Raw genomic sequence first — 144,179 nt, 5'->3', positions numbered from 1 at the left:
CTTCATTCCTCACATAAATCTAGAGGACACGCATTTGTCCTTCATTCCTCACATAAATCTAGAGGACACGCATTTCTCCTTCATTCCTCACATAAATCTAGAGGACACGCATTTCTCCTTCATTCCTCACATAAATCTAGAGGACACGCATTTCTCCTTCATTCCTCACATAAATCTAGAGGACACGCATTTCTCCTTCATTCCTCACATAAATCTAGAGGACACGCATTTCTCCTTCATTCCTCACATAAATCTAGAGGACACGCATTTCTCCTTCATTCCTCACATAAATCTAGAGGACACGCATTTCTCCTTCCTTCCTCACATAAATCTAGAGGACACGCATTTCTCCTTCATTCCTCACATAAATCTAGAGGACACGCATTTCTCCTTCCTTCCTCACATAAATCTAGAGGACACGCATTTCTCCTTCCTTCCTCACATAAATCTAGAGGACACGCATTTCTCCTTCCTTCCTCACATAAATCTAGAGGACACGCATTTCTCCTTCATTCCTCACATAAATCTAGAGGACACGCATTTCTCCTTCCTTCCTCACATAAATCTAGAGGACACGCATTTCTCCTTCCTTCCTCACATAAATCTAGAGGACACGCATTTCTCCTTCCTTCCTCACATAAATCTAGAGGACACGCATTTCTCCTTCCTTCCTCACATAAATCTAGAGGACACGCATTTCTCCTTCATTCCTCACATAAATCTAGAGGACACGCATTTCTCCTTCATTCCTCACATAAATCTAGAGGACACGCATTTCTCCTTCATTCCTCACATAAATCTAGAGGACACGCATTTCTCCTTCCTTCCTCACATAAATCTAGAGGACACGCATTTCTCCTTCCTTCCTCACATAAATCTAGAGGACATGCATTTCTCCTTCCTTCCTCACATAAATCTAGAGGACACGCATTTCTCCTTCCTTCCTCACATAAATCTAGAGGACACGCATTTCTCCTTCCTTCCTCACATAAATCTAGAGGACACGCATTTCTCCTTCCTTCCTCACATAAATCTAGAGGACACGCATTTCTCCTTCCTTCCTCACATAAATCTAGAGGACACGCATTTCTCCTTCATTCCTCACATAAATCTAGAGGACACGCATTTCTCCTTCCTTCCGCACATAAATCTAGAGGACACGCATTTCTCCTTCATTCCTCACATAAATCTAGAGGACACGCATTTCTCCTTCCTTCCTCACATAAATCTAGAGGACACGCATTTCTCCTTCCTTCCTCACATAAATCTAGAGGACACGCATTTCTCCTTCCTTCCTCACATAAATCTAGAGGACACGCATTTCTCCTTCATTCCTCACATAAATCTAGAGGACACGCATTTGTCCTTCATTCCTCACATAAATCTAGAGGACACGCATTTCTCCTTCATTCCTCACATAAATCTAGAGGACACGCATTTCTCCTTCATTCCTCACATAAATCTAGAGGACACGCATTTCTCCTTCCTTCCTCACATAAATCTAGAGGACACGCATTTCTCCTTCATTCCTCACATAAATCTAGAGGACACGCATTTCTCCTTCCTTCCTCACATAAATCTAGAGGACACGCATTTCTCCTTCCTTCCTCACATAAATCTAGAGGACACGCATTTCTCCTTCCTTCCTCACATAAATCTAGAGGACACGCATTTCTCCTTCCTTCCTCACATAAATCTAGAGGACACGCATTTCTCCTTCATTCCTCACATAAATCTAGAGAACGACACGCATTGTTCATTTCTTCCACAGGTCTTTGAGCCTTGAGAACGACACCTATTGCTCCAGAGATTACCTGTGTGTCTATGGAGTCAGGTACTGCGGGCTGTGGGATGAGGAAAGGGCGTATGAATACATTCTTCCGGCCAGAAATACGTTTACTATCGGCTTTAAGACGGACGAATCTTTTCAGGAAGCGGGCTCACAGGTGAGGTAATCTAGCTAATCTATGCAGGACTTTGGCTTACAGGTGAGGTAATCTAGCTAATCTATGCAGGACTTTGGCTTACAGATGAGGTAATCTAGCTAATCTATGCAAGACTTTGGCTTGCAGGTGAGGTAATCTAGCTAATCTATGCAAGACTTTGGCTTACATGTGAGGTAATCTAGTTAATCTATGCAGGACTTTGGCTTACAGGTGAGGTAATCTAGCTAATCTATGCAGGACTTTGGCTTACAGGTGAGGTAATCTAGCTAATCTATGCAGCACTTTGGCTTACAGGTGAGGTAATCTAGCTAAATTATTTAACACAACGGTCGACGTTAGGCAACAAATACCCAAGCTATGCCACTGTCAATGACGTCATACGAGACATATCTCAAATACCCTAGCTACGCCACTGTCAATAACGTCACACGAGACCTATTTCATTTTCAATCCACAGCTCGAAATTCAAGTCCGAGACTACGAAAACGAGACCCTGGATATCGCTGCCTCTGGTGTAGGTTCGAGTCCCGAGAACGTCAACACCACATCCATCACGCTGGACGAGCTGGTGTACGAGGACAGGTGCGAGGGTCTGCCGGACCTCCCTGAGGTTTTGGACGACGTGGATTATGACGAGTTTGACGAGGGCGAGGCCGAGATTTCTACCCCGATCCCAGACGATAACGCCGTTCTTACCCCAATCTCCAACCACGATTCTGGTGACGGCCAATCAGGTGACGTCATTGCAACCACCGAGAAACCACGTGGCGACGATGATGAATGGGGTTGGGACGATGATGAGGGCGCTGGTGTTGAACCCACCCCCGAGCCACTGGAGGATGCCAAGAACCATGTGAACCCCACCCCTGGCCCCCATGACGACGAATGGTAAAATTCCGCCGTTAGGGCGAGAATTGGACAAACTTAAAAAAAAATAAAAAAAATTAAATACGGTATCTGAACAGCTGTTAGGTGTTTCCAAAAGTTTGTGTGTGAGGTCAAATGGTAACATAGGAGTTCGAGATTTTAAAATGGTAACATAGGAGTTAGAGATTTACTATACTAAATTTTGAAATAAAAATCTGTAGAGTGTTTTCTGTTACAAAAACTGTTATATAAACAATTTGAAAAAGATGAGGTAGATTATGAATACAACGGAGATAGAAGCCATGAGTATGTAAACAGCTTTAATTGTTAACCGGCAAGGACGGAAGTACAATGCACAAGGGACATCACTCAAGATAACAATATTATAAATATAACTAATACAGAAGAGTGAGTTCCCTTGACCTCACAATTATTTCAATCTATTACATCCCTTTACCCTTAGAACACAATAACACATCTCTCAATAGAACAATTGATAGTATCCTAAAATCACCAATTATATTGTAACATGAACACTATGGTAGATTACATCCTTACAAACAATGCACAATATGCTACAACATAATCAAGATACAAAACAATGATGTCAAAGTCCTTTTGACCTTTAAAATCATAGGTCTAACTTATTTGGGACTTTGATTGTCCTGCTTGACCTTCTCAGTGGCTTCTGATTTGGTGACTCAAGATTCTGACCATCTGGATTCTCTATCTCAGGAGGTCTAGGATTTAAATCATTAACTCCAGAATTTACATTTTCTGACTCCAGACAACTTGGTTCACTCATATCAACAGAACTTGGTTGTGGAACAAACAGTTGGTGTGAACTGATCAGATTTGGTGGGATTGACAGATTCACACTTATTATCTGCACAAGTTATTTTTAACTTTATAAGGCACAGGTCCTGTACATTGAACAATTTGACCTGGTATCCATTTTTCCTTTCTCCCATAATTTCTTAGATACACATTCTTATTAACACCAAATTCTCTTTCAATGAATGTTTGTCATGATTTACTTTTTTAATTGGCATCTGAAAGTATTATGCTATTATTCAGATCCTTAACTGGCATAGATTTCTTTGATTGATCAATTTCCTCAGGTAATCTGATAGTGCTTTTTCGTAACCAAACATACTGTTTAAAAGTAATATCCTGGACAATATCACTTTGCAACTGTGATCCAGTATTTGAAGTGGGCGTATTCAATGGCAAAAATCTTTGCTCTTTTCTTTTGATGTTACCCTTTTAGTTTCTGTAAGTGCTAATGATGTTAGCAAAGTTGTTTGATGATCACATTCCTTCTTACTAATGTATTCTCTTTAAAACATTTGAAATTGCCATATCACCATAATCATTTATTAAGTTACAAATACTTTGTTTAGGCAACTGACTGATAATGGACTGTATCTTCTCCATCTTTTATATTATCTTCACAAAGGTTTTTATTTCTTATTTTATATGGCCTTAAGTCATCATTCACAGACTCTTCAGGCCAACCATTCTTACAGTACTCATATACTTCTATTAAGCACTCATCTTTTTGTGTTTCTCTTTTAATATCATTCACACTTATATTGGAGTTATCCATGATAGTGAACAGAACAAATACATCTTCTGGTACATAGCTCAGGCTTTGGTTTTTTTTAAAGGTAATCTACTAAGACTATCTGCACTATTCTCAGATCCAGGTTTGTATTTCAATTCATAATTGTATGCAGTTAGTGTGATAGCCCATCTTTGAATTCTTGGTGAGGCATGCTCAGGTAGGGTTTTGTTTTCTCCAAATAAACCTAGCAATGGTTTATGATCTGTAAAGATGGTGAACTTCCTACCAAACAGAAACTTATGAAATTTCTTAACACCAAAAATGATGCCTAAGCCTTCCCTATCTAACTGAGAATAATTTTTCTCAGCCTGGTTCAAAGATCTACTGGCAAAAGCAATGGGTCTGTCACCCTTCTCATCCATGTGGGACAAGACTGCTCCTACACCATCTGGTGAAGCATCACATGTTAATATAAGTCTTTTCCCTGGGTCATAGTGAGTTAGTAAGGTGTCAGCAGACAAAGCCTCTTTTGCTGTATTAAAAGCAGCTTCTTGTTGTTTACCCCAGTGCCAAGTTGCATTTTTCTGTAGCAGCTTGTACAGTGGTGATAGTTTACCAGACAGATTTCCTATGAACTTTGCATAGTAATTTATCAAGCCCAAAAAAGCTCTTAGTTGTTGGGTATTTTCAGGTTTGGGTGCTTCTTTAATGGCTTTTGTTTTCTCAGGTTGAGGTCTGATACCTTGCTTGCTTAATATATAACCAAGAAAACTAATTTCTGTCAACATGAATTGACATTTATCTTTGTTTATCTTTAAACCTTTTTCACCAACAATTTTTAATACTTTATCAAGTGTTTTAAGATGTTCAGTGTCATTCTTACCAGTTATGTACACATTGTCAAAGTACACACAAACATTTGGAATATCCTTAAAAATACTGTCCATGACAGCTTGGAAAATTCCAGGGCTGGATGATATGCCAAAACATAGTCTTTCATATTGGTAGAGTCCTTTATGTGTGTTTATTGTCGTATAGACTTTTGAATCTGGATGCAGTTCTAGTTGAGTGTAAGCATGACTAAAGTCTAATTCAGTGAATTTGTCTCCTCCTGCCAAATTCAAAGAAATTTCCTCAATGTTAGGTATAGGGTACCTATTTAGCTCTATTTGCTTATTCAGTGTGGTTTTATAATCTCCACAAATTCTTATAGAACCATCCTTCTTTAACACTGGCACAATGGGTGTCGCCCAATCGGAATAGTCTACCTTCTTTATAATGCCATTAGATTCCAATCTACTTAGCTCATTTTCAATTTTATTCCTCATTGCATAAGGTGGAACTCTAGCTTTGCAGTATCTTGGATTTGTGTCTTTAATGCTTAACTTCACTGTTCTATCATTTAGTAAACCTGAATTACCAAAAACACATTTATTTTCAGATATAACTTTATCTAGTGAAGCAAGACTAGATTCTTTTACATTCTTCAATGAACAAATACTCTCCCAATTTAACTTAAGATCACTTAACCAGTTCCTACCTAGTAATGGCGGTCCATTTCCTTCAACCACAAGAAGAGGAAGTTTAACACTTTGACCATTATAACTTACATGAACCATACACTCTCCTATTACCGGAACATTGTCACCAGTGTATGTTGTTAGACACTTGTGACATGGCTGTAGAGGCACTGATTCTCCTTTGACAGCGTCAAAATCTTTCTTTGTTATGACTGTTAGAGATGCTCCAGTGTCAAGTTGGAAGCTGATGCTCTTACCGTTGATATAAACTTGTACACTGATGGGAGCATGACTTATTGATTTCACAGAGAACAGGTTGAAATCCGGCTGCAAATCAATTTGAGCATTTTCACAGGTAGAGTGGTTCATTGGTTGGGTTAGGTAGTCTTGGTGAGAGTTAACATAGTGCTGCTTTTGGTTGCGGTACTGTCTTGACTGGCTAGATTTAGCGACAGACGAAGACTTTGCAAAGCAGGCCTTGGCAATGTGACCTTGCTTACCGCACTTATAACAAGTTGCTAACTTGAACTTGCACCGATGAGATGCATGGGGACCCTTGCATCGATGACATTTTTGATAATTATTACTAGATTTAGATCTAGGATTTGAACGAGCAGGCTGTTTAGCATAAGTTGGAATGCTCTGATGGGGTTGATGTTTATTGACTAACCTGCTGTTTACTGCATGGATCCCTGAAGGCGTAAGAGATTTCGCCGCATCTGATGACTGCTGGTATGAAGTTGCAAGTTGTATTGCTTTTTCCAATTTTAGATCTGACTCGAGCAGCAACTTTCTTTGAATATCAGGGCTGTTTACACCTGTCACAAACTTTTCACATAGTCTGTCAGACAGCGTTTCTCCAAATTCACAGAATCTACTTAAATGACGTAAAGCAGCAACATATTCTGATATTGACTCGTTTGGTTGACGAGTCCTACTGTCAAATCTAGCTCTACATAAAAACTTTGATGGGGTAGGCGCATGGTGGTCTGTTAGCAATTTGCTCAGCTCGTTAAAGCTCTTGGTAGTTAGACTAGCTGGTGCGCATAAGTCTTTTAGTAGCCTAAATTGTTGAGGCCCTATGACTGTTAACAAAACAGCTCTCTTTTTGGCTTCTATCGTCACGTTGTTAGCTTCTAGGTAAAAGCTTAACCTCTCTAGGTAATCTTGAATGATTTCATCATTCGCATCAAATTCTTTTATTTGGCCATACAGCGCCATAATTCTAGAAATAATTAGCTAATAAGCTCTAGCAAACCTCTTTTTTGCGTAATTAGGTGCTCTTTCTAGTAGATGTTTATCCTTCGTCGCCAGTTGAGGTAGATTATGAATACAACGGAGATAGAAGCCATGAGTATGTAAACAGCTTTAATTGTTAACCGGCAAGGACGGAAGTACAATGCACAAGGGACATCACTCAAGATAACAATATTATAAATATAACTAATACAGAAGAGTGAGTTCCCTTGACCTCACAATTATTTCAATCTATTACAAAAGAAAATAGAAATCAAGTTGTTTTTTTTGTACTGTAGAAATTATTGAAAATTAAAAAAAAAAAGGCCCCAAGTCCTTTCATAGTGTATAGGCAGGGACCACCCCATATTAATAAGACCACAAGCGCTGCAGCAGTTTTGGTAAGTAATACAGTGAATCAGCCTATAACATTTGAATGTGAGATACGACATCCGGCACCCGTGCATTTTCACGCATCGCTAAAATCCTCAACTGAGTGGGAAACTCCCTACCCTCTCCCCCCCCCCCCACCACCCAGAAACATGCAACTCCCTTCTGTCTCCCTTATATGTACGACTAGGTTGCAACAATGCGGACGGGTATCACCAGTGTTTCTTCCAGACTTTTTTCTCCGGGGGGGGGGGGGGCACTTGAAATTTTCGGGGGGGGGGGCGGTAGACTTTCTTCGGGGGGGGGGGGGCGGACACTGTTAAAAGTATATATTTTCTATATTAATTATATAAATTTCATTTCGTTCGGGGGGGGGGGGGGGTTCTGGAAGAAACTCTGGGTATCACCCCGCTGGCAAAACATAGCGGGCTGTGTGCACTTTTACCCACGACTTGTATTTAAAAAAAATAATTTGATCATTCAAAGGCGACACATTTTTTCAATAAAATCACTGTTTTTTTCCCAAAGTTTAAAAAACCCAATTTCAAACCTATCTACATCAGTGTACAGTACAAAGAAATATGCTATGGATAAGACATACGTCTGATGAATAGTTCCGTTCCCGCTCGTTGCGAAACTTCTACCCCTTTCTTTTTTTTTTGTCGTAGGTATTAGTCTTTATTTAAAGTATATTTTATTCTAATTGGTTCTACAATAAACACAATTTGTTTTATCAGTCTATTTAGCACGTTTCCTTTTTGTCTCCTCCATAAGTCAGAGGGTGTTCACTTTGTGTCAGACCTATACATTAGAGTTTAGATCCGACGTCAGCTTGCGCCACTAACCTGCATTTCCCCCGCCAACTCCGAGTGTCGTCGGTTTAACGTGAGATCCCGGTACTTCGATTTGATGGGCTGTGGTACGGTGTTAACACGGACTTATAGTATTAAAAAAAATAAAAAAAATAAAAAAAAACAGGTACAAGCAATGGTAGTTACGTCATTTTATTAATTTAAGTTTGTGTTAGATCGTACGTGAATTTTCCCAAAAAGGTTGAAACTCCTGGATTTGTTCTACTTGAATAGTTTCATTTCTGTGTACTGTGACGGCCATGTTGTTTATAGATGATGATTATTTTACTGAGGTTTGGCAGATATTTAATATGAGGTTAGGATTTCTTTGACGATAAAAGTACAAAATTGTTTGTCCGAAATAGCTCGATTTATTGTTCAGAGTGAACGTTAGCTGAACAAATTGTGAACCACTATCGTTGTTCAGATGTCCATGATCTCAGCACCATCAACATCATCTCGGAAAACATGAGCAGACGTTGTGTAAATATTGAAAGATGAGCCGTTGGATTGTTTTCCTTCACTCAGAAACATGTTCTTAATGTCCCGATTGACTGCAACAGCTTCCGCATCGCAGCTCTCTGAGTTGTCAACATTACCTCGGACAGCATGCCGAGATGTTGAGGAAACATTCAAATAGCTCTTTGAAAGTTTTCTCTTCTTTACAGGAACATCAACATTACCTCGGACAGCATGCAGAGATGTTGAGGAAACATTCAAATAGCTCTTTGAAAGTTTTCTCTTCTTTACAGGAACATCGTTAGTGTGATCATTGTCGACGTCAACATGCTTTCTTTTTTCACTCAGCGACATGTTCCTGACGCCCCTAGTGACTGCATCAACAGCCGTATCGCATCTCTCTAAAGTCTGGCTCAAGGCATGAGTTCCATTCCGCACGTCCATTTTAACAACTAATAACAGCTTTATTCTGGTATGAAATTTAAAGGCGTTTTAAAAGGGCTCACATGCCAACTCTCTTTATATACAATTCGTGACGTCATGATTTCTTATAGGCATATATACATATATACATATATATATGTATCTGTTATCGTCGGCTGCGAGTATTGCTGTTGTCGTTCGCATCTCGCCATTACTGTTGGAATATTGGTTAGATTTTAGATACGACATTGCTTGCAGACTTTCTGCAAACTTTTGCAAACATCCACGCGAGCGACACCACCACCTACAGCTGGGGTGTGATTTGTACACCACACTGCAGTTGTGTGATTCGCATTTGAAGTCAAAGTGTTGAACGATGCAGATTGCCGTCTGTCTCGCCACAGCATTTTCTTGCCACAATACAGCCAGTCTTGTTGTAGATTAAGGTTCAGCGGCGTTGTTCTATCATGAGACAGCATCACGCACCAGCGGTCTCTCTCACCTGTGCTTGGGTTTATATAGGCTCTGGTTTGGTCACGCAACAGAAATCCTAGCGAGCGTTGGATTGGTTGGGTCGATCGAAGATTTTGTGCTGTGCGGGGCGGTATGACAGCTTGTGACCCGACATTTCTGCTGTGTGTCGTGTTGTATCACTCAGCTGGCAATACAAAACGTAGCGGGCTTTGTGCACGTTTACCCATGACTTGTATTTAAAAAATAAATAATTTGATCATTCAAAGGCGACGAATTGTTCAATAAAATCACTTGCCTTTTCCCAACGTTTAAATAACCCAATTTCAACCAATCTACCTCAGTGTACAGTAAAAAGAAATATGCTATGAATAAGACATACGTCGCATGAATTGTTCCGTTCCCGCTCGTAGCGAAACTTCTCGCCATTTCTTTTTTCTTGTTTTTTTTTTGTCGGAGGTGCTATTTCTTATTTAAAGTATATTTTATTCTTATTGGTTCTACAATAAACACAATTTGTTTTATCAGTCTATTTAGCACGTTTCCTTTTTGTATCTCTCATAAGTCCAGGGGTGTTCACTTTGTGTCAGATCTATACATTAGAGTTGGGATCCGACGTCAGCTTACGCTACCAACCTGCATTTCCCAGGCCAACTCCGAGTGTCGTCGGTTTGACGCGAGATCCCGGTTCTTCGATAAGATGGGCTGTGGTACGGTGTTAACCCGGACTGATGAAAAAATGTATCGCCCCACTGGTGCAGCATTTGACACGGACCGAAAACATGAGAGATTTAAAATATAAGGGTAAGGAGAAAGTTTTTACATAACTTTGTTAGGCCAAGCAGTGAAATGTTGTGTAGGAACCTTGTGTAATATAAACCAAATTAATTAGAATTCCAATTTAAACATACTTTAGGAGATTCTTCTTATGAGAGTAGAAATTGATGTTGAGCAACAAACTCTAGACAGTTAATGCTAGGACTTAGAATTGAAATGGAATTGGGCAATTATTCCTGACAATCAATGCAATGTTTCAAGTAATTGAAGGCCCTTCCTTTTTTAATGTGTTCGTATGTCGGTTTGAGATTTTCTGTTTTCTTTTTTTCCTTTTCGAGTTAGCCAAATGTTTGTATTTCACGACCATGGATAAATCTGTGTAATGCAGAAATATAAAAGTCAAATAAACAATGGCGGTTTATAAAATATCTCCCTCATTAGCAGACGTTGTGTAAATATTGAAAGATGAGCCGTTGGATAGTTTTCCTTCACTCAGAAACATGTTCTTAATTTCCCGATTGACTGCAACAGCCTCCGCATCGCAGCTCTCCGAGTTGTCAACATTACCTCGGACAGTATGCAGAGATGTTGAGGAAACATTCAAATAGCTCTTTGAAAGTTTTCTCTTCTTTACATGAACATCAACATTACCTCGGACAGCATGCAGAGATGTTGAGGAAACATTCAAATAGCTCTTTGAAAGTTTTCTCTTCTTTACAGGAACATCAACATTACCTCGGACAGCATGCAGAGATGTTGAGGAAACATTCAAATAGCTCTTTGAAAGTTTCATGCGTGGCGGTATGGCTGCTTGTGACCCGACATTGCTGCTGTGTGTTGTGTTGTATCACCCAGCTGGCAGTACATAACGTAGCGGGCTGTGTGCACGTTCACCAGAGACTTGTATTTAAAAAATAATTTGATCATTGAAAGGCGACGAATTTTTTTTCAATATAATCACTAGGTTTTTCCCAACGTTTAAATAACATAACTTCAACCTATCTTCATCAGTGTACAGTTTAAAAAATATGCTTATGAATAAAAATATACGTCATAGGAATCGTTCCGGTCTCACTCGTGGCGAAACTTTTTCCCCTTTCCATTCTCACCCACACACATACCCTCCCCCCCCCCCCCCCCCCCCTAACCTGAGTCTCAAAACACAGTTTCGCAATTTTTAGGTCTATCTGTCCCTCCATCTTACTTCTATTAATAAATGTGTATATTCTAAGAACTGTAGACCGCTATGTGTTTTTTTGAAAAACAAGCGGTTATGTCTGTAACACGATTTCACTGGAAGCGACATCCTTGTTAAACATTTTTGTACTGCAACCAAACAAATCCAACCAACAAATCCAACAAACAAATAATGATTTGGATTTTTAAGGACTTTATGAAAACGCGATAGGCTTTTCAACTGTTGTCACCACTCTACCCTATAAAGTAAGATGGCGTCAAACTGAACATACCTCAACAATAAAAATTTAAGCAATTCGTTAATTGGCTGAAATTTTCCTTCAAAAACTCTAGGCAGTTAACACAAGGACTTAAAATTTAAATGGGATTGGGCAATTCTTCCCGACGATAAATGCAATATTTTATGTTTAAGTAATTGAAGGTCCTTTAATATTTTAATGATGTTTGTAGGTCTATTTGAGATTTTCTTATTTCGCTTTTCCGTTCCTAGTCTTTTTGTCTACTTTTAAAAAATGTAATAAAAATAATTTCCGAAGACTTTAGATCTATGGTTTTTATCCTCGTTTACCAGTGATTTGCACAGACTTTTGAATATCTCCGAAGGCTTTGTTCTGAAAATAGTTTGTAGTTAGTTAAACATTTGTATTACCCAACAATGGGTAAATACTTGTAATGCAGAAACTCAAAAAGTTACATAAACAATGGCGGCTTATAAAGTATCTCCCTCAAGTCGCTGACTCCTAAACTATATGTTTGTCCGATGAAAATTAAATCCATCGCCAATAGCAGGCTGTCTAAAGGCTCCCGTATGACTCATCCAAAAAAAAATCGATGAGGAATGTACATCTGTCACCGAGTTGATAGAATGTTTACCTCAATACAAACAGGGCGGCAACTATACACACATTACCATAAAATCAATAATGTGAATAACTGCTGTGGAGAAAGTAAATGCGTGCTAATTAAAACACACATGAGTAGAAGGAAGGCAAAAGCAATATCTTGCACATTGATTAATTATGATCGCAAAGAGCTAAGTCCAGCCTACTGTTTAGATGTACCGAGTCTGTCGAGTTGAAATCTAAATCGTATTTGTATATCTTGCACCACTCATTGACGTTCCGAATCATTTTTACCCAATTTATTGTCACATTGTCTTTAACAGACGTTTTAAATTGTCGACCTTTGAACTTAAGTAACTTTTCAGGCCCAAGTCCATATTTAAAATACTGACAAAAACAATTGTTACTTGGTTTGCTCGATTCTTTGTCAAAACTCTTCGTTATTTTTTTAATAATCTTTTCTTATATTTTTCTTATTTCTTAAAACTGCCTTCATATGTATTCAACTCTTTTACTTATGTATTATGTTGAGATTGTTCTAAAACACATATGCTAGACACTTTCCCCTTTATTTAGACCCTCTCTCTCCTATTTATTTAGACCCTCTCAAAGCCCTCTGTAAAGAAAGTCTCTGTCTGTAGACCCTCTTTAAATGTATAAACTACTAACTTCAGAACTCGGTGTCACCCCACTACACACACCGTCCATCATTACCCATATTAAACTCGTTTCCAAGAAGATACAAAAATAAACCAGATACAAAGAAAATCAAGTGGGTCAGAGCGCCAGAGGTATATGGAACATGTTCGACATGTTTAGACTGTGTTCATGATATTTCTCAGAGCTGTCGTGTTTTCCTCTGACAGATTTTATTTAAATGTGACTGAATGATAACCCTAACCCATTCATCTGGGTGAATGGCTTTAGAAATGTAGAAAATGGCACAAGACACGGGTCATTAAAGATCTTTAGTTGGCGGCCCACAAACCCTCCAGGTGAGGCTGGTGTGACGATGATATAATATAATGTATAGGATAAAGCAGTACTAGGCACCATATTTTTAGCACCCGTACATTTTTGTAAAGATTTCTACTAATCCAAGTATTTTCTAATATTGAAACTATTGCATCATTATTCTAACACATCCCATTGGACCAGTATGTAGGATAAAATAGTCATCATTTTATACATTAGACATGAATTCTTGTGGTTTATAGTTGAATAAACAGTTATTTGTGGACCATTTGTGTAGCAGAAAATCAGTTGCTCAGGGTTAAGATTCTTGGCTGTACAAAGAGGTGGGGTTAATTGATCTGCCTTTGTGCTTTCCCCTGAAACAATGTGTGCTATAAATGACATAACATGACATGGAGGTGAGAAATTTTGAGTGAAATTTTACTCTGAGAGCGATAAAAACTATAGTCTAGGAAAACTGGAAAAATGTCGGCCATTTTGTTTTGGCAAAAAACAATCACTGTGTAAAAAAATAATAATCACCAAAATAAAATTATTCTAACAAACGGTGTTAAAATGTACAGCAAACAATGTGGTTTATTACAAATTGAAGTTTCATAAGTTGTGTCTATAGGGAAAGAAAGTTGACAAAATGGTTTTATGGAGGTGAGAAATTTTGAAGAAAGAGCAGTGGGATTTACTTTCTGTTTCATCTCCTCCTTGTTAGGCAAAACGGGTCATAAATTACATAAGATGAATCTTCTGCTTCTCTGTTATCAAAGAACAGCAGCGGTTGTTATCTCGGAAGTAGATTTATTGTTTCATAGTGGGGGATTTGTGGGGGGGGGGGGTAGGGTCCCGACTAGGGATGAACACCAAACGGTGCCTATCGTCTGTTTTACCCTATTTATATGTTATATATATATATATATATATATATATATATATATATATATATATATATATATATATATATATATATAATTTTATATGTGAGTTTGTGTGTGTGTATGTATAACTGTATTAACATTGGTTAACCTGAGTCAACTAAAATCCACCCATCCCTCTCCCACTCCCTATTTCTCTCTCCAATATTACAGGTTGTAGCTTGGAATGGGCAGAGCTTATGCTACACTCAACCCTTTGTTCGGGTTGTCCTGTTAATTTTACGTTACATCGGACCATCCAACAGAATTCTATGTCGTGATTGACAGTAAGTACAAGTAAAACTTTTCGGTCGGTGGGGCAGGCGAAGAAGCTGACCAAACATTTATTTAGTTATTTCCCCTTAATCTGTAAAGAAAACATGAACTACTTCCCTTGTTTTACAAATGTCCTAGGTGAACGATTGCGAGCCAGCAGTGATGTGGCTGTCTGGGCTGCACATCCCCGAGTCGTATCTGACGGCGCTCGTGCAGGCCACGTGCAGGAAGAACGGATGGCCATTGGACAAGTCCACCCTCTACACCACAGTCACCAAGTACACGGACCCTGATGACGTCAACGACCGGGCCTCCAGTGGTAATTAGGCGGCTCATTCAATTAATTGTGTTTGAGCCGGACCTCGCAACAAAGGAACATAATCGCACTGAGTCCTACAGGGGTTGTGTCTTATACTTAGCACAGACCAGCTGTACACATACTCAACACATAGTCATATGGATACTCAACGCATAGTCACACATATACTTAACACATATTCATGCACATACTCAACACTTAGTCGCACACATACTCAACACATAGTCACACAAATACTCAACACATAGTCATACACATACTCAACACAAAGTCCTACACATACTCAACACATAGTCATACACATACTCAACACATAGTCATACATACACACAACACATAGTCACACATATACTTAACACATAGTCATGCAATACTCAACACATAGTCACACACATACTCAACACAGACTAGCCCTACACATATTCAACACAAACTTGTCTATGATTATTTAACATAAACTAGCTTATTTGACTACAAACAGAATATCGCTGAACAGTTTAAACTTTTAGACTAAACAAACTATTCATTGATGACAATTTGTTTTTTTACTTTTTACTTTCTCGTATATACGTAGTATAGAGAAAGTATTGTAATCGTGCAAAAAAAAAAATCGAGATTTTTACAAATCTCGACGTTTTACACCTCACTGATACGGAAAAACATAATTTTGCAATCTTGTCCGTATGTCTGTGTGTGTGTGTGTGTGTGTGTCTGTGTGTCTGTGTGTAAACACGATTACTTGAGTACCGTTACAGCTAGGTTGATGAAATTTCATATATAAGTATTATATCAAAATCGTAGATCCGTATCAACTTTTGAGCGATTTCCGATAACCGGAAGTGGTACTTTTTCTACTTTGAATTTTTCAAAAGCCTATAACTTGAGTACTAATTCAGATAGATAAATGAAATTTCACATGTAAGTAAAAGATCTAATTCTCTACCTTCTGTTAAATTTTGAGTAATTTCCGTTGACCGGAAGTAGTAATTTACGCTACTTCCGATTTCTCAAAAAACTAATGTAAATTTTTAAAGTACTAATAATATTGCGCATTATTATGCACTTTTGTTTCGGCGTTTGTTTGGTGCGCAATGTTTTTTTCTATGAGATTCTATTCTATTTTTAAAAGTTTAAGTAATTAAAAATCATGTCTACATTCCAAGTTATATAAGAATATTCGAGAAAGTTTAGGGGAGATCACTCCCGGTTTATTTTTTGTTTTGTATAGATTCAAATAAATTTTCTGTAGATGAAACGATGAAAAATAAATCTTGTGGAATCCCACAACTTGTTGTTTTAAATGTAGCTTTAAATTTGTTCTTTGTTTTTACTAATAAAGCGTCAAAATGTGTCTAGTCTAAATTTGTCCCTTGGGTCGGTAAAGCTCATGGTGCTTGTTAGCTGGAGAGAGCAACCCATCTAGGAGAGACAACTCCAAAATTTAAAAACTGCTGCATTGTTGATTTTTCTTGGATAGACAAAGACTATGAAAGTCTGGTATCTAAAATGTATAGCTTGTTTCTATTGGATCCGCATCATATTCACAAAGAAAGAAAAATGCAACATCAGATGGAGAGACAACTCCAAAATTTAAAAACTGCTGCACTTTTAGATTTTTCTTGGATAGACAAAGACTATAATAGACTGGTATCTAAAATGTATAGCTTGTTTCTATTGGATCAGCATCATATTCACAAAGAAAGAAAAATGCAACATCAGATGATTATGTCCTAGTTTTAAAAAAAATTAATAAAAAACGTTTTAATAACAAGTTTTTATGTAATAATGCACTAAAAAGTAGATAATAAATTATAGACTACTATTTAAATAACTATAAAGAAAAGCGTGGGTCACTTTAGTATCTATTGGATACCTTTACTAATGTTAAGGAAGACACCCACGCTTTTCTTTATAGTTATTTAAATAGTAGTCTATAATTTATTTTCTACTTTTTAGTGCATTATTACATAAAAGCTTGTTATTAAAACGTTTTTTATGAATTTTTTTTCAGTACTTTACATGTTTTATTTACAATAGAGTTACATGACTTAAAACCATTGCGCGCCTACTGAACGTGGTGGCGCAGCCATTGAACGTGATGGCGCAGCTATTGAACGTGATGACGCGTGTGGTGTGGTTGACAAGACATGCCTACTAATTCGGTCCAAATTTTAATTAATTCATAAAAAATTAATTAGGCATCCAATTAAGTCAAATTTAATTTCAGATTGCATTGTCTTCATGTCTTGACCCACGTGTCAAATGTGAATAGTATCGGTCAAGTAGAAGTTGTTTCCGAATTTTCACTCCTGCGTTTCGATCTAGACAGACTGACGACTGACGAGGAAGTGAGTTAAATAAAAGCTTGTAAAAATCACGAAAGGAGTTGTGCATTCTTTTAAACAAAATTAATGAACAAAAAATCTCAAAGTAGACAAATTATCATCAGCAAACCGAAACGCATTGTCATTTGACAAAATATAGCGTGAACTATACATTTGTATTTAAACAAATCATGATCATTATTGTAAACAAATGACCTCATTAAGAGTCGTAACCTAAATGTTTCAGGAGTTGATGCATGTCAGATGATGCTAGACTCTGGGGCAATGAAAGCCATCGATGCAGAACTGACAGACACAGACCCAGCCAGTCTCTGTAAACAGCACAGGTTCAGATCCCATGAGTACTGGGACTGTGCAAACACACTACGACCCCTGTCAAGCCACAGTGACAATGAAATTGATAGTGACAAAAAAAACTGTTCAAGTACGTTCTGATGCACGTGGTGCTGTAAAACTTCAGTCTCCTTGGCGTGTTGATAATAATTATGTGTTCGAATTATATACATTGTTCTGTTCATACATTGTAACAAAGAATAAAGAATTTCCGAATCTTGCTGCATTGTTGTTTGATCCTGAGTCTGGATACCAAATGTGGCTTAGAACATGTGCATCAGCCGACGCCCCGGGCTCCCCCGCCCCGTGAGCACTACGGCGCATACACTTGTTTTAAATAGCGCCATTCACTAGGGATACGGAGGGCTACTATAATCAATGGCTAAAGAAAATAAGGGGTGTCCTCCAGGCGCCTCGGCAGCAGTATACAGTTTGGCGTCCCAAGTCTCTCCATTATGATGAGGTTATGAAACAAATTGTAGATATGCCCTTTGGGTCAGTAACTTGGCCATCCAAAGTATTGAACATACAGAAGCAGTTAATGGAACTTCAAGGAACATATTAATCACTTTGCAAACTTATAAGAAAGAAAAAAAAACCCAAATCTAAATAAATCACGAGCAACTTTAAAAAATGTGTATTTGGTTATAGGCGTCACAAGGTTCGATATCACCCGGTGCGTTTAGTGAGTGTTACCCCCACCCCGTCTAACATTTTGCATTTCCAGTGGAGTGTTACTCACTCTCCTTAATATTTTATTATTTTAACTGAATAAAACATAGTTTTGACAGTAAATTTTACGAGTTTTCGTCATGGTGTCACGCCTAAATTGTGAACCCCCCCCCCACCACCCCCCCTCCCCGCCTCGTGAAGCCTCTATAGTTTCCAAACAGGAAATGTTTACTAACATTGCAGCATAGACAAAACATTGTGGACACATTATATAACACAAAAATATGTAGTTTTTATCCCAAAACCAAACCGTATTAACATCTATTATATATAATAACTAGCCGTCGGTACCTGTTACACGTGAATTATATGCCTATATATTTTTAATGTTAAACATTTTTTAGAAGAATATTTATAAAATAGTTATTGGTTTAAACGCAATGTGCTTTACTACACGTAGAACTATATTAGTGACAAAGCAAAGAAATAATTAAATAGCTAAAAATCCGACACATTTAAAATAACATAGGCTATTAATACCTATTAGAAACAATAAAACCAAATTATATTATTAGTCAACACAACACCATATTAAATGCACACAACGATTAAAAGACTTAAATGATTCCGTTAAAAACACAGCTTTTCATGTTTATGTTTAAAAAAAAAGTTATTTGTATTCGTTTTGGCCGAGAAAATTGTATACATTTCATAAATTATTTCTCGATAAATAGATCTATAGATCTAAATCAAATTTTAATGAAATAGTTAATTTCTTCATATTCTAAAATTGGAAAATGACGCAATTGGTTTGGTTTTGGGTACTTTCCGTAGTTCAAACATTTGACATGTGACGTCATCGATTTCGGCGTTCTTGTCGCAACTATAAATACTTTTCCGGTTGCATAATAAAAAGGTGTGTTTCTATATTCGAATACATACGCCTTTATTTTTATTTTCCTTCTTTAAAAAAATTTAGTTGATACATTCAAAACATCCAACATATTATTTTCAACCAAAGTCAGTATCAACTTTTCCATATATCGTTGAAGATACTGATATCATAGCCGCTGAAAATATTTTGCGGACAGAGAGACTGAGAGAAGTGCGCAAATGGGCTTTTATATCTATAATAATAGTTTCGCTCTCTGTCTGTGTATGTATGTATCTATCTGTGCAACGCTTTTATTTATATAGAAAACACAAGCAGAGTAAAAAAAGGCATAATAATACGAAAAACGAAACGCGACGTCACATGGAACGTATAGTAGGAAATTGTCTAAAGCCGCGAGAGTAAACTCAATAATATAAGTCATTGATTCTCGAGTAAACATTGAATTAAAAAGGAAATTATGTCTAATGTTATAAGCGTTTTGCGTGAAGAGTTTCTTTCATGCATCTCTTCGGGTACGGGCGAAGCCCCTTCCCCCCCCCCCCCCCACCTACCCCTACCGTAGAACTTCTAATTAACCCCTCCCACGATAGAACGTCTAATTCCCCCCCCCCCCCTAAAAAATCAACTAAAAACGTAATATAATTTGTATAGAAAATATATACTTTTACCAATGTCGGCCTCCTCTACCCGGAGAAATGTATTCGCCCCTGCAAAAATTCAAGTGCCCCACCCCCGGAAAAAAAAGTCTGAAACGAATACTGTCTGTGTGAGTGAAATTTATCGGCCAAAAGTAGGAAACAGTTCTATATTATAGAAGTAGGCTCTACCTTTAGTTTGTATGATCTACAAATGCGACCAGTGTTTCTTTCAGAGTTATTCCTCGCCGGAAAGGGGGGGGGGGGGTTCTTGAAATGTTCAGGGTTGAGGGTGGACTAAATTTTTTGGAAGGGGGTGGATACTGGTAAAAATATGTTTTCTATAAAAAATTATATTTCGTTGAATGGGACGGTAGACGTGCTTTAGAGTGTGTGTAGGGGGTGCTCGTGGTGGAGCCCCCCCCCCTCCAAAATGCGACTTAATTCGTGTTTGAGATTAGGTGCAATGTTTAGGGATATGACTTCGACTACATTTAGTATATATCTGCAGTAGCTACGCGTAGATCAAGCTTAATTTCGGTTAAAATACCGATTCTGGTCAGAAATTCGTTTTCAATGACATTTGTTGTCTCCTGTTCAATTTGAAGTTAAGGTGGTGATTTTGGTTTTGGTTTTAGTTTAGAGAAAACAGACAACACTATCAACTTAGCGCCCGTTGTATTATCCTTCCTCAACGGGCCATTTATCTCGTATTAGGATAGTTTCGCTGTCTATCTATCTGTGTATGTATCCAGTGGCAGAACAATAAAATGCTTTTTAGGCCTCCTTTATATATATATAAACACAAAATACGAACGTAGGATACTCATTGCTGGTCTGATCGGGTTTTGAAAAAAATGCTTTTTTTTCAATTAAAACAAATTACATGTTATGTGTGTTAGGGGGTCGTCCATAAATGACGTCACACTAGTAGGGTGGGGGGGGGGGTCCGTAATTTTGTGACTGAGTGTGATGAAGGGGAGGGGGGGGGTTCATTTTGCATTATAAAAAACAATGTTAGAAAACGAGTTTTAGCCGTTATTTCGCGTTTTAGAAAACGGGTTTAATAGGTTGTAATAGGAATTGATCAAAATACTCTAAGTTGACAGAGTTCTGACAAGATTTTGGAAAAAATATCGATGTTTTAAGAAAAATTCAACAGAAATTTTGAGGGGGGTTGTAGGCTGAGGTGTGACGTCATTTCAGGGGGAGGGGGTCTGGCTTTTTGTGACGGAGGGAAGGGGGAGGTAATATCGTCAAAAAAAGCGCGACGTCATAAATGGATGACCCCCAGTGCAATTGTCTGTTTTGAAAATCAGTTTTATTTTATCTCTGCCGAAGAAAGAATATAAATACGAAAACTTTGTATAAATAATGGTGTTTCGTGTTATGTTTATTTTTATGTTTTCTCGTATTTATATTATTAATTTTAAATACATTTCCTTTTTATACAATGTCTTTCTTTAGTAAGTACTTTATAAAAAAATAATAATTAAGAGAAGTAATTTCTTTTGAATTTGTTTAGTAAAAATCTATTAAAACGAGATTATGAGCACCCCTATTTGGAAATTTAAAGAAGGGAAATAAGTCATTAAAGTGGCTTGAACGTTTGCTTATCTTTGATAAGTTTGATTGTAGGAGAAAGAGGAATCGGCTTTCACCGTGGTTTAAAAACAAAGAGAAAAAGAATATACAAGAGCTTAGGGTGGTGTCTTTAGAATAAAGATAATTCAACCGTAGCAACGGTAATCTTTTTACAAAACAACCATCAAGTCAAAAATAATTTAAAAAAAAATTATGGTCGGCTGTGGGCCCCTAAATGACACGGGCCCCCGCATTGCGAGGTTTGGCGGCAATGTAGTTCCGCCCCTGTATGTATCTATGTATCTATCTGTTAGGAACGCTTTTATTTATAGAGAAAATATAAGCAGAGTAAAAACATGCATAGTAATACGAAAAACGAAGCGTGACGTCACATGGAACATATAGTAGGAAATTGTCTCAAGCCGGAAAAGTACACACAATACTATGACGTCATTGATTCTCAAGTAAACATTGAATTAAAAAGCCATTTTTTTCTAATCTTAGAATTGGTTTGCGTGAAAAGTTTCTTTCATGCATCTCTTCGGGCAGGGGCGAAGCCCCCCCCCCCCTCACGGTAAAACGTCTAATCCCCCCCCCGGTAGAACGTCTAATTCCCCCCCCCCTCCCACACACACCCCAAAAAAAACAAAACAACGAAATATAATTTTTATAGAAACTATATACTTTTACATGTGTCGGCCTCCCCAGCCGCGGAGAATAGCATTCTACAAATTCTACAGATCTATGTGTGTATAAGTGTGTGTATGTATGTGGACTAGTCTCGAATTTTCGTTTGGCAAAGTATACTTTAAGTATGCTGGCTGAACATGATGTAAATGCTCAGCCAGCCATTAATATGAAAACTATGTTCAACGATCATTTGAATACACTACTGAAAGTCCAAAATATAATCTACAATAACATATAGACCTTGAAATACCACACTAAGGTAAAGGAGATATTTCTTGAAATCTTGCATCAGTGTTTAAATTTTTAAAAGTTGATTGTCTTACAAATAACAAAATAAATAAATTAATTAATAAAAAAATAATAATAAATAAACAAGTAATCTAAAAAATGTTTTAAAAAATTAATAAATTCAATTAGCGATTTTTCTGCAGGTAAGTCACATGCGAGCTAGCAGACTAGCAGAGCCTATAGACTGACTAAGCTCGACAATGAGCAGTAATATTACTGGAAAACCCGTGTCTCTCATATGAATCCATATTAACTAAAAATAGAAATGCTATAAGCGCAAACAGCTGGCAGGTAGTGAACGAAGGCGACCCACTTTTGATATCATGATATAACACGTGTCAACAGGACTGAGTCAGCCATACTGAAGACACCCATATTGAAGAGCTGACAGATTCTAGATTTTTCTTAAACGAACAGAGTGTTAATCGTTTTAGTAGTTGAACAGAAACTATTTATATTCAATTAAAGGTAGGATGTTTGTTTAAATTGACATGTTTGATACAATGTTGAGATATGGTTGTTTAGAGCAGTGTTAAGATTTGGTTACGCTTGATATAGAGTCTAGACTGTGTTATGTGAAATACACTGTAGAGATTGTCCTATGATTGATATAGGTTAGAGATTTGGTTGTGTTCGATAAGGTTTAAAGATTGTGTAGTGTGTGATACAGTTTTGAGATTTTATTGTGTTTGACACAGATACGAGATTTCGTTGTATTTGATACAATTTAGCGATTATTTTATATTTGATACTATTTAAAGATTTGCTTGTGTTTGATACAAAATTTAAAGATTTGGTTGTTTGATACAGTTTAGATATTTCGTTGATTTTTTAAATACTGTTTTGATATTTGTTTTGTTTGATAAACTAAAAACATCTGGTTGTGTTTGACACAGGTTAAATATTTGGTTGTGTTTAATACAGTTTAGAGGTTTTGTTGTGTTTTACTTTGACACAGTTTATAGATTGTTTGGTGTTGAATAGAGTTTAGAGATTAAGTTTTGTTTGATACATTTTATACATTTGGTTGTTTTGGATACAATTTAGATATTTTGTTGTCTTCGATACAGTATAAATATTTAGTTGGGTTAGGTACGGTTTTGAGATTTAGTTGTATTTAATGCTAGTTATATGGAATTTGAACATTTGGGTTTAGAACGAACGTTTTAGTTGTCCGCTCTATAACAACAGAAAACTTAAGACTTTGTGACAAAAGAATTCACGAATTAATCCCGTGTCTTGTTATTATTAACACATCTATTTTAATAAAATATGTAACTAGTCTTTTCTCTCCAATATTGTGATGTTTATACTTTCGTTAAAAATAAAGTTTTTATTGTACCAGATTGTTTCGTGGTTTATGGTTGGCAGGTGGTTTCTAGAAAGGGATAGTGGTTAAGTTAATGTTAGACAAGGTACAGTAGGTCTAGGCAAAAGGTGCACATTTTTTTATATTGTATGATATAAAATTCGCAATAGCAACAGATCTAGCAAAATGAAGTGTAATTAGTTTCAAAATGTTCAAAGAAAAACTTTATAGCTTTTATTTATTTAAAATGATTTTTTGTTATTGTTTATTTTACGGCGAACAAAGAAGACACGATCAGGAAGCTATTTGTCGTCATCTGTTTTAGTTAACTTGTTGTAATGAGTTCAGAGGTCATAGATCAGGAGCAGGAAGCCAGACCTGAAGGCTTGGGACATGACGACGAAGACAAGGATATTAAACTAAGTGATGAAAACAGAAATGAAATGAAGCAAACTCTACAGGACAACATTAAATACCACAAAAAACATTATGAATACTACGAAACTTATCTTGAAGATTTAAGTAAGGTGAAATATACATGGGATCTTGAGGAATTAGAAAAAAAGAGAAAAAAAAATAAACAAGGTCTTCCTAAAAAACCGAAGAAATTTAAACCTACTGAAAAGCCCAAAAATGTGAAACAAAAATGGTTTCTGTCAAAAGATGGAATTAATTTACTTAACGAACTAAAATCCCATGTGTTGGAAAAAGATAAAAATAACTCACAATTAAAAGAGTTGGATGAATATGACGACAGTATTTCGAAAGAAGAAGAAATTAGTGATATTGTGAAAAAATGTGACAAAGAATTGGACAAACCAAGTGACAATCCCTTACGTCAGTATATTAACTATGGCTTATGGCTTGAAAAGTTACGTAAGCTGAAACCTGGACATTTTGAAAAATTCGTTCTGGAAAACTTAAAGCACTCGGTAACTCATGTAAAAAATATTCGAAATGTTGCTAGGTTGTGCAATGACTACAAAAAGCTGGCAAATGTAGATTTAAACTTCACAGATATGAAAGATCTACATCCTAAACTGTACCTAGCTCTCAAAGATCACCCAGAACAGGCAGAATTCTGGCGCCAGGCCTAAGGTAAATATTAAAAAAACTATTGTAATGTATGTTGTATATTAAGTCATATACAAAATGTAGCTACACTGTGTAAAGACATGTGGATGTATCTTGTTCACCCTCACCCCACTAATAATATCATTGTGTGAGATGAATTAAATGTACTTAGAACTTATCGTTGTCAGGTCTAGTATGTCAATAAATACTTCATAGCAGCCACCATCTATCATTGGTGTACACACACCACACAGACTCATACTTTCACACACACACACACACACACACACACACACACACACACACACACACACACACACACACACACACACACACACACACACACACACACACACACACACACACACACACACACACACACACACACACACACACACACACACACACACACACACACACACACACACACACACACACACACACACACACACACACACACACACACACACACACACACACACACACATATATATATGTATATATATATATTATATATATATATATATATATATATATATATATATATATATATATATATATATATATATATATATATATATATATATATATATATATATATATATAAACTAGCCATCGGTACCCGTTTCACGTGAGTTATAGGCCTATATATTTTAAAATGTAGTACTTGTTTGAGAAAAATAATTTATAAAATAGTTATTGGTCAAAACGCAATATGTTTTACTACACACTGAACGATATTTATTTGTGACAAAGCAAAGAAATAACTAATTAGCTAAAAATCCGACACATTTAACAAAACACTGACACACTCTTATTAAGTGACTTAATTAAATGATTCCATTAAAAACTCGGCTATTCAATGGTATTCTTTTTGTTTTTAAAGTGATTTATTTTTTATTAGGTTTTTATGTATAGATCTATAGATTTAAATGAAATAGTTAATTTCTTCATCGGTAAACATACCATATTACATGCACTCCCTGATTTTGAGACTTAAAATTAAGAGACTTAATATATATATATATATATATATATATATATATATATATATATATATATATATATATATATATATATATATATATATATATATATCGCTGAAGATTTTGATGTGATAGCCTGAGAGTTTTTATATTTTTATATTTTTTATTTTTCTTCTTTAAATAAAATTTTGTTTATACATTTAAAACATCTACCATAATATTTTTAACAAAAGTTCTTATCAAGTTCTCCATATATCGCAAAAGCCTGCGAAAATATTTTGCGGACAGAGAGAGAGAGAGAAGTGCGACTTTTATATATTAGGATATACGCGTATGCGTATATGCATGTGTATCAAGGGCGGAACTACAGTGCCGCCAGATCCCGCAATGAGGGGGGGGGGGGGTAGGGGAGGAAGGGGGCACGCCACAGCCGACCATAATAAAATAGTTAAAATAAAAATAGTTAAAATAATAGTTAAAATAAAAAAAAATATCTTGCATTTTTTGACTTAATGGTTATTTTGTAAAAAGAATACTGTAGCTGCTGTTGGATTATCTTTATTCTATAGACACCATCCCACGCTCTTGTATATTCTTTTTCCCTTTGTTTTTTAACCACTGTGAAAGCTGAGTCCTCTTCCTCCAACAAAAAAAAAACACACTCTGTTGTCGGCAAAATTCTTTTGAAAAAAAAAAGTCCATTGCGCGAGAGGCAGCTAAATAATAAGATGACTTTTGCTACTTTATAGCGTCGGAAAGGGGCCCACAATCCACAATGTTCGTTATTTTTATATTGGTAGAACTACTTTTCTGTATTTTACAAATAATAAAAAAGAATATAATAACAATAATTTCGGTTTTATGTATGTTTACTTATTTTTGTTTTACAAAATATGTGATATTAAACGTGAGTAATTTGAATTCTCACCCTTGAATGTTTTACAATAAGGCTTTAGGAAAAGTAGATGAGACCATCCCAACATCGGCACTGATGGATAGTAGCACCTTTGTTGTCACTTTTAAGTTCCTTTCTCTGACCCCCCCCATTCCCGCTCTTAGCTTTACAAGTAGCGAACTTCCTAGCTGTACATTCACCGCTTCTCACATTTTATTAGACAGTAGTCAGTGGATATTAATTTGATAGCATATTATTAATTAGTTTGACGAATCTTATTCATAAAACAAGGAAGGTAAGACTATTTTTTACAAGCTTTTATTTAACTCACTTCCTCTGTCTGTCATCAGTCTTCAGTCGTCAGTCTGTCTGTCTAGATCGAAACGCCGGAGTGAAAATTCGGACACTTCTAACTGACAGATACGGTTCGTAATTGGTACGTGGGTCAAGACATAAAGACAATGCAATCTGAAATTAAATTTGACTTAATTGGATGCCTAATTCATTTTTTTTGAATTAATAAAAATTTTGACCAAATTAGTAGGCATTTCTATCTAACCACACCACTCGCGTCATCACGTTCAATAGCGCGTCATTACGTTCAATAGGCGCGCAATGGTTTTTAGTCATGAAACTCTATTGTAAATAAAAACATGTAAAGTACTAAAAAAATTCATTAAAAAAACGTTTTAATAACAAGCTTTTATTTACTAATGCACTAAAATGTTTTTTAATAAAACATTTTAATAACAAGCTTTTATGTACTAACTAGGCATACTGCCTAGCTTCGCTTAGGTTTTCAAAAACACTTGAGAGTTTGAATACTTAATTATTTAGTGATTTTATTAATTTTAAAATTAATTAACTTATTAAATAGGATAGTACCTTAATTAACAACTTAATTTTTTAATGAAACAAATGCTATACTTCGTCATTTTCTGTTTATGTTTAAAATAGTATACAATTTTTTGAAAAATAGTTATTTAAAAAAAGTTACCTCCCTTGAAAATTGAAATAATGAAGTATGTCTTTGTTTACTTTTTTTTTTTTTTACAAACAATTGTTTATAAGAAAATACTTTATCTGGACAAATCTTACGACCCTAAGGTTTTTTTTCGACGGGAATAATGTTTTTTGTTATCCTCCGGGGTCGGTCTGCTACCTCACAAAATAATAGAGAGATCGTTCGTCAATTTATTTATAGATATCTTATATAATGAGAATTTAACTCGCGGTCACTTTTTAGCCCTCGTCGAGAGCTTTGAGTCTGACCAACAGTTTTTCTATACGGCCTAGTCATCTATAGAGGTGAATGCAAAAAAATGGCCAGATAAATAGAGGTTGAGTATCCTAAAATTTATGTTGAAATTACCCTGTTTTTCCCATAAAATACAAAGATTATATAGGGAAATACGACTGGTCAGTTTTGACCCATTTCCAGATTTTCCCCGGAAATGGCGAGTTTTTTCTGACACCCCTAGGTGTTATCCTACCACATCACAAAATTTCAAGGGGGGGGGGGGGGGGCGTCTGAAGAAAGTTTTTTTCGTAATAGAGCTCATGTAAAGAGAATTTCACTCGCGGTCATGTTTTAGACAACTTTGAGTCAAACCGACAGTTTTCCCTAAAGGCCAAGCCATTTACCTAAGATCATGCAAAAAGTTAGCCAGATATACTGAGTTTAAGTACCCTAAAATCCGCCTTAAAACGACCCTCTGTTTTTCCATTAAAATACAAAGATTATATTGGGAAATACAACTGGTCAGTTTTGACCCCTTTACGAAGTTTTCCCAGATATGCCGAGTTTTTTCTGACACCCCTAGTCAATCTCCTACCACCTCACAAAATATTAAGGGGGGTCGTTTGGCAAAAGTTCTTTTTCGTAATATAGCCCATATAAGGCGCCGGTCAGTCGAGGTCAGCTTTGACCCCCTCTTCGTGGACTTTTCGACCAACCGTCACCGGCCCTCGTGTTCTATTGCCCCAAGGCACCATCGTGCCAAATTTGACGCACCTGACCACTTTGCTTTATATATAATTATAGATGCACTAAAAAGTAAAAAATAAATTAGAGACTACTATTTAAATAACTAGAAAGAAAAGCGTGGGTCTCTTCCTAAACATTAGGAAAGGTATCCAATAGATACTAAAGTGACCCACGCTTTTCTTTCTAGTTATTTAAATAGTAGTCTATAATTTATTTTCTACTTTTTGGTGCATTATTACATAATAGCTTGTTATTAAATGTTTTTTATGAATTTTTTTTTAGTACTTTACATGTTTTTCTTACAATAGAGTTTCATGACTAAAAACCATTGCGCACCGATTGAACGTGATGACGCGCTATTGAACGTGATGACGCGTGTGGTGTGGTTGGATAGAAATGCCTACTAATTCGGTCCAAATTTTTATTAATTCATATAAAATTAATTAGGCATCTAATTAAGTCAAATTTAATTTCAGATTGCATTGTCTTCATGTCTTGACCCACGTACCAACTGTGAACCGTATCGGTCAAGTAGAAGTGTCCGAATTTTCGCTCCGGTGCTTCGATCTAGTCTGACGACAGACAGACTGTCGAGGAAATGAGTTAAATAAAAGCTTGTAAAAAGTAGAAAATAAATTATAGACTACTATTTAAATAACTATAAAGTACGAAATGAAATTTATTTAGAAAATATATACACTATATAACAGTGTCTGCCCCCTCCCCCGGAAAAAAAGCCTGGAAGAAACACTGTTCCGAACCTGTGACATAATTGAAAGTCTCCGTACCACCGATTTTGTCACAGAGTGATTGAAACGAACTAAACAAGAACACTATATAGAATAAAACAAACACTTAAAGAGCTCAGGCGCTCGAATTATCTCAGACACTTAAAGTAGCTGAGACACTTGAAGTAGCTGAGACACTTGAAGTAGCTGAGACACTTGAAGTAGCTCAGACACTTAAAGTAGCTCAGACACTTAAAGTAGCTCAGACACTTGAAGTAGCTCAGACACTTGAAGTAGCTCAGACACTTGAAGTAGCTCAGACTCTTGAAGTAGCTCAGACACTTGAAGTAGCTCAGACACTTGAAGTAGCTCAGACACTTGAAGTAGCTCAGACACTTAAAGTAGCTGAGACACTTGAAGTAGCTCAGACACTTGAAGTAGCTCAGACACTTGAAGTAGCTCAGACACTTGAAGTAGCTCAGACACTTGAAGTAGCTCAGACACTTGAAGTAGCTCAGACACTTGAAGTAGCTCAGACACTTGAAGTAGCTCAGACACTTAAAGTAGCTCAGACACTTGAAGTAGCTCAGACACTTGAAGTAGCTCAGACACTTGAAGTAGCTCAGACACTTGAAGTAGCTCAAGATCACTAAAAGTACATAAAAGAGATTTTAATTTTGGAACTACCAAGTTATTGCGACTTTGCTGGTAATTGTTCAGTATTTCCACTCTTTTCAGCCTTCACACCAGACTTATAGGTGTAATCGTGTGAGAGCCAAGTGTGATATTTAATCCAAATTCAGTTTTAAGAAAATAGAACAAACCTTCATGATTTACAGGATATTTGCAACAACGACATCCTCAGCAGCAAAATTGGGTAGGAAGAAAAATAGAAATAAAACACAAGAAAGTTCAACAAAGTGATATTTTATTTACTTTTGCAAGAAAATACTTCCAGAACACAACGTTTCCAGTGCGATCATTTAAAGTGATAAGCATAGGCCAAAAGTGATGGCCTTCAAATCTACGTTAAAGTCATCCAACTTTATCTTTTTCTCGGGAGTGGCGATTGCAGTGTTCCTGTAGTCGCTCATTGCATCAAAGCATCGCTTTCGCGAAACCAAACAGTTAACTTTGCGTTCATCCAAAGATAAATTGTCTAAACCAAACGTGATGGACTCCAAATCGACGTTAAAGTCGTCATCCAACTTTATCTTTTTCTCGGGAATGGCGAATGCGGTGTTCCTGTAGTCGCTCATTGCATCAAAGCGCCGCTTTCGCGTAACCAAACAGTTAACTTTGCGTTCATCCAAAGATAAACTGTATAAGCCAAACGTGATGGACTCCAAATCGACGTTAAAGTCGTCATCCAACTTTATCTTTTTCTCGGGAGTGGCGATTGCGGTGTTCCTGTAGTTGCTCATTGCATCAAAACTTCGCTTTCGCGAAACTTTACAGTTAACTTTGCGTTCATTCAAAGATAAACTGTATAAGCCAAACGTGATGGCGTCCACATTGACGTTGAAATCGTCATCGAACTTTATATTTTTCTTCGGAATGGCAATATCGTCGATGCTGTAGTCACTCGGGGCATATAAGCGTCTCTTTTGAAAGTTTATAGTTGTTAGAGCTTTAGCTTCCATACTTATTTGAAATATTTTGATATCTCTGACAGTATGATCACACAACCTTCTCTTACGTTGAGTTTGAAGATGCGGGGAGGTTTCCAGTGTTTAGTTGGTGTATGTTTCAAATGTATCAAAGTTCTTCTTTAGAAGAGAAAACAAATATATCTCCTGGTCAACTAATACTGCCAGAAACGAAGGTTGTGCTTCAGCGCTTAACACATGCAATTACAAATATTTTCAGTTTATAATATTTCAAATCTCTACTCAATTTTCAGAGCACAAACTAGTATTCCTGTCTTTTCCGTTCCTTGTGTGAATGCTGTCCTATCCAAGCCAAAACTAATATTTGTCGCACTTGGTATTTTTCATCCCAAGAAGACGTGATTGGGACCTATATGTTGCTAGATCTAGATAGTAATATTAATCTTGAGCTGAAGTGCATTGAGTTAACTGTGGTGAAAAAGAATGTTAAAACGATGCGGTTGTCTAAAGGTGATGTGATCAAGGAAGCATTCCAAATTGTAATGAGGACAACCTGAGTGGACGGTCCATTTATAGCAGTGTTTAATGAAGAGGGTATATTATATCGGATGTGAATTAACTCATGTCCATGTTTCTAGATTTTAATTTAATTTTCGGACTTCCAAGTTATTGCGACTTTGTTGGTAATTGTTCAGTATTTCCACTCTCGTTTCAGCTTTCACACCAGACTTATAGGTGTAATCGTGTTAGAGCCAAGTGTGATTTTAATCCAAATTCAGTTTTAAGAAAATAGAACAAACCTTCATGATTTACAGAGTATTTGCAACAACGACATCATCATCAGCAAAATTGGGTAGGAAGAAAAATAGAAATAAAACACAAGAAAGTTCAACAAAGTGATATTTTATTTACTTTACAAGAAAATACGTCCAGAACACAACGTTTCCAGTGCGATCATTTAAAGTGATAAGCATAGGCCAAAAGTGATGGCCTTCAAATCTACGTTAAAGTCATCCAACTTTATCTTTTTCTCGGGAGTGGCGATTGCGGTGTTCCTGTAGTCGCTCATTGCATCAAAGCGTCGCTTTCGCGAAACCAAACAGTTAACTTTGCGTTCATCCAAAGATAAACTGTATAAGCCAAACGTGATGGCCTCCAAATCGACGTTGAAATCGTCATCGAACTTTATATTTTTCTTCGGAATGGCAATATCGTCGATGCTGTAGTCACTCGGGGCATATAAGCGTCTCTTTTGAAAGTTTATAGTTGTTAGAGCTTTAGCTTCCATACTTATTTGAAATATTTTGATATCTCTGACAGTATGATCACACAACCTTCTCTTACGTTGAGTTTGAAGATGCGGGGAGGTTTCCAGTGTTTAGTTGGTGTATGTTTCAAATGTATCAAAGTTCTTCTTTAGAAGAGAAAACAAATATATCTCCTGGTCAACTAATACTGCCAGAAACGAAGGTTGTGCTTCAGCGCTTAACACATGCAATTACAAATATTTTCAGTTTATAATATTTCAAATCTCTACTCAATTTTCAGAGCACAAACTAGTATTCCTGTCTTTTCCGTTCCTTGTGTGAATGCTGTCCTATCCAAGCCAAAACTAATATTTGTCGCACTTGGTATTTTTCATCCCAAGAAGACGTGATTGGGACCTATATGTTGCTAGATCTAGATAGTAATATTAATCTTGAGCTGAAGTGCATTGAGTTAACTGTGGTGAAAAAGAATGTTAAAACGATGCGGTTGTCTAAAGGTGATGTGATCAAGGAAGCATTCCAAATTGTAATGAGGACAACCTGAGTGGACGGTCCATTTATAGCAGTGTTTAATGAAGAGGGTATATTATATCGGATGTGAATTAACTCATGTCCATGTTTCTAGATTTTAATTTAATTTTCGGACTTCCAAGTTATTGCGACTTTGTTGGTAATTGTTCAGTATTTCCACTCTCGTTTCAGCTTTCACACCAGACTTATAGGTGTAATCGTGTTAGAGCCAAGTGTGATTTTTAATCCAAATTCAGTTTTAAGAAAATAGAACAAACCTTCATGATTTACAGAGTATTTGCAACAACGACATCATCATCAGCAAAATTGGGTAGGAAGAAAAATAGAAATAAAACACAAGAAAGTTCAACGAAGTGATATTTTATTTACTTTACAAGAAAATACTTCCAGAACAAAACGTTTCCAGTGCGATCATTTAAAGTGATAAGCATAGGCCAAAAGTGATGGCCTTCAAATCTACGTTAAAGTCATCCAACTTTATCTTTTTCTCGGGAGTGGCGATTGCGGTGTTCCTGTAGTCGCTCATTGCATCAAAGCGTCGCTTTCGCGAAACCAAACAGTTAACTTTGCGTTCATCCAAAGATAAACTGTATAAGCCAAACGTGATGGCCTCCAAATCGACGTTGAAATCGTCATCGAACTTTGTCTTTTTCTTCGGAATGGCAATATCATCGTTCCTGTAGTCGCTCATTGCATCAAAGCGTCGCTTTCGCGAAACTTTACAGTTAACTTTGCGTTCATTCAAAGATAAACTGTATAAGCCAAACGTGATGGCGTCCACATTGACGTTGAAATCGTCATCGAACTTTATATTTTTCTTCGGAATGGCAATATCGTCGATGCTGTAGTCACTCGGGGCATATAAGCGTCTCTTTTGAAAGTTTATAGTTGTTAGAGCTTTAGCTTCCATACTTATTTGAAATATTTTGATATCTCTGACAGTATGATCACACAACCTTCTCTTACGTTGAGTTTGAAGATGCGGGGAGGTTTCCAGTGTTTAGTTGGTGTATGTTTCAAATGTATCAAAGTTCTTCTTTAGAAGAGAAAACAAATATATCTCCTGGTCAACTAATACTGCCAGAAACGAAGGTTGTGCTTCAGCGCTTAACACATGCAATTACAAATATTTTCAGTTTATAATATTTCAAATCTCTACTCAATTTTCAGAGCACAAACTAGTATTCCTGTCTTTTCCGTTCCTTGTGTGAATGCTGTCCTATCCAAGCCAAAACTAATATTTGTCGCACTTGGTATTTTTCATCCCAAGAAGACGTGATTGGGACCTATATGTTGCTAGATCTAGATAGTAATATTAATCTTGAGCTGAAGTGCATTGAGTTAACTGTGGTGAAAAAGAATGTTAAAACGATGCGGTTGTCTAAAGGTGATGTGATCAAGGAAGCATTCCAAATTGTAATGAGGACAACCTGAGTGGACGGTCCATTTATAGCAGTGTTTAATGAAGAGGGTATATTATATCGGATGTGAATTAACTCATGTCCATGTTTCTAGATTTTAATTTAATTTTCGGACTTCCAAGTTATTGCGACTTTGTTGGTAATTGTTCAGTATTTCCACTCTCGTTTCAGCTTTCACACCAGACTTATAGGTGTAATCGTGTTAGAGCCAAGTGTGATTTTTAATCCAAATTCAGTTTTAAGAAAATAGAACAAACCTTCATGATTTACAGAGTATTTGCAACAACGACATCATCATCAGCAAAATTGGGTAGGAAGAAAAATAGAAATAAAACACAAGAAAGTTCAACGAAGTGATATTTTATTTACTTTACAAGAAAATACTTCCAGAACAAAACGTTTCCAGTGCGATCATTTAAAGTGATAAGCATAGGCCAAAAGTGATGGCCTTCAAATCTACGTTAAAGTCATCCAACTTTATCTTTTTCTCGGGAGTGGCGATTGCGGTGTTCCTGTAGTCGCTCATTGCATCAAAGCGTCGCTTTCGCGAAACCAAACAGTTAACTTTGCGTTCATCCAAAGATAAACTGTATAAGCCAAACGTGATGGCCTCCAAATTGACGTTGAAATCGTCATCGAACTTTGTCTTTTTCTTCGGAATGGCAATATCATCGTTGCTGTAGTTGCTCATTGCATCAAAACTTCGCTTTCGCGAAACTTTACAGTTAACTTTGCGTTCATTCAAAGATAAACTGTATAAGCCAAACGTGATGGCGTCCACATTGACGTTGAAATCGTCATCGAACTTTATATTTTTCTTCGGAATGGCAATATCGTCGATGCTGTAGTCACTCGGGGCATATAAGCGTCTCTTTTGAAAGTTTATAGTTGTTAGAGCTTTAGCTTCCATACTTATTTGAAATATTTTGATATCTCTGACAGTATGATCACACAACCTTCTCTTACGTTGAGTTTGAAGATGCGGGGAGGTTTCCAGTGTTTAGTTGGTGTATGTTTCAAATGTATCAAAGTTCTTCTTTAGAAGAGAAAACAAATATATCTCCTGGTCAACTAATACTGCCAGAAACGAAGGTTGTGCTTCAGCGCTTAACACATGCAATTACAAATATTTTCAGTTTATAATATTTCAAATCTCTACTCAATTTTCAGAGCACAAACTAGTATTCCTGTCTTTTCCGTTCCTTGTGTGAATGCTGTCCTATCCAAGCCAAAACTAATATTTGTCGCACTTGGTATTTTTCATCCCAAGAAGACGTGATTGGGACCTATATGTTGCTAGATCTAGATAGTAATATTAATCTTGAGCTGAAGTGCATTGAGTTAACTGTGGTGAAAAAGAATGTTAAAACGATGCGGTTGTCTAAAGGTGATGTGATCAAGGAAGCATTCCAAATTGTAATGAGGACAACCTGAGTGGACGGTCCATTTATAGCAGTGTTTAATGAAGAGGGTATATTATATCGGATGTGAATTAACTCATGTCCATGTTTCTAGATTTTAATTTAATTTTCGGACTTCCAAGTTATTGCGACTTTGTTGGTAATTGTTCAGTATTTCCACTCTCGTTTCAGCTTTCACACCAGACTTATAGGTGTAATCGTGTTAGAGCCAAGTGTGATTTTTAATCCAAATTCAGTTTTAAGAAAATAGAACAAACCTTCATGATTTACAGAGTATTTGCAACAACGACATCATCATCAGCAAAATTGGGTAGGAAGAAAAATAGAAATAAAACACAAGAAAGTTCAACGAAGTGATATTTTATTTACTTTACAAGAAAATACTTCCAGAACAAAACGTTTCCAGTGCGATCATTTAAAGTGATAAGCATAGGCCAAAAGTGATGGCCTTCAAATCTACGTTAAAGTCATCCAACTTTATCTTTTTCTCGGGAGTGGCGATTGCGGTGTTCCTGTAGTCGCTCATTGCATCAAAGCGTCGCTTTCGCGAAACCAAACAGTTAACTTTGCGTTCATCCAAAGATAAACTGTATAAGCCAAACGTGATGGCCTCCAAATTGACGTTGAAATCGTCATCGAACTTTGTCTTTTTCTTCGGAATGGCAATATCATCGTTGCTGTAGTTGCTCATTGCATCAAAACTTCGCTTTCGCGAAACTTTACAGTTAACTTTGCGTTCATTCAAAGATAAACTGTATAAGCCAAACGTGATGGCGTCCACATTGACGTTGAAATCGTCATCGAACTTTATATTTTTCTTCGGAATGGCAATATCGTCGATGCTGTAGTCACTCGGGGCATATAAGCGTCTCTTTTGAAAGTTTATAGTTGTTAGAGCTTTAGCTTCCATACTTATTTGAAATATTTTGATATCTCTGACAGTATGATCACACAACCTTCTCTTACGTTGAGTTTGAAGATGCGGGGAGGTTTCCAGTGTTTAGTTGGTGTATGTTTCAAATGTATCAAAGTTCTTCTTTAGAAGAGAAAACAAATATATCTCCTGGTCAACTAATACTGCCAGAAACGAAGGTTGTGCTTCAGCGCTTAACACATGCAATTACAAATATTTTCAGTTTATAATATTTCAAATCTCTACTCAATTTTCAGAGCACAAACTAGTATTCCTGTCTTTTCCGTTCCTTGTGTGAATGCTGTCCTATCCAAGCCAAAACTAATATTTGTCGCACTTGGTATTTTTCATCCCAAGAAGACGTGATTGGGACCTATATGTTGCTAGATCTAGATAGTAATATTAATCTTGAGCTGAAGTGCATTGAGTTAACTGTGGTGAAAAAGAATGTTAAAACGATGCGGTTGTCTAAAGGTGATGTGATCAAGGAAGCATTCCAAATTGTAATGAGGACAACCTGAGTGGACGGTCCATTTATAGCAGTGTTTAATGAAGAGGGTATATTATATCGGATGTGAATTAACTCATGTCCATGTTTCTAGATTTTAATTTAATTTTCGGACTTCCAAGTTATTGCGACTTTGTTGGTAATTGTTCAGTATTTCCACTCTCGTTTCAGCTTTCACACCAGACTTATAGATGTTATCAAGTTATGCCAAGTGGACATTTAATCCAAATTCAGTTTTAAGAAAACAGAACAAACCTTCATGATTTACAGAGCATTTGCAACAACGACATCATCATCAGCAAAATAGGGTAGGAAGAAAAATAGAAATAAAACACAAGAAAGTTCAACGAAGTGATATTTTATTTACTTTACAAGAAAATACTTCCAGAACAAAACGTTTCCAGTGCGATCATTTAAAGTGATAAGCATAGGCCAAAAGTGATGGCCTTCAAATCTACTTTAAAGTCATCAAATTTTATCTTTTTCTCGGGAATGGCGATTGCGTTAACATTGATTTAAACTCCAGACATTGTATTTATAAACATATAATAAAGTAAATGTATTTTTATAAACTACTTTTGTTGACATTCAATAATAGAAATTCCACATTTAGAAACGGTCCTAGGACCTTTGACCACAGGTGCTTCGACCATAGGGGGTTTGACCATAGGGGTTTGACCACAGCGGAGCTTTGACCATAGGGGCTTTGACCATAGGGGGTTTGACCACAGCGGAGCTTTGACCATAGCGGTGCTTTGACCAGAGGGGGTTTGATCATAGGGGGTTTGACCACATGTGTTTTCTCAGCAGAGGGTCTTTGATCACAGGTGGTCTATCAACTGGTGTTTGATCACAAGCGCTGTGTCCGGCTTTGATCATAGGTGTTTTGTCCACATAGGGTCTTTGATCTCAGGTGGTTTGTCCAATGCTGTCCATATATGGTAAGGATTTTTAAAAAGTTGCTAAATTGTATTTTAAATTTCGACATGATGTAATATGTTAAATCATCATGTATAATTACAAGTCATCTAAACTACTCTATGTCAATTTGTTAACGGCATCAACCCTGCTGCGTTATACTGTCTCTTGCCAAATAAAACATTACCCAGCTGAGAAGCGATACAAGATGCTGCACGAAAAAGTACAACGTGCTGTCCAGATATATGGTCAAACAGATGTACTGACATATTTGCGTGCTATAGCACATCTGTCATTTAGTTAACCATTTTATGTATTACATCTTTGACTATATTGTTGGCAAGTTTTGTATCATTTGTTATCATTTATATATGCTATGTATTTTCAAGTACATCTACATTATTTATTTGTGAAACTTGTTATATAACGCATTATTTGTGATTCATTTATATTTAAAATAAATCTATGAGGCCTAGCACCAGCCTTTATGTGGAGACTAAAATATAGTTCTTGGCTTTTTTTAAATACATGTTAATTTCTATTAACGTACTCTCAGGAAACATGTATAAAATCGAGTTAATTGTATCACACCTATGATCAAAGCCGGACACAGCGCTTGTGATCAAACACCAGTTGATAGACCACCTGTGATCAAAGACCCTCTGCTGAGAAAACACATGTGGTCAAACCCCCTATGGTCAAACCCCCTATGATCAAACCCCCTATGGTCAAAGAACCGCTATGGTCAAAGGCCCGCTGTGGTCAAACCCCCTATGGTCAAAGCCCCTATGGTCAAAGCTCCGCTGTGGTCAAACCCCCTATGGTCAAACCCCCTATGGTCAAAGCACCTGTGGTCAAAGGTCCGCGCACCTTAGAAACTGCTGTTTGTAGTAAGTTCCTATTGTATGAATTACATTTCTAGTTACCAGACGTATAGATCACATTTTTGAATCTTTATTTGAATTTACTGTTTTATAGTATTACAATTTGCATACATTTCAATTATACAAATGTACTTGTTTACAATTGTCTTTGAAGAAACCTCGGTTGTAAAAAATCCATTAGCGCAAACTAATGGTGAAAGCAGAATTTCATTTATACAAGCTCGTGTTTCATAATCTCCTTTCATAGAAAATCCAATCATCAGTTTTAAAATGGGAAGAAACTCTAGAGCCTAAATCTGTGTTATAAGAAACACAATTTTTGACAAACATTTTGTGTAAATTCGAAATTTTATAAAGTAATGTTAATAAATTCATAAAATGCCCATGTAACTAAATGAAATTTGATTCACATGGTATTTTTATGAGGATCAAATTCGTTGTAATGTACACAAATCTGTTTAATCCAAACTATAAACCACCGTTGAAAATAGTACAATTAAGTACAAAAGAAGTGTCAGCAGAATAGTCTGAATTGAGTTATGGTGTGACTGTACACCACCCTGCACATCGCACTTAGATTAGCTGGCCATGGACTCTTCCAAGTCAAGCTGGGCACGTGATATCAGCCTCCACAGTGTGGATCAGCCTCCCTTATCTATTGCACCCAGCCCACCCTAGTGTTTTCTAGTGAGCCACCCCCAATTAATGAGGTCACCTGCATGGTGATTGATTAGCCTTTGTCTCAGACCTTCCCAGGGGTAATGAGGTAACAAGTACCTGTATGTGACCCCTATATGCAAGCATTGCCATCACTTCTCATTAGTTAATAATATACTCCTCTTTCATATTACATACATATGGTCTTACGCTGTTTTCTGTATGGTTTAACAAAAAATAATATTAAGTCAATTAAAATGTTATTTACAAGTCAGGCATAAAATTTTATCTTTTAACTGAGAATATTTTATATGTCCACTATCGCAACTAGTTTATTTCTAATTTAACTAGGTGAAGACGATATGAAGATGTTTATGACTAGTTTGTCTCAGATTTATTTAATTATATTCCGTAACTTTATGTATACATGTATTGCTTTGTCACTGAATATTTATTCTTTGTTAGCTGTATTTTTGTAATTGAAAAAATCGACTTTAAAACTTCCTAGTTGTAAAACATAAGTCATCAATTTAATGTTATGCATGTTTAAAACTGATTAAAACAATACAATTTTAATTACACTTTTGTAGCGTTTTTTTTGTTTCTTATTACTTCTAAGTGATTATGTTTGTTTAAAACAAAAATGTCTAGTTTTAACAATACTTGGTCAAAAGCCAATGTGTTTCAATATGTTGATAGTAATGTGTCAGCACTGAACTTTTTGTAACTTAGTTTTGTTTGAAAGAATGCAACACTTCTCTCATGACTTTTCTAAAACTAGATCACAACCATCTAATCTCGCAAATGATTGGTGTTGGGTTGTTCTACAGTCCAGGGGTAGAACACACAACACAACGTGTAGATAAAAATAAATAACACTGTTAAACAATAATACGAAATTTATTATATATACAAAATTAACAATAATGAATTATAAATGATAAAATGTTCTAGTACACAAACAACAGTACTAAACACCACGTCCACAGCCACATCCACAGCTACCCTACATTCACCTGACACACCTCACGTGAATACCTCTCGCTCCATGTAAACACACTCAACCAAGGGCTACAACTATACACAAAAAGTAGGGTACTTATCGTTCGAGCACACAACATAGACACACACAGACACAATAAGAGGACATGTAAGGGACGTTACAATTGGAAGATCAAAATATTTTATCTCTAAACAATCGGGAACGACGTGTTGATGTTACACTGTGAATCTTACCAGTATTTCTGTCATCGTGTCACATTAAGCTTAGAGCTAAGGCCACATATGCAACCAGATTGTATTAATAACCTTGAGCAATATATGCTGTGATACACTTGTAACGTTATTCTTACCAAACACAAAACAGTTAATGGAAAAAAATTCATGGCACAAGTCGTGTATTACATATATACTGCACAAGTTGTGTTTATTCCATTGATACAATACAAATACTTTAAACAAATTCATTGAAGAAAATTGCGACAATGTTTTCGAAGATAAAAGCGAGGCAAAGAAAATGTCCATCAGCGCACTTTTGCAGAACTACTCATGCACAAGTCAGAGCTTAGATTTTTCTCTTTTTCGTCGGTACCTCGAGATTGTCGAACACGTTACCTCGTCGTTTTCGAGAGAGTGAACGGTTGGCATTGTGATCATCCGAAGTCGGGCTACATTCAATGTCCATGGGCTCCACGCCGTTGTATTCTATGTCCATTGGCTCCACACCATCTTCATCACGGGAACAGCGACTGATATGTTGGCCGTTGTGTTGATTAACAGAGCTTAAGTTGAAACTTATTTCAGTGGTCTCAATGTCGGTATTGCCACTGGCGGAGTGGCGAAAATTAATGAACACTTTGTTTTTATCCGATGAAAATTCAAGATAAATCTCTTGAGACACAACTTCATTTTCACATTGAATTGTGACATTCATTTTAAAATGTTGACTAAAGAATATTTTTCCGCAGAAGTTTTTCTGGAGCAGTTGTACAATTGCACTGGAGATAATTATGTAGATCTAGTTAATAGAATAAACGGCTAGTGCAGTTCATATAAGGGTAAGATAATATGGGCTTAGTTTTTGATTATCATAGGCATCTAGTATATATGTTGACTAAAGAATATTTTCCGAAGAAGTTTTTTTTTTCTGGAGCAGTTTTACAATTGCACTGGAGATATGTAGATCTAGTTAATAAAATGAGCTGCTGGTGCAGTTTATATAAGGGTTAGATATGAACTTAGATTTTATATTTTCATCGGCATCTAGTATATCTTCGCAAGATATAATTTCTCTACTTGGTCAAAAGGTTAAGAAAATTTAACTTTGGACATATTCCGTATTTCGGATGTTACATTGTGCTGCATTTTATATGAGGGTTATATAGTTTTTGATTATCATTGGAATAGGGTAAACCTTCGGAATAATATATTTTTGTATTTGGTCAGAAAGTTATGAAAATTGAAGCAGCACAATTTTACAGATAACATTTTTTACCGAGAATACGGGCATAATCTCACTTAAATTAATTTTTAAGAGCAAAATAGACTTGTCATCGGCATTTAGTATATCTTCGCAAGATTTAATTTATCTAATTGGTCAAAAAGTTATGAAAATTTTACTTCGGACATATTCCGTATTTCGGGAGTTACATTGTGCTGCATTTTATATGAGGGTTATATAGTTTTTGATTATCATTAAATAGGGTAAACCTTCGGAATAATATATTTCTGTATTTGGTAAAAAAATTAAGAAAATTGAAACAGCACAATTTTACAGATATATTTTTACCGAGAGTACGGGTATAATCTCACTTCAAATAATTTTTACGAGCAAAATAGACTTGTCATCGGCATTTAGTAATATCTTCGCAAAATACAATTTCTCTACTTGGTCTCTACTTGGTCTAAAAAGTTATAAAAATTGTACATAGGACATATTCCGTATTTCGGGAGTTACATTGTGCTGCATTTTATATGAGGGTTTTATAGTTTTTGATTATCAATGGAATAGGCTAAACCTTCGGAATAATAAATTTTTGTATTTGGTTAGAAAGTTATGAAAATTGAAGCAGCACAATTTTACAGATAATATTTTTTACCGAGAATACTTGCATAATTTCACTTAAAATAATTTTTACGAGCAAAATAGACATGTCATCGGCATTTAGTATATCTTCGCAAGATACTATTTCTCTACTTGTTCAAAAAAGTTATAAAAATTGTACATAGGACATATTACGAATTTCGGGAGTTACATTGTGCTGCATTTTATATGAGGGTTTTATAGTTTTTGATTATCATTGGAATAGGGTAAACCTTAGGAATAATATATTTCTGTATTTGGTAAAAAAATTAAGAAAATTGAACAAGCACAATTCTACAGATAATATTTTTACCGAGAGTACGGGTATAATCTCACTTAAAATATTTTTTGCGAGTAAAATAGATTTGTCATCGCCATTTAGTATATCTTCGCAAGATACAATTTCTCCACTTGGTCAAAAGGTTAAGACAAAATTTAACTTCGGACATAATTTTTTACGAGCAAAATAGACATGTCATCGGCATTTAGTATATCTTCGCAAGATACAATTTCTCTACTTGGTCAAAAAAAGTTATAAAAATTGTATTGGGGACATATTCCGTAGTTCGGGTGTTACATTGTGCTGCATTTTATATGAGGGTTTTATAGTTTTTTATTATCATAGGAATAGGGTAAAACTTCGGAATAATATATTTCTGTATTTGGTTAGAAAGTTATAAAAATTAAACCAGCACAATTTTACAGATAATATTTTTTACCGAGAGTACGGGCATAATCTCACTTAAAATAATTTTTACGAGCAAAATAAACTTGTCATCGCCATTAAGTATATCTTCGCAAGATACAATTTCTCTACTTGGTCAAACAATTTGAAAATTCCGTATTTCGGGAGTTACATTGTGCTGCATTTTATATGAGGTTTATATAGTTTTTGATTATCATTGGAATAGGGTAAACCCTCGGAATCATACATTTCTTTATTTGGTCAGAAAGTTACGAAAATTGAATCAGTACAAGTTTCACACATAACATTTTTACCGAGAAAACGGGCATAATCTCACTTATAATAATTTTTACGAGCAAAATAGACTTGTAGTCTATGCAATCATGCTTTAAAAAAAAAATCTTTTTAAAAATATGGCAAGCGAAAAAATTATAGTTATATTTTGGTAACCATCGATTACACTTATTTTTATTAAAAAAATATAAGCCGTTGAAAAGCCGCTTACAGATATTTTATCAAATTGAATTATTTTCAGGCTGAAGTTGCTGCTTTGTAAACTCTGGGGGAAAAAAAACGGTTTCACTCTATAACAAAGAAATGATTCTCGTGAGTTTGATAATGTCCATTGTAATAAACTGTTCAAATATTGATAACACAAATTGTTTTTTTCAAAAAGAAGTGTCAGCAGAATAGTCTGAATTGAGTTATGGTGTGACTGTACACCACCCTGCACATCGCACTTAGATTAGCTGGCCATGGACTCTTCCAAGTCAAGCTGGGCACATGATATCAGCCTCCACAGTGTGGATCAGCCTCCCTTATCTATTGCACCCAGCCCACCCTATTGTTTTTCTAGTGAGCCACCCCCAATTAATGAGGTCACCTGCATGGTGATTGATTAGCCTTTGTCTCAGACCTTCCCAGGGGTAATGAGGTAACAAGTACCTGTATGTGACCCCTATATGCAAGCATTGCCATCACTTCTCAATGTATTTATTAGTACATCTCTTTTATATACCTTCCAGATTGTCTTAGGCTATTTTCTTATACTTTTAGAAAAATTAATATTTTGTCAATTAAAATGTTTCTATTTAAAAATCCAGTGGAGAATTTTATCTTCTGCTTGTGAATCATTTCTAAAGTTATTTCTATACTTTTTAAATACGTAATATTGTTACCAGCTATATCTCTGATTTGAATAGGTTAAGAAAACTGTCTCTGTGAACATCTTAATGAGTAGCCTCCCTTGAATTTATCAGAAGTTAAATGTTTAATTTTCAAAATCGGGGAGTATAATATCTTCCTCAAGTAAATAACTTCAAAATCTATTATCAAACTTAAAAACACATTATATTGCAACTATATAATACGTGAAGACTATTAAAAATGCAACATTTTTACCAACATCATGCCGTTGAATTAAATCCTTTTATTTTTTTGTAGAGTTGTCTCGATTGGATACAATTTTTATTTGACCCGTATTGGTGAAACTGAGAACATCAAGTTAATATCTTGATTTTTTATTTAATTAGCATAGGTTTTGCAGCAATGGTTCATAACTTGGGTTCTATCGAACTCTAGGAGGTTCGGTGGTTCTAGACACACACCCGACTCATATAAATTGCGGTCGAAATTTGTGAGTACAGACGATAGAACTAGCGAGCTCGGCCGATGGCAGTTCAAATACCACAGCACGACAGCAGGACATAGGAATAAAGTGCGCCTGATACCTCTATATCGAGGAACCCTTGACATAATGACGCACATTTCACAAATCGTGTCAACGCCACCTATACAGGTGCGCGTTGATCGTGTATATATTATTCTTGCTGTGACAAACATAATTTTCATTTCTAATCGTGGCCGAATAGTCGACTTGTGACCGCCGTGATGGTACGTCCTGTGATTTCTTCCTTAATATTTTGATCCCTTCATACTTACTTGGTCGAGCCAAAAAAATAAATAATAAAGTGGTCGGACGACTATGTAAAGTCAGCGTCCTAACTACATTTTTTGAAATGCCAAACTTATTAATTCTAGATCTAGCACCAGTAAAATTAAGAGAACACTTCCTTAAGCTGCAAGCTGTCATACCTTTTCATTTTTTACAACTTGGTTTAAAGAAATTATTACAAAGAATAAATCTTAATATTATATTTTTAATAATTTTATTTTAAACCAACAATTTATGGGATACAACACATTCGAAAATTTACAATATTTTTCTGATTTTATCAAAACAAAATTTATTTGAATCAACAAAGACAACAATCACAATACAAATTGAAAAGTAACCAGTCATAAATGAATAAACGTTTGTTAAAAGTTAACATTATTTTTACCAATGTCTGTTCGTACTGTCGTATAGGAGAATTTCTGCTCAATATTTTGTCTGTTGAATATGTGTGGGGCAAATGTGTTGAGTTTTTGTAGGACAATTTGTAATGTATAGGATTTTATGTGGAGTACGGGGTGGGCTAGTCAGTATAGAGTATGAGTGAGTCTATGTGGGGAGTATATGTAAAACTATGTTAAGTATATGTGTTGTATATGTGTAGGGCTATTCTGTGTTGAGTATGTGTGTGACTTTGTGTTGAGTATGTATATGACTAAATGTTGAGTATGTGTATGACTATATATTGTATATGTGTAGAGCTAGTCTGTGTTGAGTATGAGACACAACCCCTGTAGAACCCAGTGCGAGATGTGTTCCTTTGTGGCCAGGTCAGCCTCAAACACCAGGCCGACCCCCATGGCGTTACGCCTCATTGACGTCACATACACGGGGGTTCGAATTGTGTTCTGTGGACGTCAAACAAAACACCGTTGAAAGTATCAGACTTGGAGGGCTATGGGGCAGATGGAGCAATCTATGCCTCAGTATATGAACGCTAGGACACGCTGAAAGTATTAGACCTGAAGGGCTATGGGGCAGATGGAGCAATGTATGCCTCAGTATATGAACGTTAGGACAAGCTGAAAGTATTAGACCTGAAGGGCTATGGGGCAGATGGAGCAATGTATGCCTCAGTATATGAACGTTAGGACAAGCTGAAAGTATTAGACCTGAAGGGCTATGGGGCAGATGGAGCAATCTATGCCTCAGTATATGAGGGTTATGACAAGTTGACTATTTTCCCCCAATTAGGGTTAGGTACCGATAAGAGCTGTGAGGGCTCATGGACGTGCGGTGGTCCATCACACGACCACACCATAACATAACCATATGGTTAGCGGGATCATGTCTATAACCATATGGTTTGATGGATCATGTCTATAACCATATGGTTAGCAGGATCATGTCTATAACCATATGGTTAGCGGGATCATGTCTATAACCATATAGTTAGCGGGATCATGTCTATAACCATATGGTTAGCGGGATCATGTCTATAACCATATGGTTAGAGGGATCATGTCCATAACCATATGGTTAGCGGGATCATGTCTATAACCATATGGTTAGAGGGATCATGTCTATAACCATATGGTTAGCGGGATCATGTCCATAACCATATGGTTTGATCGATAATGTCTATAACCATATGGTTAGCGGGATCATGTCCATAACCATATGGTTAGCGGGATCATGTCCATAACCACATGGTTAGCGGGATCATGTCTATAACCATATGGTTTGATCGATCATGTCTATAACCATATGGTTAGCGGGATCATGTCTATAACCATATGGTTAGCGGGATCATGTCTATAACCATATGGTTTGATCGATCATGTCTATAACCATATGGTTAGCAGGATCATGTCCATAACCATATGGTTAGCGGGATCATGTCTATAACCATATGGTTTGATCGATCATGTCTATAACCATATGGTTTTATGGTGTAGCCCTGTTGTAAGGTGGGCGTTGACTTCAGATTCATCTGGTGGCAGCTGATGGTGGTGTTGGTGGTAGTAGTGGTATTGCCGTTGATGCTGATAGTGGTGTTAGTTAAGGTATTGGTTGTCATGGTGGTGTTGGTGGAAGTAGTGGTATTGCCGTTGATGCTGATAGTGGTGTTAGTTAAGGTATTGGTTGTCATGGTGGTGTTGATGATAAAAAAGGCTTCTGACAAAAATTAATGATCAGCTGGTTGTTGTTTGTTAATAAAGGGATTAATCCTGATCCATACATATTACGCACATCAACATACACAATACGTATAGCATAATGTAAACCACAGCTAATAGAGCCACTGCATGGCACATACAGGACATAGAGACAGGACATAGTAGGGTAACTGACCTGTAGCTTAGGACTATGGTAGGGTAACTCACCTGTAGCTTTGGACTATGATAGGGTAACTCACCTGTAGCTTAAGTCTATGGTAGGGTAACTCACCTGTAGCTTTGGACTATGATAGGGTAACTGACCTGTAGCTTAAGCCTATGGTAGGGTAACTCACCTGTAGCTTTGGACTATGATAGGGTAACTCACCTGTAGCTTAAGTCTATGGTAGGGTAACTCACCTGTAGCTTAAGACTAAGGTAGGGCAACTCACCTGTAGCTTAAGTCTATGGTAAGGTAACTCACCTGTAGCTTAAGTCTATGGTAAGGTAACTCACCTGTAGCTTCAGTCTGTGGTAAGGTAACTCACCTGTAGCTTAAGTCTATGGCAGGGTAACTCACCTGTAGCTTAAGTCTATGGTAGTGTAACTCACCTGTAGCTTAATACTAAGGTAGGGTAACTCACCTGTAGCTTCAGTCTATGGTTGGGTAACTCACCTGTAGCTTAGGACTATGGTAGGGTAACTCACCTGTAGCTTCAGTCTATGGTTGGGTAACTCACCTGTAGCTTAGGACTATGGTTGGGTAACTCACCTGTAGCTTAGGACTATGGTAGGGTAACTCACCTGTAGCTTAAGCCTATGGCTGGGTAACTCACCTGTAGCTTAGGACTATGGTAGGGTAACTCACCTGTAGCTTCAGTCTATGGTTGGGTAACTCACCTGTAGCTTAAGCCTATGGCTGGGTAACTCACCTGTAGCTTAAGCCTATGAGCTTCTATAGGGATAATCCTGAGCACAGGTAACTCCTGGATTAACTGTTTAGGGGGTTGTCTGATGACACATTTTCTCTCCACGTCCCAGGCGGCCCCCTCCAGGTACAGGCCGTGGACATAGCAGCCTGTACAGGTAGGTTGGGTACAGGTAGGTTGGTGGCAGGTAGGTTTGTGCAGGTAGGTTGGGTACAGGTAGGTTGGGTACAGGTAGGTTGGTGGCAGGTAGGTTTGTGCAGGTAGGTTGGGTACAGGTAGGTTGGGTACAGGTAGGTTGGTGGCAGGTAGGTTTGTGGCAGGTAGGTTTGTGGCAGGTAGGTTGGTGGCAGGTAGGTTTGTGACAGGTAGGTTGGGCACCGGTAGGTTGGGTACAGTTAGGTTGGGTACAGGTAGGCTGGGTACAGGTAGGTTGGTGGCAAGTAGGTTGGTGGCAGGTAGGTTTGTGACAGGTAGGTTGGGCACAGGTAGGTTGGTGGCAGCTAGGTTTGTGGCAGGTAGGTTTGGCACAGGTAGGTTTGTGACAGGTAGGTTTGGCACAGGTAGGTTTGTGGCAGGTAGGTTTCTGGCAGGTAGGTTTGTAGCAGGTAGGTTTGTAGCAGGTAGGTATGTTGCAGGTAGGTTTGTTGCAGGTAGGTTTGTAGCAAGTAGGTTTGTAGCAGGTAGGTTTGGCACAGGTAGGTTTGTGGCAGGTAGGTTTGTGACAGGTAGGTTTGTGACAGGTAGGTTTGTAGCAGGTAGGTTTGTTGCAGGTAGGTTTGTTGCAGGTAGGTTTGTAGCAAGTAGGTTTGTAGCAGGTAGGTTTGTTGCAGGTAGGTTTGTTGCAGGTAGGTTTGTGGCAGGTAGGTTTGTGGCAGGTAGGTTTGTAGCAGGTACGTTTGTGACAGGTAGGATTTGTGACAGGTAGGTTTGTGACAGGTAGGTTTGTGACAGGTAGGATTTGTGACAGGTAGGTTTGTGGCAGGTAGGTTTGTGGCAGGTAGGTTTGTGACAGGTAGTTGGTGGCAGGTAGGTTTGTGGCAGGTAGGTTGGGCACAGGTAGGTTGGTGGCAGGTAGGTTTGTGACAGGTAGGTTTGTGGCAGGTAGGTTTGTGGCAGGTAGGTTGGGCACAGGTAGGTTTGTGACAGGTAGGTTTGTGACAGGTAGGTTTGTGACAGGTAGGTTTATGGCAGGTAGGTTTGTGGCACGTAGGTTTGTGGCACGTAGGTTTGTGGCAGGTAGGTTGGGCACAGGTAGGTTGGTGGCACGTAGGTTTGTGGCAGGTAGGTTTGTGGCATGTAGGTTTGTGGCACGTAGGTTTGTGGCAGGTAGGTTTGTGGCACGTAGGTTTGCAAATTTTTTTTTATATTTAAAAATACAGAAAGGAAATCGTTTAAGATTTCAGGCTGTCGTTGTAAATTTGTAGAAAAATGAAATGAGCAGACTGTAATAAATTAAAAGATTCCTTAATGAGCCGCCTAATTACCACTGGAGGCCCGGTCGTTGACGTCATCAGGGTCCGTGTACTTGGTAACTGTGGTGTAGAGGGTGGACTTGTCCAGTGGCCATCCGTTCTTCCTGCACGTGGCCTGCACGAGCGCCGTCAGGTACGACTCGGGGATGTGCAGCCCAGACAGCCACATCACAGCTGGCTCGCAATCGTTCACCTAGGACATTTGTAAAACAAGGGAAGTAATTCATGATTTTACAGATTAAAGGGAAATAGTCCAACAATTTGTTTGTTTATTGTTTAAATATATTCGCGATGTTACAATTAGAGAAGAAATAACTGTAACTTAATTAAATTAAGTACATATAAATATAATTTAGATTATTCGCCTAAAAAAGAAATATAAAATGTTTTATATTTTATTTTTCAATGGTTTAATATATTTAATGTTTTAAAACCAACTGTCTGTTTAGATATTATTTGCATCATTAATAAAAACACAATTTTTAATATGTGATTGCTTTTATTCCATCGCGCTAGTGACCTTATTTTTAAAAAAAAAGTTGTTTATTTATATGTTATCTAAGGAAGAGCACAGTAAACTAATTTTAGCAGTCAAAAGAAACAGAGTTCCACACTTAATTTTAGTCTAACTCTTACGCCATTTTACTTACTCAATTTAATTACTATATATGCAATTAATGTTAATGCCTTTCAAGTTGTGTAAAACTCCCAAATAAATTATTACTACTATTTTAAATGTTAAAAAAAAATAATTAAAAAAAAAACTGGGAGGACTGCTATAGATATAGATATTTGAAAGAGAAGAATGTTTGATTTGATGTGTTTCGTTGTAATCAACACAACTTTACCGGTTGCTTAAATTTTTTATAATTTTAATTTTTTGAAATCCCAAATTTATTTCAGCTCTACTTAAAAACCCAACCCCCCTCAGTCCACCACGCCGATGGAAAAAAATCCCTTAAAAATAAAATTGTAATTAGAGGTTTTGTAGTATATCTATCTATAAGTAAACCATCTTAAATTAATGAAAGTAGGCTACAAGTAAGAAAGCAGTATCACTATTGTAAATCTTTATCAGTCCTCACACGCCGATGATGAAAACTGAAATACTAAAGTGGCTAAAGCGAACATGCTAGGCAAACTGACGCTGTATATTACATGTCTGAGCAGTTTCTAGCCCCACCCTTATCCGACCAACCTCAACCCTAAACGCAACCCTATGCCGACCAACCCCAACCCTAACACTATGCCAACCAACCCTAACCCCGACCAACCCTAACCCTATGCCGACCAACTCCAATCCTAACCCCAACCCTATGCTCACCAACCCCAACCCTAACCCCAACCCTAACCCTATGCCAACCAACCCTAACCCCGACCAACCCCAACCCTATGCCGACCAACCCCAACCCTAACCCCAACCCTAACCCTATGCCGACCAACTCTAACCCTATGCCGACCAACCCTAACACCAACCCTAACCCTATGCCGACCAACCCTAACCCCGACTCACCCAGTGGTAGTACTGCTTGAGCCGCCTCTGGAAATGCACCATCCAATTGCCCAGAGACTTCAGCGTGATGGGCGCCAGACGACGCCAGATGTTGGGGATGTTGGCGTTAAACAGGGAGCGTGCTACGTCATCAAGTTCTGTGCTCATCCCCACCTCCCCCGCTAGGGCCTAGATGACGTCACCATGTCAGAAAACAAGATGTTGTTATGTTTGTAACTCAACCATGAGCTCTTAAATGACATAATTTAAATCTCTTTAATCATAAAGGTAACAGATCCACGCATGGTTCTTGATTTCGGCCATTGGCCGGCAAGTCCGCGGACTGGCCACAGTGGGCCGGCCAAAGTCCGTATTAAAAAATCATCTGGCTAGGGGTGACCGACCAAAGTCCGAAATAGATACATAAATGTTCTTACTGTATATATGGATACTCACTCTCTTCAAGGTCATGAGCGAACGCCTCATCCGTGTGAGCAGGTGGTTGAATCTCTCCAGTTCCTGGTGGACCAAACATAGAGGTCAGCACATTAGCATGGGTCACAACACGGTTACATACACAAGCAACTACACGGGTAGAGGTCAAAGGTCATCAGTAAAAGCAAACGGGGGGGGGGGTCAAAGGTTGAGATCATCACGTGACAGGAAACGTTCGGTTACCTGTAGAAGCACGACCGTTGTGGGGGAAATGTCAAGGCCGAGACTGCGCCGGATCTTGGCAAGGTCAAACTCCGCCGGCAGTTTCTCAAGGACGTCGCTGGCGATGTTGGAGATGTAGTCCTCACGGCTGATGCCGGCAGCGGATGCACCTGGTGGAGGAGGTTGGTAGTGAGGGAGGGTGAGAGGGAGGGAGGTAGGGGGAGACGTGGATCCACCTGGTGGAGGAGGTTGGTAGGGAGGGAGGGAGGGAGGGAGGGAAGGGGAGACGTGGATCCACCTGGTGGAGGAGGTTGGTAGTGAGTGAGGGAGAGAGGGAGGGAGGGAGGGGGGGGGGAGACGTGGATCGTCATGGTGGAAGAGGTTGATTTATAGTGAGGGAGGGAGGGAGGGAGGGGGGGACGCGGATCCACCTGGTGAAAGTTTATAGTTATGGGGGGGGGAGGGGTGGAAGACTTGGATCTATCTAATGGAGGCGTTTGGTTTATAGAGGGGGAGACTTTCAAAGAGAGAAGAGAGAGGGTGTGGTGTGGGGATGAACCTTTAAGTGCAGGGGCTGGGGGAATACACTTTAAAACGTTCTATTAAACCTAGTAGATTTACTTGATTCCATGACCAGTGAAGCGGGTTATTTACAGACACCAGCAATCGTGACATGACCTAATGACCTGCAGGATACAGTGTACCAGTTGTTCTGTTAGCTAGTTATAGTTTTATCTCGGCATTCTGGCAGCTACACTACACGTCTAAAGAAAGTGTGACCTTGTCTAAAGACAGTCTGACCTTGGTGTGGGTCACGTGACTGACCTGTCTGGGGCTGGAGCTCCACCAAATGTTCCCACAATGCCTTGGCCGCCTGCGTGTAGTAGCCAATCTCGGCGTTCGGGTTCAGACCAAACACATCCGGTTTGTTGGCCAATGGCAGGGACTCGATGTAAGCTGGTATGGAAACCGTCATGCGTGTAAGGCTAAGGTGTGTGTGGGTGTGGTGTGTATGTGTATATGTGTGTGATGTGTGTGTGTGTGTGGGGGGGGGTGGTAGGTTAGCATTGTGCTGTCAAGTGGTAGGCCCTACATACATTTTGTCAAGACAAAAAACACATAATAAAAACCAATGACAGTCTCCACCTCAATACGACACATAAAGATACGTATCTCGACCAATACGGTTCGTGTAATACACACTTCTTCCACACCACGCCACACTACGACACACGTTAGACACACGACAGACACACCACGCCACACGACAGACACACCACGCCGCAGGACAGACACACGCCACACAACAGACAGACACACTTGCCAACAACCTACCCAAGTACTCGTCCTTGTTGGTCGGCTCCTCTGGTATCGGAATGTAGTAATCGACTGTCTCGTCGTGGTAGAAGTGGAACGGTTGGAAGGAATCGAATATGAAATCGCCCATGTATTCGTCCATGTAAGTTCTCAGGATTCGTCGGTCAAAGTCATCTATAGCCCGACCCCCATACATGACCTGAGACAAGAAACAAAGTCATCTATAACCCTAGAGATTAAACAATGCATGTAAACATTACGTCAAGCAAGATTCTAGTGGTATTTAACTTGCTAATGGCATCAAATACACAGAACCACGGTTCAAATTATCCCCGGCACACCAAACACAACGAGATATCTGAGTTACCTCTCCGATGAGATATTTTAACGTGTTCCACGGGATTCGCGGGTCAGCCTGTTCCACCATCCTGTTCAGGTAGGTGTTGAGTACTATCATGCACGTGTTGAAGTCGCTCTCGTTAAAGTCATAGCTCACGTTCCATCCCACCTATTAATGTAATGTTGTTGTTGTACCAAAATCTGCACACGATCGTCAACATGTATGCTCATGTTACGTATATCTAGGTCACAAGAATGCACACCCAACTACAAGGCTGTCAATAAACAGGCGCATACATGCACATCACAGGCAAAACCACATTGCTCAGCCTGAACACAGACAACCCCACAGTAAGACCATAAACACGCCCCCAGCCTGCCCACAGACACGCCCCCAGCCTGCTCAGACACACCCCCAGTCTGCCCTAGACACGCCCTCATCCTGACCCACCTTGCCGTATTTCCTCCTCTCCTGCACCACGGCGTGGAAGAACGCGAGAACGAAGACGAGCGAGGAGAAGGCTGAGTGCTCACACTCGCTCAGTGCCGTGGCTGGCATCTTGAGGTACGTGCTCCTCATGTTCAGGCGGAGTCCGTTGGGCGGTTCCGTCACAACCTGGAGGTGGACAGAATCTAACACAACGTCTTAGAACTTCCGGTCAAAGACAGGCGGATGTGACTCAGTAGAACAACCAAGTTTTTAGTCAGACAACCCGTGTCTCAGTATATATATATACACTTACCTGACAGTCATACAGCAGTTGGTGCCAGTCCGACACCTGACGTATCAGTCATACAACTAGATGTCTGTATGTCCAACAAATAGTGTCAGGCATACATACCCCCCCCCTCCGTATAACCATAACAAATCCCTATGCTCTCACCTTCAGGGACCTCTGCAGGATCCCAATGGGGAAGTTGGGGGTGGGGTCGGTGGTGATCCACAGACGGAAGTCTGGGTGGGGTTTGCTGAGGTTCTCTAGAATCTTCTCCAGGTCCCTCAGCCACCGGACCAGCAGGTGGCAGTTCTGTAGCATCAGCCACTGGCCCCTGGCTATAGCTGTGTCCAGCAGATGGATGGCCGTCTGCATAGAGGAGGGTACAGCGTCAGACGTGAGTACAGCGTCAGACAAGAGTACAGCGTCAGACGTGAGTACAGCGTCAGACGAGGGTACAGCGTCAGACGAGGGTACAGCGTCAGATGAGGGTACAACATCAGACGAGGGTACAGCGTCAGACGAGGGTACAGCGTCAGACGAGGGTACAGCGTCAGACGAGGGTACAGCGTCAGACGAGGGTACAGCGTCAGACGAGAGTACAGCGTCATATGAGGGTACAGCGTCAGACGAGGGTACAGCGTCAGACGAGGGTACAACATCAGACGAAGGTACAGCGTCAGACGAGGGTACAGCGTCAGACGAGGGTACAGCGTCAAACGAGGTACAGCGTCAGACGAGAGTATAGCGTCAGACGAGGGTACAGCGTCAGACGAGGGTACAGCGTCAGACGAGGGCGTCAGACGAGAGTATAGCGTCAGACGAGGGTACAGCGTCAGACGAGGGTACAGCGTCAGACGAGGGTACAGCGTCAGACGAGGGCGTCAGACGAGAGTATAGCGTCAAACGAGGGTACAGCGTCAGACGAGGGTACAGCGTCAGACGAGGGTACAGCGTCAGACGAGGGTACAGCGTCAGACGAGGGTACAGCGTCAGGCGAGGGTACAGCGTCAGACGAGGGTACAGCGTCAGACGAGGGTACAGCGTCAGACGAGGGTACAGCGTCAGACGAGGGTACAGCGTCAGACGAGGGCGTCAGACGAGAGTATAGCGTCAGACGAGGGTACAGCGTCAGACGAGGGTACAGCGTCAGACGAGGGTACAGCGTCAGACGAGGGTACAGCGTCAGACGAGGGTACAGCGTCAGACGAGGGTACAGCGTCAGACGAGGGTACAGCGTCAGACGAGGGTACAGCGTCAGACGAGGGCGTCAGACGAGAGTATAGCGTCAGACGAGGGTACAGAGTCAGACGAGGGTACAGCGTCAGGCGAGGGTACAGCGTCAGACGAGGGTACAGCGTCAGGCGAGGGTACAGCGTCAGACGAGGGTACAGCGTCAGACGAGGGTACAGCGTCAGACGAGGGTACAGCGTCAGACGAGGGCGTCAGACGAGAGTATAGCGTCAGACGAGGGTACAGCGTCAGACGAGGGTACAGCGTCAGGCGAGGGTACAGCGTCAGACGAGGGTACAGCGTCAGACGAGGGTACAGCATCAGACGAGGGTACAGCGTCAGACGAGGGCGTCAGACGAGAGTATAGCGTCAGACGAGGGTACAGCGTCAGACGAGGGTACAGCGTCAGACGAGGGTACAGCGTCAGACGAGGGTAAAACAATTATTGATTTAAAATCAGCCAATCATATTGAACCTACTTCCTCTTGACCTTGACCCATAGAGAGGAACTTGATCTTGGAGTTGTGGAAGTCCTGTCTCTCCGCCAGTTTGATCAAGTCGCTGGCGGGATCCGAACCCGGGCTCAGGATGAAGACGATGGGGGAGGTGGGGCTGCTCTGCTCGTAGATGTTGTCGAAGCTGAGGATGGGCGGGGTCACGTAGCGCTCACCAATGGTCAAGGTCACGTAACTGGAATTGGACAAAATTACAATTAGAACATAGAGGTATTTTTGAGTGAAAAAAAAACCCCTTTCACAATTATTTGAATTACAGACTGTTAAATTCATGTGACCTAATTATTGAAGCTATCATAAGTTCTTTTACAATTTGTCTGGAGTTGAGGATTCAATGACAAATCAGATCGATCGAAGGAAAACTCTAGAACTATGTCAGAGATTGTTCACAACGGAGGTCATGTTTGAAAAATCTTTTGTTGTTTTTAATTTTCCAATTGCTAGTTAGGATAGCACAGATTGAGACGAGTGTTGGCCTAACTGGCAAGCCTGACTCTATCCAATAATCTGGCCTAAAAGGGAAATAAATGTTACTAGAGAAGCTTGGCCAGCAAGTTAACTGTTAAGTTGAGTTGTCTTTCTTTTGAAAGTATTTCCCACAGACAAACGGTTGTTGAATAGGCTACTCTATTGTGTAATATTTCCCCCCAAAACATAAATAAACTGAAAACTGTCAAAAACATTCTCCCTTGAACAAACATCCTACAACTGGACAGTCCAACTGATGTAAAAGAACACCACACATTATCTCCCTTGACCGTCCAACTGATGTAAACAAACACATTATCTCCCTTGACAGTCCAATTGATATAAACAAACACCAAACGTTGTCTCCCTTGACAGTCCAACTGATGTAAACAAACACCAAACGTTATCTCCCTTGACAGTCCAACTCATGTAAACAAACACATTATCTCCCTTGACCGTCCAACTGCTGTAAACAAACACATTAGCCTCCCTTACTCCATAATGGCGCGGTATATCCGATCGACCCTGAAGCACCTCAGCAGCATGAGTTTCTGGAAGGGTGTGATCTGCTTGTCGTAGTTGAGGGGTAGCGTCTGGGATTCGGGGGTGTCGTGGTCATACCACTGTGGACACAGGGGGAGGTGTTACATGCGGGTGGGGGTGTCGTGGTCATACCACTGTAGACACAGGGGGAGGTGTTACATGCGGGTGGGGGTGTCGTGGTCATACCACTGGAGACACAGGGAGAGGTGTTACATGGGGGTGGGGGTAGGGTGGGGGTGTCATGGTCATACCACTGTAGACACAGGGGGAGGTGGTACATGGGGGTGGGGGGGTGTCGTGGTCATACCACTGGAGACACAGGGAGAGGTGTTACATGGGGGTGGGGGTAGGGTGGGGGTGTCATGGTCATACCACTGTAGACACAGGGGGAGGTGGTACATGGGGGTGGGGGTGTCGTGGTCATACCACTGGAGACACAGGGAGAGGTGTTACATGGGGGTGGGGGTGTCGTGGTCATACCACTGGAGACACAGGGAGAGGTGTTACATGGGGGTGGGGGTAGGGTGGGGGTGTCATGGTCATACCACTGTAGACACAGGGGGAGGTGGTACATGGGGGTGGGGGTGTCGTGGTCATACCACTGGAGACACAGGGAGAGGTGTTACATGGGGGTGGGGGTAGGGTGGGGGTGTCATGGTCATACCACTGTAGACACAGGGGGAGGTGGTACATGGGGGTGGGGGTGTCGTGGTCATACCACTGGAGACACAGGGAGAGGTGTTACATGGGGTGGGGGTAGGGTGGGGGTGTCATGGTCATACCACTGTAGACACAGGGGGAGGTGGTACATGGGGGTGGGGGTAGGGTGGGGGTGTCATGGTCATACCACTGTAGACACAGGGGGAGGTGTTACATGGGGGTGGGGGTGTCGTGGTCATACCACTGTGGACACAGTGAGAGGTGTTACATGGGGTGTGGGTGAGGGGTGTGGGTGAGGAGTAGGGGTGGGGTGGGACTCGGGGGGTGAGAGAAATCTTCTGCATCCAGACGGAACTTCCTGTGGGTCTTGTCAACAGCTACATGCAATAACACATTAAAACACTTTATTCTGTGAAATGAGAGATGGGAGCTAAGATTCGACTGGAAAGTGAAACCAATTGAAGGGGGAAAATGTAAACATTTTCTTTGACACAGTCAATCCTTACTGTTCTCAGGGGATTAAAATAGGATTAGAATATTCTACACAAAGGAGAAATATGTTAATAGTATTCAACACATAAGTCAAATGATCTGAAAGTATGATATAAATGTATGACTTAAAACAAAGCGAATGTTGTCTCACATTTTTCCAAATCATCTGGTTGTTAGCGATATCTTCTCGAAGGTTCTGGAAGTTGCTCAAGTCACCCGCCAGTCTGTTACAGTCCTCCCACCCCACATCTGGTATCCATGGAAACGGTTTTTTCATTTCGCTTTTTTGGAGGGACGTGTTCCCCTGAGGGTGAGACAAGGATTCTAGTGTAGCCACTGTTCAAGAAAATACTTGGTAGTGTAGCCACTGGTCAAGTACAGACTTGGTAGTGTAGCCACTGGTCAAGTACAGACTTGGTAGTGTAGCCACTGGTCAAGTACCGACTCGGTAGTGTAGCCACTGGTCAAGTACAGACTTGGTAGTGTAGCCACTGATCAAGTACAGACTTGGTAGTGTAGCCACTGGTCAAGTACAGACTTGGTAGTGTAGCCACTGGTCAAGTACAGACTTGGTAGTGTAGCCACTGGTCAAGTACAGACTTGGTAGTGTAGCCACTGGTCAAGTACAGACTTGATAGTGTAGCCACTGGTCAAGTACAGACTTGGTAGTGTAGCCACTGGTCAAGAAAATACTTGGTAGTGTAGCCACTGGTCAAGTACAGACAGCCACTGGTCAAGTACAGACTTGGTAGTGTAGCCACTGTTCAAGAAAATACATGGTAGTGGAGCCACTGGTCAAGTACAGACTTGGTAGTGTAGCCACTGGTCAAGTACAGACTTGGTAGTGTAGCCACTGGTCAAGTACAGACTTGGTAGTGTAGCCACTGGTCAAGTACAGACTTGGTAGTGGAGCCACTGGTCAAGTACAGACTTTTATTTATTACTATTACAAATTCTGGGGGTTTCGGTAAAATAAAGAGTAATCGCAAACTCAAACAAAAATTCTGAATATGGCTACCATGTGACACATTTAGATGTGCATGAACACATCGCGACACTAAGTTTACACACACACAACAAGATAATTGAATCAACGTGTGCCACATATAACACACACGACACACACGGCACATATATAAACACATCACAACACACATATAAACACACCACGACACACATATAAACACACACACGACACACCCACGACACACATATAAACACACCACGACACACATATAAACACACCACGACACACATATAAACACACCACGACACACATATAAACACACCACGACACACATATAAACACACCACGACACACATATAAACACACACACAACACACATAAACACACCACGACACACATATAAACACACACACAACACACATATAAACACACCACGACACACATATAAACACACACACAACACACATATAAACACACCACGACACACATATAAACACACACACAACACACATATAAACACACCACGACACACATATAAACACACACACAACACACATATAAACACACCACGACACACATATAAACACATACACGACACACCCACGTAGCTGACCACCGACTGACCTTGATGAAGAAGTCCAGCTCCTCTTGCTTGACGTGACCCAGTTGCTGCTCGAGCTTGATGGTGATCTGGAAGGAAAAGAGCAGCTTCTCCCTCTCGAAGATTCCTGCACACACAAGACGTTAGAGTAGCTCAACAGTACAGACATTGGTGTAGATTAGGTTGGGGAGTATGTATGTATATATATATGTATATATATATATATATATATATATATATATATATATATATATATATATATATATATATATATATATATATATAAATAAATAAATAAATAAATAAATATATATATATATATATATATATATATATATATATATATATATATATATATATATATATATATTTATTTATTTATTTATTTATTTATATATATATATATATATATATATATATATATATATATATATATATATATATATATATATATATAGACATATAGACATATTTTAAAAATTTGAAAACGCCCCCGTAACCAAACCCCAGCTAGACAACTGTGTATTGTCCTACTGACCAGTACAACCGTAGTTGTAGACGTTCATGGTCAGGGCCTCCAGGATGTTGTTGATTCGCTTCCTTAGGATGGTGTCTGGTAAACTCCGCTTCAGGGAGAAGACGAACACCTAGAAGAGAGAACACCAACACTTCATTAATTCAAGATTCGCTTCCTTAGGATGGTGTCTGGCAAACTCCGCTTCAGGGAGAAGACGAACACCTAGAAGAGAGAACACCAACACTTTATTAATTCAAGATTCGCTTCCTTAGGATGGTGTCTGGTAAACTCCGCTTTAGGGAGAAGACGAACACCTAGAAGAGAGAACACCAACACTTCATTAATTCAAGATTCGCTTCCTTAGTGTGGTGTCTGGTAAACTCCGCTTCAGGGAGAAGACGAACACCTAGAAACGAAAGACATTCATTGACGCCATGTGTTTATTTTCGGGCTGAAGAGAAAATAATCTCTCAAAAAATGATAATACTGGTTACATTAATGTAACTATACGCTTTCTTACGACTTACAACAATTATAAGTTATTTCATAAGTGTGAATGATTTGGAATTTTGACAAAACGTTCATAACTTCCGGTCATATAGGCTTCTGCTATAAATCTGCTACCTCAGTAGATATCTATCTGACATATGGCCATATCGCTGACTGACCTCTAGGAAAGCCTCCAGTACTGACATATGGCCATATACTGCTACACATGACTGACCTCTAGGAAAACCTCCAGCCAGTACACATATGACCATATACTGCTACACATGACTGACCTCTAGGAAAACCTCCAGCCAGTACACATATGACCATATACTGCTACACATGACTGACCTCTAGGAAAACCTCCAGCCAGTACACATATGACCATATACTGCTACACATGACTGACCTCTAGGAAAACCTCCAGCCAGTACACATATGACCATATACTGCTACACATGACTGACCTCTAGGAAAGCCTCCAGCGAGTACTGATACATCGAGTTGACCACTGACATATCCGCCAGCACGAAAAACAAAATGGCGCCGCGCATGGCAGCTGGTCTGTAGCCGTCACGTGTCTTCTCGATGTCAATGGCCGTCTTGGAGGCCAGGTCAAGTTTGTAGGTCACCTGAAACAGCAAACATTCGTGACATCGTAAAAAACTAAAATGTTGGACATTATAAAAACCTAAAATGTTGGACATTTTAAAAACCTAAAATGTTGGACATTGTAAAAACATAAATTGTTAGCTGCTCAAAAGATGAAAGCACTGACCTCTGAGGCTTTAGTTTTGGTGGACTCTAAAGATGAAAGCACTGACCTCTGAGGCTTTAGTTTTGGTGGACTCTAAAGATGAAAGCACTGACCTCTGAGGCTTTAGTTTTGGTGGACTCTAAAGATGAAAGCACTGACCTCTGAGGCTTTAGTTTTGGTGGACTCTAAAGATGAAAGCACTGACCTCTGAGGCTTTAGTTTTGGTGGACTCTAAAGATGAAAGCACTGACCTCTGAGGCTTTAGTTTTGGTGGACTCTAAAGATGAAAGTACTGACCTCTGAAGCTTTAGTTTTGGTGGACTCTAAAGATGAAAGTACTGACCTCTGAGGCTTTAGTTTTGGTGGACTCTAAAGATGAAAGCACTGACCTCTGAGGCTTTAGTTTTGGTGGACTCTAAAGATGAAAGCACTGACCTCTGAGGCTTTAGTTTTGGTGGACTCTAAAGATGAAAGCACTGACCTCTGAGGCTTTAGTTTTGGTGGACTCGAGTGTCTGCACCAGGTCCTCGTTGTCCAGCATGTTGCCCTTGGACTGCGCGAGCTCTCTTAGGAGGGAGTCTTCAAGGTCATACAACAGCTTCTTGTTGAAGCTGTAAAAATGGGTATGGGGAGAGTTCATATTATTAGCATTCTTTAAGTCGTTTTATAATATTAGACTTTATCAAAGTGGAATTACTGAAAATATTGGGTTGTGTGATCAAAGTAGTGTCTGATTATATTCGGTTGGTACACACCGGTGCGGTCACGTGGGGTACAGTATGAACCGAGTGACAGCCACCCCGATTGATATTCAACCAGATACGTCTAACTCGACCACACAATACCCTCCCGAGGTAAACATGAAAACGTTACATCCTCCAATCTACAACCTTTGAACTCACCTGTGAGTTGAATCGCACCTAAACTGCACAGGTAAAACTCCACAGGTAACCCTCAACCTGCTCAAGTTTACCTGGCAAGCTAATGTTGACATTTTATGTTTGACTTAAAATTTGCATCCGTGGAAAAAATTCAACAACTTCAAACAAGACCAATGTAAGGAAAACCTTTCTTGTTTTAAATGGTGATGGTCCTAAAAAAACAAACCTTTAATGTTTGTTTTAAAAAATGCATGGTGCACTCAAAATTTGAAGGTTTGCAACACTAGTGAATCGAAGGCTGCGATACTAATCTAGTTTTTAACTGCAATGCTGATCTACTTTTCGGACACCACACAGACCTTATTTCCTAGCCGCCATACTGACCCAGTTTCCTGGACGCCATACTGACCCAGTTTTCTGAACGCCATACTGACCCAATTTCCTGGACGCCATACTGACCTAGTTTCCTGGAAGCCATACTGACCTAGTTTCTTGGATCAAGCTCTCCCTCTGTTCCTCTAGTTCCCGTTTCTCGTAACCCACAATGACGCTCAGTAGCTGGTCCTCTAGGCCCTACAACACAGTAGGGGTTTTCATAGGGGTTAGTGGGGGGGGGGTCATAGGGGTTAGTGGGGGTTTTGATCGGGGTTAGTGGGGGTTTTCATAGGGGTTAGTGGGGTTTTCATAGGGGTTAGTGGGGTTTTCATAGGGGTTAGTGGGGTTTTCATAGGGGTTAGTGGGGTTTTCATAGGGGTTAGTGGGGTTTTCATAGGGGTTAGTGGGGTTTTCATAGGGGTTAGTGGGGTTTTCATAGGGGTTAGTGGGGATTTTCATAGGGGTTAGTGGGGTTTTCATAGGGGTTAGTGGGGTTTTCATAGGGGTTAGTGGGGGTTTTCATAGGGGTTAGTGGGGGTTTTCAGATGGGTTTGTGGGGTTCTAGCAAGTGTTAGTGTTGTGTTCAATGAGTAATGTAATGACGTCACTCCGCCAACCGTGAACTCACCATAAGCGTGACGGTGTAGTTAATGACCATGGCCTTGCCAAACACATTGGGCCCAAACTTGGGGTTGGAGAGTTTGGTGTTCAGGTACAACCGGAAGTTTTTGTCGTAGTCCACCTCTTTGTCTCCCAGCATCACCGTCTCCCTCCCCTGCGCGCCTGCATCAACATGGGTGGGTTAAAAATGTTTTCAACACACAGTTGGAAAAACGAAACAAATTGGTTGACTATTCATACTTTAGAAATTATTATCTGAGTATAGTACTTTGAAAGATTTTTTTATCTTACTTATTCAGTTTTGCGTGTTATTTGGCGAAGAAACTTAGAACAAAACAATAACATGATACTATATATAACGGAAGTTAAACAAACTCACTAAAAACTGGAGTGTACTTTAAGAGTGTAGCAGACAATGACCCAAATCTTTAGGTCAAATTCAGTTGGTCAAACTCTTTATAAACTCAACGTTAAAGTTTGTTTCACTTTTGACGTAATCAAAACGTAAACCTGATGTCACCTTTGATGTGATCAACACGTAAACCTGAAGTCACCTTTGATACTATCAACAAGTAAACCTGATGTCACCTTTGATAATATCAAAACGTAAACCTGATGTCACCTTTGATAATATCAAAACGTAAACCTGATGTCACCTTTGATGTGATCAACACGTAAACCTGATGTCACCTTTGATAATATGAACAAGTAAACCTGATGTCACCTTTGATATTTTTCTCCAGCACGTTGTCAATGACGGGGTCAATGTACTCGTCTACGTCGGTAAACAGGACGGGGAAGCCATATTTGATGGACATCTCCAGTTGTTTCAGGAAGTCGTCGTCGTTAAAAGTGCAGCACTGGGGAGGGGGGGGGGGGGAAGTTTGACACATTATTTTCTTGTCTGTCCACTTATGCTATAAACACAGATCACGTGCCATTTGTGGCCTTGACCTTTGTGATTGATGAGAATTTCAAACTGTTTGTGAGATGATGAGACTCTAGCATTGAGCCAAGGTAGGCAAGCTGAAACTTGATATTTTCAACCATGACTGACCATGATATCATGTACCACGTGACCGACCTTGAGATCATATACCACGTGACTGACCATGATGTCGTGTACCACGTGACTGACTTGAAGTCGTGTACAACGTGACTGACCTTGAGGTCGTGTACCACGGGGCTGACCTTGAGGTAATATACCACGTGACTGACCTTGTGGTCGTACCACGTGACTGACCTTGAGGTCGTGTACCACGTGACTGACCTTGAGGTCGTGTACCACGTGACTGACCTTGAGGTCGTACCACGTGACTGGCCTTGAGGTGTGTACCACGTGACTGACCTTGAGGTCGTGTACCCGTGACTGACCTTGAGGTCGTGTACCCGTGACTGACCTTGAGGTCGTGTACCACGTGACTGACCTTGAGGTCGTGTACCACGTGACTGACCTTGAGGTCGTGTACCACGTGACTGACCTTGAGGTCGTGTACCACGTGACTGACCTTGAGGTCGTGTACCACGTGACTGACCTTGAGGTCGTGTACCACGTGACTGACCTTGAGGTCGTGTACCACGTGACTGACCTTGAGGTCGTGTACCACGTGACTGACCTTGAGGTTGTGTTTCTCCTCCCTCTTCTTGATCCAGTTCAAGGCCTGCTGCTGGGGGTCAATACACAGAGGGAACCTGCTGGCCCGCATGGTCAAGATGCCGTTCTGTATGGACAACTCGTCGGGTGGGAGACCTTCAGATGACCATCTGCAAGGTGGGACATATCACATGTCATCAGACCTACATGTCACATGTCATCAGAACTACATGTCACATGTCATCAGAACTACATGTCACATATCACATGTCATCAGACCTACATATATCACCAGACCTACATGTCACATGTCACATGTCACATGTCACATGTCATCAGACCTACATGTCACATATCACATGTCATCAGACCTACATGTCACATATCACATGTAATCAGACCTACATGTCACATATCACATGTCATCAGACCTACACTTGTCACATATCACATGTCATCAGACCTACATGTAACATATCACATGTCATCAGACCTACATGTCACATGCCATCAGACCTACATGTCACATATCACATGTCATCAGACCTACATGTCACATATCACATGTCATCAGACCTACATGTCACATATCACATGTCATCAGACCTACATGTCACATATCACATATCATCAGACCTACATGTCACGTTTCATATGTCATAGACCTACATGTCAAGTATCACATGTCATCAGACCTACATGTCACATGCCATCAGACCTACATGTCACATATCACATGTCATCAGACCTACATGTCACATGCCATCAGACCTACATGTCACATATCACATGTCATCAGACCTACATGTCACATATCACATGTCATCAGACCTACATGTCACATATCACATGTCATCAGACCTACATGTCACATATCACATGTCATCAGACCTACATGTCACATATCACATATCATCAGACCTACATGTCACGTTTCATATGTCATAGACCTACATGTCAAGTATCACATGTCATCAGACCTACATGTCACATGCCATCAGACCTACATGTCACATGCCATCAGACCTACATGTCACATGCCATCAGACCTACATGTCACATATCACATGTCATCAGACCTACATGTCACATATCACATGTCATCAGACCTACATGTCACATATCACATGTCATCAGACCTACATGTCACATATCACATGTCATCAGACCTACATGTCACATATCACATGTCATCAGACCTACATGTCACATATCACATGTCATCAGACCTACATGTCACATATATAATGTCATCAGACCTACATGTCATATATCACATGTCATCAGACCTACATATCACATGTCATCAGACCTACATGTCACATATCACATGTCATCAGACCTACATGTCACTAGCCATCAGACCTACATGTCACATATCACATGTCATCAAACCTACATGTCACATACCACATGTCATCAGACCTACATGTCACTAGCAATCAGACCTACATGTCACATATCACATGTCATCAAACCTACATGTCACATACCACATGTCATCAGACCTACATGTCATATATCACATGTCATCAGACCTACATATCACATGCCATCAGACCTACATGTCACATATAAAATGTCATCAGACCTACATGTCACATATCACATGTCATCAGACCTACATGTCACATATCACATGTCATCAGACCTACATGTCACATATCACATGTCATCAGACCTACATGTCACATATCACATGTCATCAGACCTACATGTCACATATCACATGTCATCAGACCTACATGTCACATATACCTTGTAAGACCTTCAAGTGACACACCACACACGTGTCCCCTGGAGCTAAGACTGAGCTGCTGGGGGTCAATACACCGTGTGTGGGGGGGGGGGGGACACCTACTGTACTCACTTGCTGATCTCGACGTCTGTGGTCAGAAGGTCCTCGATACGGTACGGGCTGCTCAGTGGGATCTGTCTCGTCTGGAGGTCTGGCACCCAGACTTTGTTCATCAGCTCGTGTCTGCCCAGACAAAATACAGACATTGTCAGCGGCGTTTGAAAAGGCTTGTCTAAACAATGATAAGGCTGAACCTTTCATACAGTGGCGTAAGGGGGTAACACACCCCAGGCGACATACCTGTACTCAAAGCTGAAGGCGCCCACGTAGCTCAGGAAGGCGGCGCCGACTATACAGTCGCCTAGCAACCGTTCCCGTTTTTTTCTCAGCTCTGCCAGATCTTTGAGCCATCTGTAAGGTTAGGGTTAGATTAGTTACACGTATTGGGGCGTCATGTCTTTGTCATGTCCTGACTGGACTAACACAACCATCTGATTATGACAACCACATGAGACAACCACCTGACTAACACAACCAACTGACTTAGCCAACCACCTGACTAAGACAACCACCTGACTAAGACAACCACCAGACTAGGCCAACCACTTAAGACAACCACCTTTACTAAGACAACCACCTGATTAAGACAACCGCCTGATTAAGACACCCGTTTGACTGAGCCAACCAACTAAGACAACCACCTAGGCCAACAACCTAAGACAACCACCTGACTAAGCCAACCAACTAAGACAACCACCTGACTAAGCCAACCAACTAAACAACCACCTGACTAAGCTAACCACCTGACTAAGCCAACCACCTAAGCCAACCACCTAAGCCAACCACCTCACTAAGCCAACCACCTAAGCCAACCATCTAAGCCAACCACCTAAGACAACCACCTGACTAAGCCAACCACCTGACTAAGCCAACCAACTAAACAACCACCTGACTAAGCCAACCACCTGACTAAGCCAACCACCTAAGCCAACCACCTCACTAAGCCAACCACCTAAGCCAACCACCTAAGCCAACCACCTAAGCCAACCACCTAAGCCAACCACCTGACGTTCTCCGAGCTGAGGCCGTTGATGAGCTTATCAGCTGCTATCAACCGTTTCTCCATCAGCCTTGTCTCTTCCTCCAGCCGCTGTCTCTCTGCCATGGCCATCTCGTACTTGAGGTTCAGGTTGGCCAACAGGTCTTCAAGTTTGGCCACTTGTTTGTTGATCTTGTCCAGACCTCTCTTCAGTTCGAAGAAGTTTCTCTCCAATGTGGCCACCTGGTCAAGGGAAGGTGACGTCATTAAATCAATCAAGGAGACATTAAATCAATCACGGCGTCATTAAATCAATCACGACGTCATTAAATCAATCACGGCGTCATTAAATCAATCACGGCGTCATTAAATCAATCACGGCGTCATTAAATCAATCACGGCGTCATTAAATCAATCACGGCGTCATTAAATCAATCACGGCGTCATTAAATCAATGACGGCGTCATTAAATCAATCTTCAGATCATGCAATAAAGCATGACATAGTTAAATCACATCAACATCAAATATATTACATAAATCACGGCGTCATTAAATAAATCTTATCGTTATTAAATAAATGGTGGCATTAAAATAAATCACCGCATCATCAACTAAATCAAGACGACATCCACTAGGTACAACATCCCACCTTTTCTCTCTTGGGTTTGATCTCCCTGAAGACAGCACAATATCCCATGACAGCTACAACAACCCATGACAGCACAATATCCCATGACAGCACAATATCCCATGACAGCTACAACAACCCACCTTTTCTCTCTTGGGTTTGATCTCCCTGAAGACAGCACAATATCCCATGACAGCCACGACGAACTTGAGCAGTCCCGCGCCAGCCCTGCTAATGGCTGACATTTGTTGGATGGTCACGTTGATGCCCTGAAGCATAGCTGGGGGCAGAGGCATGATGTAGCTAGAGGCATATCAAATATGGAGGCAAAGACGTGATGTAGCTTAAGGCATATCAAATATGGAGGCAAAGACGTGATGTAGCTTAAGGCATATCAAATATGGAGACAGAGACACGATGAAGCTAAAGGCATATTAATGTTGGGGGAAGAGCTAAGATGTAGCTAAAGGCATATTAATATTGGGAACAGAAACAAGATGTACCGAAAGGCATAATAATGACCCCCCTCCGCCTTTCAATGCTCCTTACAATACCCCCCCCCCCTACAACACGCCACCTACATTTGACCAGAGGCGTAGCGACCCTTCCCGGCGCCCGGGGACATACTTCCAATTTGGCGCCCCCTCAGGAGCAAATTTTCGATTTGCACCCCCCCCTCGAACTTTTCATTTGCACCCCCCCTCAAACTTTCGATTTGCACCCCCCCCTCGAACTTTTCATTTGCACCCCTCCTCAAATTTTCGATTTGCACCCCCCCCCTCGAACTTTTCATTTGCACCCCCCCCTCAAACTTTCAATTTGGCGCCCCCCCTAAGGTCGGCGCCCGGGGACATATGTCCCCCCCCCGCCCCCCCCTCGCTACGCTACTGCATTTGACCGTCTGTGTTGAATGACGCCTACAATGCTCCCTACAATACCCCCCCCCCCCCCCCCCACAACACGCCACCTACATTTGACCGTCTGTGTCTGTCTAGACGTGATGTTGTCCACGTCGAGCTCCTTGAGCTGTCTGAGAAAGCTGGGGTCCGACATCATCCCCTTGGCAGACTTCCAGCTCACCTCCTTGACCCCCTTCAGCACCACGATACACTCGCAGACCGTCTGGACGGCTGGCGGGGGCTTGGCGAATGACCTTCACACCGAACACAGAAAAAACTTCTCAAATTAGAATGGCTAGAAGGGTTTCTAAAATGCAGCTTTTAAACCAAACTCGGGGCAAGCACAGCTTCGACGCATTTTGAACATCAAGTGTACATAACTACACAGTGTACCTGGTGTTTACTTAAATACACAGTCTACCTGTTGTTACATAACTACAAATCAAACGATATACTCATTACATCACAGGAAACATGATGTGTACATAACAAGGCAGCGAACATGATGTGTGTACAACGACACAGTGTACAAAATGCCAGATAAACACTTTACCTGACTTCTGTAATGTCCGTTTTGTCAAGGTCATCCAGTGCCAGCCTTGCAGCCTCCAGTGCTGGTAGAGCTTCTTGTAGAGCTTCTTCCGCTTCAGCCTGAGAGGGATGGCAAGTACATCTTTACATAGAGTCTAATGATGGCAAGTACATCTTTACATACAGTCTAATGATGGCAATTACATCTTTACATACAGTCTAATGATGGCAAGTACATCTTTAAATACAGTCTAATGATGGCAAGTACATCTTTACATACAGTGTAATGATGGCAAGTACATCTTTACATACAGTTTAGTACAACACTAACTTCAGTCAAGTAGTTTAAAGTTTCAACAGGCAGAAAAGCGTCGTCCGACCCATAACCCACACAGCAATGCCCTGCCCGACCCCCCACCCCACCCCACCCTGCCCGACCCCCCACCCCACCCCACCCTGCCCGACCCCCCACCCCACCCAAGAATGCCCGACCCTCACCCCACCCCACCCTGCCCGCCCCCACCGCACTCTGCCCGCCCCCACCCCACCCGACCCCCACCTTCTCCACAGCAATAATCTTGCTGGACTCCTTAATCTCCTCGGCCTTGATCTGTGCCGCCGCCTTCATCTCGTGAGCCTCCGAGCTGGACTGGGAGATCTCCTTCAGCAGACTCTCACAGGCGATTGTCTTCTCTTTGACGGCCACCCTCTGGACGGCCAGCTTCTCGTTCAGTACCTTCAGCATCTGGCTGGCCTCGGCAATCTTCGTCAGACCTCCTTGTAGACGCTCACACTGGTAGAGACAAACTAAGTCTAGTTATTCATGCCATGTATGCGGGTTTGGTTAGTTTAGAGCAACTTACGGTTGGTTTAAAGTTTAAACAAAAAAAAAACATTATTTTAAACATTTCACTTTAAAGATGTATAAGCTATGACAATATGTACAGAATTGCGAAAATCTGAGTTAACTTAGCTGTGATATATAAATATCTTACTGTGACGATAAACTCGAGTTCACTCACCTGTGACAGTAAAGATCTGAGTTCACTCACCTGTGACAGTAAAGATCTGAGTTCACTCACCTGTGACAGTAAAGGTCTGAGTTCACTCACCTGTGACAGTTAAGATCTGAGTTCACTCACCTGTGACAGAATGTAAAGATCTTTCTCCTTGAGCAGCCTGAGGTAGCAGAAAATAAAATCCAAGTAGTTTTTGGGCGTGACGTAGTTGTAGCGGCGCCAGCGCTGCAGGAAGAGTAGGCTGAAGTCGTTGACGCTCTGGTGGACCATGACGCAGTGGGCCACGATGTCCTCGATGTACTCACCAGGGATCAGCTGGTTCTGGGGAGGGTCGGTGGGCGGGGGTAAGGTGGATTGGTGAACAAGCTTTGTGCGATGTTACACACAGGATGCTACATAGATCTCAAGATTGACGCTAACACGGTATTGTAGTGTCTGGACTGTGTTAGGGTTAGGTTTATGGTTTAGTCACGATGTTTATGGGAATTTAGTTAAAAAGTCCAAGTCGATTAGAATTTATAATCAGGACTAAATGTCTGAGTCAATGGGTCGACGTGTGTGAGCTAGCCCATATGTGTAGTGTGTTATCCTATGTGTGTAGTGTGTTAGCCTATGTGTGTAGTGTCCTAGCCAATATGTGTAGTGTGTTATCCTAGGTGTGTAGTGTGTTACCCTATGTGTGTAGTGTGTTATCCTAGGTGTGTAGTGTGTTACCCTATGTGTGTAGTGTGTTATCCTAGGTGTGTAGTGTGTTACCCTATGTGTGTAGTGTGTTATCCTAGGTGTGTAGTGTGTTACCCTATGTGCGTAGTGTGCTAGCCTATGTGTGTAGTGTGTTACCCTATGTGTGTAGTGTGTTATCCTATGTGTGTAGTGTGCTAGCGTATGTATGTAGTGTGTTACCCTATGTGTCTAGTGTGCTAGCCCATGTGTGTAGTGTGTTATCCTATGTGTGTAGTGTGTTACCCTATGTGTGTAGTGTGCTGTACTCACATCAGGCGAGATCATGACGCTGGCCACAGCAAACAAAGCTTGCTCGGGCCACGGGAAGAACCAGTCGATGATAGCGTTGTTGACGATACCTGCAACAATTACATCACGGTACGGCTAAATTGTACTGCGTCACACGTCTAGTTTTTATCATAATTTACAAGAAAACGAGTTTGTACCTGGAATATTATGGCATCTGCAAATCTTCCAGAGTCTTACCTAAGACTTGCCTGGAAAATTTCGGTACCTGAAAGTCTCCCAAAGACTCACCTGGAAAGTTCCGGCACCTGGTTCTGAGAGTCTCCCAAAGACTTACCTGGAAAGTTCCGGCACCTGGTTCTGAGAGTCTCCCAAAGACTCACCTGGAAAGTTCCGGCACCTGAGAGTCTCCCAAAGACTCACCTGGAAAGTTCCGGCACCTGAGAGTCTCCCAAAGACTCACCTGGAAAGTTCCGGCACCTGGTTCTGAGAGTCTCCCAAAGACTCACCTGGAAAATTCCTGCACCTGGTTCTGAGAGTCTCCCAAAGACTCACCTGGAAAATTCCTGCACCTGGTTCTGAGAGTCTCCCAAAGACTCACCTGGAAAGTTCCGGCACCTGAGAGTCTCCCAAAGACTCACCTGGAAAATTCCGGCACCTGGTTCTGAGAGTCTCCCACAGACTCACCTGGAAAGTTCCGGCACCTGAGAGTCTCCCAAAGACTCACCTGGAAAGTTCCGGCACCTGGTTCTGAGGGTCTCCCCTACAGGTGACATGGCCATGACGATGTGCAGGTTGTTGGCGCACTTGTCCACGAAGAACTGCCAGATGCTCTCCTTGGCTGGTCCCCGCCCTGCCAGGTCGGCGTCACGACGTAGCTGTGGGAGTCATCGTGTAGGTTAGCGTCTGGTTAGCGTCATCACGTCATTATATAGTGACGTCACACTACCATGGGAGTCATCGTGTGGGTTAGCGTCTGGTATATGTCGTCACGTCATTGTATAGTGACGTCACACTAACACTCCACCATGACGTGACGGTGTGGTTAAGTCAAAGTATGGGGTGTGGTTAAGTCAAAGTATGGGGTATGTGGTTAAGTTAAAGTTTGGTGTGTGTGGTTAAGTCAAAGTTTGGTGTGTGGTTAAGTTACAGAGTAAAGAACTCTTATAAAAAATCAAGCAAGGAAACATTTGATTTATATTCCTGTGTCTCTTAAAGGGTGAGAATAACAGCCTAAGATCGAATGACCTCAAAAGTGCTGTACAATTTTGAGAAGCCTTGGGTATCCCTCTCTCAATTTATCGTCAGCTACCGTTGGCTAACACTCACGAGCGAGATCTTCAATATTTGCAGAATTTGTAAAAAGAACCTTGACCTTAGCTCTGGCAAACAAACCAGGTAAACTAACGGCGGTTGTCACGTGACCTATCTGTAACCGCGGCATGCGGTAGAGAGACAGACGTGCGACCGTGTGCCGACATTAACAAACGTGAACACCACAACTTTCATGTTGGGTTTAGTTGGTCAATCGAGATTTACAGGTAAGTTTATAGTTCAGTTACACTCATAAAATATCAGTTAAAAGTCTAAGACGTTTTGAATTGTATATATATATATATATATATATATATATATATATATATATATATATATATATATATATATATATATATATATATATATATATATATATATATAGGTTGACGTATCTATTTTAAGACCAACATTCTGTCATACATGCATGTTCCACCCATTGTGTCTTGTCGTACGGCACGTCGCGATTCGACAAGCCGTCAGACAAACATCATTAACAGCTTGAATAGCACGCGCTGATTAGCATACAACACCATCCCATACATGGTTAGCCTTAATGGTTAGTACAATGGCACCAGCTGTTGTGTTATAGTGTTATAGTGTTAGTAACAGTCATGGTATATTTCGGCCGAGTTTTACCATTACAGCAAGGGAAAATGTGTGTGTGTATGTATATATATGTATATATATATATATATATATATATATATATATATATATATATATATATATATATATATATATATATATAAATATATATATATATAAATATATATATATATATATATATATATATATATATATATATATATATATATATATATATATATATATATATATATATATATATATATATATATATATATATATATTATATATATATATATTATATAGTATTCAGTTGATCATGTTATACGATTTGTTATACTGATCCCTCCACCATCCTTATTTCAAGGGATCCCATCAACATGCAGTCCAGAGAACAGAACAAAGCGACCAAGTCCTCCATACAAGATCTCAATACAGCTCACCTGACTCTCATACATGATGACCACAACGCCAATGAATCATTGATAGAGTCTGGCCACAAGGCCAACAGGCCCCAGACTGAAGATGGCCCCACGTTAGATGGCCCCACGTTAGATGGCCCCATGTTAGATGGCCCACAGACCAGCGAGCCGCTGATAGCAGATGGCCCCATGTTAGATGGCCCACAGACCAGCGAGCCTCTGATAGCAGATGGACCCACCGACCCACCCCCCGACGGCGGCTACGGCTGGCTGGTTGTGATTGGCTGCTTTATCATGCACGTGATCCTGGGCGGGCTGGACCGCAGTGAAGGCGTCTTCTTCCTCCTGCTGCTCGACACGTTTGGCCAGAGCGCGCTGTTGACAGCCTGGCCCGGGGCCATCGTCTGCACGCTGCAGCTGGTCATGGGGCCGGTGGCCAACGCCTTCTGTAGCAGGTACAGCGTCAGGACGGGCGTGCTGCTGGGGGGTTGTCTGATGTCACTAGCTCTCCTCCTCAACTGTTTCGCCACCAACATCTACTTCCTCTTTTTCTCGCACGCCCTTCTGGGCGGGGTCGGCAGGGGGTTGGTCTACGCCCCTGGCCTGATCATCGTAGGCATGTACTTCGATAAGAGGGTGGGGCTGGCATCCGGCCTGGGGACATCCGGTGTTGGAATTGGAACGTTCCTGTTGGTTCCTCTAGTGCAGGTCATGGCTCAGGGCTATGGCTTTATCGGGACCTTTCTGCTCATTGGTGGTTTCAGTGCTAATACGTTAGTGGCGGGGATGTTGTTTCGGCCTTTAAGTTTACATCACAAGTTCACCAGAGCCCACAAGAGAAAATCACAAGACGATGGACACAAATCTGCCACTACTAAGACGATCAGGAACAAGGACTTTGACGCGGTTTGTGAACTCACTGAAGGCAAAAACCTGAAGGCGAGAACTTGTCAGTGTATGACGTCATCGTTTAGTATTTGTTTCCCAATAGAAACAAGCTCAAAATCGTCAAATGACAAGAAAAAACTGTTTCATTTTTACTTGCTGAAGGAGCCGCCATTTTTGTTGTTTTGTATCAGCATCTGGCTCTTCGCCATGGCCTTTAGAACAGCCTTCACCTTCATGCCGGCTCTCATCAAATCGAAAGGAATACCAGAACCGGAAGCGGCCATGGCTTTATCTGTTGCCGGCATCGTGGACACGGTGGGGCGTGTCTTGGCTGGATTCCTATTGGACACGTCCTTGCTCCGCCCCTTTCGGCCTTACCTGTACAACCTCGTCATCTTCGCCCTGGCCGGCATCGCCTTCCTGCTGCCGTCCTTGTCCGGCATCGTGCCGTACTGTGCCGCCTGTGGGGTGTACGGCCTGCTCTCCGGTGCCTACATCTCCCAGAAGTCTGTCATCCTCAAAGACATCCTAGACCCGGGCCACATGGCCAACTCCTTCGGGATTTTAATTGTGTTCCAGGGTTTAGGGAACCTCCTGGGGCCACCGTTTGCTGGGGCCATGAAGGACAACCTCGGCGGCTATGACGAAGCTTTCTACCTGGGGGGTGGTCTGCTACTGATGTCAGGGCTGCTCATGTCCATCAGCAACGTCATGTTGGCAGTGGGGCGGAGACAGGGCAAACACAAACAGAAACATTGAACCCTGTAGAGAGTACGGCGTTGTGGCTTGGGGTACCAGCATTTCACGCAACAATTCAGCGTGGTGTCATCTTCACTGCCCGGCACCTCTGCTGGGGTATAGGCCGCCAACCAGATCTCCAGAGTCCTCTGTCCTGCAGGGGTATGGGCCGCCAACCAAAGATCTCCAGAGTCCTCTGTCCTGCTGGGGTATAGGCCGCCAACCAGATCTCCAGAGTCCTCTGTCCTGCAGGGGTATGGGCCGCCACCCAAAGATCTCCAGAGTCCTCTGTCCTGCTGGGGTATGGGCCGCCAACCAACGATCTCCAGAGTCCTCTGCCATATTCTCATCCTGGCTCCAGATGACGCCCATCTTTAGTCTGAGCTTCCAGGTCCCGTCGCCAGATGTTTCTTGGTCGACCTGTTTTGTACTTACCCTATTGGTTCCCCCACACTGTCAGCCTAGTGGTATAGGTTAGCGGTGTGCGCCGTGATGAGCGTGCTGTGGTAGCTCAGTCATGGAGCTGTGTGCCCAAACCACGACCAAACAGCCCGACAAACACGGAGCTCTTATGTGTCGTGAATGCTCACAGCGTACACATCAGAGTTGTCCACTCCTTTACACCGATACCTCACCGTAAACGCTAACAAGTATTCGTGTTCCTATTTCTAAGTGAGTTCTTCTGGAGTTACTTATCCTGATTTATGTTCTCAACCTATTCGCAAGCTGGGATTGTGAAACGGCTGACATTTTTAGTTTTTATGTGGGTGTTAGTGGATAGACACATCTACACCTTACATGTTTATATATTAAACATTTTGAAATGTAAATTGAATTTTGTCAAAATTGTAATTAATTCCTCTGACGTTTGCAGTTTTTATTCAATTAAATTTTTTATTTAAATTTCTCCAGATACCCATCTTGGTTACCCATTAAATTGTTTAATTAATTACTTTGTTTGCTAAAACATAGCAGCCAAATCACATTTTTATAAAAGTGTATTAACTAGCTTTTAATTGTGCACTAAAAATTATTTTAAAATAAAATGATACATCATTATTTATAAAGTTATAAAGTACAGGACCAGGAAACGTTAGAAACTGAAAGCAGTTGACTTTATATAAATCTGCCTATAAACTATTATATACCAAGTAATATAGTATAATTTTATTTAACTATACTAGTACTTTAATACTACTAAAAGTGGATAGTATTAATATTTATTTGCAAGTAATAAAATTTTATGGTCGACCCACTCTTTTATTTACAGTTTTAAATATTGGGGTGCATCAATTTATTTTTAAAAAGTTTCCCGTCTTTTGAGTGCATCACAAACAGCTGGTTAAAACCACTTGCACATAATATGAACACACCCATGTTTTTGTTACAGCGCGATAAGTTCAGCACTTTATACAGCAAATTTTGATTGATTTAAATATTTACTAAACATCTAATTATGCCAAGTTCATGTCGTATTGCATTGTGGGTTATCGGTGACCTAAGTGTCAAGTTTGAAGCAAATTGGTTCAGTAGAAGTGGGTACAATTTCGTTCGCAAGTTTCGATCCCTGGCGTAAGGACGTAGCATTTCGCACAAGTTAAATAAAAGCTTGTAAAAAAGTCAAATAAGTGACCTGGTATTTAAGAAGTCAAGCGAATGACTTGGTATAAGAAGCCAACCAAATGACTTTGTTATAATAGGCCAACCAAATGACTTACCGCGCCGATGATTCCTTCCTTCTCGTCGTCTGCGTAGAGCGCTGGAACCATTCCAGTGGTCAGCATGTTGTTGATCAGCTCCAGGAATCCTGGGAGAATTGTGATGTTAATATAACAACTCCATGAATTATGGGATAGTTGCAAGTTAATATAACAACTCCATGAATTATGGGATAGTTGCAAGTTAATATAACAACTCCATGAATTATGGGATAGTTGTAAGTTAATATAAAAACTCCATAAATTATGGGATAGTTGTAAGTTAATATAACAACTCCATGAATTATGGGATAGTTGCAAGTTAATATATAACAACTCCATGAATTATGGGATAGTTGTAAGTTAATATAACAACTCCATGAATTGTGAGATAGTTGTAAGTTAATATAACAACTCCGGGAATTATGGGATAGTTCAAAGTTAATATAACAACTCCATGAATTATGGGATAGTTGTAAGTTAATATAACAACTCCATGAATTATGGGATAGTTGCAAGTTAATATAACAACTCCATGAATTATGGGATAGTTGTAAGTTAATATAACAACTCCATGAATTATGGGATAGTTGCAAGTTAATATAACAACTCCATGAATTATGGGATAGTTGTAAGTTAATATAACAACTCCATGAATTATGGGATAGTTGCAAGTTAATATAACAACTCCATGAATTATGGGATAGTTGCAAGTTAATATAAAAACTCCATAAATTATGGGATAGTTGTAAGTTAATATAACAACTCCATGAATTATGGGATAGTTGCAAGTTAATATAACAACTCCATGAATTATGGGATAGTTGTAAGTTAATATAAAAACTCCATAAATTATGGGATAGTTGTAAGTTAATATAACAACTCCATGAATTATGGGATAGTTGCAAGTTAATATAACAACTCCATGAATTATGGGATAGTTGCAAGTTAATATAACAACTCCATGAATTATGGGATAGTTGCAAGTTAATATAACAACTCCATAAATTATGGGATAGTTGCAAGTTAATATAACAACTCCATGAATTATGGGATAGTTGCAAGTTAATATAACAACTCCATGAATTATGGGATAGTTGTAAGTTAATATAACAACTCCATAAATTATGGGATAGTTGTAAGTTAATATAACAACTCCGGGAATTATGGGATAGTTCAAAGTTAATATAACAACTCCATGAATTATGGGATAGTTGTAAGTTAATATAACAACTCCATGAATTATGGGATAGTTGCAAGTTAATATAACAACTCCATGAATTATGGGATAGTTGTAAGTTAATATAACAACTCCATGAATTATGGGATAGTTGCAAGTTAATATAACAACTCCATGAATTATGGGATAGTTGCAAGTTAATATAACAACTCCATGAATTATGGGATAGTTGCAAGTTAATATAAAAACTCCATAAATTATGGGATAGTTGTAAGTTAATATAACAACTCCATGAATTATGGGATAGTTGCAAGTTAATATAACAACTCCATGAATTATGGGATAGTTGTAAGTTAATATAAAAACTCCATAAATTATGGGATAGTTGTAAGTTAATATAACAACTCCATGAATTATGGGATAGTTGCAAGTTAATATAACAACTCCATGAATTATGGGATAGTTGCAAGTTAATATAACAACTCCATGAATTATGGGATAGTTGCAAGTTAATATAACAACTCCATGAATTATGGGATAGTTGTAAGTTAATATAACAACTCCATAAATTATGGGATAGTTGTAAGTTAATATAACAACTCCATGAATTATGGGATAGTTGCAAGTTAATATAACAACTCCATGAATTATGGGATAGTTGCAAGTTAATATAACAACTCCATGAATTATGGGATAGTTGCAAATTAATATAACAACTCCATGAATTATGGGATAGTTGCAAGTTAATATAACAACTCCATGAATTATGGGATAGTTGCAAGTTAATATAACAACTCCATAAATTATGGGATAGTTGTAAGTTAATATAACAACTCCAGGAATCCAGGGAGAGTTGTCAAATAACAAAGCCATATCGATACCGCCCTACCTTCTCCAGCGAAAATACGTATCGATACCGCAGTAAAAAAAACAACAAATGCTTTAGTCAAATAACAAAGCCATAACGATACCGCCCTACCTTCTTCCGCTACCTGCTGGTCTGTGAAGAGAAAAACGACTTGCTTGTTCTCCATGCCCAGTTTTTGGTACAACGTCTTCAGGTCCTCTCTGGGTGGGGGGGTGGGGGAGGTGGAGAATACAGGTTGAGTGGTGATAGGATGAGTTAAATATAAACCCCTTGGGGGTGAGAGGGGTGGGGTGGAGAATACAGGTTGAGTGGTGATAGGATAAATATAAACCCCTGGGTGGGGGGGGGGAGGTGGAGAATACAGGTTGAGTGGTGATAGGATAAATATAAACCCCTGGGTGGGGGGGGGGGAGGTGGAGAATACAGGTTGAGTGGTGATAGGATAAATATAAACCCCTGCCCGGAACAACGTCAGTATGGTTGGGTTCACCCCGTGTGTCCATATATTTCTCGTGGTAAAGAGTCACTCAAGTCATTTAGAAACCCCGACCGTAGCAGCGTCACACATGTCGAAGAGTCAGGTCAGACAGATGTCAGGTTAACCTTGAGTTAAAAAGTATTACAAATGTCAGGCTGACCTTGTGTCAAAGAGCCAATCAAATGTCAGTTTAACCTTGAGTCAAAGAGTTAATGTCAGGCTGACCTTGAGTCAGAGAGTCAATGTCAGGCTGACCTCGAGTCAAAGAGTCAATGTCAGGCTGACCTCGAGTCAAAGAGTCAATGTTAGGATGGCCTTGAGTCAAAGAGCCAGACACATGTCAGGCTGACCTCGAGTCAAAGAGTCAGACACATGTCAGGCTGACCTACCGGAACGTGGACTCGTTATACCCGCGGCTGAGCTTGATCTGGAAGACCTCACACCTGGCGGCGTGTGAGGCCAGGTGACAGAGACTCTGCTTCCCGCTGCCCCCCACCCCCACCAGCAGGGAGTTGCCCCTGAAACAGATGCAAAGTTTGATCAATAGATCGATACTATTCCTCGTGAAGTTCATATCACACTCTAGTATTAAGGTTTTATTCAGTATATCGGTACCAACCTTTTAACATCGATTCTAATTCACTCGCTGACTCAATCACTGACTCACCTGTCTCACTCACTGACTCACTGACTGACTCACTGACGCACCTGTCCATCCTGAGCACGCGGTGAATGCGAGTCAGGTGCTCAAGCGCGTCATCAAACAGCACCAGACGCATCGAGTCTTGGACTGCGTTGTAGTCTTCAAGTATCTGGGGACAGATCGGTAGGCTTATACCAGTGTCCAAACTTACAACCGCACCAGCGCCAACCCTACAACCACACCAGCACCAAAATTACAACCACACCGGCGCCAAACATACAACCACACCAGCGCCAACCTTACAATCACAGCAGCGCCAAACTTACAACCACACCAGCGCCAAACTTACAACCACACCAGCGCCAAACGTACAACCACACCAGCGCCAACCTTACAACCACAGCACGCGCCAACCTTACAACCACACCAGCGCCAACCCTGCAACCACACCAGCACCAACCCTACAACCACACCAGCGCCAACCTTACAACCACACCAGCGCCAACCCTGAAACCACACCAGCACCAACCCTACAACCACACCAGCGCCAACCTTACAACCACACCAGCGCCAACCCTGCAACCACACCAGCACCAACCCTACAACCACACCAGCACCAACCTTACAACCACACCAGCGCCAACCCTGCAACCACAGCAGCGCCAACCCTGCAACCACACCAGCGCCAACCCTACAACCACACCAGCACCAACCTTACAACCACACCAGCGCCAACCCTGCAACCACACCAGCACCAACCTTACAACCACACCAGCGCCAACCCTGCAACCACACCAGCGCCAACCCTGCAACCACACCAGCGCCAACCCTACAACCACACCAGCACCAACCTTACAATCACAGCAGCGCCAACCTTACAACCACACCAGCGCCAACCCTGCAACCACTAGGCTTATTATGCGGACGCCTATGCCTATATTGACTACAGCTAGCAACAGCAGATAGGCTGTTTCTGATTGCATGCTGATAAGACAGCTCTACACAAGCCCAGAAAGATAGCTTTACACGCTTCGCTAAAAGAGCTTTAGAAACCTCATTAAAGTAGATTTTCTCGTCGTTCAGGAGAATTTCTAGCTAGAAGAGCTTTACACACCTCGTTAAAGAGAGCTTTACACACCTCGTTAAAGAGAGCTTTACACACCTCGTTAAAGAGAGCTTTACACACCTCGTTAAAGAGAGCTTTACACACCTCGTTAAAGAGAGCTTTACACACCTCGTTAAAGAGAGCTTTACAAACCTCATTAAAGAGAGCTTTACACACCTCGTTAAAGAGAGCTTTACAAGCCTCGTAGTCCTGCAGATCCTCATAGATCCTGGGCTCGCCCTCGTCCAGCGCATACCGGAAGTCGCCGTAGAGTATGGGGTCCCTCGCGATGTACTCACTGTTGGAGTCTTTGAAGTGTTCCTTGATCAGACGCAGGATGTGGCCCTGGGACATGTCAAGTGTGGAAGATTTGACTTAAGTCACTCTAAGTTTAAAAAACTCTAATGCTAATTTCTTTCAAACTTTCGAAATAAATACTTTCCCATTTTATCCTGTGTTTAGTGTAACAAGATACTTAATTAGTCATTAAAATTGTTTTTAAAATTGCTATTACTACGTTCAACAACAAAAAGAGGAATGTACAAAACATCTACCTGCACCAACCAACCCTGCCCATGCCACCTACCTGCACCAACCCAACCCATGCCACCTACCTGCACCAACCCATGCCACCTACCTGCACCAACCCAACCCATGCCACCTACCTGCACCAACCCAACCCATGCCACCTACCTGCACCAACACATGCCACCTACCTGCACCAACCCATGCCACCTACCTGCACCAACCCAACCCATGCCACCTACCTGCACCAACCCAACCCATACCACCTACCTGCACCAACCCATGCCACCTACCTGCACCAACCCAACCCATGCCACCTACCTGCACCAACCCAACCCATGCCACCTACCTGCACCAACCCAACCCATGCCACCTACCTGCACCAACCCTGTCCATGCCACCTACCTGCACCAACACATGCCACCTACCTGCACCAACCCAACCCATGCCACCTACCTGCACCAACCCATGCCACCTACCTGCACCAACCCATGCCACCTACCTGCACCAACCCATGCCACCTACCTGCACCAACCCATGCCACCTACCTGCACCAACCCATGCCACCTACCTGCACCACCCCATGCCACCTACCTGCACCAACCCATGCCACCTACCTGCACCAACCCATGCCACCTACCTGCACCAACCCATGCCACCTACCTGCACCAACCCATGCCACCTACCTGCACCAACCCATGCCACCTACCTGCACCAACCCATGCCACCTACCTGCACCAACCCATGCCACCTACCTGCACCAACCCATGCCACCTACCTGCACCAACCCAACCCATGCCACCTACCTGCACCAACCCAACCCATGCCACCTACCTGCACCAACCCAACCCATGCCACCTACCTGCACCAACCCATGCCACCTACCTGCACCAACCCAACCCAACCCATGCCACCTACCTGCACCAACCCATGCCACCTACCTGCACCAACCCAACCCATGCCACCTACCTGCACCAACCCATGCCACCTACCTGCACCAACACATGCCACCTACCTGCACCAACCCAACCCATGCCACCTACCTGCACCAACCCAACCCATGCCACCTACCTGCACCAACCCATGCCACCTACCTGCACCAACCCATGCCACCTACCTGCACCAACCCAACCCATGCCACCTACCTGCACCAACCCAACCCATGCCACCTACCTGCACCAACCCATGCCACCTACCTGCACCAACCCAACCCATGCCACCTACCTGCACCAACACATGCCACCTACCTGCACCAACCCATGCCACCTACCTGCACCAACCCAACCCATGCCACCTACCTGCACCAACCCAACCCATGCCACCTACCTGCACCAACCCATGCCACCTACCTGCACCAACCCATGCCACCTACCTGCACCAACCCAACCCATGCCACCTACCTGCACCAACCCAACCCATGCCACCTACCTGCACCAACCCATGCCACCTACCTGCACCAACACATGCCACCTACCTGCACCAACCCATGCCACCTACCTGCACCAACCCATGCCACCTACCTGCACCAACCCAACCCATGCCACCTACCTGCACCAACACATGCCACCTACCTGCACCAACCCAACCCATGCCACCTACCTGCACCAACCCAACCCATGCCACCTACCTGCACCAACCCAACCCATGCCACCTACCTGCACCAACACATGCCACCTACCTGCACCAACCCATGCCACCTACCTGCACCAACCCATGCCACCTACCTGCACCAACCCATGCCACCTACCTGCACCAACCCATGCCACCTACCTGCACCAACCCATGCCACCTACCTGCACCAACCCATGCCACCTACCTGCACCAGGTCCTTGTCCTCTATAGTGATGAGCCTGTCACAGATGACCCTCATGCACTCGTTCCTCCACAGCCTGAGGAACTGGGAGAGGGTGCTGAAACGGTCTGGGGTGGACATACACAGGCCGTTGTACACACGGGACAGGTCGCGGAGGTTGAAGATGTAGTGGAACTTGGACGGGGTGGGGGGTAGCTCTTTGATCAGGACCCTGGGGATAAGGTGATGCTAGAGTTAATTTGGGCGGGTGGGGGGGGGGGGGGGTTAGCTCTTTGATCACACCCTGGGGACAAGGTTATGCTAGAGTTAATTTGGGCGGGTGGGGGGGGGGGCTCTTTTATCAACACCTTAGGGTTATGGTTATGCTAGAGTTAAGACACATTTTTATTTTTTTAAATTGGAATGCTACGGTGCCATTTCTAGTGATGTGTACACAGTTTGTTTTCAGAGGGTGTGTACAATAGGTGAATAGGTTGTCGACAATGGCCAATACGGTGTGTACACTTGTGACCTATAACAGGGATATAGGTAAGAAATAACTTGATACATTTAAAATTATCCTATCGCCTTATGTTTTGTATGTGCTAAAAAAACACTAAATAAAATTCTTGAACATAATTGCGTAACTATTATACGTAAAGCTCTAATGTCATTAGGTCACCCACGCGTAAAGCTCCAAGGTCATGTGTGTGAGGTTGGTCGCCTGTCGACTGATCTCCAACTCGAAAGGTCTGAGATGACCTTCCAGGATGGAGACGTAGATCCTGAGCAGGGAGTTGTTATCAGGGAAGGTCATGTTGAAGACGGAGAACAGGGAGACAAATCGTGGGTCCGTCTCGTTCCGGCCGCCCCCCGCCTTCCCCATGGCGGCGATGTAGCCCAGGTCCTTCATGTTCTTCCAGCAGAGTTCCTTGCCCCTGTCGTACACGCCCCCACGGTCCAGCAGAAGTTTCAACATGGCGATCGGCTGCTGGGTCCCATACGTGTCCACCTGGAGGAGAGGATGGTTTGTTGGTGGGGTATGGTGGTGGTGGGGAGAGGATGGTTTTTTGGTGGGGTAGGGTGGTGGTGGGGAGAGGATGGTTTGTTGGGGTGGGGTAGGGTGGTGGTGGTGGTGGTGGTGGGGAGAGGATGGTTTGTTGGGGTGGGGTGGTGGTGGTGGTGGTGGGGAGAGGATGGTTTGGTGGGGTGGGGTGGTGGTGGTGGTGGGGAGAGGATGGTTTGTTGGTGGGGTGGTGGTGGTGGTGGTGGGGAGAGGATGGTTTGGTGGGGTGGGGTGGTGGTGGTGGGGAGAGGATGTTTTGTTGGGGTGGGGTGGTGGTGGTGGGGAGAGGATGGTTTGTTGGTGGGGTGGTGGTGGTGGTGGGGAGAGGATGGTTTGTTGGGGTGGGGTGGTGGTGGGGAGAGGATGGTTTGTTGGTGGGGTGGTGGTGGTGGTGGGGAGAGGATGGTTTGTTGGGGTGGGGTGGTGGTGGGGAGAGGATGGTTTGTTGGTGGGGTGGGGTGGTGGTGGTGGGGAGAGGATGGTTTGTTGGTGTGGTGGTGGTGGGGAGAGGATGGTTTGTTGGGGTGGGGTGGTGGTGGGGAGAGGATGGTTTGTTGGGGTGGGGTGGTGGTGGGGAGAGGATGGTTTGTTGGGGTGGGGTGGTGGTGGGGAGAGGATGGTTTGTTGGGGTGGGGTGGTGGTGGGGAGAGGATGGTTTGTTGGTGGGGTGGGGTGGTGGTGGTGGGGAGAGGATGGTTTGTTGGTGGGGTGGGGTGGTGGTGGTGGTGGTGGTGGGGAGAGGATGGTTTGTTGGTGGGGTAGGGTGGTGGTGGTGGTGGGGAGATGATGATTTGTTGCACTTTAAAACTTGGGAGGGTTCCAACTTTATTTGTGGTTGGGGTGTGGTGGTGGGGAGGGGAGGGGTAATGGTTCCAACTTTATTTGTATTTGGGGTGGAGTGGTTCAGTTTTACCTCAGGAGACAACAGATGCTTCCCGAGAACTTAAAGCTGACGTAGCCAGCTGCTAATTATTTTTTAAGTTTCCTTACAGTTGACACCAGTTTCCATGGCAACCAAAACGCAGCAGTGCACCTGCTCTTGGCTCTCCCGGAAACCTGTACAGTTTTCAACTTTGGCACCACCCGGATAACGACACACATGACGTCATGTCTGACGTCAGCACCACGGACCATGCTGATAACGAGACGTCATATGACGTCAGACCGTACCTGCGGCATGTTGAGCTCATCAATGAAGATGATGAGTCTCTTGTTGGAGGGCGGACCGTATGTGTCCTTGGTGCGCTTCTCCATGTTGGCCTCCAGGTTCCGCTGTACGTCCAGGGAGGTTGTCCGGGAGGAGAAGTTCATGTTCAGCAGCATCTGGGGACATGGTCAATGCTTACATACACGGAATGTTAACTTCTATGGTGAACAACATCTGGGGACAATACACGGAATGTTAACTTATATGGTGAACAACATCTGGGGACAATACACGGAATGTTAACTTATATGTTCAGCAACATCTGGGGACAATACACGGAATGTTAACTTATATGTTCAGCAGCATCTGGGGACATGGTCAATGTTTACATACACGGAATGTTAACTTATATGGTGAGCAACATCTGGGGACATGGTCAATGCTTACATACACGGAATGTTAACTTATATGTTGAGTAGCATCTGGGGACATGGTCAATGCTTACATACACGGAATGTTAACTTATATGTTGAGTAGCATCTGGGGACATGGTCAATGCTTACATACACGGAATGTTAACTTATATGTTGAGTAGCATCTGGGGACATGGTCAATGCTTACATACACGGAATGTTAACTTATATGTTGAGTAGCATCTGGGGACATGGTCAATGCTTACATACACGGAATGTTAACTTATATGTTGAGTAGCATCTGGGGACATGGTCAATGCTTACATACACGGAATGTTAACTTATATGTTCAGCAACATCTGGGGACATGGTCAATGTTTACATACACGGAATGTTAACTTATATGGTGAGCAACATCTGGGGACATGGTCAATGCTTACATACACGGAATGTTAACTTATAAGTTTATACACTAAAGGAATTTAACTCCTACAGTGGGTGTTCCAATAACAGCATAAATCTCTTCGCTCACAAAGGGCATATAACCCTCACCCACTAAGGGCATATAACTCTCACCCACTAAGGGCCTACAACCCCTACCGTCGTGTCCTGATTGATGGCACGCAGGAAGTTGAGGATGGTGGCAGTTTTGGACGTCCCAGTCTCGCCCACCAGAACCACGGGCCGTCTGACCAATATGTGCAGCTGTAGGAGCCAGGTGGCCCGCACCTGGACACACAGGTAGGGGAGACACATATAGAGTTTTACATTTAGGGCACAGGTAGGGGAGACACATATAGAGTTTTACATAATGGCACAGGTAGGTGACACATATAGAGTTTTACATTTAGGGCACAGGTAGGTGACACATATAGAGTTTTACATTTAGGGCACAGGTAGGTGACACATATAGAGTTTTACATAATGGCACAGGTAGGTGAGACATATAGTTATATTTAGGACACAGGTAGGTGACACATATAGAGTTTTACATAATGGCACAGGTAGGTGAGACATATAGTTATATTTAGGACACAGGTAGGTGACACATATAGAGTTTTACATAATGGCACAGGTAGGTGAGACATATAGTTATATTTAGGACACAGGTAGGTGACACATATAGAGTTTTACATAATGGCACAGGTAGGTGAGACATATAGTTATATTTAGGACACAGGTAGGTGACACATATAGAGTTTTACATAATGGCACAGGTAGGTGAGACATATAGTTATATTTAGGACACAGGTAGGTGACACATATAGAGTTTTACATAATGGCACAGGTAGGTGAGACATATAGTTATATTTAGGACACAGGTAGGTGACACATATAGAGTTTTACATAATGGCACAGGTAGGTGAGACATATAGTTATATTTAGGACACAGGTAGGTGACACATATAGAGTTTTACATAATTGCACAGGTAGGTGAGACATATAGTTATATTTAGGACACAGGTAGGTGAGACATATAGTTATATTTAGGACACAGGTAGGTGACACATATAGAGTTTTACATAATGGCACAGGTAGGTGAGACAAAGAGTTTTATATAGGGGCACAGGTAGGTGACACATATAGAGTTATATTTAGGTCACAGGTAGATGAGACAAATATAGTTACATTTAAAACATAGGTAGGTGACACACACATAGAGTTACATTTGGGGCACAGGTAGGTGAGTCGTAAAACTTACCGTCTTTCGGGACCAGGATGTCGTAAAACTTACTGTCTTTCGGGACCAGGATGTCGTAAAACTTACCGTCTTTAGGGACCAGGATGTCGTAAAACTTACCGTCTCTAAAGCAGGGACCAGGATGTCGTAAAACTTACCGTCTTTAGGGACCAGGATGTCGTAAAACTTACCGTCTCCACCGTAGGGACCAGGATGTCGTAAAACTTACCGTGTCTACCGTAGGGACCAAGATGTCGTAAACTTACCGTCTTTAGGGACCAGGATGTCGTAAAACTTACCGTTTCTACCGTAGGGACCAAGATGTCGTAAAACTTACCGTCTTTACCGTGGGGACCAGGATGTCGTAAAACTTACCGTCTTTAGGGACCAGGATGTCGTAAAACTTACAGTCTTTAGGGACCAAGATGTCGTAAAACTTACCGTCTCTACCGTAGGGACCAGGATATCGTAAAACTTACCGTCTCTACCGTAGGGACCAGGATGTCGTAAAACTTTCTCTCAGGATCGTGCTCATAGGACGGCACCAGCTTCTGCCAGGGGATCCATTTCTTCTTGACGACGTCATAGGTGTGGTCAAACAAGGTCAGCAGGCCAGGCAGTTCACCTTTAAGACACGAGACACAAGGTCGACAGGTGAGGCAGTTCACCTTTAAGACACGAGACACAAGGTAGGCAGTTCACCTTTAAGACACGAGACACAAGGTAGGCAGTTCACCTTTAAGACACGTGACACAAGGTAGGCAGTTCACCTTTAAGACACGAGACACAAGGTAGGCAGTTCACCTTTAAGACACGTGACACAAGGTAGGCAGTTCACCTTTAAGACACGAGACACAAGGTAGGCAGTTCACCTTTAAGACACGAGACACTAGGTAGGCAGGTGAGGCAGTTCACCTTTAAGACACGAGACACAGGTAGGCAGGTGAGGCAGTTCACCTTTAAGACACGTGACACAAGGTAGGCAGTTCACCTTTAAGACACGAGACACAAGGTCAACAGGTGAGGCAGTTCACCTTCAAGACACGAGAAACACAAGGTAGGCAGGTGAGGCAGTTCACCTTTAAGACACGAAACACAGGTGAGGCAGTTCACCTTTAAGACACGAGACACAAGATCAACAGATGAGGCATTTTCTTGTATGATTGTGTCTTTTGGCCTGATACTATCCCCTGAGTACAAGTCTGACCTGGCACCAAACGATCATGCTCTTCAACTAAAAGATCATGTCTTAACAAAATGATCATTGATCCTACCACCAGAAGATCATGTCTTAACAAACAAAAATCACACTGTACAACTAAAAGAGCATGCCCTAACAAAAAGATTGTGCACTGTCATTAAATAATATGCCCTACCACACATATCGATCAAGCCCTAACATACAAAGATCATACCACAACATACAAAGATCATACCACAACATACAAAGATAATGCCCTAACATACAAAGATCATGCCCAAACATACAAAGATAATGCCCTAACATACAAAGATAATGCCCTAACATACAAAGATCATACCCTAACATACAAAGATCATACCCTAACATACAAAGATCATGCCCTAATATACAAAGATCACGCCCTAACATACAAAGATCACGCCCTAACATACAAAGATCATGCCCTAACATACAAAGATCACGCCCAAACATACAAAGATAATGCCCTAACATACAAAGATAATGCCCTAACATACAAAGATCATACCCTAACATACAAAGATCATACCCTAACATACAAAGATCATGCCCTAATATACAAAGATCACGCCCTAACATACAAAGATCACGCCCTAACATACAAAGATCATGCCCTAACATACAAAGATCACGCCCTAACATACAAAGATCATGCCCTAACATACAAAGATCACGCCCTAACATACAAAGATCACGCCCTAACATACAAAGATCATGCCCTAACATACAAAGATCACGCCCTAACATACAAAGATCACGCCCTAACATACAAAGATCATGCCCTAACATACAAAGATCACGCCCTAACATACAAAGATCACGCCCTACCTGCCCCGGGACTTTTGTTGGGGTCATAGATCATGGCCATGCTGGCAATGTACTTGAGGTAGGTGTCGAACCGGATCCGGCTCTCCTCCAGTAGACCCGCCCCCAGAGACCAGACCAGGGCCTGGACCATCAGGGCCTCCAACTCGGCGGGGTCAAGGTCATTCTGTACGATGGTGGCTTGTAGCATGACGGTCAGTTGCTGGACCTGATGGTTGGCAGATGGTTGGTGGATGGTTGGCAGTGAGACAGTTGGCAGATGGTTGGCAGATGGTTGGCAGATGGGGCAGAGAGATGGTTGGCAGATGGAGCAGTGAGATGGTTGATGATGGGTGAGAGGGTTGTTTGGTGAGACAGATGGTTGTTCAGTAAGGTGGATGGCATACGGGAGTGATGTTGTGATTGGTCAGCGGTACAATCATAAGAAAACTACCATGTTAAGATTGGTCAGCGGTACAATCATAAGAAAACTACCATGTTGAGATTGGTCAGCGGTACAATGATAAGAAAACTACCATGTTAAGATTGGTCAGCGGTACAATCGTAAGAAAACTACCATGTTAAGGTTGGTCAGCGGTACAATCACAAGAAAACTACCATGTTAAGGTTGGTCAGCGGTACAATCATAAGAAAACTACCATGTTGAGATTGGTCAGCGGTACAATCATAAGAAAACTACCATGTTAAGGTTGGTCAGCGGTACAATCATAAGAAAACTACCATGTTAAGATTGGTCAGCGGTACAATGATAAGAAAACTACCATGTTAAGATTGGTCAGCGGTACAATCACAAGAAAACTACCATGTTAAGGTTGGTCAGCGGTACAATCATAAGAAAACTACCATGTTAAGATTGGTCAGCGGTACAATCATAAGAAAACTACCATGTTAAGATTGGTCAGCGGTACAATGATAAGAAAACTACCATGTTGAGATTGGTCAGCGGTACAATCATAAGAAAACTACCATGTTGAGATTGGTCAGCGGTACAATCATAAGAAAATTACCATGTTAAGATTGGTCAGCGGTACAATCATAAGAAAACTACCATGTTAAGGTTGGTCAGCGGTACAATCATAAGAAAACTACCATGTTGAGATTGGTCAGCGGTACAATGATAAGAAAACTACCATGTTAAGGTTGGTCAGCGGTACAATGATAAGAAAACTACCATGTTAAGGTTGGTCAGCGGTACAATGATAAGAAAACTACCATGTTAAGATTGGTCAGCGGTACAATGATAAGAAAACTACCATGTTAAGGTTGGTCAGCGGTACAATCATAAGAAAACTACCATGTTAAGGTTGGTCAGCGGTACAATCATAAGAAAACTACCATGTTAAGGTTGGTCAGCGGTACAATGATAAGAAAACTACCATGTTAAGATTGGTCAGCGGTACAATGATAAGAAAACTACCATGTTAAGGTTGGTCAGCGGTACAATCATAAGAAAACTACCATGTTAAGGTTGGTCAGCGGTACAATCATAAGAAAACTACCATGTTAAGGTTGGTCAGCGGTACAATCATAAGAAAACTACCATGTTAAGGTTGGTCAGCGGTACAATCATAAGAAAACTACCATGTTGAGATTGGTCAGCGGTACAATCATAAGAAAACTACCATGTTAAGGTTGGTCAGCGGTACAATCATAAGAAAACTACCATGTTAAGGTTGGTCAGCGGTACAATCATAAGAAAACTACCATGTTAAGATTGGTCAGCGGTACAATCATAAGAAAACTACCATGTTGAGATTGGTCAGTGGTACAATCATCTTGAGCTTCTCCACTTGCTGACCGTCCTGCAGGCCGTCCACCACCAGGTCGGTCACGTGACTGACGTACTTCTTGAAGAGCTTGTCGAAGGTCTTGGCCTCCTCCTCTGGCCGCTTCATGCGCCACCGCTCCCAGAAGGGGACGTAACCCAGGTTTTTCGGGTCGACGTACACCATGCCGCAGCGTGAGATGGTGGCCGGTGAGGCGTACTGGAGGTCGTACACCTGCAAGGTCAAAGGTCGGACCATACAAGGTCAAGGTCATACAAGGTCAATGATATACTACGGTAAGGTCCAGGTCGGACCATACAACGACAATATTATACACGGTCAAGGTCAAGGTTTGGTCTTTCGCCGTCAAAGCTTGGTCATACAATAACAAGGCCAAGTGATATAACATGGAATTTCAACGCTAGGTCTTACATCTACGAGGTCAAGCTTAGGTCATAAACATGCAAGATCAAGGCAAGGTCATATATTGGCAAGGTCAAAAGAAAATTAATACACTAGCAAGGTTAAGTTTAGGTGTTACATCCTCAAGGTTAATTATAGGTATAACAGAATGCAAGGCAAGAACACGGCACACGCAATATCAAGGCCGACTCATACATCTGCAATATCAAGCTATGCTGCATACATTTGGTCTGGAGTGGACCATACACGTACATGGTAAACTTAATATCTAAACCTTCTTCGTGTATAAAGGTGTTACACAGCTAAAAAATCTCTAGATTCCTTACCTCAAACAACATGGCGCAGTAGTTCTCTAGATTCCCTACCTCAAACAACACGGCGCAGTAGTTCTCTAGATTCCTTACCTCAAACAACATGACGCAGTAGTTCTCTAGATTCCTTACCTCAAACAACATGGCGCAGTAGTTCTGCAGCCGGATCCGCTCTCCGTTGGACAGCGTGAGCAGCTTGTTGTCGTCCATGACTGAGTTCATGTTCTCCACCCACAGGGCGTCCACGTCACCGTCGTACACGATGTAGCGCAGCTCTTTACGTTCGGTGGGTTTGTTGATCTCTCTACAACAGGCAAGTTAGCAACAGTCAGGTTTATCAACAATCCCTCCTTCTACCACAACCATTTTGCAACAGTTCATCCGTTTACAACAGTGAAGTTATCAACAGTTCATCTCTCTACAAGTCTCAATTTTATCAACCTGATAATCTCTTCAACTCAGATGTTGATACCACACAACGCAATGCTACTTAGTTTTAATCATGATATTTTAATGACTTTGTCGTCAACCTTTAAAACCCTTTAGTTGGCATAACTACCCCCCCAAAAAAAAACCCAGATCTTGAACATGATGACAAAAAGAGAATCTTGTCACAACACATTCAATGATACCAGACCACTATAATATCTACATGACCCTATAATCTCTAATATAAATGACCCCAAATATCAAATATAAAATGGTCCCTTAAATCTCGTCACTACGACCCCTAAGTGTCACCACGACCCCTAAGTGTCACTATGACCCCTAAGTGTCATCATGACCCCTAAGTTTTGACATGACCCCAACGTGTCTCCACGACCCCTAAGTATCACCATGACCCCTAAGTGTCACCATGACCCCTAAAATGTCAACACGACCCCTAAAAGGTCACCACGACCCCTAAAATATCACCACGACCCCGCCCTGTTACCTGAAGATGTTGGAGAGAAGTCCATCAGTCCAGTCTCTGCTAACGGGGTCAAGGACGCCGTAAAGCTCTATCACTGGCCTCTCCTTGGGGTTGATGGTGAACAGACGGGTTGGCGTGCCCAACCTAGTGCAAGGGTTTAGGGTTGGGTTTATACTCCTCACATCGCAACACTAAGTTAACACTAACCATTATAAAACTTGGGTTAAAATGACAAGGGTTTTTTTTATTGCTGGTAAGTGTTCGTTTTAAGTCAGTTAAAACACTAGTTTAAACCCTAATCTCAAGAAATGGAATTCTAGCTAAAAGAAACCGAGCATTACTTAAAGATTTCAGATTTTGGGTCTTAGAAATAAAGAAAATTAACAACAGAAGTATACAATAACTAACAGTAACCCTAACAGCATATACCATAGCCAAAACTAACCAAAGTACATTTATATTGCATCTTAATTTTAATTGTGAAAAGACAAGTAAAGTAGTTTCAACTTTAACCTTTACCAATGACCCAAATTTTAACTATAATAACAAACCTTGTTAAGTATAACTTTGTCTCCAACTAGAAAACTAAGCTTTTACTTTTATCACATATATCCCTAACATAACCCTCAACAAAAACAAACACTTCAACCTAACCCCCAAAAAATGAGCCCTAACTTATCCTCCCCCCTTACAACAAACACCTAACCTTAACCCCAACAACTTAACCCTTACATAACCCCCCCCCCCCAATAAACACGACAGACTTCCCGCCCCCCCCCCCCAACACCTGACCTTGACCTACCTAGTTTGGGCCTGGACTAACATGTTCAGTACGACAGACTCCCCCCCCCTCCCCCCCCCACTCAACACCTGACCTTGACCTACCTAGTTTGGGCCTGGACCAACATGTTCAGTACGACAGACTCCCCGCCCCCCCCCCCCCCCCAAACCTGACCTTGACCTACCTAGTTTGGGCCTGGACCAACATGTTCAGTACGACAGACTTCCCGCCCCCCTCCCCCCCCCCCTCAACACCTAACCTTGACCTACCTAGTTTGGGCCTGGACTAACATGTTCAGTTCGACAGACCCCTCCCCCCAACACCTACCCTTGACCTACCTAGTTTGGTCCTGGACCAACATGTTCAGTACGACAGACTCCCCCCCCCCAACACCTGACCTTGACCTACCTAGTTTGGGCATGGACCAACATGTTCAGTACGACAGACTCCCCGCCCCCCCCCCCCCAAACCTGACCTTGACCTACCTAGTTTGGGCCTGGACCAACATGTTCAGTACGACAGACTTCCCGCCCCCCGTCGGGCCCACAATCATGGTGCAGTGTCGGGTCATCATGGTCTCGTACAACTGGACAATCTTATCCACCTGTCAATCATCGCTTCAATCATTATCCAACAAACTCGCAGCCTAACAGCTTATACAACAAACAAGCAAAAAATCGTCTGTAATTCCCGATTTTCAATCAACAGTACATATGCACGAAAAGCGTACGTAGATATTTAACAAGCTACGATATTACTAGAAGGACAGTGTGACATTACTTAGGATTGTTCAATATAGTTTAGATAGTGAGAATGTGAGTTTAGTTTAGCCCTATGTTGTATTGTTTCCCTTAGACCAAATGTGTCTGTAAGCAATAGTTATGTAGGTTTTGGTTTTGTGTAGGATGTTGCTTGCGATCAACTTAATCGACAATAAGAGATAGCTTCTACAAAACTTAGTTGGAACTCATTTTAAACTATATTAAAACAAGATCTGCATCTGATTTAAAGATGGCGACTCGCCCCCAGAAGACAAACCACCGTGGTGCTACATCAGCGGGACCATTGAGCCACTCACCTGTACAGGTAAGATGATCATCCCCTGTTCTGTCAGACTCGCCTCCACCGCGTCGTTGAAGCTGGGGTACCGGACCCTCGGGCAGTTGAGGCCCGGGAACAGGTCGGATATCAAACCCAGGAACAGGGGAACATCCTCGAAGACAAACTTCGGCAGGTTCATGTCTCTTAGTGCCCTCATCAGCACCACATCCTGTTGGTGGACCACAACATATGGGACCATATCTCAAGGTTTGTGGACCACAAAATATGGGACCACATCTCAAGGTTTGTGGACCACAAAATATGGGACTACATCTCAAGGTTTGTGGACCACAAAATATGGGACCACATCTCAAGGTTTGTGGACCACAAAATATGGGACCATATCTCAAGGTTTGTGGACCACAAAATATTGGACTACATCTCAAGGTTTGTGGACCACAACATATGGGACCATATCTCAAGGTTTGTGGACCACAAAATATGGGACCACATCTCAAGGTTTGTGGACCACAAAATATGGGACTACATCTCAAGGTTTGTGGACCACAAAATATGGGACCACATCTCAAGGTTTGTGGACCACAAAATATGGGACCATATCTCAAGGTTTGTGGACCACAAAATATTGGACTACATCTCAAGGTTTGTGGACCACAACATATGGGACCATATCTCAAGGTTTGTGGACCACAAAATATGGGACTACATCTCAAGGTTTGTGGACCACAAAATATGGGACCACATCTCAAGGTTTGTGGACCACAAAATATGGGACCATATCTCAAGGTTTGTGGACCACAAAATATTGGACTACACGTCAAGGTTTCTGGACAAGAAAATATTGGAGCACAACTGGCTTTTTGAAGCACCAAGTACTGTCCACTCCCCACTCACCTCCTTCAATTCCTCACCCCCCCACTCACCTCCTTCAATTCCTCACCCCCCCACTCACCTCCTCCAACTCCTCACCACCCCCACACACTCACCTCCTCCAACTCCTCACCCCCCCACACTCACCTCCTCCAACTCCTCACCACCCCCACACACTCACCTCCTCCAACTCCTCACCACCCACACACACTCACCTCCTCCAACTCCTCACCACCCCCACACACTCACCTCCTCCAACTCGTCAACCCCCCCCCCACACTCACCTCCTCCAACTCCTCAGCACTCCTCTTGAGTTCCCCTGCCATGACTAGCACCGACTTAAGAGCCCTCAGACCAAAGTCGTAGTGGAACTGTTTGGAGAGCTGTTCTCTGGCCAGCTTGTACAGTACTGTCATCTTCTTGGCCATGATCTGCACAAGATATGCCAGCATAAGTGTCAGATGGCCAACATATATTTCTGTACAAGATATATCATTGTAAGTAGCAGATGGCCAAAGTTAATAAATGGCCGAAATCGTTTTGGCCTAGATTTGGCATGACCAGTTTTGACGTCTCGCTATTACATATTATGCAACATAACCTATAAATAAATACAGGTCTATAACCAGTAGCGTGTACTTTAGATAAAAATTAAATTATAGATACATCACTAATCAACTTGTTAAATAAAAAAATAATTTTAAATATGTAAGTAAAACAAACAAAATTTAAGGTTAAAAAATAAGAATTTAGTATGACAATGTACACAATGATAATGCCGTGAGAAGTTTTAGAATTTTAGAGAAAAAAACAATGAACGAACAATGGCTAACGAACATAAATGATAGAAACCGAGGGATTCGAACCTTGGCCTGCAGGAAGCCCTCCGAGAAGAGCATGATCTCACAGATCTGCTGTAGGTCCGGCACGATGACCACGACCGGACGGAACAAAGCTTTGACGGACTCCGGCAGTTCCGTGCGTCCGGCATAACCGGGGTTCATCGTGATGAAAACACCGACTCGGTTGTCTAGGGGGATCTCAGCTCCTTCAAACTAGAACATACAACATAACTAGAACATACAACATCACTAGAACACCGACTCTGTTGTCTAGGGGGATCTCAGCTCCTTCAAACTAGAACATACAACATAACTAGAACATACAACATAACTAGAATATACAACATAACTAGAACATACAACATAACTAGAACATACAAAATCACTAGAACATACAACATAACTAGAACATACAACATAACTAGAACATACAACATAACTAGAACATACAACATCACTAGAACATACAACATAACTAGATTATACAACATAACTAGAACATACAACATCACTAGAACATACAACATCACTAGAACATACAATATAACTAGAACATACAACATAACTTGAACATACAACATAACTAGAACATACAACATAACTAGAACATACAACATAACTAGAACACACAACATAACTAGAGCATACAACATAACTAGAACATACAACATCACTAGAACATACAACATAACTAGATTATACAACATAACTAGAACATACAACATCACTAGAACATACAACATCACTAGAACATACAACATAACTAGAGCATACAACATAACTAGAACATACAACATCACTAGAACATACAACATAACTAGATTATACAACATAACTAGAACATACAACATCACTAGAACATACAACATCACTAGAACATACAACATCACTAGAACATACAACATCACTAGAACATACAACATAACTAGAACATGCAACATAACTAGAACATACAACATAACTAGAACATACAACATAACTAGAACATACAACATAACTAGAACATACAACATAACTAGAACATACAACATCACTAGAACATACAACATCACTAGAACATACAACATCACTAGAACATACAACATCACTAGAACATACAACATAACTAGAACATGCAACATAACTAGAACATACAACATAACTAGAACATACAACATAACTAGAACATACAACATAACTAGAACATACAACATAACTAGAACATACAACATCACTAGAACATACAACATCACTAGAACATACAACATCACTAGAACATACAACATAACTAGAACATACAACATCACTAGAACATACAACATCACTAGAACATACAACATAACTAGAACATACAACATCACTAGAAAATACAACATAACTAGAACATACAACATAACTAGAACATACAACATAGCTAGAACATACAACATCACTAGAACATACAACATAACTAGAACGTACAACATAACTAGAACATGCAACATAACTAGAACATACAACATAACTAGAACGTACAACATAACTAGAACATACAACATAACTAGAACATACAACATCACTAGAACATACAACATAACTAGAAAGTACAACATAACTAGTACATTTCATGGCTTTCTATAACTATAACATTTCATGGGTTTAGTGTAACTAGAGCATTTCATGGCTTTTCTATAACTACAAAATTACTAATACAAAAGTAGAAAATGTATGTAAAGGATGCTACATGGAAATAGGTCTGCCTGATGTAATAGACCCTACCTGATGTCATGGGGCCCATCTGATATAATGAGATCCACTTGATGTAAGACCTATCTATGTAATGGGACCCACCTGTAAATGTGTAAACTTCATGACCAGGGCATGCCTGATGTAATGGGACCCACCTGATGTAATGGGATCCACCTGATGTAATGGGACCCACCTGATTTAATGGGACCCACCTGGAAATGTGTAAGCTTCATGACGAGGGCGTGCCTGATGTAATGGAACCCACCTGATGTAATGAGACCCCCTGATGTAATGAAACCCACCTGGAAATGTGTAAGCTTCATGACGAGGGTCTGTCTGATGTAATGAGACCCACCTGATGTAATGGGACCCATCTGATATAATGAGATCCACTTGATGTAAGACCTATCTATGTAATGGGACCCACCTGTAAATGTGTAAACTTCATGACCAGGGCATGCCTGATGTAATGAGACCCACCTGATGTAATGGGATCCACCTGATGTAATGGGACCCACCTGATTTAATGGGACCCACCTGGAAATGTGTAAGCTTCATGACGAGGGCCTGTCTGATGTAATGGAACCCACCTGATGTAATGGGACCCACCTGATGTAATGGGATCCACCTGATGTAATGTGACCCACCTGGAAATGTGTAAGCTTCATGACGAGGGCCTGTCTGATGTAATGGAACCCACCTGATGTAATGGGACCCACCTGATGTAATGGGATCCACCTGATGTAATGAGACCCACCTGGAAATGTGTAAGCTTCATGACGAGGGCATGTCTGATGTAATGGAACCCACCTGATGTAATGGGACCCACCTGATGTAATGGTACCCACCTGATGTAATGGGACCCACCTGGAAATGTGTAAGCTTCATGACGAGGGCGTGCCTGATGAGCTGCAGCTGTGTGGAGATGACGGACAGCACGGAGATGTCGATCCGGTTAAACTCGTCCATACAGCCCCAGGCCCCACACTGGCACAGGCCCGACAGGATCTTACCGAAGGCCTGGAACATAATAGGCAGGGGTTCGGGTTGGGTGGGGTTTCAGAAATTTTTTTAGGTTGGGTGGGGTCTCATAACTAGGGATTAAAAAAAAACGACCAACTAGCTTAAACAACGTAATAATCTACCCACACACACCTCACCTTACAACCCAAACACACACCCCACACATTGTACAACCCACCACACACAGCTCTCACCTTATAATCCATCCCCTCTCCACAATTTGTCACCCCCACACACCCCTCACCTTATAACCCACCCCCACACACCCCTCACCTTATATCCCACCCCACACACCCCTCACCTTATAATCCATCCCCTCCCCACAGTTTGTCACCACACACAAGAGCCCCAGCGCTTTGGCCAGATCTTTTGTCGTCTCCGTCTTGCCGGTTCCAGCAGGTCCAGCCGGCGCCCCGCCCAAGTTCATGGACAGCGCCTGGGTCAAGGTCAGGTAGATGCGGTCAGTGAGCGGCGTGATGACGAGCCGGCCGTTGAGCCCCATGTACTCGTACCCATAGAGAAAGGAGCCGGTACATTGCCGGATGTACAGCTCGTCCGGCTCCTTCACCCAGTAGAACCGGAGCTGGGACTCCCACTCGAACTCCTTCTCGTCCATGATGCTGCCGGCAAAACACATTTTTTATAACACTGCCGGGAAAACACATTTTTTATAACACTGCCGGCAAAACACATTTTTTATAACACTGCCGGCAAAACACATTTTTTATAACACTGCCGACAAAACACATAATTAGAACACTGCCGGCAATAATCATTTTTATAACTGCCGGCAAAACATTTTTTATAACACTGCCGGCAAAAATCATTTTTATAACACTGTCGGAAAACACATTTTTATACCGCTATCGGTTAGACACATTTTTTATATGATAGCGATGAAAGCGAAATTATCGAAAACACATTTTTAGAAGCACAACTCAGCTATCCCTGACTCACAGTTCACTTAAACAACACACTCAGATGTGCGACACAATACTCATCTGATACACAACACCTGTTAGATACACGACTCATCTGTCTGCCCTCACCTGTCTGCCACACGACTCACCTGTCTGACACACCTGTCTGACACACGACACACCTGTCTGAAACACGACACACCTGTCTGAAACACGACTCACCTGTCTGACACACCTGTCTGACACACGACACACCTGTCTGAAACACGACTCACCTATCTGACATCACATGTCTGACACACGACTCACCTGTCTGACACACGACTCCCCTGTCTGACACACAACTCCCCTGTCTGACACACGACTCACCTGTCTTACACACGACAGACCTGTCTGACACACGACTCACCTGTCTGACACACGACAGACCTGTCTGACACACGACTCACCTGTCTGACACATGACTCACCTTTCGCTGACACACGACTCACCTGTCTGACACACAACTCACCTGTTTGACATCACCTGTCTGACACACGACAGACCTGTCTGACACACGACTCATCTGTCTGACACACGACTGCCCTGTCTGACACACAACTCACTTGTCTGACACACAACTCACCTGTCTGACACACGACTTACCTCTCTGACACACGACTCCCCTGTCTGACACACAACTCCCCTGTCTGACACACGACTCACCTGTCTTACACACGACAGACCTGTCTGACACACGACTCACCTGTCTGACACACGACACACCTCTCTGACACACGACAGACCTGTCTGACACACGACGCAACTGTCTGACACACGACAGACCTGTCTGACACACAACTCACCTGTCTGACACACGACTCACCTGTCTGACACACGACTCACCTTTGTGACACACAACTCACCTGTCTGACACACGACTCACCTGTCGGACACACGACTCACCTGTCTGACACACGACTCAAATGTCTGACACACGACTCACCTCTCTGACACACGACTCACCTGTCTGACACACGACTCATCTGCCTGACACACCTGTCTGACACACGACTCACCTGTTTGACACACGACTCACCTGCCTGACACACCTGCCTGACACACGACTCACCTGGATGACACACGACTCACCTGTCTGACACACGACTCACCTGTCCGACACACGACTCACCTGTCGGACACACGACTCACCTGTCTGACACACGACTCACATGTCTGACACACGACTCACCTGTCTGACACACTACTCACCTGTCTGACACACGACTCACCTCTCTGACACACGACTCACCTGTCTGACACACGACTCACCTGTCCCTGACAAAGCCGTCTACTATGTCCCTAGCATGGACGTCGATGATCAACGAGGTGTTGTATTTCTTCCGGTCATTCTTCAACAGGTTAGACCGTACCTGGGGATCAATGGAGCCTGGTCGTAGGGGACACGGTGGGTCTCGTATGCTGCACTAGCTGTATCATGTATGCTGCACTGAATGTAGCAGATGTGCTACACTGGCAGTAGCAGGTATGCTGCACTGAATGTAGCAGAACTGCTACACGGGCAGTAGCAGGTATGCTGCACTGAATAGCAGAACTGCTACACTTGCAGTAGCAGTTATGCTGCACTAGCAGTAGCAAGTATGCTGCACTGAATGTAGCAGAAGTGCTACACTGGCAATAACAGGTATGCTGCACTAAATGCAGGAAAACTGCTACACTGGCAGTAGCAAGTATGCTGCACTAAATGTAGCAGAACTGATACACTGGCATTAACAGGTATGCTGTAATGAGTGTACAAATCAACATTTCACCAACTAATACACAAACTCAACCCAACTGTACACTCCGCTAACCTTAACGACCAGCTGATCTAGCTGCATGTGCATCTTCTTGGAGTAGTCTTTGAGTGCCGTCTTGATGCCATTTTTTATCTTCCTGAAGACATCCTCCACCTCCCAGGTCCACCACACCTGGCTCGCTGCCAGACACACCATCCCCTGGTAGTCCAGCATCCAGTCGGCCCTGAGAAAGGTCAAAGGTTAGTCTAACCATTGACCCTAATCCACCTAGACTTCCTGAGAGCAGTAAATGGCCTTACCTTGACCCTAACCTTGACCCTGACCCACCTGGTCTTCTGGTAGCTGAAGTAGAAGATGGCCTTACCTTGACCCTAACCTTGACCATAACCCACCTGGCCTAACCTTGACCCTGACCCACCTGGACTTCTGATAGCTGTAGTAGACGATGGCCTAGAATTGACCATGACATTGACCCTAACCTTGACCATAACCTTGACCCTGACCTATCTGCCATGACCTTGACCCTGGCCTTGACCCAACTGGACTTTTGATAGATGTAGTAGAAGATGGCCTAACCTTGACCCTGACCCACCTGGCCTAACCTTGACCCTGACCCACCTGGACTTCTGATAGCTGTAGTAGAAGATGGCCTCCTTGGTGATGAGTCGGTTGGTCCTCCTCATCTCCTCTAGGACGGCCGTCATCCAGATCTCGACCCTGTCGTTGGAGCTGAGAGCTGTACGGAACTCCATCACCTCCTTCTCCGCGGAGATCATGGCGTTGACCATCAGCTCCTTGGGGTTGTTGGCGTTCTTGACGAACCTCAGGCTGGCGATGTTGTCGTACATCTAAGGGTGGGGGGGGGTGTGGAGGCGTTGTTGAGAGATTATTAACTTGATAATCTTTTAAAACCATGGTTAAAACATGATTACCTTAATGATGTGCTCATGTACACAATAATTACCTTAATGATGTGCTCCTGTACACAATAATTACCTTAATGATGTGCTCCTATACACAGTAATTACCTTAATGATGTGCCCCTGTACACAATAATTACCTTAATGATGTGCTCCTGTACACAATAATTACCTTAATGATGTGCTCCTGTACACACTCCGGATCAGACGACCCCAGAATGCTGAGTAGCTCGTCATCAGAAATAAAGAAAAATCTGCAACAAATGAACACTCAGTAAGTCACGTCAAGTTTATTGTTAGAAACATCTTAGCTAGAGCTTCTTAATTTGTTACTCCATACATTAGGCCAGGTGTAAGATTTGAACTCTAAACCACAACAACGGCTTCGTCCATCTAAATATTATCTGTGTAATCACATTTGTGTTTGGTAATATTACACGAATCTAATGTGGTTCTTGGTAGTTTACACATGTGCCTTTTGCCGAATGGTAAATTACCTGATAAATTGTCCCATCTAACCCTTGGCAATTTACCCGGGACAATGTCCCCTCTACCTGTGGGGTATTTACCTGGGGAAAGCATTCCTCTTGGAGTCCAGGTAGTCGTTGAGAGACTTCTGGCACCGCTCGAGTCCCAGGGAGAGCGAGACCATCTCGTCATAGCGGCCATCAACGTGAGTGGCCTGCTTGATGTTGGGCGAGTCGTTGGTCGATTCCATTATCTGATAGGGGTGGAAGGGTCAGTCGTGCATTGACACAAGTTTCATATAACAACTTACGATTGGTTAACTGTTACCGAGATAAACAGGGGAAGTAGAGTAACCGTGAATTTTTAACACATAAAGAAATGTCGCCACCTTTTTGAACTGTTTGTCGATCTTGTCAAAAAACTTGGCTTGCTCCGGAAGTTGTTTACTGATGTCACCTCCCCCAAATATACCCTCCAGGTAGATCCACTTCCGCTGCACCTGCAGCCACACCTGTGGAAGAAAAGAAACTCACCTGAACGAGATCATTGTCAACACAACATTGACGGGTGAGAGGGGGGTGAATTTCTTCAAGTAGTTTATTATATGTGCGAAATTTTATAAACAAACTCGATCTATATTTTAAGGGGCTTTTGTATTCTCTTTCTGTTTTAGGATATTTTTTTTATGAAGAAGATTGACTAAAGCTTTTGCTTGTAGCTTGAGGGGTGGGGGAGGGTATAAAAATAGCAAGGGCGATGCTGCTGAGGGTGGGGATGTGAACATTTGAAACCAAGACCTCACGTATGGTCCTACTTGTGTTGATAAGACACGCCGGTATATTTTACAGGACAGGCCGACATAAGTACCGATGCACAACACCAGACCGGACACATCTAGACACACCACCTCTACACCTTATCGGCTCTTACATGCACACACACCACCACACCACCAGACCGGCCCGTACATCAACACACCACCACACCACAACACCACCACACCACAACACCACCACACCACCAAACCGGCCGTTACACCAGCACACACCACCAGACCGGCCCCTACATCAACACACCACCACACCACCACACCACCACACCACCACACCACCACACCACCACACCACCACACCACCACACCACCACACCACCACACCACCACACCACCAGACCAGACTTACGTCTAGAACCTCTGATATCCGAGAGAGCGACTTCTCCCATGACTGTACGAGCGGCAGGAAGGGCCCAATGAAGCGAGAGGCGGACATGTTCTGCAGGTTGACGCTCGTGTCGTCAAGATTCTGCAGGATCTCGTCCACGGGGCCCAGGATGTGCGCGCGACGGTTGCCCTTGACATAGGGCAGGATGATGAACTTGGCCTTCTTCCACAGCTCCTCCACATCATTGATGCCCTGTGGAGGGGGGGTCACAGCTAGTTCAGGGGGGTCACAGCTGGTTAAGGGGGTTACAGTTTATTTAGGGGGTCAAAGCTGTTGTAGGGGGTCACAGCTGGTTCAGGGGGGAGAGTCACGGCTGGTTTAGGGGGGGGGGGACGGAGTGGTCTAGCGGTTGAGAGTTGGACTGCTAACCCGTAAGTCTCGAGTTCGAATCCGGGTTCAAGTCAGTAGACCGTCCCTGAGTCCACCCAACTCTGATGGGTATCTAACTCACGTTAGGGAAAGTAAAGGCGGCTGGGCATAATGCTGACCACATTATCTCTTCATATGCCGAGGTCACAGAAACAAGTGAACTCTACTTCACTAGCCCCATAGATCGTCAGGTTTGAAAGGGAAACTTTACTTTAGCTGGTTTAGGGGGGTTTCAGCTGGTTTAGGGGGTCACAGCTGGTTTAGGGGGTCAAAGCTGGTTTAGGGGGTCACAGCTGGTTTAGGGGGTCACAGCTGGTTTAGGGGGTCACAGCTGGTTTAGGGGGGGGGGGTCACAGCTGGTTTAGGGGGGGGGGGGGGGTCACAGCTGGTTTAGGGGGGGGGGGTCACAGCTGGTTTAGGGGGGGGGGGTCACAGCTGGTTTAGGGGGGGGGGGGTCACAGCTGGTTTAGGGGGGGGGTCACAGCTGGTTTAGGGGGGGGGTCACAGCTGGTTTAGGGGTCTTAATTAAAGTAGATAATTAAATATAAAGTACTTTTATTTCGTCTCGGGGTGAGGGGAGGGGGGGGGGGGGGTAACACGTACACCAGGTGGTGGGAAAGACTGTTAGAGCGGTGGTTCTAAACCTGGGTTCGATCGAATCTCAGGGTTTTCGGTGAGTCAACCTCAGGGGTTCGGGCGGAGGTCAAGACACACACCCGACCCATGTGATTCTCTATCGTGGACGATAGAGCTATTAAGAAAGGATCAGTGAATGCGCATTTGAAACTGGTGGGGTTCGGTACCTCCAAAAATTTTAAGAACCACTGTGTTAGAGACAACTTGAATGTGCCCATGCTGAAGTTTACCTTTTCTATGCTCATCTCTTTATGTGCCCATGCTGAAGTTTACCTTTTCTATGCTCATCTCTTTATGTGACCATACTGAAGTTTACCTTTTCTATGCTCATCTCTTTATGTGACCATACTGAAGTTTACCTTTTCTATGCTCATCTCTTTATGTGACCATACTGAAGTTTACCTTTTCTATGCTCATCTCTTTATGTGACCATACTGAAGTTTACCTTTTCTATGCTCATCTCTTTATATGACCATACTGAAGTTTACCTTTTCTATGCTCATCTCTTTATGTGACTATGCTAAAGTTTACCTTTTCTATGCTCATCTCTTTATGTGCCCATGCTGAAGTTTACCTTTTCTATGCTCATCTCTTTATGTGACCATACTGAAGTTTACCTTTTCTATGCTCATCTCTTTATGTGCCCATGCTGAAGTTTACCTTTTCTATGCTCATCTCTTTATGTGCCCATGCTATAGTTTACCTTTTCTATGCTCATCTCTTTATGTGCCCATGCTGAAGTTTACCTTTTCTATGCTCATCTCTTTATATGACCAAACTGAAGTTTACCTTTTCTATGCTCATCTCTTTATGTGCCCATACTGAAGTTTACCTTTTCTATGCTCATCTCTTTATATGACCATACTGAAGTTTACCTTTTCTATGCTCATCTCTTTATGTGCCCATGAAGTTTACCTTTTCTATGCTCATCTCTTTATATGACCATGCTGAAGTTTACCTTTTCTATGCTCATCTCCGCTGAAGTTTACCTTTTCTATGCTCATATCTTTATGTGACCATGCTGAAGTTTACCTTTTCTATGCTCATCACTTTATGTGCCCATACTGAAGTTTACCTTTTCTATGCTCATCTCCTTTGAGGCGGCGACGACGATCTCGTTGATGAGAGCAGAGAAGCGGTACAGCTTCATGTTGAAGATGCCGGCCAAGGTGAAGGTCTTCGGGTTCATGTCGAACTCCTGGCCTGTCTTGCTCATCAGTTCCTTCCAGTGTCGCTCTCGTAGGGCCTCCGACTTAAGGTCTACGATCAAGGGCAGCGAGTCTCTGGACGTGGGGGGGGGGGGGGGTGATTTTAATTTATTTATAAATTAACCCTAATTACGTTAAGTTTAAGCCAAGGGAAAAACGTTTAAAGTTACGCTTACGACACAATAATAAAGGTAAGCACCTGAAATTTAGCATCGAAAAATAAAAATAAGTTAGCGCTGAGATTTTAAACCTGACAGAGAAAGAATTAGGGTTAATGTTAGGGTTTAAAATCAACGCTTTTCAGGGTCAAGTTTTTGCCTTCTACGACGTCAACCTATTTGAACTGTTTCAGGGTCAAAGGTCAACCTACTTGAAATGTTTCAGGGTCAAAGGTCAACCTACTTGAACTGTTTCATCTGCTGGTCAAGGACGACGGCGGGCTGAAGTGACCTCACGTTCTTGGGTAACTTCCTCAGCTGTTTGATGTAGTCCTCTATACCGCGGCTCAGCACCTCAATGTCAAGGTCGACCCACAAGGTCTCAGACCATTTGTTTTTGGCGGCCTATAGACAGAAGGTACAGGATAAACCACACACCACAACAGTAGGTACAGGATAAACCACACACCACAACAGTAGGTACAGGATAAACCACACACCACAACAGTAGGTACAGGATAAACCACACACCACAACAGTAGGTACAGGATAGACCACACACCACAACAGTAGGTACAGGATAAACCACAACCACATCAGTAGGTACAGGATAAACCACACACCACACGGTAGGTACAGGATGGTACAAGATTCAGCAAAAAATAGATCTACTATTCATATGACCCCTAGGTCGCCTGGACACATGCCCCCTAGGTCAACTAGCCATATGACCCCTAGGTCGACTGGACACATGACCCCTAGGTCGACTGGACACATGACCCCCAGGATTACTGGTGACATGAACCCTAGGTCGACCATTTCATGTAAACCCTAGGTCAACTAGCCATATGACCCCTAGGTCAACTAGCCATATGACCCCTAGGTCAACTAGCCATATGACCCCTAGGTCGAACTTTTATATGACCCGTGCCATGATCCCTAGGTCGACAGGTCCCATGACCCCTGTGACTAGACCCCCATATGATCCTTATGTCGACATGTCCCATGAACCCTGTGTCTAGACCCCCACATGATCCCTAGGTCGACATGTCCCATGACCCCTGTGTCTAGACCCCCACATGATCCTTATGTCGACATGTCCCATGACCCCTGTGACCCCCACATGACCCCTAGGTCGACGTCCCATGACCCCTGTGTCTAGACCCCCACATGATCCATATGTCGATATGTCCCATGACCCCTGTGACTCCCACATGACCCCTAGGTCGACATGTCCCATGACCCCTGTGACCCCCACCACTCACGTCCTGCTCCCGGTACAGCGAGTAGATCTGGTTGAGCCAGGCCAGCTGTTTCTTGACCAGTAGCAGCTTCTCGTGGACCGTGATAGGCAGCTCGAACAACTTCTCGGCCAGCGCGAGATCCACGCGTCGCTCCTCCAGCTCCTCCACGCCGGCAGTGAACTTCTCGACCAGGGCGTCACCTGCGGGGGAGTGGGGGCACATGATAAAGGGCGTCTCTTGCGGGGGAGTGGGGGCACATAATAAAGGGCGTCACCTGCGGGGGAGTGGTGGCACATCATAAAGGGCGTCACCTGCGGGGGAGTGGGGGCACATAATAAAGGATAAAGGGCGTCTCTTGCGGGGAAGTGGGGGCACATAATATAGGGCGTCTCTTGCGGGGGAGTGGGGGCACATAATAAAGGGCGTCTCTTGCGGGGGAGTGGGGGCACATAATAAAGGGCGTCTCTTGCGGGGGAGTGGGGGCACATAATAAAGGGCGTCACCTGCGGGGGAGTGGGGGCACATCATAAAGGGCGTCACCTGCGGGGGAGTGGTGGCACATAATATAGGGCGTCTCTTGCGGGGGAGTGGGGGCACATCATAAAGGGCGTCACCTGTGGGGGAGTGGGGGCACATAATATAGGGCGTCTCTTGCGGGGGAGTGGGGGCACATAATAAAGGGCGTCTCTTGCGGGGGAGTGGGGGCACATAATAAAGGGCGTCTCTTGCGGGGGAGTGGGGGCACATAATAAAAGGCGTCTCTTGCGGGGGAGTGGGGGCACACAATACAGGGCGTTACCTGCGGGAAAGTGGGGATGCATAATACAGTAAGTCACGACAAGGTAGAAGGGGGGGGGACTGCAAATAATATAGGGCGTTATCTTTAGGGTATGGAAGCATATAATAGAGGGCATCATATTCACGGAAGGGGGTAAGGCGAATAATGTAGGGGGCGAGGAAACATATAATAGAGTGTCACGGTTATAGAGATGTGGGTAGCCATGTCACTAAGCCAAACTTTACAAAAATAGACTTGACCTCCTCTAAAAGTTTGACCTTGACATTAACTCACCCATCTGCAGGTTATCCCCCACCGAGGCTGGCCCCTCCTCCATAAATTTGTTGTAGAAAATTTCACACTCCTCCTTGAAGTTGTTGACCTGGTGCTCTGTGATCTTTAGGAAGAGTTACATTGGGTTAGGCAAGGGAAGAAATGCTTTATAGACACGGGAGATAAGTCTCACAGACAAGAGAGATTAGCCACACACATGAGAGGTTAGCCTCACAGGCCAGGGGGGTTGGGGGGGGGGTAGGAAATCCTCTTACATACAAGCAGTTAGACTTCAATATGTTTTGGTTCATGTCAAGTTCGTGATCGTTTTGCCAATGAAACGATAGTTTAGCCAAAGAACCGCATGGCTAGGTAATAATAAATGATGTATGTCTGAGGCTAGTCAGTGATAGATTTCAGTCAGGGTTAGGGGTTAGGGTTAGGGTTAGGGGTCAGGGTTAGGGGTCAGGGTTAGGGGTTAGGGTCAGGGTTAGGGGTTAGGGGTTACCATTTTGAACTTTGACTTGACCACGACCAAACGACAATCTCTGTTTTTGGCCTTGAGCAGAACCTTCTCGTAGATGTTTGGGATGTCTTCCTGGAGCTTCAGCTCTTCCTCGGGCACCTGTCGAAACAAACACAGGTGTTTAACAGGTGTTCAACAGGTGTGAACGTGTACAATAGGTATTCAACAGGTTTTCAACAGGTGTTCAGCGTGTGTTTGACAGGTGTGAAACAGGTGTTTGACAGGTGTGAGACGTGTTCAACAGGTGTTCAACAGGTGTACGAGAGGTGTTACAAGCACGAGACAGGGCCAGATGTGTAGTCACGTGACCGGACATGCCTCTATCCCATAGACCATCAGGGTCCGGTACTCCTCCTGCACAGCTCGCCACCTGACCTCCCACATCAGCAGGTTGTCCTTGATGCTCTGGATGGTCGTCAGCACGGCCTTCAACTCCTCAAGGTTATCCGTCGTGTCTTCAAGGTCAGACGACTTGTCCTGCCAGATAAAATTGAAGTGATTACCATCACGAATGTCATCAAAGTAAGTTGGACTCTAGAGCGTGAAATTAAAGACAGAACCGTGCCATAATTGACGTGAGCCGCTAACAGAACCTACCATAATTGACGTGCAGCCCCTAACAGAACCTACCATGATTGACGTGAGCCGCTAACAGAACCTACCACAATTGACGTGAGCCCCTAACAGAACCTACCATAATTGACGTGAGCCCCTAACAGAACCTACCATGATTGACGTGAGCCGCTAACAGAACCTACCACAATTGACGTGAGCCCCTAACAGAACCTACCATGATTGACGTGAGCCCCTAACAGAACCTACCATAATTGACGTGCAGCCCCTAACAGAACCTACCATGATTGACGTGAGCCCCTAACAGAACCTACCATGATTTCCTCATGGATAGAGACCAGCTTTGTCGCCGCCTGCGCGTGAAGCTTCTTGCCCAGCAGACGTATCCATTCCCTGGCGTGACCTTTAGCGGTGTCTGCTAATGCTGATGTACTCAGCTCGACGCAACCAATCACCTGAGAGATAACAAACAAGAGGTATGAATACAATAGGAATATGGCCAATAACCTTGACATACATTGTTCTTGGGATAAAACATAATTTTTTAAAATTCCTAATATCATAATCAGCAACCACGCTTCATTATCACTTACCTTAACCTTATCTAGTTTAAAGATTTCTTTAACCATTACCTTAACCTTATCTAGTTTAAAGATTTCTTTAACCATTACCTTATCTAGTTTAAAGATTTCTTTAACCCTAACCCTAACCTAAACTAACCTAGTCCACATAACTCCCTAACCCTTACCCTAACCTAACCTAGTCCACATATCTCCCTAACCCTTACCTTAACCTAACCTAGTCCACATAACTCCCTAACCCTTACCTTAACCTAACCTAGTCCACATAACTCCCTAACCCTTACCTTAACCTAACCTAGTCCACATATCTCCCTAACCCTTACCCTAACCTAACCTAGTCCACATAACTCCCTAACCCTTACCTTAACCTAATCTAGTCAACATAACTCCCTAACCCTTACCCTAACCTAACCTAGTCCACATAACTCCCTAACCCTTACCCTAACCTAACCTAGTCCACATAACTCCCTAACCCTTACCCTAACCTAATCTAGTCAACATAACTCCCTAACCCTTACCTTAACCTAACCTAGTCCACATATCTCCCTAACCCTTACCTTAACCTCATCTCTTCTTTCAATGTTCTCGATACATGAGAAATAGTGCTGGAACTTATAATCGAAATCTGTTGCAGTTCTCTTCTTGAACAGCCACTTGTCTAGTTGTTCCTCCTGGAGTAGACCGTCATGGTGGGTTTTTGAAAGTGAAAGTATAAGGGTGGGTTTTTGAAAGTGGCAGTAGAAGAGTTGGTTTTTGAAAGTGAAAGTAGAAGAGTTGGTTTTTGAAAGTGAAACTAGAAGGGTGGGTTTTTGAAAGTCAAAGTAGAAGAGTTGGTTTTTGAAAGTGAAAGTAGAAGAGTGGGTTTTTTGACAGTGTGAAAGTAGAAGAGTGGGTTTTTAAAAGTGAAAGTAGACGGGTGGGTTTTTTGAAATACAATTGTTTATAAAATGTAAGCCTTTAATTCAACAAGTATAGTATTCTTTCAGATCCGATGGTCTACTGGTAAAAAATTTACCCTTTTCCTGTTGTTTGATATTTTGGATTGCGTACAAATTCACACACTTTATTAAGTAATTGTAAAAAAATCTCTCCAAAAGCATACGGTTCAACTTGTGCTAGTTCTGACCTTATCGGTTAAATTTGTGTTAGTTCTGACCATATCGGTTAAATTTGTGTTAGCTCTGACCTTACCGGTTAAATTTGTGTTAGTTCTGAACTTATCGGTTAAATTTGTGCTAGTTCTGAACTTATCGGTTAAATTTGTGCTAGTTCTGAACTTATCGGTTAAATTTGTGTTAGTTCTGAACTTATCGGTTAAATTTGTGCTAGTTCTGAACTTATCGGTTAAATTTGTGCTAGTTCTGAACTTATCGGTTAAATTTGTGCTAGTTCTGAACTTATCGGTTAAATTTGTGTTAGTTCTGAACTTATCGGTTAAATTTGTGCTAGTTCTGAACTTATCGGTTAAATTTGTGTTAGTTCTGAACTTATCGGTTAAATTTGTGTTAGTTCTGACCATATCGGTTAAATTTGTGCTAGTTCTGAACTTATCGGTTAAATTTGTGTTAGTTCTGAACTTATCGGTTAAATTTGTGTTAGTTCTGAACTTATCGGTTAAATTTGTGTTAGTTCTGACCATATCGGTTAAAATTGTGCTAGTTCTGAACTTATCGGTTAAATTTGTGCTAGTTCTGACCATATCGGTTAAATTTGTGCTAGTTCTGACCTTATCGGTTAAATTTGTGTAAGCTCTGACCTTATCGGTTAAATTTGTGTTAGCTCTGACCTTATCGGTTAAATTTGTGCTAGTTCTGACCTTATCGGTTAAATTTGTGTTAGCTCTGACCTTATCGGTTAAATTTGTGTTAGTGCTGACCATATCGGTTAAAATTGTGCTAGTTCTGAACTTATCGGTTAAAATTGTGCTAGTTCTGAACTTATCGGTTAAAATTGTGCTAGTTCTGAACTTATCGGTTAAAATTGTGCTAGTTCTGAACTTATCGGTTAAAGTTGTGTTAGTGCTGACCATATCGGTTAAAATTGTGCTAGTTCTGACCTTATCTGATCTCCACAAGGGACGGAACTTCTTCCATTTGCCCAGGGACTTGTGAACTTTGGCCAGGCATTTAAAGGCCGCCTCCTCGCACTCGGTCAGTAGTTCAGCCACTTCCGGGTCGAGGACGAGGTCTTGGAAGTACGAGAAGACGTACGGCTCGTCCAGGAACTTGACCTTCTGGGGCGGGGCATCCACGCACGTGCCGTTCATCCAGCGCACGAACCGCTTGGTTCTGGTGGAGACAGGGGTCATACAGGGGTCATACAGGGGTCACACAGGGGTCACACAGGGGTCACACAGGGGTCATACAGGAGTCAGACTGGGGGTCATACAGGGGTGACACAAGGGTCATACAGGGGTCATACAGGGGTCACACGGGGTCATACAAGGGTGAGATAGGGGTCACACAGGGGTCACACAGGGGTCATACAGGAGTCACACTGGGGGTCATACAGGGGTGACACAAGGGTCATACAGGGGTCACACTGTGGTTATTTATCCAATGTTCATTAAGGGATCAATTATTCACAGTTCATACGCGCTTCATTAGCTACAGTCCAGACGTATTTTATGATCATGTCTCTGGCCGTCCAGACTTACTTAATGACCATGTCTCTGGCCGTCCAGACTTACTTAATGACCATGTCTCTGGCCGTCCAGACTTACTTAATGACCATGTCTCTGGCCGTCCAGACTTACTTAATGACCATGTCTCTGGCCGTCCAGACTTACTTAATGACCATGTCTCTGGCCGTCCAGACTTACTTAATGACCATGTCTCTGGCCGTCCAGACTTACTTAATGACCATGTCTCTGGCCGTCCAGACTTACTTAATGACCATGTCTCTGGCCGTCTAGACTTACTTAATGACCAAGTCTCTGGCCGTCCAGACTTACTTAATGACCAATCTCTGGCCGTCCAGAGTTACATAATGACCGTGTCTCTGGCCGTCAAGAGTTACATAATGACCGTGTCTCTGGCCGTCTAGACTTACTTAATGACCATGTCTCTGGCCGTCCAGACTTACTTAATGACCATGTCTCTGGCCGTCTAGACTTACTTAATGACCAAGTCTCTGGCCGTCCAGACTTACTTAATGACCAATCTCTGGCCGTCCAGAGTTACATAATGACCGTGTCTCTGGCCGTCAAGAGTTACATAATGACCGTGTCTCTGGCCGTCTAGACTTACTTAATGACCATGTCTCTGGCCGTCCAGACTTACTTAATGACCATGTCTCTGGCCGTCCAGACTTACTTAATGACCATGTCTCTGGCCGTCCAGACTTACTTAATGACCATGTCTCTGGCCGTCCAGACTTACTTAATGACCATGTCTCCGGTCGTCCAGACTTACCTAATGACCATGTCTCCGGCCGTCCAGACTTACTTAATGACCATGTCTCTGGCCGTCCAGACTTACTTAATGACCATGTCTCTGGCCGTCCAGACTTACTTAATGACCAAGTCTCTGGCCGTCCAGACTTACTTAATGACCAATCTCTGGCCGTCCAGAGTTACATAATGACCGTGTCTCTGGCCGTCAAGAGTTACATAATGACCGTGTCTCTGGCCGTCCAGACTTACTTAATGACCATGTCTCTGGCCGTCCAGACTTACTTAATGACCAAGTCTCTGGCCGTCCAGACTTACTTAATGACCATGTCTCTGGCCGTCCAGACTTACTTAATGACCGTGTCTCTGGCCGTCCAGACTTACTTAATGACCATGTCTCTGGCCGTCCAGACTTACTTAATGACCATGTCTCTGGCCGTCCAGACTTACTTAATGACCATGTCTCTGGCCGTCCAGACTTACTTAATGACCATGTCTCTGGCCGTCCAGAGTTACATAATGACCATGTCTCTGGCCGTCAAGAGTTACATAATGACCGTGTCTCTGGCCGTCTAGACTTACTTAATGACCATGTCTCTGGCCGTCCAGACTTACTTAATGACCATGTCTCTGGCCGTCCAGACTTACTTAATGACCATGTCTCTAGCCGTGGAGACGATCGTCTTGAAGATGTCGTTGGTCTGTGGGTTGAGGATGACGTCGGGCGGTGCCAGCTGAGCCTCGATGCCAAAGAGCGGCTTCTCCTGCCGGAGCTGGTAGATGTACGACTTGAGGTTCTTCAACACCATCTGGCAACACGCGATGACGGATACAGTTATCAACTCTTTAATTAACAGTGGTAGTCTTGGGGAGTTATGTTAAATAGGTTACCTTGGCGATATATAATTTTCAATGGGTCACCTTGGTGATGTATAAAGTTGAACGGGTTACCGTAGTGGTAAAGTGAATGGGTCACCTTGGTCATAGAAAAAGTTAAACGGGGCACCTTGGTGATGTATTATGACGAATGGGTCACCTTGGTGATATATAAACCTTAATGGATGATCTTGGTGGTATATAAAGTTAAACGGGTCACCTTATGTGAAGCATAAAGTAAGCAGGTCACCATCAACGGGTCACCTTTATGATATATACAATGTTAAACGGGTCACCTTTATGACATAATGTTCAATGGGTCACCTTTATGACATAATGTTCAACGGGTCACCTTTATGATATATACAATGTTCAACGGGTCACCTTTATGATATATACAATGTTCAACGGGTCACCTTAATGATATATACAATGTTCAACGGGTCACCTTAATGATATATACAATGTTCAACGGGTCACCTTGGTGAGTGAGTTGAAGATCGTCCTCTCCCAGTAGGTGTAGTAGCTCTGTAGGGTGGTCCGCTTCTTGGTGAGCCCCGTGCTGCTTGAGATGGTGGACTCGATCTTTAGGATGAGTACCCCGATGGAGCTGACGTTCTTAGAGGCCAGCTCAATGTCGGTGTCGCGCATACTGTAGGCGAAGTCGAACGTGTCCTGGGGGGGGGGGTGGGGGGGGGGGGGGGTTGGTGGTGGGGGAGACGTAGGCAGTTATGGCTGGCTGCTCACACGTGTCTGTTTATGTCATGTCAGCAGTGTCGCAAATGTCTCATGTCAGTGTATGTCTCATATGTCAGCAATTGTAACATATGTCAGTACATGTCACATATGTCACTCAACGTCACATGTAAGCATATGTTTCAATTGAAGCAATTGTTACACGCTTTAGAATATTTCTCATGTCAGAAAATATCTCATATTTCAGCAACACGCCACCAACACGCCACCAACACGCCACCAACACGTCACCAACACGCCACCAACACGCCACCAACACGCCACCAACACGCCACCAACACGCCACCAACACGCCACCAACACGCCACCAACACGCCACCAACACGCCACCAACACGCCACCAACACGCCACCAACACGCCATCAACACGCCACCAACACGCCACCAACACGCCACCAACACGCCACCAACACGCCACCAACACGCCACCAACACGCCACCAACACGCCACCAACACGCCACCAACACGCCACCAACACGCCACCAACACGCCACCAACACGCCACCAACACGCCACCAACACGCCACCAACACGCCACCAACACGCCACCAACACGCCACCAACACGCCACCAACACGCCACCAACACGCCACCAACACGCCACCAACACGCCACCAACACGCCACCAACACGCCGCCAACACGCCACCAACACGACACCAACACGCCACCAACACGCCACCAACACGCCACCAACACGCCACCAACACGCCACCAACACGCCACCAACACGCCACCAACACGCCACCAACACGCCACCAACACGCCACCAACACGCCACCAACACGCCACCAACACGCCACCAACACGCCACCAACACGCCACCAACACGCCACCAACACGCCACCAACACGCCACCAACACGCCACCAACACGCCACCAACACGCCACCAACACGCCACCAACACGCCACCAACACGCCACCAACACGCCACCAACACGCCACCAACACGCCACCAACACGCCACCAACACGCCACCAACACGCCACCAACACGCCACCAACACGCCACCAACACGCCACCAACGCGCCACCAACACGCCACCAACACGCCACTAACACGCCACCAACACGCCACTAACACGACACCAACACGCAATCAACACGCCACCAACACGCTACCAACACGCCACCAACAAACTAGATACAGACGACCACCACCACCATCAGCATACCACCGCGGTACCAGCCACAGGACGCACCTTACAGCTGAAGACAAAGCCCGGGTAGGGGGCGGCCTTCTGCTTGAAGAGATGCAGTGTCTCGACGTTGTCCAGGATGGTCTGGATGTCCTTGGTGATGCGGGTGATCGTCTTCACGGTGCCGTTGAAGAGGTTCAGTTGCTGCAGTCAGAGAAATAGAGAGAGGTTCAGTTGGTGCAGTCAGAGAAATAGAGAGAGGTTCAGTTGCTGCAGTTAGAGAAATAGAGAGAGGTTCAGTTGCTGCAGTCAGAGAATTAGAGAGGTTCAGTTGGTGCAGTCAGAGAAATAGAGAGAGGTTCAGTTAGTGCAGTCAGAGAAATAGAGAGAGGTTCAATTGCTGCAGTCAGAGAAATAGAGAGAGGTTCAGTTAGTGCAGTCAGAGAAATAGAGAGAGGTTCAATTGCTGCAGTCAGAGAAATAGAGAGAGGTTCAGTTAGTGCAGTCAGAGAAATAGAGAGAGGTTCAATTGCTGCAGTTAGAGAAATAGAGAGAGGTTCAGTTGCTGAAGTCAGAGAAATAGAGAGAGGTTCAGTTGGTGCAGTCAGAGAAATAGAGAGAGGTTCAATTGCTGCAGTTAGAGAAATAGAGAGAGGTTCAGTTGCTGCAGTCAGAGAAATAGAGAGAGGTTCAATGGTCAGAAAATGACCTACCGAACTTGAATATTATGTGGTCAGTTAAAAATGACCTACCGAACTCGAATATCATGTGGTCAGTTAAAATGACCTACCGGGTAATTTGGATATCATGTGGTCAGTTAAAAATGACCTACCGTGTGGAACTTAGAAATCTTGTGGTCAGTTAAAAATGACCTACCAAAAACGAATATCATGTGGTCAGTTAAAATGACCTACCGCGTGGAACTTAGAAATCCTGTGGTCAGTTAAATATGACCTACCGTGTGGAACTTGGAAATCCTGTGGTCAGTTAAAAATGACCTACCGTGTGGAACTTGGAAATCCTGTGGTCAGTTAAAAATGACCTACCGTGTGGAACTTGGATATCATGTGGTCAGTTAAAAATGACCTACCGTGTGGAACTTGGATATCCTGTGGTCAGTTAAAAATGACCTACCGTGTGGAACTTAGAAATCCTGTGGTCAGTTGAAAATGACCTACCGTGTGGAACTTGGATATCATGTCGTTGATGACCAGTGAGTACCAGTTGATTCTCTTGTACGGAGCTTTCAACATTTTTCTCAGCTTGGCCAGACTACTGTCCATCAGGATCAGCTGTTTGATGGGAGGTATGACATTTGGGAGGTATGACATTTGGGAGGTATGACATTTGGGAGGTATGACATTTGGGAGGTATGATATTTGGGAGGTATGACATTTGGGAGGTATGACAATTGGGAGGTATGACATTTGGGAGGTATGACATTTGGGAGGTATGACATTTGGGAGGTATGACATTTGGTAGGTATGACATTTGGGAGGTATGATATTTGGGAGGTATGACATTTGGGAGGTATGACATTTGGGAGGTATGACATTTGGGAGGTATGATATTTGGGAGGTATGACATTTGGGAGGTATGACAATTGGGAGGTATGACATTTGGGAGGTATGACATTTGGGAGGTATGACATTTGGGAGGTATGACATTTGGTAGGTATGACATTTGGGAGGTATGATATTTGGGAGGTATGACATTTGGGAGGTATGACATTTGGGAGGTATGACATTTGGGAGGTATGACATTTGGGAGGTGTGACATTTAGGAGGTATGACATTTGGGAGGTATGGCATTTAGGAGGTATGACATTTGGGAGGTATGACATTTGGGTGATTTGACATTCGGGAGGTATGACATTTTGGAGGTATTACATTCGGGAGGTGTAACATTTGGGAGGTATAACATTTAGGAGGTATGACATTAGAGGTATGACGTTAGGGGTTTTGACATTTGGGAGGTATGACATTAGAGGTATGACGTTAGGGGTTATGACATTTGGGGATACTTAAAACAAAGAGGTGGGGTACAGTAGAGTGTATGTTGTTGGCGTTTGGGGGTGGGGGGGTGGATGATATATTGTATGAAAATAGGTATAGGAGAGACGGGGTCTGTATTTGCTGCTCTCGTCCGTTGGGGGGGGGGGGGGGTGTTGAGGAGAAATTTGTATGTGGGGCGGGAGTTGTTGTAGTAGACATTACCTCCGGGTTAGACAGAGAATCAATGACCCCAAAATACTTCTGTAGCATGTCCTCAAGGTCAGCGACAATCTTCTTTAGCTTGGCCTCCTGCAGACATTTGTTACAAGTAGGACAACATTTGTTACAAGCATGATATGTGTACACTTCTGGCCAAAAGGCAAAACATTTGTTACAAGTATGACAAAATTTGTTACAAGCATGATATGTGTACACTTCTCGCCAAAAGGCAAAATATTTGTTACAAGTATGACAAAATTTGTTACACGCATGATATGTGTACACTTCTGGCCAAAAGGCAAAATATTTGTTACAAGTATGACGTGTGTAATCTCCCGCAGACAGGCAAAACATTTGTTACAAGTATGGTGTGTATAACTGTTGTCCCAAGGGAGATTCAGATGAAACCATCGAGTTTCACGATCCATTTAGCAGGTAAAGTAGAGTTCACCTTTTTTCCGTGACCTCATCATATGAAGGTATAGTGTGATCAGCACTATGCTCAGCCGCCTTTACTTTCCCTGACATGAGAGTTGAGTGGACTCCGGTACGTTACGCGGACTCGACCAGGGCTATCAGTCGTTCGTTCTTACATCCGACCACGCCGTCCCACATGCTTAGATTAACCTGTGGTGTGTTGAGCGCACGTGTGTTGAGTACTCACATCAAGAGCCATGTGTTTGGCCACCTCCGGCACGAAGAGGTGCAAGGACAGCAAGAGTTTGGTCTCACAGATGATTTGTGGCACCGCTGGGTTCAGGTTGACTCCGTACATCTGGGTCAGGTGGGAGACTGTGGGGATGGTGAGACGGTTAGGTGGTGAGACGGTTAGGTGGTGAGACGGTTAGGTGGTGAGACGGTTAGGTGGTGAGACGGTTAGGTGGTGAGACGGTTAGGTGGTGAGACGGTTAGGTGGTGAGACGGTTAGGTGGAGGTTAGAAATGGAGGAAAAACATGTTTTACTCGTTAAATTAGCATTAGTTAGAGCAGTGTGACGTCCCACTAGTTAGAGAGTGATGACGTCATGCGAATCAGAGGATGACGACGTCACACACCAGCTTAAGCTCAACTACTCACTTTTGTTGGCGTCTGTCATAAGTCGACCAATGTTGCCATCTGGGAACAAGGGGGAAACAAATTTAAACAAGGGTCAAAGGTCATGGTTAGATAGCTGGATACCAAAGTGTGGAGGAGGTGGGGGGGGGGGGGATTAAGATGTCTGATAAGTTTATAGCTTATCATGGGTTTAATTAGAAAAATTAAAGAATCCATTATTTGAATTAAAAAATTCGTCGTTTTTTGGAGGGATTGAAAACTAAACTGCTGTTCCAGGGTTTAAAATGTAATAAATGAATAAAATTAATAAATGCGAATTCAAAATTTTAATCTTATTTGAAATTATTTGTGAGGGCAGAAATAGATAAAAAAAAAAACAACCTACGAGGGGTGGAGCTAGGACTCACCAAATAAGGAATGAAGGGCGGAGCCAGAGGAGAGTCGGTGGAGCGTGACGTCTGGGGGGACGGGTATGGTGTTGGGGATCTTGTAGAGCAGCCCCGCCCTGAGGTAGTGGGGGATGACCCGCTCCACGTGGTCGTGCCACGTCCTGAACGTTGTCTCCTCGTACCTCCGCATTGTCTTGGCCACAGAGAGGTACTTGACTGAGGCCTGGGATTGGTGAGGTAATGGTGAGGTAAGGGTGAGGTGATGGTGAGGTAAGGGTGAGGTAAGGGTGAGGTAAGGGTGAGATAAGGGTGAGGTAAGGGTGAGGTAAGGGTGAGATAAGGGTGAGGTAAGGGTGAGATAAGGGTGAGGTAAGGGTGAGGTAAGGGTGAGGTAAGGGTGAGGTAAGGGTGAGGTAAGGGTGAGGTAAGGGTGAGATAAGGGTGAGGTAAGGGTGAGGTAAGGGTGAGGTAAGGGTGAGGTAAGGGTGAGGTAAGGGTGAGGTAAGGGTGAGGTAACTGTGAGGTGGTAGTGAGATAATGGTGAGATAATAGTGAGGTGATGGTGAGAAGATAGTGAGGTAAGGGCGACGCAATGGTGAGGTAAGGGTGAGGTAAAGGCGAGGTAAGGGTGAGGTAAGGGTGAGGTAAGGATGAGGTGATAATGAGGTAATGGTGAGGTAGTAGTGAGGTGATTGAGGTGATGGTGAGGTGATTGTGAGGTAATGGTGAGGTATTGGTAAGGTAAGGGTGAGTAAATAGTGAGTTAAAAATGAGGTGGTGGTGAGGTGGTGATGCGATAATAGTGAGATGAGGATGAGGTGATGATGAGGTAATGATGAGTTAATGCTCAGATAATAATTAATCCTGGTGAGGTAATTAACTGTGGTATTCGAGTGAGATAACAGAGAGGTTTTGACTGAGATAACCGGTGAGATATCTGAGTGAGATAACAGGTGAGATATTTGACTGAGATAACAGGTGAGATATCTGAGTGAGATAAGACTGAGGTACTACCATCTTGCCGATGTCCGTGGACATCATCTCTGCCATCTGATTGAAGCGCACGATGCTGGCTTTGATCCGGTGGAACAGCGACCGGCACCAGTAGATGGCGCCGGCAACCGGCGGATAGTTCCGGTAAACCGGGGGGTTCATTTTGTTTTCTATAAATAGATTGTTGGTGAACTCAATCTGCAATCAAACACACATACACGTTTTAGGGTAGACGGCTTTGGCAGGCTTTTTAAAGATGAACGATTTGAACATTGAGTTTGTTGATAAAATTATTCATACACGTAAACAGTGACAGTGGCTAAATGCTATTTGTATCTATAATAAATCAAGTGGTATTAAACAAATGACCAGTGAATTATTAAACTGACTTTTAACAAACCAAACTGACCTCTGAGATGACCTTACTGACATGACCAAACTGACATCTGACATGACCAAACTGACATCTAACATGACCAACCTGACATCTAACATGACCAAACTGACATCTAACATGACCAAACTGACATCTAACATGACCAAACTGACATCTAACATGACCTAACTGACATCTAACATGACCAAACTGACATCTAACATGACCAAACTGACATCTAACATGACCAAACTGACATCTGACATGACCAAACTGACATCTAACATGACCAAACTGACATCTAACATGACCAAATTGACATCTAACATGACCAAACTGACATCTAACATGACCAAACTGACATCTAACATGACCAAACTGACATCTAACATGACCAAACTGACATCTAACATGACCAAATTGACATCTAACATGACCAAACTGACATCTAACATGACCAAACTGACATCTAACATGACCAAATTGACATCTAACATGACCAAACTGACATTTGAGATGCCCACTCACCTCTTTATTGTACTGCAGGATGACGTTTCTAAATTTAGACTGCATGCGCTTGTTGACGGCCTCACGTGATTGGATGCCCTTCAACTTGATGAGCAGTTCAAAGGCGCCGTCAGACGACCGCAGGCTCTGTGGGGAGAACACAACAGTTGACCTTGGACTGGGCGGGTCAAGGACGAACACAGACCAGGCTCTAGCTAGGCAGACAGGGTACCTGGAAGGATTCGTCAATGAACGTCTTGGCGGTTTCTTCAATCTCCGTGACCCGCTTGTAGAACTTGGTCTTCAGGATCTGCCACATGGTGGCCCTCGATGGGGAGAAGGCATCATAGGGCAGCTGAAATACAGGAGTTAACATTTGGTGGGCAGCTGAAATAGAGGTGTTAACATTTGGTGGGCAGCTGAAATAGAGGTGTTAACATTTGGTGGGCAGCTGAAATAGAGGTGTTAACATTTGGTGGAGCAGCTGAAATAGAGGTGTTAACATTTGGTGGGCAGCTAAAATAGAGGTGTTAACATTTGGTGGGCAGCTAAAATAGAGGTGTTAACATTTGGTATGCAAGCTGAAATAGAGGTGTTAACATTTGGTGGAGCAGCTGAAATAGAGGTGTTAACATTTGGTGGGCAGCTAAAATAGAGGTGTTAACATTTGGTGGGCAGCTAAAATAGAGATGTTAACATTTGGTGGGCAGCTGAAATAAAGGTGTTAACATTTGGTGGAGCAGCTGAAATAGAGGTGTTAACATTTGGTGGGCAGCTAAAATAGAGGTGTTAACATTTGGTGGGCAGCTAAAATAAAGTTGTTAACATTTGGTGGAGCAGCTGAAATAGAGGTGTTAACATTTGGTGGGCAGCTAAAATAGAGGTGTTAACATTTGGTGGGCAGCTAAAATAGATGAGTAAAGATGTTGTTGGGCAAATAAAAGCGACGTACCCTAGAGATGGGATGTTGGGCCAATAAAAGCGACGTACCCTAGAGATGGGATGTTGGGCCAATAAAAGCGACGTACCCTAGAGATGGGATGTTGGGCCAATAAAAGCGACGTACCCTAGAGATGGGATGTTGGGCAAATAAAAGCGACGTACCCTAGAGATGGGATGTTGGGCCAATAAAAGCGACGTACCCTAGAGATGGGATGTTGGGCCAATAAAAGCGACGTACACTAGAGATGGGATGTTGGGCCAATAAAAGCGACGTACCCTAGAGATGGGATGTTGGGCAAATAAAAGCGACGTACCCTAGAGATGGGATGTTGGGCCAATAAAAGCGACGTACCCTAGAGATGGGATGTTGGGCCAATAAAAGCGACGTACCCTAGAGATGGGATGTTGGGCCAATAAAAGCGACGTACCCTAGAGATGGGATGTTGGGCCAATAAAAGCGACGTACCCTAGAGATGGGATGTTGGGCCAATAAAAGCGACGTACCCTAGAGATGGGATGTTGGGCAAATAAAAGCGACGTACCCTAGAGATGGGATGTTGGGCCAATAAAAGCGACCTACCCTAGAGATGGGATGTTGGGCAAATAAAAGCGACCTACCCTAGAGATGGGATGTTGGGCAAATAAAAGCGACGTACCCTAGAGATGGGATGTTGGGCCAATAAAAGCGACCTACCCTAGAGATGGGATGTTGGGCCAATAAAAGCGACCTACCCTAGAGATGGGATGTTGGGCCAATAAAAGCGACGTACCCTAGAGATGGGATGTTGGGCAAATAAAAGCGACCTACCCTAGAGATGGGATGTAGGGTAAATAAAAGCGACGTACCCTAGAGATGGGATGTTGGGCCAATAAAAGCGACGTACCCTAGAGATGGGATGTAGGGTAAATAAAAGCGACGTACCCTAGAGATGGGATGTTGGGCCAATAAAAGCGACCTACCCTAGAGATGGGATGTTGGGCCAATAAAAGCGACGTACCCTAGAGATGGGATGTTGGGCCAATAAAAGCGACGTACCCTAGAGATGGGATGTTGGGCAAATAAAAGCGACGTACCCTAGAGATGGGATGTTGGGCCAATAAAAGCGACGTACCCTAGAGATGGGATGTTGGGCCAATAAAAGCGACGTACCCTAGAGATGGGATGTTGGGCCAATAAAAGCGACCTACCCTAGAGATGGGATGTTGGGCCAATAAAAGCGACCTACCCTAGAGATGGGATGTTGGGCAAATAAAAGCGACCTACCCTAGAGATGGGATGTTGGGCAAATAAAAGCGACGTACCCTAGAGATGGGATGTTGGGCCAATAAAAGCGACCTACCCTAGAGATGGGATGTTGGGCCAATAAAAGCGACCTACCCTAGAGATGGGATGTTGGGCCAATAAAAGCGACGTACCCTAGAGATGGGATGTTGGGCAAATAAAAGCGACCTACCCTAGAGATGGGATGTAGGGTAAATAAAAGCGACGTACCCTAGAGATGGGATGTTGGGCCAATAAAAGCGACGTACCCTAGAGATGGGATGTAGGGTAAATAAAAGCGACGTACCCTAGAGATGGGATGTTGGGCCAATAAAAGCGACCTACCCTAGAGATGGGATGTTGGGCCAATAAAAGCGACGTACCCTAGAGATGGGATGTTGGGCCAATAAAAGCGACGTACCCTAGAGATGGGATGTTGGGCAAATAAAAGCGACGTACCCTAGAGATGGGATGTTGGGCCAATAAAAGCGACGTACCCTAGAGATGGGATGTTGGGCCAATAAAAGCGACGTACCCTAGAGATGGGATGTTGGGCCAATAAAAGCGACCTACCCTAGAGATGGGATGTTGGGCCAATAAAAGCGACCTACCCTAGAGATGGGATGTTGGGCCAATAAAAGCGACCTACCCTAGAGATGGGATGTTGGGCCAATAAAAGCGACGTACCCTAGAGATGGGATGTTGGGCCAATAAAAGCGACCTACCCTAGAGATGGGATGTAGGGTAAATAAAAGCGACGTACCCTAGAGATGGGATGTTGGGCCAATAAAAGCGACGTACCCTAGAGATGGGATGTAGGGTAAATAAAAGCGACGTACCCTAGAGATGGGATGTTGGGCCAATAAAAGCGACCTACCCTAGAGATGGGATGTTGGGCCAATAAAAGCGACGTACCCTAGAGATGGGATGTTGGGCCAATAAAAGCGACGTACCCTAGAGATGGGATGTTGGGCAAATAAAAGCGACGTACCCTAGAGATGGGATGTTGGGCCAATAAAAGCGACGTACCCTAGAGATGGGATGTTGGGCCAATAAAAGCGACGTACCCTAGAGATGGGATGTTGGGCCAATAAAAGCGACCTACCCTAGAGATGGGATGTTGGGCCAATAAAAGCGACCTACCCTAGAGATGGGATGTTGGGCCAATAAAAGCGACCTACCCTAGAGATGGGATGTTGGGCCAATAAAAGCGACGTACCCTAGAGATGGGATGTTGGGCCAATAAAAGCGACGTACCCTAGAGATGGGATGTTGGGCCAATAAAAGCGACCTACCCTAGAGATGGGATGTTGGGCCAATAAAAGCGACGTACCCTAGAGATGGGAAGTTGGACAAATAAAAGCGACGTACCCTAGAGATGGGATGTTGGGCCAATAAAAGCGACGTACCCTAGAGATGGGATGTTGGGCAAATAAAAGCGACGTACCCTAGAGATGGGATGTTGGGCAAATAAAAGCGACGTACCCTAGAGATGGGATGTTGGGCAAATAAAAGCGACGTACCCTAGAGATGGGATGTTGGGCCAATAAAAGCGACGTACCCTAGAGATGGGATGTTGAGCAAATAAAAGCGACGTACCCTAGAGATGGGATGTTGGGCCAATAAAAGCGACGTACCCTAGAGATGGGATGTTGGGCCAATAAAAGCGACGTACCCTAGAGATGGGATGTTGGGCCAATAAAAGCGACGTACCCTAGAGATGGGATGTTGAGCAAATAAAAGCGACGTACCCTAGAGATGGGATGTTGGGCAAATAAAAGCGACGTACCCTAGAGATGGGATGTTGGGCAAATAAAAGCGACGTACCCTAGAGATGGGATGTTGGGCCAATAAAAGCGACGTACCCTAGAGATGGGATGTTGGGCAAATAAAAGCGACGTACCCTAGAGATGGGATGTTGGGCAAATAAAAGCGACGTACCCTAGAGATGGGATGTTGGGCAAATAAAAGCGACGTACCCTAGAGATGGGATGAACGAGCTCGTAGACCTGCTCCAGCACCTCGTCAATTCTCTCTGGGTCACCCGTCACGTTCTTCAGCTCCTGACTGAAGATGTTGTTAAACTCTTCCATCACCTGCAGGTCAGGTAACATACAAAGTTCTATTACAGGACATACACACATACAAACTTGTAGTACAGGACATACACACATACAAACTTGTAGTACAGGACATACACACATACAAACTTGTAGTACAGGACATACACACATACAAACTTGTAGTACTGCGTAAAGGACATACACACATACTTTCATTTGCTTGTAGTGTAACTGCAAGGTAATTAACATTCCCCGAAGGCGTTTATACTGCACGCCCAGGGGCGTCTGGGCGGTAGTGTGGACAAACCCGCGCCTAATAATCTGAGATCCATTATAGCGCCGGCGCTGTTTACTCTTAATTAGGTTTAAAAGAAAACAAGTTCACGCGTCTAAAAATACACTATTTTGTAACGCATTGATGAAATCCTCTTCAAATAATGTGTCAGCCCGTGGCAACGCGCGGGACGGGTACGCTAGTTGAGTGGCAAAAAACAAAAACATGACCTTCCTCCCCCCCCCCCCCCCACAGCTCACCTGGGCCATGTCGTGCAGGTCCTCACAGATGGCGATGATGTAATCCGAACGATCGAACAGTTTCGTCCTGTCGAACTCCCATCTGACGTCACGACCAGACGACTCAATTTTGGCGCGCACGGTGAAGTAGGCTTTCTTCCATGTCTCCAGCATCTTGACCGCTGCTTTCGTCATCAGCTTTATCGTGCCCGTGTCGAATCTGGCACAGAGATTGTTCTACAGCTTCAGCAGGCACCCCTGACACAGTAGCGCAGCGGGGGAGGGGGGGGGGGGGCGAGGGGGGGGGGAGGACATATGTCCCCGGGCGCCGACCTTAGGGGGCGCCAAAATGGATTGGAAAAATAAATTGAAAGGTTGAGGGGGGCGCAAATCGAAAGTTTGAGGGGGGGGGGGGGATGCAAATCGAAATCTTGAGGGGGGGGGGGGGGGTGAGGGTTGCTACGCCTCTGCCCTGACACACCTTTCACTTTCTCATGTGACGTCGTGTTTCATACATTTTTTTTTCTCCGGGGGGAGGGGGCGGGAAGGGGATGAGGGGGCTTGAAACTTTGTGTGTGAAAGCAACGTCTACCGAAGAAATGACTGAAAGAAACTCTGGATGTCCTGTCTGTTACAACCAATCACCTTATCCCTAATTTCTTAATTTCTTGATTTTTTCATAAAGGGAAATAATCATGCTAGGTTGGTTGTGCTGCAAATATTAAATGAGTTGTGTCTCTTTACACGGAACATAACTAACTTATGCTAGTGAGATTGATTTTGATCTTCCTTAAACTTAAAGGTAGTCTCGCTTTTAGAAATTATTTCACCTCAAAGGAGTATCATGTTGTTTGGGTCATCCTATATGTCAAAACATCGTTTATCATTTAGTTCTGCAGCCAATCAGATTTTATATTAGAATATTAGATCAATTTTTAAAACAATTGACAAACAAAAAAAAAAATGGTGTGGGTGGTCCCCGATCCCGCGCCATAAACCTACTCGAAGAGATGCCGGACATTGATGACCTTGGTGGCCCTCTCGCAGAGTTCCCAGGCGATCCTCTCCATGAGTGGTACCATCAGCTCGTCCGTGTTGTAGTTCCGTGAGATGATCCAGATCATTCTCAGCGCGTTCATCATGGGCGGCAACGTGTCGATGACAGACTGAAATCAGGGGGTCAGGTGGGTGGGGGTCAGGTGGGTGGTCAGGTGGGTGGTCAGGTGGGTGGTCAGGTGGGTGGTCAGGTGGGTGGTCAGGTGGGTGGGGGTCAGGTGGGTGGTCAGGTGGGTGGTCAGGTGGGTGGTCAGGTGGGTGGTCAGGTGGGTGGTCAGGTGGGTGGTCAGGTGGGTGGTCAGGTGGGTGGTCAGGTGGGTGGTCAGGTGGGTGGTCAGGTGGGTGGTCAGGTGGGTGGTCAGGTGGGTGGTCAGGTGGGTGGTCAGGTGGGTGGTCAGGTGGGTGGTCAGGTGGGTGGTCAGGTGGGTGGGGTTTGTGGTCAGGTGGGTGGGGTTTGTGGTCAGGTGGGAGGGTTAGTGGTCAGGTGGGTGGGGTTAGTGGTCAGGTGGGTGGTCAGGTGGGTGGTCAGGTGGGTGGTCAGGTGGGTGGTCAGATGGGTGGTCAGGTGGGTGGGGGTCAGACGGGTGTTCAGGTAGGTGGGGATCAGGTGGGTGGGGTTATTAATAACGTGGGTGGGGGATATTGGTCAGGCGGGTACGAAGTCAAGTGGGTGGGGTTGGTTGTCAAATGGGTGGGGAGTCAGGTGTGTGTTCATGTTAGTCCTCATCAAAATAGGCGTGGTCATTAATTTTCAACAGATTGCCATCTTTATTTCTAACAATAAAATATTACGCGACTGACGTCTAAGGGAGTGTCCCCTGGGGGTCAAACCCTCCCCCCCCCATTCTTGTACCTGAAATGTCGAGCCATATTTAATGTTCCGGAAGTGACGTTCCAAGGTCGACAAAAACCGGACGTTGTCGCGAGCCTCAAGGGCGTATTTTTTCAGGTCTTTCAAGGTGAACTCGAAATCTCCTTCAGTGCGCATGTGCAGGTCAAGGATATACTTCAGCTGTGAAGCAGAAGATAAATGTTGCAAGAACGTAATTTAGCCCTACAAGAGGACATATTACAGCGCTACAACAGGACATATTACAGTCCTATAACAGGACATATTACATCCCTACAACAGGACATATTACACCCCTACAAGAGGACATATTACACCCCTACAACAGGACATATTACACCCCTACAAGAGGACATATTACACCCCTAAAAGAGGACATATTACACCCCTACAACAGGACATATTACACCCCTACAACAGGACATATTACACCCCTAAAAGAGGACATATTACACCCCTACAACAGGACATATTACACCCCTACAACAGGACATATTACACCCCTACAACAGGACATACTACATCCAACAAGAGGCCATTACCACAGGGGTAGACAACTGCTCCGTGACGCCGTGTAGGATTGTGTCCCTGTCCTTCCAATACTTGATCTCCACCAACGGACCGTTGCCCACCCGGGGTTTGCTCAGCTCCGTCTCCAGGAGCTGGTCAACCTGCAATGGTGGACAGTGCTGAGCTTAAACTCAGAGTTGATACACGGGAGCTAAGGCAGGGATGTAGATTGGGGGGTAGGGTGGTTTACCCTGGGGTGGGACGCTTAATTTGGTGGGAAATAAAAATAAAATTTTGTTTAAGCTGTATCACACAATCTAAGTTAAGAAACTAGACTGCTACTTGACTTTAAGGACCGTTTTCTATACTACTTGTGTGATACGGAAATAAAAACAACGGTTAAGTGACAGAGGCTGGTCGCTTTTTCACCAACCTGAATAAATATTTAAATATGGGGGGGGGGGCAAAATTGATGGGTCGCCTCGGGCGCCTAAATGTGTAGCTGCCCCTCTAAGCAAAGGAAATGATGAGCTAAGGCAGGGGTCTCCAAACTACGGCCCGCGGGCCGGATGCGGCCCGCGATGTCCTCTCATCCGGCCCGCGGAGATGTTTTTGTCCACGGAAAAGACGTTAGTTGGTGATGGCTGAGGAACTTTGCCCAGAAAAATCAAAGACATGCCTTAAAGAAACTGGCCCCCGAACTGAAATTTGATAGCCAATGCGGCCCTCGGACTGAAAAGTTTGGAGACCCCTGAGCTAAGGAAAAGATAATCTAAGACTTAAAAGGGAAAGTAGAGACGCTATACAAAAAAAAAAGCGGAGCTAAAGAAATAGATCTTATGAGCTGGGGTAGAAATGACTGTAAGAAGTGACGATTTGATTTAACATACCTGACTTAGAGCAAGTGACTGACCTGACTTTGAAAACTTTGACAAGTCTCGTGGATGACCTTCATCAGCTCCGCGTCCTTGAGGTCAGCAGCCGGACGTCCGGTCAATTTTAGAGGTGGAATTTCTAGCTTCAGCTGGTGGATTCAAAATACATAGGATTGGAAGAACTAATGCGCACTAATCGAGTGGATAAAATACGTGTTCAATAAGATTGGAAGAACTGGTGCGCACTAATAGAGTGGATAAAATACGTGTTCAATAGGATTGGAAGAACTGATGCGCACTAATACAGTGGATAAAATACGTGTTCAATAGGATTGGAAGAACTGATGCGCACTAATACAGTGGATAAAATACGTGTTCAATAGGATTGGAAGAACTAATGCGCACTAATCGAGTGGATAAAAACCGATTGGAATACTGTGATGCGCACAAATACATTGGATAAAAACCGATTGGAATACTGTGGTGCGCACTAATTAAGTGAATAAAACCGGTTGAAAGAACGAATGCGCACCATCGTGATGTGTGGTCTGTTAAATTGTTACTCATCTGTATGTGGCCTACTAGACTGACATTGCGATACTAGATTGACCTTGATGTACTAGACTGACCTTGATGTACTAGACTGACCTTGATGTACTAGACTGACCTTGATGTACTAGACTTACCTTGATGTACTAGACTGACCTTGATGTACTAGACTTACCTTGATGTACTAGACTGACCTTGTTATACTAGACTGACCTTGATGTACTAGACTGACCTTGATGTACTAGACTGACCTTAATGTACTAGACTGACCTTGTTGTATTGACTGACCTTGAAGTATTGGACTGACCTTGTTGTATTGACTGACCTTGAAATATTAGATTGACCTTGTTGTATTGACTGACCTTGAAGTATTAGACTGACCTTGACCCACGTGACTGACCTTGACCCACGCGACTAACCTTAACCCACGCGACTGACCTTGCTCTTGAGCTGCATGAGGAGCTCATCAATGTACCCGGTGAACTTGGCCACACTGACCAGGAAGTCGTCACGTGCTGAGATGCTCGTCTTGCGCTGTTCCTTCTGTCGGTCACGTGACACAGGCCATAAGAAAATAGTCACGTGATATGTGGGGGGGGGGGGAGAGAAAGAAAGGTCTGTTTAACGTTTGGGTTAGGGTTACTTGGTATCTATCTGCTAGTCTATCTATTAATCTATCTGATGGAATATCTATTAATCTATCTGCCGGTCTTTCTGCCGGTCTTTCTGCCGGAGAATGTGCCGGAGAAAGTACCGTCCTACATGCGAGACAGCCAACATCCTTGCTTACAACTTGCCCGGAAACTTACCGAACAATTAATCGGATAATTTACCGGATAGTTTTCCCGACAATCTTCCGGACAATCTGCCGGAATAACTGCCCGCCAACCTGCTGGCAATTTGCTTGGACCAACCAAACTAAGCCCAACACACCCCCACCTCTCCACCCCCCACCTCACACCACCCACCTTATAACCCCTACCCCACCGACCTTAGAACCCCACCTCACCCCACCCACCTTATAACCCCTACCCCACCCACCCTACAACCCCCCTTCCCCCAACTGACCTGCAGCCCCGTGCTCTCATCATCTGCAGTCCTAGACGGCCGTTTGGCGCTAGACTTGCGCTTCGACATCTTCCGGTCTGTGGACTTCTTCGCCGAAACTTCCGGCTTGCCGGCAGTGTTGCTCTCCTGCATGTTGACCTGAGACTTCTCCAGGTTGTTGTACTGGTGGTAGGCGAGCAGCGGCTGGTACACCTGGCGACATTGGAACCAGTGCCTGAATTACAGGGGCATTGGAACCAGTGCCAGAATTACAGGGGCATTTGAACCAGTGCCAGATTTACAGGGGCATTGGAACCAGAGCCAGATTTACAGGGGCATTGGAACCAGTGCCAGAACTACAGGGGCATTGGAACCAGTGCCAGAACTACAGGGGCATTTGAACCAGAGCCAGAATTACAGGGGCATTGAAACCAGTGCCAGAACTACAGGGGCATTGGAACCAGTGCCAGAATTACAGGGGCATTTGAACCAGTGCCAGAATTACAGGGGCATTGGAATCAGCTATGAACATCCCTCACCCATCAACCCCCCTCAACTACCTAAATTACCATTATCCCCCAGCCCCATCTGTCAGTCCCCCCCCCACCAGCACCCCCCTCCCCTCCCCCACCTACCAGAACCAGCATCCTCTCTATCATGTGTATGGCGTTATCATTGAGCAGCCCGTACTCCAGCTGGGAGGGCATCTCGCTCTCCGCCTCCATCAGGGAGCCGTAGACCGGCACCAGCCCGGGGGTGGTCCTCAGGAAGAAGAAGCTGGCCACGCCCTTGTTGGCCACGGACTCGGGCAGGTTGTTCCAGGCCATGTGTAGCACGGTCTTGACGACACCCTGGGGGTGGGGGGGGGGGGTGATATACGTCAGTGACTGTTACAACACCAGATTATGGGCAATGGGCGGGTAGTGGGAGGTGTGTGAAGTGAAGTGGGGTGTGGTGTGGTATTGTGGAAAGCAAAAGGTGTTATGTGGAATGTGTGGTGTTGTGTGAAGTGTGTGGAGTGTGTGGTTTTGTGTTAAATGTTGTGTGTGGTGTGTGGTGTTGTGTGGTGTTGTGTGGAGTGTGTGGAGTGTGTGGTTTTGTGTTAAATGTTGTGTGTGGTGTGTGGTGTTGTGTGTGGTGTGTGGTGTTGTGTGGAGTGTGTGGAGTGTGTGGTTTTGTGTTAAATGTTGTGTGTGGTGTGTGGTGTTGTGTGGTGTGTGGTGTGTGGTATTGTGTGAAGCTAGTGGTGTTGTGTGGAATGTGTGGTGTTGTGTGAAGTGTGTGTGGTGTGTGTGGAGTGTGTGGTTTTGTGTTCAATGTTGTGTGTGGTGTGTGGTGTGTGGTGTTGTGTGGTGTGTGGTATTGTGTGAAGCAAGTGGTGTTGTGTGGAATGTGTGGTGTTGTGTGAAGTGTGTGTGGTGTGTGTGGTGTTGTGTGGAGAGTGTGGAGTGTGTGGTTTTGTGTTAAATGTTGTGCGTGGTGTGTGGTGTTGTGTGTGGTGTGTGGTGTGTGTGGTTTTGTGTTAAATGTTGTGTGTGGTGTGTGGTGTTGTGTGGTGTTGTGTGGAGTGTGTGGAGTGTGTGGTTTTGTGTTAAATGTTGTGTGTGGTGTGTGGTGTTGTGTGTGGTGTGTGGTGTTGTGTGGAGTGTGTGGAGTGTGTGGTTTTGTGTTAAATGTTGTGTGTGGTGTGTGGTGTTGTGTGGTGTTGTGTGGAGTGTGTGGAGTGTGTGGAGTGTGTGGTTTTGTGTTAAATGTTGTGTGTGGTGTGTGGTGTTGTGTGTGGTGTGTGGTGTTGTGTGGAGTGTGTGGAGTGTGTGGTTTTGTGTTAAATGTTGTGTGTGGTGTGTGGTGTTGTGTGTGGTGTGTGGTGTTGTGTGGAGTGTGTGGAGTGTGTGGTTTTGTGTTAAATGTTGTGTGTGGTGTGTAATGTTGTGTGGAGTGTGTGGAGTGTGTGGTTTTGTGTTAAATGTTGTGTGTGGTGTGTGGTGTTGTGTGGAGTGTGTGGAGTGTGTGGTTTTGTGTTAAATGTTGTGTGTGGTGTGTGGTGTTGTGTGGAGTGTGTGGAGTGTGTGGTTTTGTGTTAAATGTTGTGTGTGGTGTGTAATGTTGTGTGGAGTGTGTGGAGTGTGTGGTTTTGTGTTAAATGTTGTGTGTGGTGTGTGGTGTTGTGTGGAGTGTGTGGAGTGTGTGGTTTTGTGTTAAATGTTGTGTGTGGTGTGTGGTGTTGTGTGGAGTGTGTGGAGTGTGTGGTTTTGTGTTAAATGTTGTGTGTGGTGTGTGGTGTTGTGTGGAGTGTTGTGTGTGGTGTGTGGTTTTATGTTAAATGTTGTGTGTGGTGTGTGGTGTTGTGTGGAGTGTGTGGAGTGTGTGGTTTTATGTTAAATGTTGTGTGTGGTGTGTGGTGTTGTGTGGAGTGTGTGGAGTGTGTGGTTTTGTGTTAAATGTTGTGTGTGGTGTGTGGTGTTGTGTGGAGTGTTGTGTGTGGTGTGTGGTTTTGTGTTAAATGTTGTGTGTGGTGTGTAATGTTGTGTGGAGTGTGTGGAGTGTGTGGTTTTGTGTTAAATGTTGTGTGTGGTGTGTGGTGTTGTGTGGAGTGTGTGGAGTGTGTGGTTTTGTGTTAAATGTTGTGTGTGGTGTGTAATGTTGTGTGGAGTGTGTGGAGTGTGTGGTTTTGTGTTAAATGTTGTGTGTGGTGTGTGGTGTTGTGTGGAGTGTGTGGAGTGTGTGGTTTTGTTTTAAATGTTGTGTGTGGTGTTGTGTGGAGTGTGTGGAGTGTGTGGTTTTGTGTTAAATGTTGTGTGTGGTGTGTAATGTTGTGTGGAGTGTGTGGAGTGTGTGGTTTTGTGTTAAATGTTGTGTGTGGTGTGTGGTGTTGTGTGGAGTGTGTGGAGTGTGTGGTTTTGTGTTAAATGTTGTGTGTGGTGTGTGGTGTTGTGTGGAGTGTGTGGAGTGTGTGGTTTTGTGTTAAATGTTGTGTGTGGTGTGTGGTGTTGTGTGGAGTGTTGTGTGTGGTGTGTGGTTTTATGTTAAATGTTGTGTGTGGTGTGTGGTGTTGTGTGGAGTGTGTGGAGTGTGTGGTTTTATGTTAAATGTTGTGTGTGGTGTGTGGTGTTGTGTGGAGTGTGTGGAGTGTGTGGTTTTGTGTTAAATGTTGTGTGTGGTGTGTGGTGTTGTGTGAAGTGTGTGGAGTGTGTGGTTTTGTGTTAAATGTTGTGTATGGTGTGTAATGTTGTGTGGAGTGTGTGGAGTGTGTGGTTTTGTGTTAAATGTTGTGTGTGGTGTGTGGTGTTGTGTGGAGTGTGTGGAGTGTGTGGTTTTGTGTTAAATGTTGTGTGTGGTGTGTAATGTTGTGTGGAGTGTGTGGAGTGTGTGGTTTTGTGTTAAATGTTGTGTGTGGTGTGTGGTGTTGTGTGGAGTGTGTGGAGTGTGTGGTTTTGTGTTAAATGTTGTGTGTGGTGTGTGGTGTTGTGTGGAGTGTGTGGAGTGTGTGGTTTTGTGTTAAATGTTGTGTGTGGTGTGTAATGTTGTGTGGAGTGTGTGGAGTGTGTGGAGTGTGTGGTTTTGTGTTAAATGTTGTGTGTGGTGTGTGGTGTTGTGTGGAGTGTGTGGAGTGTGTGGTTTTGTGTTAAATGTTGTGTGTGGTGTGTGGTGTTGTGTGGAGTGTGTGGAGTGTGTGGTTTTGTGTTAAATGTTGTGTGTGGTGTGTGGTGTTGTGTGGAGTGTGTGGAGTGTGTGGTTTTGTGTTAAATGTTGTGTGTGGTGTGTGGTGTGGAGTGCAGGATTACTACAGTATAAAGAGAGTCAAACGTTGAAACCTGACAGGCGGACGTTGTCTCTTCTTCTGGAATATTCGTGTATTCTGGGATCACTGGGTTATCTGATTGACAAAATATGTATTTACATATATACACACACATATATATATATATATATATATATATATATATATATATATATATATATATATATATATATATATATATATACATATATATACGTGTGTGTGTGCGTATGTGTGTATTGCATGTCCGTGTTTAGATTTAAGTTTCTTTGTGTTGGTGTGTCTGTCCGACTAGTCTTCTGTGTATTCGTGTGTCTGTATGTCTGTCTGTCTGTCTGTCTGTATGTATGTGTGTATGTCTGTGTGCCTATCTAGATCTGTCTGCTCTACTTACCATCAGGGTTAGCCACCTTCATCATCGACTCTTGCCTTGACCAGGACGACTCTTCTTCCTCCAAGATGGCGCTGGGTGTGTCGGTCCCTGCAATACGTCAACAGCTGTGTCAGCGGGGACTAGATGTGGGGGTGCGGACTTTTGATTGACGCGACTAATGGTGAGCAAGTGGCGCTCTCTCGCATATTTAAATTAAAACTACCAGCAAAAGTCTCGCGGAATAAATTAAAACTTTCCATTTAAAAAATCACGCAGATAAAATCCTACCATCAAAAAGCTCGCAGATAAAAAAAACCTACCATCAAAAAGCTCGCAGATAAAAAAAACCTACCATAAAAAAACTCGCAGATTAAAAAAAAATCTACCATCAAAAAGCTCGCAGATAAAAAAACCTACCATCAAAAAGCTCGCAGATAAAAAACCTACCATCCAAAAACTCGCAGATAAAAAAAACCTACCATCCAAAAACTCGCAGATAAAAACCTACTATCAAAAAGCTCGCAGATAAAAAATCCTACCATCCAAAAGCTCGCAGATAAAAACCTACTATCAAAAAGCTCGCAGATAAAAAATCCTACCATCCAAAAGCTCGCAGATAAAAACCTACTATCAAAAAGCTCGCAGATAAAAAATCCTACCATCCAAAAGCTCGCAGATAAAAACCTACCATCCAAAAGCTCGCAGATAAAAACCTACTATCAAAAAGCTCGCAGATCTTCTCCTTATAAAACAAGATGGAGACGGGGTTGTCCATCTTCTCCGGCCCACGGTTGAGGAACGTGGACAGCTGGCTCTCATTCCGCTCCAGAAACTCCTCAAAGATAGCGGGGTTGAGCAGGTTCAGGCCGTCGTACACCCGGTCCCGCATCCACTCCACTCTGACGTCATCCATCCTCAGGCCGGTGACGTCACGGGGGTTAGGTGGGGTACGGTGACGCCACTGTGGGTTAGGTGTCGTCAGTCATTGTTCAACGTCTCACGAACCAAAATGTCAGCAGTTTGATAATGTCTAGGTCACGTATTAATCTGAAATAACGTGTATCATGGGTTAGGTTTTGCTGAATTTAGGTGGGTAGTTCAGGTTAATTAAAATAGACCCACTCCCCACAAATCTTGCCACCAGCAGAAGTCAGTGTGAGCATTTTTAAAGTTTCACAATAAAAAAATATCAGGATTAATAAAAGACATTAACCCTGTAGAAAAAAGCCATGCTATTTTTTTGCTATATTTTTTTACAAAGGGAAGCAACCCGTGATTATCTTTTTAAACATTGTAAAAGTTGAGTAGCCTTTCTTTATAAGTTTCAGCCGTAAAGATAGAATATTATGTAGCCTACAATGCGTTACCTAAGTGTCACAAACTAATGTTAGTGTTACGTTTATAGGTTGACCTAGACATACATATGTCCTAGGTCCTAGGTATATCTACTTTTCTCGACTCTAATAGAGTTTAGCTTGTAGACTACAGATTATGGAGTGTAGATTACATATTATATAACAACAGTGTATAGACTCATATAGAAGACTCTATACTACATTGTAATGTAGTATAGAGTAGATCTAGATCTAGATCTAGTAGAGTATTGAGTGTCTGATTTGGTTTATCTATTTTAAGAATGCGACGTTCGCTCTTTTACTAAAGTAATTATTTTAACTTTTCATTCAAAAATCTTAAAATGGAAATAACTAAGCAACATATTTAGGGTTGAAATCCTAACTTACACAACAGGACCCAAATCAAATACGATAAAACTTAGTTAGTAGTAGCTTGTCGATACTTTGTTTATTGTGTTTTTAGTGGAATCCATTAAAATTTGATTCTCACGTGACGTCACAATAGTACATTGCGTCACTTCCCGATCAACGTGCTAAAAATAGACACTATTCTTGTATATTTTCCCTATCAAGCTAAAACATTTACCGTGCTAGCTCATGTTGGGTCGAGTTCCTGGGTTCGAGTCCAGGTCAGCACCAGCTTCTAAATTAAGCATTTATATTGAAACCATTCCATTTTTTAGATGTTTTATTGATCTAATCAATCAAAAACCCATTCTAGTCAATCATAAACCCATTCTAGTCAATCATAAACCGATTCTAGTCAATCATAAACCCATTCTAGTCAATCAGAAACCCATTCTAGTCAATCAGAAACCCATTCTAGTCTATCAAAAAACCCATTCTAGCTAATCAGAAACCTATTCTAGTCAATCAGAAACCCATTCTAGCTAATCAGAAACCTATTCTAGTCAATCATAAACCCATTCTAGTCAATCAGAAACCCATTCTAGTCAATCAGAAACCTATTCTAGTCAACCATAAACCCATTCTAGTCAATCATAAACCCATTCTAGTCAATCATAAACCGATTCTAGTCAATCAGAAACCCATTCTAGTCAATCAGAAACCCATTCTAGTCAATCAGAAACCCATTCTAGTCTATCAAAAAACCCATTCTAGCTAATCAGAAACCTATTCTAGTCAATCAGAAACCTATTCTAGTCAATCAGAAACCCATTCTAGTCAATCAGAAACCCATTCTAGTCTATCAAAAAACCCATTCTAGTCAATCAGAAACCTATTCTAGTCAATCAGAAACCTATTCTAGTCAATCAGAAACCCATTCTAGTCAATCAGAAACCTATTCTAGTCAATCAGAAACCTATTCTATTCAATCAGAAACCTATTCTAGTCAATCAGAAACCCATTCTAGTCAATCAGAAACCCATTCTAGTCTATCAGAAACCCATTCTAGTCAATCAGAAACCTATTCTAGTCAATCAGAAACCCATTCTAGCTAATCAGAAACCTATTCTAGTCAATCATAAACCCATTCTAGTCAATCAGAAACCCATTCTAGTCAATCAGAAACCCATTCTAGTCTATCAAAAACCCATTCTAGTCAATCAGAAACCTATTCTAGTCAATCAGAAACCTATTCTAGTCAATCAGAAACCCATTCTAGTCAATCAGAAACCCATTCTAGTCAATCAGAAACCCATTCTAGTCTATCAAAAAACCCATTCTAGTCAATCAGAAACCTATTCTAGTCAATCAGAAACCTATTCTAGTCAATCAGAAACCCATTCTAGTCAATCAGAAACCTATTCTAGTCAATCAGAAACCTATTCTATTCAATCAGAAACCTATTCTAGTCAATCAGAAACCTATTCTAGTCCATCAGAAACCCATTCTAGTCTATCAAAAAACCCATTCTAGTCAATCAGAAACCTATTCTAGTCAATCAGAAACCCATTCTAGTCAATCAGAAACCTATTCTAGTCTATCAAAAAACCCATTCTAGTCAATCAGAAACCCATTCTAGTCAATCAGAAACCCATTCTAGTCAATCAGAAACCCATTCTAGTTAATCAGAAACCCATTTTAGTCTATCAGAAACCCATTCTAGTCAATCAGAAACCCATTCTAGTCAATCAGAAACCCATTCTAGTCAATCAGAAACCCATTCTAGTCTATCAAAAAACCTATTCTAGTCAATCAGAACCCCATTAAAGTCATGTAGTGATGACTGACAACACAAAAGTAGATTAACCTGCTTGAAAGGAATTTAGAGGATCAAAATATTTAAACAGGTTTTTCTTTTACATCAAGAGGCAATTTTAAAAATTGTTTTTAAATGCAATCCATGTAAGTTTTGTTTTATGATTAAGTGCACGAAATGGTTGGTTAAGGATTTAGTGCACGAAATGGTTGGTTTAGGATTAAGTGCACGAAATGGTTGGTTAAGGATTTAGTGCACGAAATGGTTGGTTTAGGATTAAGTGCACGAAATGGTTGGTTTAGGATTAAGTGCACGAAATGGTTGGTTGATGATTAAGTGCACGAAATGGTTGGTTTAGGATTAAGTGCACGAAATGGTTGGTTAAGGATTTAGTGCACGAAATGGTTGGTTTAGGATTAAGTGCACGAAATGGTTGGTTGATGATTAAGTGCACGAAATGGTTGGTTTAGGATTAAGTGCACGAAATGGTTGGTTAAGGATTTAGTGCACGAAATGGTTGGTTTAGGATTAAGTGCACGAAATGGTTGGTTTAGGATTAAGTGCACGAAATGGTTGGTTGATGATTAAGTGCACGAAATGGTTGGTTTAGGATTAAGTGCACGAAATGGTTGGTTGATGATTAAGTGCACGAAATGGTTGGTTTAGGATTAAGTGCACGAAATGGTTGGTTTAGGATTAAGTGCACGAAATGGTTGGTTTAGGATTAAGTGCACGAAATGGTTGGTTTAGGATTGGGCCCATGTAAGGGTTTGTTTAACGTCAACATCCATGTTACGGTTTATTGTTAAAGCCTGTTTTAAGGTTTGTCTGTGATTAGATCCGTCTAGTGTGTGATTTAGGTCCACGTACGTTCGCTCTACGATCCGTGTGTTGCTGGTAGCTTTACCCAACCAACACACTGTGGCGACCCTGACCCGTGCCACTATACACGACACCACCCCCTCCCATCCCACACACACCCCCTCCCATCCCACACACACACACACTCCCATCCTACACATTCTCCCATCCCCTATACCCACCGTCACGGGGCAGCAGAGGTCGTTCCGATACAGTTCACACAAAGCCCCGTGCATTATGGCCCCCGACTCAAGACGCCCCCAGCCCTCGCTAGCTCTACACGATCTTCATTCAACCAGAGAAAAATTCCACAAACTTAGCGCGGACTGTGACGAAAACCACCAAAACAAATGGAGAATCTAAACGGTGTTTGAAATATCTGGGCCTACGTGACTGCTTCAGTAGGCCGCTAGAAAACGTGTTTCTGTTTCGTTTTTTAAACACAAATATTTGGAGTTTTGCGGTTAAAAAAATGTTGACTGAAATTTTTACTGTTTACATTTTTGTGAGGTCTCTTCAATAATAAAAGAGGAATTCGCGAATAAATTGTGCTGAACCATTTCTTGTGAGCGAAGTTAATAATTGTCAGGTCTTACCCCCCCCCCCCCCCCAACAGAGGTACGGTTGATGGACCCCCCCCCCCCACCATATACAAATATTCGTATATGTCATAGTTATTTGGCAGGAGGAAGGGGGGGATGTGCTGTTGCCTTGTTCAACATACAACGCGTGTGGCGGCCGTATGTCAACATACACCATATGTATCTGATAAATCTGAATGTCAATGATGAGGGGGGGGGGAGTAACCTAACAAGTGTCTCCGGTATCTGTATAGTTTGATTGTTCGTTGCACACTTTCTCGTTCGTCCCAGTTCATTCGTTGAATCAGTGGGCTATCTAGTTCACAATCATAATCAAAACAATCCAAAGGGCAGAAGAAGTAGAGTTTAAGCATCGCATCATACGTTTCACAAACAAAGACGTTTAACGGTAAGACTAAAGGACGTCATCTGGAAGTAAGGCTAAAGGACGTCATACGGGAGTAAGGCTAAAGGACGTCATATGGGAGTAAGGCTAAAGGACGTCATATGGGAGTAGGGCTAAAGGACGTCATATCGGAGTAAGGCTAAAGGACGTCATATGGGAGTACGGCTAAAGGACGTCATATGGGAGTAGGGCTAAAGGACGTCATATGGGAGTAAGGCTAAAGGACGTCATATGGGAGTAAGGCTAAAGGACGTCATATGGGAGTAAGGCTAAAGGACGTCATATGGGAGTAAGGCTAAAGGACGTCATATGGGAGTAAGGCTAAAGGACGTCATATGGGAGTAAGGCTAAAGGACGTTAGTAAAGTTACTAACAATAGGAGAGTAACACGAAGTTCCTACAGAAGTAAGTCCTACAAAGTAAGTCCTACAGAAGTAAGTCCTGCAGAAGTAAGTCCTACAAAGTAAGTCCTACAGAAGTAAGTCCTACAAAGTAAGTCCTACAGAAGTAAGTCCTACAGAAGTAAGTCCTACAAAGTAATTCCTACAAAGTAAGTCCTACAGAAGTAAATCATACAAAGTAAGTCCTACAGAAGTAAGTCCTACAGAAGTAAGTCCTACAAAGTAAGTCCTACAGAAGTAAGTCCTACAGCAGTAAGTCCTACAGAAGTAAGTCCTACAGCAGTAAGTCCTACAGCAGTAATTCCTACAGCAGTAAGTCCTACAGCAGTAAGTCCTACAAAGTAAGTCCTACAGAAGTAAGCCGTAATTGCTACAGAAGAATGTCCTACAGCAGTAAGTCCTACAGAAGTAAGTCCTACAAAGTAAGTCCTACAGATGTTAGTCCTACAGAAGTAAGTCCTACAGAAGTAAGTCCTACAGAAGTAAGTCCTACAGAAGTAAGTCCTGCAACAATAAGTCCTACAAAGTAAGTCCTACAGAAGTAAGTCATACAAAGTAACTCCTACAGACGTAAGCCGTAATTGCTACAGAAGAATGTCCTACAGAAGTAAGTCCTACAGAAGTAAGTGCTACAGCAGGAAGCCCTACAGAAGTAAGTCCTACAAAGTAAGTCCTACAAAGTAAGTCCTACAGAAGTAAGTCCTACAGCAGTAAGTCCTACAGAAGTAAGTCCTACAGCAGTAAGTCATACAAAGTAAGTCCTACAGAAGTAAGCCGTAATTGCTACAGAAGAATGTCCTACAGAAGTAAGTCCTACAGAAGTAAGTGCTACAGCAGGAAGCCCTACAGAAGTAAGTCCTACAAAGTAAGTCCTACAAAGTAAGTCCTACAGAAGTAAGTCCTACAGCAGTAAGTCCTACAAAGTAAGTCCTACAGAAGTAAGCCGTAATTGCTACAGAAGAATGTCCTACAGAAGTAAGTCCTACAGAAGTAAGTGCTACAGCAGTAAGCCCTACAGA

At 42.7% G+C, this 144,179-nt stretch overlaps 4 protein-coding genes and 1 long non-coding RNA gene across 7 annotated transcripts in view; 4 read left to right on the top strand and 1 right to left on the bottom strand.

The window, feature by feature from the left end:
- LOC131926987 (uncharacterized) overlaps positions 1-2,900 on the top strand; it is a 4,452-nt gene extending 1,552 nt beyond the window's left edge. Inside the window, exons 3-4 of the mRNA XM_059282620.1 lie at positions 1,772-1,946; positions 2,404-2,900. Of these exons, the coding sequence (XP_059138603.1) occupies positions 1,772-1,946; positions 2,404-2,838 (610 nt within the window). The 3' untranslated portion in view covers positions 2,839-2,900. The remainder of the gene's footprint in view (positions 1-1,771; positions 1,947-2,403) is intronic.
- Positions 2,901-10,384: 7,484 nt separating this feature from the next.
- On the top strand, positions 10,385-17,732 carry LOC131927002 (uncharacterized). Of its 2 annotated transcripts, XR_009383593.1 has the most exons (4): positions 10,387-10,534; positions 14,601-14,713; positions 14,841-15,021; positions 17,593-17,732. It is a non-coding gene; the product is annotated as an uncharacterized LOC131927002 (long non-coding RNA). The 2 variants fall into 2 exon arrangements; XR_009383592.1 differs by lacking the exon at positions 17,593-17,732 and having other exon boundaries at positions 10,385-10,534; positions 14,841-16,228.
- A 5,087-nt stretch (positions 17,733-22,819) lies between these two features.
- On the top strand, positions 22,820-37,725 carry LOC131927004 (uncharacterized). 2 transcript variants are annotated; one of them, XM_059282645.1, is made up of 3 exons: positions 22,820-22,931; positions 24,058-24,870; positions 37,286-37,725. In XM_059282645.1, the coding sequence occupies exon 2, from the start codon at positions 24,111-24,113 to the stop codon at positions 24,867-24,869; it is 759 nt and encodes a 252-aa protein (XP_059138628.1). In that variant the 5' UTR covers positions 22,820-22,931; positions 24,058-24,110; the 3' UTR covers position 24,870; positions 37,286-37,725. The 2 variants fall into 2 exon arrangements, with proteins under 2 accessions (XP_059138628.1, XP_059138629.1); XM_059282646.1 differs by having other exon boundaries at positions 22,846-22,931; positions 24,061-24,870.
- A 7,799-nt stretch (positions 37,726-45,524) lies between these two features.
- LOC131926992 (dynein axonemal heavy chain 10) lies at positions 45,525-137,494 on the bottom strand. Its single transcript, XM_059282627.1, has 90 exons — positions 137,414-137,494; positions 137,054-137,115; positions 133,874-134,089; positions 133,260-133,451; positions 132,630-132,734; positions 131,681-131,791; positions 130,800-130,928; positions 130,261-130,419; positions 129,354-129,517; positions 128,373-128,571; positions 127,755-127,871; positions 123,805-123,927; positions 123,594-123,719; positions 122,711-122,887; positions 121,715-121,919; positions 121,329-121,367; positions 120,916-121,043; positions 120,255-120,341; positions 119,217-119,330; positions 118,102-118,242; positions 116,624-116,818; positions 115,916-116,076; positions 113,933-114,164; positions 112,434-112,547; positions 111,610-111,750; positions 111,041-111,199; positions 110,705-110,821; positions 110,218-110,320; positions 109,167-109,345; positions 108,146-108,306; positions 107,611-107,818; positions 105,492-105,722; positions 104,699-104,821; positions 104,412-104,563; positions 104,015-104,096; positions 103,541-103,770; positions 102,977-103,145; positions 102,435-102,535; positions 100,505-100,823; positions 100,048-100,200; positions 97,498-97,686; positions 96,916-97,062; positions 95,778-95,969; positions 95,185-95,303; positions 93,940-94,062; positions 93,138-93,309; positions 92,251-92,505; positions 90,509-90,713; positions 88,938-89,083; positions 87,378-87,506; positions 86,388-86,540; positions 84,838-85,163; positions 84,176-84,383; positions 82,012-82,179; positions 80,795-80,898; positions 80,476-80,604; positions 79,720-79,808; positions 77,582-77,670; positions 72,641-72,791; positions 71,938-72,026; positions 71,068-71,265; positions 70,485-70,718; positions 69,948-70,045; positions 69,467-69,648; positions 68,639-68,775; positions 67,891-68,108; positions 67,127-67,237; positions 66,899-67,009; positions 65,051-65,198; positions 64,159-64,294; positions 63,442-63,596; positions 62,923-63,011; positions 62,039-62,168; positions 61,268-61,432; positions 60,333-60,441; positions 59,818-59,921; positions 58,378-58,530; positions 57,027-57,154; positions 56,028-56,238; positions 54,484-54,684; positions 54,051-54,215; positions 53,628-53,768; positions 53,279-53,459; positions 52,769-52,900; positions 51,965-52,113; positions 51,743-51,805; positions 51,308-51,475; positions 49,807-49,987; positions 48,326-48,471; positions 45,525-46,142 (listed from the first exon to the last, which is right to left on the bottom strand). Exons 1-90 carry the CDS (start codon positions 137,436-137,438, stop codon positions 45,996-45,998), a joined length of 13,623 nt encoding a protein of 4,540 aa, XP_059138610.1. The 5' UTR covers positions 137,439-137,494; the 3' UTR covers positions 45,525-45,995.
- LOC131926998 (monocarboxylate transporter 12) lies at positions 74,461-76,634 on the top strand. Its single transcript, XM_059282637.1, has one exon. The coding sequence runs from the start codon at positions 74,532-74,534 to the stop codon at positions 75,882-75,884; it is 1,353 nt and encodes a 450-aa protein (XP_059138620.1). The 5' UTR covers positions 74,461-74,531; the 3' UTR covers positions 75,885-76,634.
- Positions 137,495-144,179: the final 6,685 nt, after the last annotated feature.

This window comes from Physella acuta, unplaced genomic scaffold (assembly GCF_028476545.2).
Source record: "Physella acuta isolate Inbredline_101_S28 unplaced genomic scaffold, ASM2847654v3 ptg001357l, whole genome shotgun sequence".
In the NCBI taxonomy this organism is placed as follows: domain Eukaryota; kingdom Metazoa; phylum Mollusca; class Gastropoda; family Physidae; genus Physella; species Physella acuta.
The sequence above is the reverse complement of the archived record's forward strand: the minus strand, read 5'-3'. Positions and strand labels throughout refer to the sequence as shown.

Coding starts and splice junctions, on each gene's coding strand:
- LOC131926992 (XM_059282627.1), bottom strand. CDS start 137,438: ATGATGAAGGTGGCTAACCCTGATG. Junction 68,109..68,638: donor TCAAACCCAAGAGAGAAAAG/GTGGGTTGTTGT, acceptor TCCCTTGACCAG/GTGGCCACATTGGAGAGAAA. Junction 62,169..62,922: donor AGCTTGATCCAAGAAACTAG/GTCAGTATGGCT, acceptor CCATTTTTACAG/CTTCAACAAGAAGCTGTTGT.
- LOC131927004 (XM_059282645.1), top strand. CDS start 24,111: ATGAGTTCAGAGGTCATAGATCAGGAGCAGGAAGCCAGACCTGAAGGC.
- LOC131926998 (XM_059282637.1), top strand. CDS start 74,532: ATGCACGTGATCCTGGGCGGGCTGGACCGCAGTGAAGGCGTCTTCTTC.